This window comes from Ursus americanus, chromosome 27, assembly GCF_024610735.1.
Source record: "Ursus americanus isolate L20-20 chromosome 27, mUrsAme1.1.p, whole genome shotgun sequence".
Taxonomy (NCBI): domain Eukaryota; kingdom Metazoa; phylum Chordata; class Mammalia; order Carnivora; family Ursidae; genus Ursus; species Ursus americanus.
Window position 1 is genome coordinate 25,694,710 of NC_142153.1, and position 144,179 is coordinate 25,838,888.

Consider the following 144,179-nt stretch of genomic DNA (forward strand, 5'->3'; position numbering starts at 1 on the left):
CGCCATGGCGAGATATTCACCTAGGATTTTAACAGAGACCGAAGGGTTTGAAGTGTTTGCGTTAAAGGTGATACATAGAGGGAAGAGACCACGTTGCGTTTGCTTTTTCTTCTGCACCTGCAGGCGTTCAGGGCGTGGGGTGTGTGGAGTCTGTGTCACCAGCAGTCGCAGATCTTTCACTGTAAGTGCAGGAGCGCCCAGCAAAACGGGAACATTCTGCATGGGCACATAAGGACAGGTTTCATGTGCCAGACCCTACAGAGGTGAGTCAAGGAAAGATTCTGGGAAGAGATGGCTGACTAGTTCAGGTGCAAGACCTCAAAAATTGCCCAAACTGGTTGTGGGTCTGTGCACAGAAATTGCTTGGAAGTGAAAAGCCAGCAAGTTTCCAAAGAAGATCCAGCTTGCCAAGAATCGATCCTTTTTGTCTTGCTGCGTGGTCTGACCTCCTCCAATCTCTGGAGGGAGCCAGTGTTCTCTAGTTTCCTGTTGTTTTCTGTCATCTCAGGAAAGTCGGGAGGTAGGGCTGCTCTGACGGCTGAGGTGGCAGATTTTTGTTTTTACTTTCTGGGGATATGCAGCAGGACCTGGTTTGCAAGGCAGCCGTGGCATGACCCGGAGAGACCAGACTAGACATCAGACAAAAGCAGAGTCAGTAGAGTGGCACTAATTTCATGTGTCGCTACCATTCTGGGAACAAATATCTGGTATGAAAAAAGAGGTGATATCTTCACACCCTCTGTTTATGTTTTTCCTCCACTGCTGTCGTTCAAGAAAAAGGGACACATCTGGAATATTTGCAAAGTTGAAGAAAATAGGAGCCTTTGCATCATTATCCTGTCAGGTGTTGAGCAAATGCAAACATATTTATTTGAATATAGATTGGACAATGATTATGTTTTCTGGAGCTTTAATATAAGTGCAGATTTTATCTTCAAGTAAGTGTGAACACGCAAGGCCATTTGTGCGCACACACGGTGTATGGCTCCACGTGTGTGTACCTTGTCCATGTCCCGGCAGAGTTGTTGAAGTTGTGACATTGACATTCAGACTGCAGAGAGCCAGGACGGTCATTAGACGTTGTATTACATTTCAAAAACGATTTTGTACATTTTAGTTGGAAAGAAATGTTACCTAAAACAGCGCACTTCTTAGAAAGAGTGCTGTCACTTGAGCTATTCGGTGGATGCCACCCCTAGAACACAGAAGAGAACATGTGGCCCTCATTTCTTGCCAGTTAGGATCATTCTCCCCCAAGACGTCACAGAGAACACCTGGCAGACCGTCGTACTTTATGTCACCCCTGTTCTTCTTCACTCGCCAGCGGTGCCTTGCGCGGCCCCGCTCACCTCGCTGCCTTGGCTTTGTGGCCACGCTGGCTTCCTCCAGGGCCTCTGTCTCCAGAAGTCCTTTCCACACACTGCTCCCTGCACTTGGGGACCTGCGTCCTGTTTCCCTATTTAACTCTCACTCATCCTCCTATCTTGGCTCCAGCCCCGTCGTCAGGGAAGCCTTCCTGACCTCCCTCAGTCAGATACCCCCGTGCAGTTCCTCAGAGCCCGCACGGCCGTCCTCCGAAACCTCCCAGCACACTTCTTAATATCCGTTGGCATGGAGGTGGTGCACGTGGGTTGTGGAACTTGGCGTCTCCTTGGTGGGCTTGACATCTCACGGGGTGTATTAGCTTTTCTTATCTCTAGCTTGGGGTGCTTTGCCTGCTGGTGGCGGCCCAGGGCGTCTTCCTGACGACTTTACAGTACAGGTTTCTGTCTCAGTCCGATCCGGCGGCGATACCGAAGGGCTACAGACTGGGTGGCTTGTAAACAACAGAAGGTTATTTCTTAGACTTCTGGAGGCTGGAGGTCCAAGAGCAGAGAGCCAGCATGGCTGGCTCCTGGGGAGGGCCCTCTCCCGGGTTGCAGACAGCCGACTTTTTGCTGTGTCCTCGCGGGACAGGAGCAGGGAGGAGAGGCACTCTGCTGCTGATTCTTAGAGGGGCCCTTAATCCCACTTATGAGGCTCCACCCCATGACCTCATCGCCCCCTAGAGGCCTCCCCTCCTAACAGCATTGCGCTGGGGGCTGGTGTTTCCATATATGACGTTGGCAGGTGGGGGTCTTGGGGGGGATGCAAGCGTGCCGTCCGTGACAGTCTTGTAGCATAAACTTGAGATAGACTACATCTCCCGTCTCGAGATCCAGCTAACGGCTCATAATGACCATCTCTGTGTGACCTGTTCCTAAGAGACTCAGGTTTCCCGGGTAACAGGGAGGTTTAATCCACATGCCAACACGCTGATGAGTATTCGAATCCTCTGTATTCCCTTGTTTCACAATCAAGCATATCAGTGACACCTGCGAGTGTCCGCCCTTCACCCCATCAACTCATCACTGTCATTGTGTTTTTGAGACTTCCACATGTCCCTTTGCTTTCAGCCTGGCTCTGTGTTCTGTGTTTTATTGACTTTCGTAGTCAGAATACATCTTCGGAGATATGACAGAAGATGTTTGTCCCATCAAATAAGAGGTCTGTAAAGAGTGGAGACAGTGTCTTTTTAGTATCCTCGGTGCTCCAGCTCATTGTAGGACCTAAGTGAATATTTAGTCAAGATATACATGAATAAATGAATGCATACATAAAATTAAAAAAAATAGCAGCTTTTAATTAGAAAATCACTGTATGATGACATCATGAGGGCCAGATACCTGTGTCAGATACATGACAGGTGACAGCACTCGATGTGGCATTTGTTTAGCTCATTCGGTTGCAAAGCACGTTCCCATATCGTTGTGTTTGATTCTCTTGAGGATCACGTGGGTCGGTTCCGCAGGTGTTACACACTCTGTATTCCGAGGAGGATACGGAGCTCAAGGTCCCTCGGCGGGAACTCAGGTCTGTGCCCTTTCCACCTCCAGGGTGGCCTCAGGGCGTGGTTGAGCATGTGTGTGTGTGTGTGTGTGCACTTAACACACTCCTGGTGTTGAAGTTTCTCTCTGTCACGTAGAGGAGACGTTACCTTACACAGCGTCTTCGTCTGCTCAGCCTGCTGTAACAAAGACCACACACGGGGAGGCTCACACAACAGGAATGTGTCTCAAGGTCCTGGAGGCTGGAAGCCCAAGGTCAAGGTGTCCTCAGGGTTGCTTCCTTCTGGAGCCGTGAGGGAGACTCTGTCCATCCAACCATCTTCCCTACCTTCAGGTGGTCTGGTATCGTTGGCTTTCTGAGGCTTCTCGTTGTACGACCTTGTCTCTGCCATCATGTTCACTGGGCATTCTCCCCACATCTCTGTGTCCTCACATGACTGTCTGCTGGGGCACCTGTCGTACCAAAGGGGAGCTCACTTTACTCTGATAGGACTTCACCTTAACTATTACATCTGCAAGGGACTTCTTTTCTTTTCTTTTTTAAAAACATTTTTTAATTTAAATTCAATTAATTAAAACATATAATGTATTATTAGTTTCAGAGGTAGAGATCAGTGATTCATCAGTTGCATATAACACCCAGTGCTTATTACATCACCTGTCCTCCTTAATGTCCATCACCCAGTTACCCCATCCCTCCACCCCCTCCCCTCCAGCAACCTTCAGTTTGTTTCCTATGATTAAGAGTCTCTTATGGTTTGTCTCCCTCTCTAGTTTCATCTTGTTTCATTTTTTCCTCTCTTCCCCTATGATCCTCTGTTTTTTGCTTAAATTCCTCATGTCAGTGAGATCATGTAATTATCTTTCTCTGATTGACTTATTTCGCTTAGCATAATACCCTCTAGTTCCATATACGTCATTGCAAATGGCAAGATTTCATTTTTGATGGCTACATAATATCCCATTGTATATATAGACCACATCTTTATCCATTCAACTGTCGATGGACATCCAGGCTTTTTCCATAGTTTGGCTATTGTGGACATCGCTGCTATAAGCATTGGATTGTAGGTGCTATGCAAGGGCCTCATTTTCAAATAAGGTCACATGTCGAGGTACCAGGGGTTAGGACAGTTTTGGAGAGGGACACAGTTGAACCCATAACAGATAGTTTGGTTGGGTTTCATGGTTGGTTTCCGCAGAATAACGACTACCACATGCAGACACGAGAAGTTGGCCCCCTTGCACTCGGGGGAGCCACGCCTGTCAGTCTTCAGGGGAGATTCCTTTGACTTTCAAAGCATGACAGCCAGCATGACCTTCGCCCAGTCACGAAGAGTCAGGCTCTGTGTTACATGCTGTTTTGCTGGATCGACACTGATATTTTTGATTTGACACCACTAGCAATGGACAGATTAAGAAACAAAATAAAACCCATAAAAACAGCCAAAAATAGACCCATGGACACATAAAGACCTTTCATACTAGCCATTCCCTTTCCCTTACTAACCTCTGTGGAATTTCTAAGCTACCCTCCCCTTCAGAGGTTCTCCTGAGGGTATGTACCTGTGGTTCTGGAAAGTTCGTGGATTCTGACTATCGTGTCTCTCTGATGCATTTGTAACCTTGGGTTGTAAGTCATGTCTGCAGATTGTCTGGGAAATGTCTGTTACTGTTTTCTTTTTAAACCAAGCTCAGTGGAGGAAATACTCTCTTTAGTGTATTTTAATTGTAAAAATTTTTTTCAGGAAAGCTCGAGGAAAATACACAAAAAATACTGCTTTGATCTCTCTGATGCCAGATGAAATAGGCAGCCTGTATCAATCCCAGAAAATAGCACCTGGACGCAGCACATGGATTTCAGAGTTCTGCACACCTTTCTTTTTTTTCCAGGGTAGGAGAGGATTACAGATTGGGGAATGTTCTGTGCTCACAATTAAGTGAATTACTTGCTGGCTCATCTCTAACTTTAATGACTTTCTCTTCCTCAACTTTGCAATTAGCTGATGTTGCTACAAATTTTTGTCACATACTTAATCTTTATATAGCGTTTTTGGCCAGACTGCAGTTAAAGTCTGTGAGCGACTCCGATGTCTTTATCCAGAGGTGAGGCTCTTGGGGCCGTAGGATCTGCCCAGGGAAACCCTTGCAAGGGCTGGCCTGTGTTGAACAAGAGAGCAGGAGAGCTTCATTCTCGGTGCTCCCAGCCCCTTCCCACACCCCTGCAGGTGCACAGCGCCTTATGGCTGCAAACCACCCTCCCTCTTCTCCCCCCATCTGCTTGAGAGAGGATTTATTCAGCCCCAGGAGCTTTGTAACCACTAAGGATCTTAATCCTCTGCAGACACACCGATGGGATTCCACCCAGTTAGCAGCTATATAACGGAGCCTCAGACAAGGGGTGTTACTTAGGTAATTAGAGGAAAAGCCAGGATTTTAACTCTGTTATTGGCTTATCCCAAACTTTGTTCTCCACTGTTTCTTGCTGCCCATGGGGCTCGCTGCAGTGTTATAGGGTCAGCTGACATTGGAAGGAAGGGGGAGATAGACCCATCAGGGGAGGTGGAGTGGAGGGGCGTAGTTATAAATCAGAGCCTTGAGTGGGGATTTAGCAAACTCCTATGGGAGAAGGGACACAATGTTTTGTGGCCCGACTGGTAAAGTAGAAGCCCTGAATTGGAATTCTGAAGGTTTAAATGTAGGGAATTTGGACGGGGTAGGGGAGCTCTCTTAAGTACGTGCCCATATACTCAATTTCATAATGTGACATTTGAAAGACATTCTCCTTTGAAGGATTTAGGTAGGTTGTTTCAGATGTCCTGTAGACATTTAGATATACATATTCAGTGAGGAATCAGAGCACAATGTGTAGAATGAAGAGTTAGTCACACACAGACAGGAATTAAAACCACAACTGAGCTAACTAGAAGTCTCTACAAAACCGTTCCGTTCATTTCCAGATGTGTGGATGAGGGCACCGAGGCTCAGGATGATTAAGGAGCTTCCTGAGTTTTGCTAAGAAAGTGCTCAAACTGGAGAGGAATCCAGCTCTGTTTGGTTCCTGAACCCAGGGGCTGTCCCTGAGCTCCTATCCCTCCAGCATGGGAATGCGGGGGGGCCAGCAGGAAGGCACTCTTGCTGAAGGGAGATGTTTACCAGGCTTTGTCCAGTTTGAGCCCTAGAATATCGGGACCCTCTGGTCCAGTGAGTCTGAAAATACCCTGGTGGGTGTTTAACCCTAGTCCTTACGATGAAGCTGCACTCCTCAAAGATCATTGTCTATTGTGTTCTCAAACTCGATACGTCCACCAAGTTGTAAAGGTCACAAGGTGGATTCTGGCAACCCTCTCCGGTTGCTCCCCACTGAGATATCAGTGCTGATTTTTAAAACACACCTTTTATTATGAACATTTTCAAAACTACAGAAGAACGTAAAGGACAGTACAGTGAGTACCCATATATCCACCATCTGGACTCCCCAGTTCCCGTTTGGCCAGATTTCCTTCATCTCTATGATTTTTGCTAAACAGCAAATTCTAGAGATGATACTTCATGCCTAAATATTTCAGCATGACCTCCAAAAATCAAGACTATTCCCCTTAATAACCTTAAAACTATTGTCACTCTTACTAAATCAGTAATTCCCTCGTATGTTTGTCCAGCCAAGTGCTAAACAGAAGAGCCTGTCTGGATCTTTTCTGTGTCATTATGTTTTGATCTGGTCTGCTCTGCTCTGAGATATCAGGTTCCTCCTTTGGTGCCCTTTAACCAGAGATTAGTCACATACAATAATAACAACTGCAGTAGCTAATGTTTATTGAATGCTTATGATGGGCCAAACCCTGAGCTAAGCTTTGCGTGCATCCCATCTTGTAATCCTCACAGCCAACCTATAAAGTGGATTTAATTATTATCCCCATTTTATAAGCAGGAAGTTGAGGACTGCATAGTCTTTAAGTGATGAGTCTTTGTGAATTAGTTTCTCAGGAAATCTGTATATAATTACAATTCTGTTCTCTAACAAAGACTTGGTGTGTTGGCATGGCGGCCATGGAGATCAGCTCTTTTTAAACCGATGACAAGACTCCATTGGCATGGAATGGGGGGGAGGGGTCAAGACAAGCTGCTCTTTGTTTGAGGTGCAGAGACACTTCTTGTGTTACTCCATCCATCCTTTCTCAGGCAGGTGTAGTTCAGGGGTAGCCAGGGTGGGGGTGGGGCATGACTGTCTAATCAAAGCCTCGCATCATGGAGGGTAAGTAGCCCTTTCTGAATGGATGAATAGAATGAAGTTTTCTGGTCAGGCCGTCTTCAAGAGTGAGTGACTTGCTCTGTTGCTTGCTAAACCAGCACTTAGGGTTTAATGCTCTGTGGTCACTTTCTTGGATTTCTTAATATTTTATTTGTTTGTTTTTTTAATTTGTTTTTTTAAGGGAATTTTGATGGAGCAAAGGAGGATGCTCGAGAGGTTAGAGCCTGGGTGCCTGCCTCCCACGCTGAGTTGTGGGGCAAGCCTCCAGGTGTAGCTGGGCACCTGCGAGGGTCTGTCCTCGCCCCTGAGGATCTCTGTGCCCCAAGGGTGAGAGGGTGACATTTAATAGCAAGTAGGAACCACCATGACAGGTGGAGAGAGAGTCTGCCAAACAAACTAAAAGAGCTTTTCCCCGACTTTTGAACAAGAGGGCCCACCTTTCTATTTTGCATTTCTATTTCTTCTGTCACCTAACAGACTAACATTTTGGAGCCTCAGACATGTGAAGATATACCACAAAGAGCTTAATCTTTGATGCAAAGGGGGGGGGAATGAAGTGTTGAGGTCCCATGTGGGGAGCAGAGACAGTTGGATTAGATAGTTTCTGGTAAGGAGATAGCAGGACTTGGTGCAGGTGGGGCCAGGTCAGAATGCATACCTGTCTCTCCAGAGCATGAATTTGGGAGCCATTCTGACAGCAGAATCGGACTCAAGGGCAGTGGGCAGCTGGCTCAGAAGCTTGTGTTCATGCATCGAGGGGTCCGGAACGTCCAGTGGAGTCAGGGAACCAGCAGGGACCCACCATTAGGAGGGAGGTGATTTGGGAAGAGAACAGAATGAGAACGGTAGTAGTAGACACTGACATGGTACCGTTATGTTCCAGGGACTCTAGAAGCACTTAACATAGATTCACTCGACCCTTGGCAGTTGACAGTTTTCCAGAGGAAAAAACCAGGGCACGGAAAGGGGAAGCAGATTGCCCAAGGAAATGGGGGGACCAGAGCCCTGGGAGATTTACCCCTAGCCCACACATCTTCTTAAACAATTCTGCCACCCAAAGGGCCCGTCTTGTTGGGAACCAGTAAGAGTCAGCTTCTCTCTGCAAGAGCCTTGTCTTCAGGCAGGAAGCGTATCTGGAGCATTTTGCCAGACTGGCAGCTCTTGCTTCTACCGTTTTCCTAGAACTTTATTGATTTTCTCTTCAGAGTGAGTCTAATGCATTAATTGGCTTTTGGCAGAGAATGAGGTCGTTGATGTCTGTTATTCTTCTGTAATTGTGTGTCGTGGATATATTCTCTGCCGACAAGGGCAACGTCTTCCCTTTTGAAATTGCTGGAAACTTGCAGAAGGGGATGGTTACGTGGGAAGAGGCACCTCACAGTCCTGGTGGAGCCTTCTCAGTTGTTCACACGCACTTTATTTCAGCCCCCGATGTGATGGGTGATTTTGAGGAATCAGGGAGGGAGGAGACATTTTTTTCTTAGGGCTCTCCCTGTAAACCTTTGTCAGTGGGAACGTTTTCTTACAAAGCAAATGAACATGGTGAAAAGCCAATGATTTTCCTATAGGAATTTAAAGTTGGGGACAGAGTTAAGTTTCCTTTGCCGTTGTAGTCATTTGTCTTTGCCTAAGTTTCCAAACATTAGCAAGTAGTTAGATACTTGCTCAAAGGGATTCTGGTTTGCTTTTTATTTTTTCAGACTCCTTAAACATGGTTACCCAATGGAGAAAGTACAGGTTCCTTCAAGAAATATGGCAGATGGAGACTAGACATGCAACTAGATAAGTCAACCTTGCATTTCTAGGAACTGTTTATCTCTAGATTATGTAAGCCCAGCACCAAATGAAATTATTAAATAGGATCATAGGGCACTTACATTTCCCTTTCTACCCTGTGCCCTTCATCTTAAGTAACTTGGAACCTTGTTGCTTTAAGTTCCATGCTTCATTTTCTCAACACTGATCAACTCAGGACAATCTGATAAATAACTTATTTCTTCTGTATTCATTCTTCACTGAAAATGTTATTGGATTTGTTGAATTGGAAGAATGTGAGGAAGGTACGTAGTATTCTTATCACTTAGATATAATAAAAAGCTGTCATAAATGTCAACAAATGTAAACATATACCCGGGGTGTTATATGGAAGTGGTGTCTACTCTTCCAGAATCTGAAGGCAAGCTTAGCCAGAAGAAGTTGTAGTACCCCATTTCACGATTAATAATGGATTAGCAGGTGTGTGTGCCCATTTATTGAAAAGTACCATGTTCCACGTACTATGCTAAACAGTCTAGAGGCATTATCCCATCTTTCATTTTCAGGAATCCCCCTATAAGGAAGCAATTTTGTCACACTTTCGCAGATGCAGAACTGAAGCTTAAGAAAGTTTCAGTACCCACATGAGAAGTTTCCTGTTTGAAGTCTTCTCAACAATAGAGAATTCAGGTTTGTTCTCAGAAGTGTTTGTCTATGTTACTCACCCTCTCTTTGTCATATGTGAAGGGGAAGAAATAATTATTGAACACCCTCTATTTTTCAGGCACAGAAAGAAGTTCTCTCTATTATCACATTTAAATTTTCACAGCCATCTTTGGAGATAGTATTAATGTGTCCACTTTACAATGGAGTAATTGAGGTTCAGACTGGCTGAGTAATTTGTCCAACATAAAGCAGCTAGTGAGATGTGATGCCAGCAGTTGAACCAAGGGGGAGGTGGACCAGAAGAAACAAGACGGGAGGGAGAAATCGGTCATTTGCAGTCCTGCGGAAGTTGGGGGGTGTCAGGCTCTTGATGGAGGTGGTAGACACAGCTGAGCATCTCTCTCCTATTACAATTCCACCCCATTCCCACCTGCCAGTGAGTTCAAGTAGTCAACCGCCAATCAAATCAGAAGTTCTCTTCTCTTGGTGACTGTAAGAGCTTGTTTATTTTCTCCTCTCATCCCCAGTTCTTCACACTCAACCCTACTCTGGGGCAAGACTGACTCAGGAACTGGTCCATTCTTATACATGCTTCCCGAGGAGTAGGAGGGACGTGTAGGTAATTGACAATGACCTGCTGCCCATGAAAGGTTTGGTCAGTCTCAAGAAAGAGCCCAGCCTCCCCAGGAGGGGAGAGTGAACACACTGAGAGTCCAGCAGGTGGCATGGGATATCTTTCATGTCAGTACTGGGTCATCTACTCATCCCTGTCTCTCTGACTCAGAAGGGCACGTTCATGTTCCTATTTCTTATGTTTCATCCTTCCCTCATTCCTAGCTCCTCTGTGCTTTCCACATACTGGCTTCATCTTGGCCCTTGTGACCATGAACAGAGAGTCCTGTTTTCCTTGAATCATTCAATATTCTCCACACCTTCAACCCTTCTTCAGTTAGTATTCATCCCTGGTTTTAGCATGGGCTTCTATAACAGAATACCACAGACTTGGTGGCAAAAGCAATAGACATTTATTTCTCACAGTTCTGGAGGCTAGAAGCCCAAGGCCAAGGCAATGGATCATTTGGTTCCCAGTGAAGACCCTCTTCCTGGCTGGTAGACAGAACCTTCTCTTTGTGTCCTCACATGGTAGGGAGAGAGAACTCTGGTGTCTCCTCCTCTTCGTATAAGGGCATTCATCCCATCATGGGTTCCCACCCTCACAGCCTCATCTAATCCTCATTCCCTCCCAAAGGCCCCATCTTCCAACATTATCACACGGGGCTTCAACATATGAATTTTGGGGTGGACACAAACATTTGCTCCGTAACACCCTGTTGTTGCACATCTGAGATACATCGTCACAGTGAAGAGTTTCCTGTCTAGCAGTGGTGGGTGAAGGAGATAGAGAACCCTGCCCTGAGAAACTCAAATATTAAGGGAGGTGATACCAAAAAAATCACATTTGGGTAAGATCCTGCCTAGCAAGAGTTGCAACCAGGAACTCAAAAGTGAGATGAAAATTAGAAAACAGAGTGTTAGAAAATGAATTTTCCAGATGAAGCATGCCTGAGCTCAGTTAGGGTCTCATCTCTGGGCTTCTTGTCCCGGTGGATGGCTCTGTGCTGAATTCCTGCTTTATTCGGTTTAATTATATGAACATCAATATCCCTCCGTGAAACAGTTTGAGTGACCCCTTGCCAAGGAAACGGCTTTCTGAGCTAGTGAATCACATCCTTACATGACATCTCTTTCTGTTCTCACTCTTTATTTCCATGTAAAATATTCCAGATGACATTAAGTGTACCCTGCGATTATCAAGGGAAAAACCAAGCGAAGTACTTAGAAATATCTGCATATTCAGGAAAAATCATTTGCCAAGTATTAGCACACAAGAGTGAGTAAATCACCCAGGGGGAAGAAAAAGGTTACATTCCAATTTTATGAAGCAACAGCTGCCATAGCTGGAAAAGAGAAAAATCAATACCATAAAACACTGTTTGATTTTTGAGGTGTCACAAAGCAGAACGTTTCCAACTACGGCTTACCCCAATATTATCTTTTACATAAATGGGTTTGACTGCCTCTTTTTTTTTTTTTTTGTGACATGAAATTTCTAGAAGGGTTTATCCATAGCTGGGGAAGACTCATGGTGAGGGTGTGGAATAGCATGGGAATTGGCATCGGTGAGGTTCAGATTTGTGGCTTGGCTCTCTGTACCAGGTAGGATTTGTGGATGTGTCCGACCAGATAAAGGTGCTTTTCTCTCTCACGTAAAAATCCACAGGTAGGCAGTCCAGGGGAGTATGTTGGCCTCGGAGATCTTGACTCTAGCTCATCTCATCCTCATGCCCAGAGCTTGTGCTCACAGTCCAGCGCTGTAAATAGGGCACCTACTGTCCCCAAAGCATTTGGGGAGCAGGTGGAGGGACATGAGAAAGAAGAAACAAAGCGCATGCACTAGGAGATCCTTTTTCAAAGCCGTCTTCATTGACACATCGTGTCCATTTACAAAATGCACAACACAAATGTATGGCTTAACAAGTTATCGCAGAGAACACCGTTGTGCGATTAACACAGCAGGTTGCCACAAAGATGTGACTGCACCCCATGGCCCTTCTTACCCTCTTTTGCCACCTTTCAATCAGCATCCATTCTTCCTTCTCGAAGGTAGCTACTGTCTTGACTTCTTTGACCATTTTTAAATTTTATATAAACTGAATCATACAGTGTATATTCTTTGAATCTACCTTCTTTCACTTAGAATATGTAGCTGTGAGACTCACCCATGTCGTTGTATGTAGCTGTAATTAATTTGATTTCATTGCTCTGTGCAATTTACTTATTTCTTCTACTGTTGACTATTTGGGTTGCTTCTAAACTGGGGCTATTAGGAGTTGTGTTACTATGACATTCTTTTGTCTCTTAGTGCACCTGTGTGAGTATTCTGTTGGGTATGTGTATGTTCACAGTGATTTTATGATCGGATCGCCAGCATGAGTGTTTCCAATGCTCTGCATTCTTGTCAACACTTGGCATTGCCTGTTTCATTTTAGCCATTCTTATGAGTTTATAGTGGTATCTTACTATGGTTTTGTTTTAATTTTATCAATTACTAATGAAATTGAAAACCTTTTTATGTATTTATGGTCATTTGAATATTCTCAGTTGTGAAGTACCCGTTCATTAATTCTCTCTCCCATTTTTCTTTTGGGTTAGCTATCTTTTTCCTGTTGATTTCTAGGAGTTCTCACTATATCCTGCATAGTGTTCCATCGTCAACTGAGAGCATTTTGCAGATATTTTCTACACTTGATGGCTTGCCTTTTCATTTTTGTAATAGTATATTTTTCATGAGCAGAACTTCTTAATCTTAATGGGGTCTAATTTCTAAATGTTTTATTTTGTGTTTTTGTTTTATTTGGTGTCTTATTTATTTTTTCCCTATCTCAAGATCAGGAAGATACTAATCTCTGTTATTTTTTTTTTGGAGCTTTATTGCTTTGTGTTTTACATTTCACGTTTAGATTAAAATCTAAAGTAATTTTTGTGAGTGGTGTGAGATAGAGGTGAAGTTCTATTTTTCCATGTGGATATATATTTAACCAAAAAGCATTTATTGAAGGAACTTTCTCCTCTCTGCTGTGCAGTGCCAGGGTTTTTTAATCCAGGTTTTTATATATGATCGGATCTGTTAGTAAAATCTCTTCTGTCCCATTTGTTTATTTGCCTAAACTTGTAGAAATACCTCCCCATTTTAATCAAATCTTTCTGTCAAATCTTCACATATGGTAAACCCACCTTCAAGTTCTTTCAAGAGCGTCTTTTTTAATCTTGGCAAGTGTTCTTTTTTATATAAACTTAGAATCAGCTTATCAGTTTGCATAGAAAAATTTATTGGCATTTTAATTGAAATTGTATTGAATCTATAAATAACTCAGGGGCGAGTTCTCATCTTTCCCATATTAAATTTTATTTTTCAGGAATATCTATTTTGCTTTTAAAATTTCCCCAATAATGTTTTGTTTCTTGTATGGTAGTCTTATAGATAGCTTTATGTATTTCTCCCTAGACAGATATTTTTGAGCTACTTTAAATAGTATCTTTTAAAAATTATGTTTCTAAATTTTTGTTGTTAATGAATAGAAATATGATTTTTGTATATTGACCTTGTTAAACTCACTTATTTTAGTAATTTATATGTAGATTTATTGAGATTTATTTCTTTCACAATCATGTTGTCTGCAAAAACGACAGCTTTATTTCTTTTTTTCCAATCTTACTGCATTTTTGTTTCTTTTTCTTGCTTCATGGTGCTGGCCAGAATGTGCGGCATAACGTCGAGTAGAATGGCGCTAGGAGGCATTTTTGGGTCTCATTTAGGAACCCTGAGGGGAAGCTTTCAGTATGTCACCACTGAGTATAAAATTCGTCCAGGTTTTTGTAGGTGTCTTTGATCAAAGATGTTTGGTTTGGTGCACGGACTGTGGGGAGAAGGCAGTTCAAATACTGGCCTTGTCTCCCCAGAAGCACAAGCTCTTCCAAGTCACAGCCTGTAAATATTCCATGACTTCTTCATTCTCTGATGTCTCCGGCAGATTTTTAAATTTATCTGGCTTTTCTCAAACTTGGGCTCTGCATCCTCTCCCGTTCTCGTGTCGCCATACACAGAGTGATGATAGCTCTCGCGCACGGGGTCTTTGAGATGGGAGCCACTGGGAGAACGTACTGTGAGTAATGAGTGCAGTGTTTCTATCCTTCCTGAATGACACTGACATACACTGTGCAGTGTTGAAAAACTGTTACTTTTAAAACCCATGAACTATTAGTTACTGAAATTTCAGGGCCTGGAAATTATGAACTTTTGTTTAATCTTCTGAGAATATTTTACTTTAACACCCTAGCATTCGATGAAGCTATTCAGATGGGTTTCAAGAATTGGAGGGGAGTTGCATCCCTTTGACAAAATCTATTATCGAGAACAGTAGCAATACTATGTATTAAATGTTTCTCTATATAGGCTTCAGACTAAACATGTTTTGGGTTCTTTTGCCGTTAATTCTTCTGAGAAGAATAATAGTTAAATTTTACATGTTGCTTTTTTCAGATTTATCAAGAATCTATAGTTTACCTGTATCAAGCTGTTGAATGAATTAGCTATGAATAGTTTCTTTCTGATAATTTCACCAGAGATAACTGTACAAGCATCTCAAAGATCTTCATACCCTTAATATCCATTTCAGTAAAATAGAGGGTCTTACCCTTTTATAGCTGGAAGAAGTTGTTCCAAAGTCGTGGTTCTGTACATTGAATCAAAATGATAATAGTTAAGTTATTGGTCTCCAAATTAGACTCTATGGCTTAAAATGGGCTTTCATACACAACTGTAGAGTAATGGAGATGTTAAGCTTTTTTTGTGAAAAGCCAGCATATGTTTTGAAACAGGTGTGAAACAAATTTGTAATAAGTCTGATGCTGAACGTATCCACACGTCCTTGAGTGCCTACCATTTGGTATTAATTCTTAATTTTAGGATCTTTAGTAAATTCCTGAATGTATAGAGTTCTAATTTACTTACGTGATGCAAATGTACTAAAATGAGTGTAAAACATGACGTTTCCTCTAGTAGCAAGTGCAGTACTTGGTTCATGCTAGATTTTCTTTTTTTTTTTTTTTAAGATTTTATTTATTTATCTGACAGAGATAGAGACAGCCAGTGAGAGGGGGAACACAAGCAGGGGGAGTGGGAGAGGAGGAGCCTGATGTGGGGCTCGATCCCACAACGCCGGGATCACGCCCTGAGCCGAAGACAGACGCTTAACCGCTGTGCCACCCAGGTGCCCCCATGCTAGATTTTCAATAATTACTTGATTCAGTGATTCACTGGTCTAATGAGAGAGAGAGAGAGAGAGGAGAGGAAGGAGGAGGGTGGATGAGGAAGGGGGATGTAGGGTGAGGGGCATCGAGGGAGAGACAGAGAGGGACAGAGAGAGCCAGGGAGGCCACCGTATCTGGACTGCAGCGTGAAAGGTCTTCCTCATTGTCTGAGGTTCTTTCTTCAAATCACTTCCCCAGAAGCTGTTTGGGCTGTTCTGTCTTCCAGCTCTTCTCCCTTCTGACTTGTACAAGTCCCCCCTTTAAGGGTAGCCACTTAACTTCATTGTTCACAGGTGCAAGAGAGACAGAAGACAGATACCACAACATATTTTAATCTGTCTCCTACATTCCTAACTGCAAATCTGGTCTTGCACATTTTCCGCTTCTGCAAGTAGGTACAAATGAAAATACAGTGGTTGGAAGAAGAGAATTAGGGCCTTTTAAGTATTAATAATGGTTCTACCATGTACCAGAATGGCATCCACAGACAAATTGTTTCACTTCTAGACCTTAAGTATAAAACAAAAGGGTTAAACCCACCACTTGCAACTGGACTATTTTTATATTCTTGTTGTGAGATAAGTTTTCAGGTGTTTCCCAAGAAATTTTATTTTTTTAAATTTTATTTTTGTTACTTATTTGAGAGAGAGCACGAACAGGGGGGCGGCAGAGGGAGAGGGAGAAGCAGACTCCCCACTGAGAAGGGAACCTGACGTGGGGCTCGATCCCAGGGCCCTGAGATCATGACCTGAGCTGAAGACAGACGCTTCACTGACTGAGCCACCCAGGCGCCTCAAGAAATTTTTATTAATGTCAGCTAAAACGCGGATTTCAAGGCTGTTCCTATAATGACATCCCTCTCACTTGCGTTCTGATGAGTTCCTGCAGGACAGAGAAGGAGGCGTGGTTGCAGAGAATGTACTAGAAATTGCGAACAGCTTAGAGCTGATCTAATGCATGTGCATAGAAGATTCTCTGTTGCTCGTTGTCAGATCGATCTCGTGTGCGTTACAGCAAGAGCAAGGAATCGAGAACTTCCAGACTGTATGATATTTATGTGCCGCACAGCTCTAAAATTAGTGATTGATTTTCAGGAGTATTATTCTAAGAACACTACCATCATATACAGTCTTCTAGACGGGGGAACTGTTTACTCATCTGTGAAGAATGGTAGAGTCAGAGTGAAAACAGTAGGGAGTCTGACGACCTGAGTGTGCGATGTGGAGCAACCATGCGGTTTTCGAGACCTCTGGAAAAGGTCACATGAGCACGTGGACATCATTTTTCCCGTTTGCTAAAAGGGGGATGATACCAGTTTTATCCACCTTGTATTTTACTGAGGATGTGAAAGTGTTTGTAAATTATAAACATTTAAGCTGAATTGGTCATTAAGCTATGGGGCACCTGGGTGGCTCAGTTGGTTAAGCAGCTGACTCTTGATTTTGACTCAGGTCATGATCTCAGGGTTGTGAGATCGACCCTGCACTGGGCTCCCACCGGATGTGGAGTCTGCTTAAGATTGAAACCAGGGATGTACTGTATGGTGACATAATATAATAAAAAAACATTAAAATAGAAGAAAAAGATTCTCTCTCTCCCTCTCTAAAAAGAAAAGAAAAGGTACCTAGTACATATTGTTGAAATGGAAAAAATAGGTTAATATGTAATTATTTGTATAATACATTTCACTATTTAGTTTGGAGTTGTTATAAACACAGATAAATTATATTTTTACTTCTCAACTATAAAGCCACCTCACAAATTTCTTGTTCTGGCTTCTTTAGACTCAAGCAGAAGTGGGTCTAATTTTAATATCTTACATGTAAACTTTAAATAGTTGTTACCCTAATGGGGACAAAGGGAGATTTTGCTTGAACATTTTGCTTTGGAATAGGTCACCTGAGTTCTTTGAGCTTAGCTATGTGTAGGAGCATATGAGTAGCCATATGAAATCTTTTCAAGTGGCATTACAATAATGGCCTAGAAAAATGGAGTAATTCTGAAATATAGGCATTTCACCTATATTGTAATATAGTAAATACGTTATTTATATTTAGTAGTCTCCACACTCAGCATGGGGCTCGAACTCATGACCCTGAGATCAAGAGTGGAATCCTCCCCTGACTGAGCCAGCCAGGGGCCCGCTACATTATAATAGGTCTAAATATTTAGGTACCATCTGACAGGGTCTTAAGTTAATTGAACACAGTGGTTCCCAAGAAACTGTGCTTCACTGAATTATATAAATATTTTTTATGGGGTGCCTGGGTGGCACAGTCGTTAAGCGTCTGCCTTCAGCTCAGGGCGTGATCCCGGAGTTCTGGGATCGAGCCCCACGTCAGGCTCTTCTGCTGGGAGCCTGCTTCTTCCTCTCCCACTCCCCCTGCTTGTGTTCCCGCTCTCGCTGGCTGTCTCTCTCTGTGTCAAATAAATAAAAAATAAATCTAATAAAATCTTAAAAAAAAAAAAAAAAGGGGCTCCTGGGTGGCACAGCGGTTAAGCGTCTGCCTTCGGCTCAGGGCGTGATCCCGGCGTTCTGGGATCAAGCCCCACATCAGGCTCTTCCGCTATGAGCCTGCTTCTTCCTCTCCCACTCCCCCTGCTTGTGTTCCCTCTCTCGCTGGCTGTCTCTATCTCTGTCGAATAAATAAATAAAATCTTTAAAAAAATAAAATAAAATAAAAAATAAAAAATAAATCTTTAAAAATAAATAAATAAATAAATAAATAAATAAATAAATAAATATTTTTTATGATGCTCTTTATCGACCTTGTCGGCCATCTGGAAAATATATTGAGTGAGCAGGCCTGCCAAAGATGATCATGAACTTTTTGTTTATGGACTCTTAAGGAAGTTTATTTTGTGCTGGACCGTGAAGCTGTTTCGGTATGAAACACCAGAGTAGTTTTGAATATTTTTCTGATAATGCATTATCTTCTGTTATGTACTCGAAAGCCATTAAAATTAGTTAATATTGAGCTGCTATTCATTAGTGAAGTTTAAGCTCTTATATTAGCATTTTATGAACAAGGATATTTTAATCCTTTCTTGCTACAATATTGTATCTTACTCTAAATTAACTTTCATCAATCCTCAATTTTATATGTCATGACTTCATAAAAAAATAAAATTTGATTAAGTGTTCTAGATAGATGAAGCTGAATTTTGTGAAATGACAATGCACTGTTTTTGGAGTGTTTTTTAATTACTTTGGAGTTAAGTCAGAAATTTGTTAGGAATGCATCTGTGCTGTTTTATTAGAGTTTTTTTTTCTCTCAGGATGAGCAAGCTTATTTTAATTTTAAATATGTATTTAGTGATAGCCTTGGGGTATGAATAATTAGAATGAATTTATCCGAGTTCTCTTAGTGCTGCAAAAACAAGTTAGGGAACACATTAAGTATGTACAGAAAGCTTGTTTCCAGCACTTTGTGATGTAATTAACAAACGAACAAAATCCCTCCTACAGTATTATAAGCATGTGATATAATTTATCCTACACAGTCATAAATGGCTTATAGCCTATAAATCTTCATGATCATATTCGTATTTAAAAATAGGACTCTTGTGTTATGATTCAATAGTATAATGGCACGTATTGCAGACCACTCTGTATCCTGCAGTTAAAACAGGAAAATCGACAGCTTTCAGGAAGTTTAACTGGAAATGACCAAAATGGTTAAAAATAAAACGTACTTCTCAGAAATATTAAAAAATCATCTTTTCCTGGCTCCTGTGTGGCCGAGCTTGGATGAGTAGGCAGACAGGTGGCTGGCATCTCTTGGCCTCAGTTTCCCCATGTGTCGACTCGATCCCTGAGAACCTTTCTGCTCTCTTTCTTCATCACAGGCTGATGTGATGTTTACGTTCGGCCTTTCTTGTTTCCTGATACATGTATTTGGAAGCTAAAAAAGTACATCATTGGTGATGAAATATGGAGAGAGTAAACAAGGCAGCTGGTATCTTATACATTCTAATGTATATACGTTACTGTCTTGCCACATTTGCTTCAGTACAATGTGCCCCTGCGGTGAAAGCCTGTCCCCCGACTCCACTCCAGGTTACTTGTTGCCTTTGCCTCAGCTGCCCTGCCCAAGGCTCGCTCTGGTCCAGCTCTGTGCTCCTGCTTGAGGGAGGAGCTCAGCCTGCTCTCGCTTTTTCGCACACACGGTTCCCTCTAGCTGGGCTGTGGCTGCAGCACCCTCACACGCATCCCATTTCCTCCATCCCAGGGTCGCTCTCTCACCTGCCTGCTGACCTCCCCAGACACCTTGTGACCTGAGTGCTCTCCCTCCCACAGCCTCTCCTTCAAAGCCTTCATCATCGGTTCACCTGCTGTACAATCTTCTTATTTATTTTATTATTTGCCTCCCTTTGACTAGATTGGAGGTTCCATGTTATTGGGGGTGTTTAATCTCTGTAGAAGTGACAGTGTCTGCAGCCGTGCTTGGCGGGAGGGAGGCACTCAATGAATTGTTGAATGAACGAATGGAGTACTGTCCAGTGTACCTTTGCGAGAGTTTCCAGGTAGAGTCTCGGTTTTGTGGGACCTAAAGCTCATTATACCTGGGAGGAACTTCTTCAAGAAGAAGAACACAGGAATTAAACAACAGCAACGACAAAAGTGAAATTGAATATTTATTTAAAATAAAAAAAGAATAAAAACAAATTTCAAATGTAAAAAGGTGACATATACCACACAATCTATAAAAATAACACGATGTTTTTAAGAGCCTAGTAGACCACTATAGTACTTTCCCCCACAAATCTATGGCTCATTTTCTTTTTTTTTTTTTTAAAGCAGACTTTTTTTTTTTAAGATTTTTTATTTATTTATTTGACAGAGATAGAGACAGCCAGTGAGAGAGGGAACACAAGCAGGGGGAGTGGGAGAGGAAGAAGCAGGCTCCCAGTGGAGAAGCCCGATATGGGACTCGATCCCAGAACGCCGGGATCACGCCCTGAGCCGAAGGCAGACGCCTAACGACTGCGCCACCCAGGTGCCCCTATGGCTCATTTTCTGACTGACCCTTTATATGGCAATGATTTTATAATATTTTCTGTAGGAGGAATAGAGGTTTATTTTTCTAGACTGCCTGATCAAAATTTGTATTTTATTATTGGTAGTTTAGATAAGTTTCTTTCAGCTTCACCATTTGTAGCTGAGTATATCATGAAAAGTTTTAAGAATTTTATCAAATTTGGGGAAAGTCTTTGTGAAGTTTCTTTTATGCACGAGCTTTAACATGTTAGGATATTTCAAATTTTCTTAAGCAATGACTAATCTTAAATAATTTTAGGAATTGAAGGCACTCATTTCCTGGTATGTTTGAATTTGGGGATGACAAATAATTTTGAAAAATTATGTAAGTTTGGTTACCTAAAACATGAAGTATTAAAGTTATATAAAAAACCAGACATATTCAAAAGCATTCCAAATGTTTGTCACTCTAGGCAAATGTGTCTTTGCATCTAGACCATCACACTTCATCGAGACATGATGCATTCAATGCCACCAAATTGTCAAACCTGGTAAGTTGCAGTAGCTGAAATATGAGACTTCCCCCAGACATACGTGCCTATACATCTCAGGGTCCTGAGATCCGGAGTGTTGGGCTCAGTACTCAGTGGGGAATCTGCTTGAGATTCTCTCTTTTTCCCTCCTCCTCTGCCCCTCCCCCCACTTGCCCTTACAGGTTTGTGCCTTGTAAACGCAAAGTTTGAATAAAATGTATTTTTCTGTGCATCCCATCAAAAACAAGCAGAAGTGTGTGGTGCGTTCATAATCGTATATGCTGCAGTATCGAGTCAAGTCTCTATTCCTGACAAAAGATCTTCCTCTGTGACTAGTCATTTATGAGAATCAGATTTTCTGCTTATAATTTTACATATCTGATGATTAAAAAATTTTCCACTGATTAGCTTTGGGCTCTGTGCCTTTCAAACCTCATTTCGTTTCTGCTACTCACATATTCCAATGCCGGGCACATTGGAAGTAGATCTCGTGTAAATATATCCCATACCAGCAAATCCCATTGGACCTCTGGCCCTGCACTTTTGTGTCTCATTACCAGGAGAATTGGCACAGGGGTGGGAGAAGACTTCCAGAAGCCAGGCCTACATCGGCACAGCTAGCAGTAGCCTCATTCCTGCGAGTCCTCCTCGCCACATACGAACATTCCACACGACACAAACGACATTAAGCCCAAGTCAGCCTCCCGTTAGCTGGATGTCAGCGGTACCCACGGGCAATCTGGCACTTCCACTGTGATGGAAAGTGACGGAGGAGAACAGAGAGGGGAAAGTGACAGTCGTTATGTGCATTGTGTTTTTAAAATGTTACAAATACTCATGACTCCATGAACACCTGGAGGGGCGTTTTTGTAAATGGGTGCTTCCATCAAATGGAGAATTCTATTTCAGCACAGGCCGCTCAGTTGAAGTAACATTCCCTCCAACCACAAGCTCCCGGAGCAGCGGGTTTCAGTCCGTGAAGGAAATCGATTCAGCAGCTCGGTGTGTTGCTGCGCTCACGGAGTCAGGCTCAGGACTGGCGTTCACGGCCATGGTTGACTAACACGTATTTCACAGCCTCACCTTCGCGCTGGTGATGGCGGTCGCTGCATCTCGGGGGTGTGCTGCCTTTACCATTGTGGGCAATAGTCTTCCCATTGAGATATCTTCACATTCCTGTACCAAATGCAGATTAAGCCTCTATAATGTGCCAGACGCTGTGATAGAAGCCGGGAAGGGGAAGATGCGCAAGACGCAGGCTCTGCCCCGGAGGCGCTTCATCCTGAGTACTCAAGTTCTTATATCACAGATGAATCAGACAAAGTGCCTAAGAGATTAAAAAAAGAAGGCAATGTGCGATTCAAAGGAGAAAGATGCTGCGTGGAGTAGAGACATCCAGATGTCACTGAGGGGCCATTTGAGGTCATCGTTGAAAAGTAAGAAGGACTTAACAACATTGGAGAGAAGAAATAGAGGCGAAAGGGCAGGGGGAACGTTCAGGAGGTAGTCTTATTTGTATGAGGCCGTGTGTGTGTGTGTGTGTATTAATATGACATAAGACTAGCATCACAGTGAGGAATGATGATTTTTAAAAGTACTCCTTTAAAAGGGATGACATTTTTAAATACCAGAGTGGAGAGATTTACGTTATTTGATAGGCGATAGCTGAAATTCTTGAGTCGGAGGAGCAAGATTGCAGAAACAGGTGGATGACGTCGGTGCTGGTGCGTGGATGGGTTGGAAGAAGAGAGAGGAGACCAGCTGGAAACCGTCCTGATGCCTGTGAGCGAGGGTGATGGTGGTGCAGAGAGAAAAGATGTCAATAGCGCACTAAGAGAAAAGAGAAGATGTGTGCATCCAGCTCCAGGCGCTTGGTTTTCTTTCTGTGCAGGGAAGATGAGGTTTTTGGATACTTTGAATCAACGGTGAGGTGACAGTGCTTCTGTGGGAGGTGTAGGTGTGGTTCTGGAGCTCAAAATGAGCCCAGGGCTCTTGTGGGGAAGATTACAGTCCTCATGCTTGTGAGTCCTCAGGAACCCAGCCCGATGCTGGCAGCTGCTCCCCTTCGTCCTTTCTCTCCCTCCTCCTCCTCTCTCTTCATCGTCTTGGCAGAAGGACTGGTGCTCTGGAATGCTTGAGTGTTCTATACGTCAGAGCACAGTACAGCATTAGCCTTAAAGTGCATGAAGGCAGATGATTCCAAGAAGGGGCAGAGCTCAGTTTAGGGTAGGATGTGCATAGCTTAAAGAAATACGTCCTGAGTTGAGAGTTACTGCTCCACCGTGCAAAGGGGGCAAGACTGGGCTTTTATGTCCTGGGGAGGTTACTGGACACCGGATGGTCCACTTTGATCTCCCGACACTGGGGCAGGTTAATATGAACAGGACACGGAGGCAACGCAGAGCTCTTGAGACCTTGGTTGCGTCCACTTGCCAGCTGGGGCAATGGGCAGCTTTTAACTTTTTCTTGACTCGGAATGTCCGACTCCTGACCCAGCAGCCATAATGAATGGATGGTTGGATGGGGGCGCCTGGGCAGCTCAGTCGGTTAAACGGTGACTCTTAATTTCAGCTCAGGTCATGATCTCAAGGTCCTGATATCAAGAGTGTTGGGCTCTGTACTCAGTGGGGAATCTGCTTGAGACTCTCTCTCTTTCCCTCTCCCTCTGCCCCTCCCCCAACTTGCTCTTGCACTGTCTCTTAAATAAATAAATAAATAAATAAATAAATAAATATCTTTAAAAAATGAATGGATGGGTAGATGGATGGATTGTGCACTTTCTCTGCACCAAGCACAGCTTACAGGCGGGAAACTCTGTTCAGCTCTTTGACTCTACTTAGTATCACACGTGTCTCTTGGCGCCCACGGTCAGTTGTGAGTGATGCTCCCCGTTCGGGAGAGTTGGTGAGTCCCATGGAGGCCCCACCAGAGAATAACACGTAAGGAAATGGGATCGGATCGTCATTCACTCTTCAGCTGGGACACAGTGGCTGGGCGGTCTGGGGGGTTCTTTGTTCGCCTTTCAGAAGGGTACACCAATTTTTAAAAATTCCTTTACTGTATTAATAAGAATAGAGTACAACCTCCAAATTAGTCACTGTAATTTTATAAGGATAACCAGAGACATTACAGTGACCTTTATAAACAAACACCAAACACATAAATCTTCAGTAGGAAGAGAGATCACGGAGGCGGCCGTCCCGGGCATCCCCTGTGTTTTAAGCTTCCGAGAGTCCTGTGTAAATTGTTCGTATTACTTACGGCTTCCAGAGATGACAGACTAATCTGAGCAATTAGATTCTTGGGAAAGATCAAGACACTTATTAAATCTTATCTTAGTTACTCCTAATTATAATCATCCATTTATCCCTGCGGAATAAATTACCAATGCAAAGCTCAATTCAATCACAACATAACTAGTCTTTATTTTCGATGATTAAAAAAACCAACACTATTGCCACATATGCATAAAGGGGATCTATGATTAATTAATGAAGTTAGACCCAGCAGATTGCTAATTGCATGAAAATGCAACGTCTATCCTCCAATTTGCTGCATAAAGTTACATGCACGTTAGCAGTGCACTCAGTAGTGCTAGGCACAGAATGAATGTCCGTGGCCTCACGCCACACAGATTCATGCGTTGAAGCCCTCGACCCCAGCAAGATCATATTTGGAGGAGTGCCTCTGGGAGGTGATCGGGTCTTGAGGGCAGAGCTTTCATGGTAGGATTAGTGCTTTTCCAAGAAGAGGCAGGGAGGGATGATCTCTGTCCATCACATGAAGACACAGCAAGAGCTGCTCACCAGAACCCACCCACGCTGGCACCTGCTCCTGGACACCCAACTTGCAGGATTGTAGAAGGAAGTGTTTGTTGTTGAAGCCGCCCCGTGGGTGGTATCATGTTCCAGCAGCCCAGAAGAACTAAGACAAATAGCGGCAGATATTTATTGAACGTCTGCTGTGTGCCAGGCACTGGGGCCAAGGCTGTGCATTTAGCAGGTAGCATAACAAGGTCCCTGTTCTCATGCGGTTCGATTCCTGCACGCACAAGGGAGACAAACATATGGCATGTCAGGGGCAGTTCAGTGCTCTGAAGGAAGGGAAACGGAAAGAGAGGAGTGCCTGCGTACAGGGAGGAGGTGGAGAGGTGGGTGTGGTTTTATATGGAATGGTCCCGAAAGGCTTCTTAATAAGGTGTTGTTTAAGGCGAGACTTGGGAGGAGGGAATGGAGAAGGGAGAAGGGAGAAGAACCACCATGATAAGAGAGAACGTCTGGGCAGCCCCAGTGAGGAAGCCCCTTTGGTGCCCTTAAAGAGCTGCCTAGAGAGAGAGGAAGTGGGGTGGGGGCTGGGGGGAAAGGGAGGAGGGAGAAGAGGGAGGGGAGGGGAGTGGATGGAAGGTCTTGCTGTCTGTGGGAGGACTCTGGATTTTATTCCGGAAGGAATGCACAGCCACTGAGCAGTCTCAGAGTGCTCTAGCTATCCTTGGGTTTTGGATTTCAGGAGCAATAGCAAAGGTAGCATCCAGGGGAGAGCCCGTGAGCCATGCTGGGGATGGTGGTGGCGGTGGAGGTCCCTTTGGACCAACTGGGGTGGAGCAGCAAAATTTGCAGAGAGCTGGAGGTGCCTGGCTGAGGAATCCCCCCGGCCTGGTGGGTCTCCTTCTCACCCTGACCTTCCAATCCCAAACCAGAAGTAACCTGTTGAACGAGGTCTCTGATGACCTGTTCTCTGCCTCAGGCCTCTGCCTCTCTCACACAGGTCCCCAGTGCCTGCTTGGCTCCCCCCACCCAATGTCACCAGCTCCTGCAGTCAGATATTTCAACCCCCCTCATAAAACATGGCCCTGGTCACGGGATCTTGGCACATTCCAGTGATCTGCAGAGCGGGGCCATGGGACACAAAGGACACTGGGTGGAAGAGAACAGGGTTCCAGCAATGCTTGGTGGGGCTGGGCTGTCCTCCCACCCTTCAGACCTCCTGCCGCCATCTTTCCGGCAGGTACTAACTTTCCTCACCGCTGTCCAAGTAGAGGTGTCTGGAGCAGAAGGGCAGCCCTGGAAGACTCACCGTAGGTTTTGCTTACTAAGGGTCTTACATCATGTTGGTTTGACATTTATAAAACCACGATTCTGCCCTGAGCCTGCACTCGCTTTCCTGCTCAGTAATACTTGGGTTTTGCACACCTGTGCTGTTAGGTAGCTTTGCCTCCTCAGGTCACTGCCCACAGATATTGAGCAGTTAACAGTAGAATTAAGAAACATTTTGGGGCGCCTGGGTGGCGCAGTCGTTAAGCGTCTGCCTTCGGCTCAGGGCGTGATCCTGGCATTCTGGGATCGAGTCCCACATCAGGCTCCTCTGCTGGGAACCTGCTTCTTCCTCTCCCACTCCCCCTGCTTGTGTCCCTCTCTCGCTGGCTGGGTCTGTCAAATAAATAAATAAAATCTTAAAAAAAAAAAAAAAAAGAAACATTCTGAATTCTCTGTCTGCAGTTAAATCACTTGAGAAATTTATGTGGATGAGCCAAGCTCTGAAACACTTTCACCCAAACTAGTGATCCCCGACGTGATCATCCCTGCGCCGTCTCGAGATGCACGCGGATGCACGTGCTTTGACTGTGTCCCCATCCGAGCGCATTCCCAGGACGCTGCCCACCGTGGTTTAGAAACCTCGTTGTGCGAATACTGAATTCCTCTGCACACAAACTAAGTGTCCGTCAGTCACAGTAGTTGCTGTCCCCTCCACATCTTAGCTCCTCAACGTTTGGACTCCCAAAGTCAGGCTCTCTTACTGCAGAAGATGCAGACAGCCCAGGTGTGTGCTGCCCTGCCCAGAGCCCCTTATGGCTTATTCCACAACGGCACAACCTTTGTCGGAGGGGGAGAAATGAGCTGGTCGCCAGCGACTCTTTCTCTTGTGGTGCCAGAATATTTTATTTTTCAGAATGCTTTTCTTTTTAAGTAGTAAAGTTTTGCTAGTTTCTGATGGCTGTTCTCTGGTGTCTTTGGGTGATTTTCACCATGTGTGGCTATTTCTGTTGCTTTATCTACCGCGGGAGCAGTTCGAAAGCCTCTTTTTTCTGCCGCTTTCCAAATACTGCCTTTTATTTGATATAAATAACTTCTATACAAAATAACTTTGAGACCCATTCTACTCTTAACAGCTGTGCTCCATCACGGTGGCTGTATTTATATTTTGGTGGAATTGGCAATTAAGGGCCCCTTCCCCAGTCGTGGGGGGAGTGTCTTTGAAAGGAGCGCCATCCCTCCGGATGGTGTTCTTGGCTCACGCAACACAAAGCAGATTCAGGAAGGAGGCGTATGCTTGTTAGCCTAATACACGGATTTGGTTTTATTAGTTCAGCAAGCATGGGGCCAGCCTGATGTTAGTAGAGCAAATATGCATGCTTTTGGTGAGATTTGCCTGAGATTTTTGAAGGAAAAAGAAAAAAGCTAATACTGGTGGTGAGCTGTTTATACTTGGCTAGTTCAGGAAAGAGAATGAACTGTAGCCTTTTCTGGTGAAAAGCAAAGAGGCGAGAACACAGGTACCTTCTGTTATTTGCCGGCTATGGTCACATGAGAGCATCTTCCTCCCTTTTTGGAGCTCAGACCTTTGGCAGAAGGAAACTTCTTTGGGTCCAGAGGAAGCAGAGGTGGTAGGGTTTGGGAGAAAAAGGAAGAAATGCCTAGGAGGCGCTCGGCCCTTCCAAATGCTGATGCGTCCATGATCCCGGGTGTTCGCTGCAGGAAAGACGGAAGGGGGAGCAGAGGAGCCCCTGGAAAGTGGACCCCACCCCCACCTCCAGTTACCTGCTCAGGTCCCGGCCCTTCCTGAGTGGATTCGTACATGTGGGGGATTCAGACCATGGTGGGGCTCCCAGAATCTGAGGAGGAAAAGGAAATCGTATGTAAGTGCCCCTGTTGGGCATGATGGGGCAACCTCTAAACTAATTGAATCCAGTTGCGGGATCCCATGAGTTCACCCCAGGCAAAATTACAAATGCACTCTTTTGAAAGGTCAAAAATTAGTTAACCTTCTTTTTGAAATAATTTCACACTTACAGAACAGTTGCAAGCAGAGTGTGGGAACTCCTACGTACACTTTGTCCAGGGAAAGGTGGAGATGTGATGCCCTCTTGCCCCTAAATACTGTAGATTTTATTTCCCCAAAACAAGGCTGCTTTCCCACGTTACCAGAGCACAGTCATCAACCTCAGGAAATTAGTATTACCAGAACACTCTCATCCGGTCCAAACATCCCGTTCAAATTGTAGCCACCGCTCAAAAATGCCCTTTATATCCGCCCACTGTCCCCCTAAAAAAAAAACCCAAACCAGACCTCTAGAATCTTCCTTCCTTTTCCTACTTTCCTTTCTGTTCAGCTCCAGCCCAGAACCACGTGTTGCAACCAGCTATCATGTTTGTCTGGAGAGTTTCAGTCCTTCCTTGACTTCCTTGACCTGATATTTTTGATGACTCAGGCTGGTACTTGGAGGATGTCCTTCAGCTTAGCTCTGTCTGATGTTTGCTCATATTAGAACCCAGTTCTGTGTTTCTGACAGGAATAGCCCAGAAGCCGCTTTCCTCAGGCAAGTATGAGACATGACATTCTCTTTTACCACTTGGTTAAGCTGGCGTCTGGCATTATTTCTCCCCCATAGTTAATTAAGAGACATTTTTACATATTAATTAATAATAATTAAAATGTGTATTCGAAACTATGTCAATATCCTGTTCTTCAGCAAGCTCTTGCCCATGAATTTCTTTTTATCGGCTAGTGATTCTTGCCTGAATCAATTATTTCTATGATTCCTATAATGATTGCCAAGTGATGATTCTCTAACTCTGTCATTCCTTGTACATTTACTATTTGGCATTTTGCTGTAAGCAAGGATTTGCCCTTACTTTCTCTCTCTCTCTCTCTCTACACACACACACACACACACACTCACACACACACTTCTCTGTATATATTCCAATATATATTTGCATACACACATACACATGTCAATATGGACCCACAGGTACTTATTTTATTCAAGGGGTTATAATCCATTACGATCATTTGGCCAGTGGAAGTCTACAGGTTGGGGTGTGTGTGTGTGTGTGTGTAGATATCCCCATGATTTTTTGAGCACTTTTTCTTTCTGTGGAACAAGTTATTTAGAGCCCTGGATCCTTTATTGGAGAAAGGCATTCATGACCCAGACCTGGGTGCTGAGTACCTGTTAGTGTGGGGTCTTTGCTTTCTAGATCTTCCAAGTGGACTGAGGTAGAAAGCATATGCATGTACACACACACACACACACACACACACACACACCTGTTGTTATGTTTATCTATCTATGTAGATTAAAAACCATGAGTTTATACCACCCTCCAATTCTAATCCAAAGCCACAGGTTTTATTTTTCCGTACGTATTTTTAACAGCTGCAGTGAGATATAACGATATAACCGTGCACCCACCTGCCCGTATTTACAACGGATAGTTTGGTAAGTCTTTTTAAACCATCTTAGGCATGGACAGGTGAGCACTCTTACACATATTCATGGTGCTGTGGAATGCGCTCTCCAGATTTGAACCCCTCTTTGCCAGCTCTGAGGAGACCTGGCCCCGTTGTCGTCAGCTTATCTACTTACTGTCTCAGTCATCCTGTAGAAAACCAATTTCTAGACCAGGTGGGCTTGGCCCCGGCGCTGGCTCACAGGGTGGCCGGGCTGGTCACAATGCACTGTCCCCCCGCCCCCCTCCCCCGGGTTCTTGTTCCGCCTCCAACGGCAGCCACGCTTGCTGCACCTCCTGGCGAACGTCCTCAGCCTGCCACGCACTGCAGATGGTCAGGCTCGGGGAACTCACTCACTTCTCGACTCATCCAGGCGTCAGTGACATCAGCACCTTCAGCCGGATCACCTAGTTCAGCACTACTATGCGTCAAGGCGAGAGGCAGTGCAGGCTAACAAGTACCACCTTTGTCTCATGCGAAACAGCAGTAAGACTAGTACTTATGTCCTAGGACTTCTGCTGGCCTCTAGGCCCGTCTTCTTTGTAAAGCACATAATAGCATGTCTGGGATATCATAAGTACTATTTTTATTAAAATATTGTATGGTTCTGCTTCTCACATGCCGATTTTGGCTTTCAACACAGGATAAGAAGCAGGGACGTACTTCATGCTTTTTATCTCCCATAAGCCAAAACAGTGGTGCTCCCTCAGTCTGGCCTCGGAGTGACTGTTGATAGGATCCTGACGCAGTGCTACTCCAAGTGGGGGTACAGACCAGCATCTTCACCACCACCTGGGAGCTCGTTGGAAATGTGAGTTCTGGGCCCCCCCCCCCCACTCACTGGATTGGAACCTTGGAACCTGGGGCCCAGGAATCCGTGTTTTAACCATGGTCCTTGTGATCATGCGTGCTGTGGCTGTAGAGATCGTACCTGCGTCTGCACCCCACTGGGGACGGCCTCACTTTTTAGCTTTATTAAGTTATGGTTACAAAATTGTATAATATTTAAACTGTGCAATGCGATGATTTGTTATGCCTGTGCATTGTGAAAGGACTGCCCCCATGGAGGTAATGAACACTCCCTTCCTTCACGTATTTACTTTTTGTTTGTTTTCGTTTTTGGTGAGAACATTTCAGTTCTACTCTCTTCGCAGATTTCAACGCTGCAATACAGCGTCCTCAGTTATAGTCACTGTGTTGTGTATTAGATCCTCAGACCTTTATCCATTTTATAACTGAGAGTTTGTACCCTTTTACCAATTTCTCCCATTTCCCCCACCCCCGCCGCCAGCCCCTGACAACCACCATTCTATTCTCTCTTTCTATGAGTTTGACTTTTTTTCAGATTGCACACGTAAATGACCCCAGGGTATGGCCTCCCTCGACAGTGGGTCCTGCTCGCTCTAGTGTTCTCCCTCCACTGAAGCTTGTCTGAACGAATCTCTTCGCTGTCCTAGGAATATGTTACTCCTCCCATTTAGCGTGTTTGTATTCTAAGAAAGACAGACAGTCCACAGAGTATTTAAAGCCACTTTTCCCAAAGTGTATTTGTCCAGCTAGTGGCATCTGTTGTCTGTCCTGAGGAGCAGGGGTTGGAACACTTCTGTCCACTGCATCTTGGTACCAGAGTCTCCAGGAAAACACAACGCAGTCAAGCCCTGATGCAACATACCTTCTCACGTAGAGAAGAGACCGAGCAAGAGAAGCTTCAGCAGTGAGTCTCAGGCCCCGGTGGCCAGTGTGTCTCTCCCAGCAGCTGATGAAGGGCAGTTGACCCACACACAGCCCTCCTGTGCTGAAGAAGGAAGCACCCTAGCCCCTCCCCGCAGAGGGCAATACAGCAGTGGAGCTGGCCGGCCGCCATATTTCACACATGCTTACCACGCAGGACAAAGGAGCACGCATTGCGTCTGAAACAGGGACAGATATTCCCACGTGGGGTGATAAGCCCAGCACAAGCTGTGAGGGTGCTTCATTCTTACTGGCTGAGTAGGGGTTAGAAGACCACACACAGGACTATGCCTTACTTTTCTGTTCAACAGAAGTATTTACTCATCTAATGAATTTGGGAATTTCTCCAAAATTATTAGATACACTTAGATACACTTCCAAAATTTCCAAACTTAGTATTCGATCAGGGATTAGAACACTTAATATGCTCTTATAGATTATCACTTTTCAAGAGAAGGAATATGATATGCAGTGTTTCCTAAACTTCTCTTACTGCAAAATCTTAGTTTGGGAGGAAGAATCTTTGAGTTCTTGGAACATATTTTCCAAAATACTGTCTTATAGGAATAACTCTCTTGGTGGAAAAGTCAGAGGATATGACAAGAGTGAGTTATGTTTGAAAAGGTCCTTAAATTTCACTTTCAAGATACTTGGTTCTCAGGAGAGGCCATTATAGTACGATCACATGCGAATCCATTTAACAATGCCTGCAAAATTGAAAATAAAGACATTCACCCAAGTACTCTTGTCCTTTGCTTCAATGTTACCCAAGATAAATTTTAGTAGAATATAATAGCCTTGATCAATGTAGATTGCATTTTATGTCCCCCTCCAAATCTTTTAAATAATATCACAAACCTCAATACACATGTAATGTAAAAAAAGAGACAGGAATTTGAGTCCTCTTAAGGAAAGTGGCTTAATATTCTAAATCTAAATGGGAAGAAGAGCAAGGGAGTCAGAACTGGGAGTGCCGCCTGTTTCTGCCACTTTGCAGACTTAACTATTGAGTGAAACGGTCTTTAGTTAAGTATCAAAGAGTCTTTCAGTGGGATTTTGTTTTGATTTTTCCCTTTGCATGACCAAAAGAAACAACTACCAAAGTATAGTTACTTTAAACACCTTAGCTAAATTATAATCTAGAGATTTTAAATTGTTCCTTTTTGGAATAGGATGTACTCATCTCTTGTTGATGAAAACATTTTGCATACTCAATTTTCTTTCTGTGGAGCTTAGTCACCTACAGTGATCACAATTGCAATTCAAAATGTTACCTTTGATTTTTTTCCTCCAATATGTTCATGCTGAGATTTTCTTCCTTCGAAGCTATTCATCTGAGAATAGAGAATATGGTCCTTTTTTTTCCTTTCTTTTTAAAAAATGACACTAAGTGACTACAGGTATTTCATGTGAATTTCCTAAGTAAAGCTAGAGGTCATCATTATATAGTTACCAATTCTGAGTACTCATTTAGAAGAAAATATCATGGCCATCATGGCTTTCTACAATCTCATATGGTGCTTACGGAGATTTAACATAGCAAACTTGGAGGTCACTTATCATTCTTAGCTTTTGTCTTATTGAAGATATATTTTCAATTATTAAATTCTGTTATGAGAAGGCAGCATGTTCCAATGGACAAAGTCAAATTAGATTGGGAAACTAAAGAAAATCATTTTAAGGATTTCCCCTCTAGACTTCCGAAGCCATTGCAAGCCTGCGTACTAACTCTTCATTACAAGAAGAGTTCCTGTTACCACGGCTATGCCATCTCAGTCAGTTCCATGTCTTCTCTTTCTCAGTGATTTTAGTCTCAATTGCAGTTTGATCAGCTCTTCTATCTGCTTCTGCAACCCACAGCTTCCTCCTTGTGTCTAACCTGTCCCAGATCCACCTTGCTTGGAAGCTTTGCTTCCTATAGAATTTTCTCCAACTTCCTTCACTCATTCACCAAACATTTGTCAAGCACCTGCTATATGCTGGATGCTCTTCATCTGTGAATGAAACCAAGATCCCTGCTGTTTTAGAATTTGCATTCTATAGGGAAGACAGAGTGAACAAAATGAAAACCAAACCACATGCAATGTTAGAAGTAAGTGCTATTACATCGGAAACCGGGGATGTACTGTATGGTGACTAACATAATATAATAAAAAATCATTATTAAAAAAAATAATAAATAAAAAATAAAAGTAAAACTCAGCAGAAAAAAAAAAAAAACAAGTAAGTGCTGTGCCCTCTTATGAACAGAAGGGTAAAAGGGACTGGGAGAGCTTGGGGCAAGCAGGAGGGTAGTAGCAGTACTGAATACCGTGCTCAGAGCACACTTCTTTGAGAATACGCCTTTGATTAAAAATTTGAAAGTGGTAAGGAATTTTTCTAAGACCTATCTGGAAGAAGAGCGTTCTAGGCCATGGGCATGGCCAATGTGGCTACGGCAGAGAGAAAAAGGGAAAAATTAGTCAAGGATAGGTCAGAAATATAATGGAGACCAGATCACGTAGGGCCTCAGACCATTGTAAGGACTGTGGCTTTTATTGTGAATAAAATTGCAGGACTTTGAGCAGACAAGCCATGATGTGATTTACAGCTTAGATGGTGGGGGTGCTGAGAAGACACTATAGGTGTTCAGTGTTAGGAGCAGGGAAGCCACTAGAGGGATGACAGTTATCTGAGTGAGAGATGCTGGTGGCACAGACAGGATGGAGGAATGGAGATGGTGAGGACTGGCAAATTCTGGACATTTTCCCAAAGACGGAGAGAGACTTCCTGATGGTCTAGTGTGGAATGTAGGTATTTTGAGGAGCCTGGGTGGTTCCAAGTAAGAATAAGTTGTCATCAACTTTGATGGATATGATGAGTAGAATGGATTTTAGGAGAGGATAAGGAGTTCAGTTCTGAGTGACAGAACTATTAGACAAACAGAGATCTTGAGTAAGCAGTTGGGTAAATGAGTCTGGAGTTTGGGAGACACGTCTAGGCTGGACAGGTAGATTTGGACATGGTGAATAGATGGATGGTACTGGTCTTAGCCCATTCAAGTTGCTATAACAAAAATGCCACAAACTGGGTAGGTTATAAACAATAGATATTTATTTCTCAGTTCTGAAGGCTGGAGGTCCAAGATTAATATGCCAGTAGATTTGGTGTCTGGGGAGGACCCTCTTTCTGGGTCTTAGATGGGCATCTTCTCTGAATCCTCACATGGCAGGAAGGGGCAAGGACGCTCTCTGGGGTCTCTTTTATAAGGGCAGTAATGACACCCATGAGGGCTCTACCCTCATGACCTACTCACCTCCCAAACACCCTGCCCACTAACAACATCACCTTCAGGGATTAGGATTCAACATATGCATTTGGGGGGACACAAACATTCTGACCATAGCAGTACTTAAAGGCATGAGGCTGGTGATCTCACCAACGGGGCTGAGTGTCGAAAGAGAAGGGAGCCAGAGCCAAGAGCAGAGCCAGGCCAGCACTAGCAGGTGGAGGAGAAGGGAGGAGGCAGAAACGTGGACCGGAAGGGAGCAGCCCGGGAGTGAAGAGGGAAATCAAGAGTGTGTGGGATCTGGGAATTTGAGTGAAGACAGTACATCAAGAGGAAGAGAAAGCGATCACAAATCAGTTGCGAGAGAATTGACCACTGGGTTTGGCAATGTGAGCATCACCGCAATCTTGACACACCGTTTTGACTCAATTCGGTGGGTTTAAGTAAGAATATGAGAACAACAGGAGACACATGTTTGATCTGTGATGCATCTTATAATCAGTGATGCTTCACCATGGCCACAGGCCAGGCAGTCGTCCTGCCACGGATGTGACTACACCCCCGCAAGTGACCATGGTCACAGCTATCCTGTGTGTCCGTGTCACACGTGCATTGGCGATACTCTGGTGTTGAGTTGACCACCATTTAAAATGCCTACTTTGTTGTTATCTTAAAATCTTCCCTTGACACATTCTAGTAAAATTAAAAAAGTGGGAGCATCAAAACTTGATGCAACCTTGGAAGAAAATCCTGGAACCAAGAGTGTGACTCTTCTATAAAGAGAGTCTTCATCTGGCAACACTGAAACTTTATATGCTAGACAACACTGTGCCTACAGTGAACACAGGACTTCCTTGTGCACTGAAAACATCTGCTGAAGGTGGATCTCATGTTAAGTGTTCTTACTATAGTAAAAATAAGTAGGTAATTAAATAAATAAATAAAATTCAAAAACATGATTTTTGGTGGGATTGAGGGCTGTATTTTATGGAAGTTCTCAATGATGAGAATAAATTAAGTCAATTTAATTAGGATTTTTTTTAGTGGTCATAAAATAGAAATGTGCCTTCTAATGTCTTAGGTAATATGAAATATGGTATATGAACTAAGTTTTTTGTTTACAAAATGTTACAATTTTACAATATGTGGATTCCTTTCATCAATGCATACATACTGAAAAATCATTGCTCAGTTGCATTCGCAAATTCCTGTTTACCTGGTATCCAATAAATTATGTTCTCTAAGGAGAGTCATTATCCCAGTAATGTTAGTGGAGACTAGCTGATTTAGCTGAAAGATTTACAAAAATCACATGTGTAAATTATTCCACTTACGGTAACAGCAATTTATTCTACACAAATTGGATCCATGGCCATCTGTTTTAGCTGCTGGGATAGGAAAAGCCTGCTTTTCTCTATCTCCACAAACTTCTGCTCAAGTCACAAATGGAGAACTATGCAAATTAGACAGTGCATCCTTTGTGAAGTGAAGAAAACCATCGGCAGACACTGAGGGAGTTCAGACTCAGCGTTCCTGCCAGCTTCTCAGCTCAGGGATGGAGTGATTCTAACCCAAGGCCCAAGAGCTTTGGGAGTTTTCGTCTTGGAGGAGGATTGCAAAATAGCCAAGGATCAGAGAAAGACACGATGACTACTGCCTTGGACTAGACCCCGTTCTTCCATTCCTATCCCTTCCCTGCCGTCTTTCCCCTGTATGTCTTCCCGCCCTGTACCTTGAAGTCTTTAACATCACATCAATGAAGCCCGCTTGGGGCAGCAGCACAACCATCTCTGTCTTGAAATCTCATCATGAATTCTCTTTCAGACAGCTCTTGGACTTCAATCCAATGTCATCTGGGTATGACTGGGCCCATGGGAAGTTCCTGCTCTCATATCCTGCCCAGTGTCAGGGAAGAACCCCAACTTCATAGAGCATGGCAAAGAGTGACAAGACTCCAGAGGAGACAACTAAGCACGCGAGCAGGTTGGCTTGAGGCAGCTCCGTCAGTGCTGGAAGTAGGTCACGGCATCCAACTGACCAGAGCTCGACAGTTTATACTCAGAGCACAGCAAGCCTAGGAGCAGCAGAGGGAGCGGGAGCACTGATCCTCCTTCTCCGAGTCCCGTGGGATGATGTGATAGACCCAGATGGGGACTGTGTGTGCATGGGTGGTGCTGCAGTTGACACACCTGGGCCAGGGGCCCAGCACCTTTTATAAAGCACTGTTCTCTCCCCTCGGCCACACAGCCCCACCAGGGAGCAAGGAGTCATTCATGCTATGGGTGCCTCAGCCTACTTAAGGCCTAGGTGACCAGCTCCAGAAATAGTTCAGGATCTGAGGACAGTCAGGCCTGGCAGATCGCCATACTCAACAAAGACGTGCAGGATGCTTGGGTGGTACACTGTGCCTCCCAGAAATCTACCCCTTGGCCCTGGAAGTTCTTGTTTGAACTCAGATTTTCACATGAGTATGCCACCCTGTCAGTAACTCAAATTAGGTGCATTGACAGGGACTGAGACAAAAGTTATTTATCTCATGCAACACTTGATTATTTTGATATTATTAACCAAGTTCTGGTCATTCAGATGAGGTCAATTGGCAATACTGAACTTAGCTCTGCCCCCTAAATCCTGGACCTATCCTGCTGAGTAAGTCTCAGAGTGGACTGATAGGCCTTATTTCAGATGACCATTTAGCTGTCTATCTTAGGATACATACGAACTATCCCATCTGAGTAATGGTGTTAATCTAACCATGACAGGAAGTGTTAGTCACCATGCTCATACCTCCTGGTGCAGGCAGGGTGTGGTCTGAGGCCAGTCTGTCACCTAGTATGACCATCATCCATTAGGAATTTAGACAGCCCTGTTGACCTTCTAGGGCTTCTGCTGTCTCATTGGCTAGAGTAGCTCAAGTCAAGGGTAAGTTCCATCCGTGGTCTTTAGGATGTGGACTCTGAGGACAGGGAACAATGCTTGTACTACTTTATGGAATTAGGGGGGTTTGTAACCCTTTTTACCCAGGGACCCAACAAGGAGAACATGGTGTTAATGCCAATAATTACAGGGGGCAATAGATGGGCCAGGAAGCAACTCCCATTCCTAATGGAAAGACCTTCTATGCCCCACTCTCTTTAACATGCAACTATACAGCTACAGGTCACCCATGTGGGATTTATGGCTAAACTTAATTGGATTACTGCTGTATTATTTTGTTCAGCTATGCGAATAGTTTCAATAGTATTTGCCACCTCAATAACCCTACATGACTTAACCCAAGACCACTTGGCATCAGAGGAAGCATACGGATTTGTATGAGTCAGGATAAAATGAGTTTTGGGTGCTTGTAGATGTGCAAAGTGGGGAGTGGTCAAGATTGGGAATGACTTATGGCGTATCAGGCACAGCAAACTAATTCAGAACTGGCCATGCCCACATGAGTTTTTGTGTCCATAGCAAGTAGACAGGAATGACAGATCCAGCAGTGGGTCGGATTATCAGCCACTGCCACATTACCAGACGGACCGTGTGGTTGTTTGCCAGGTGGGGTGTTGGAATAGGGGACAACGTAAGCATTAACTATGCCCTCCTCCCTGTACCTCCTGTGGGCTGGGGTGACCCTCTCCAGATGCTTGTTGCTCTCCCTTCACAGCAGGTCTGTTTATCCAATCTTGTAGCTACCACTTCTTACTTTGCCCAGCCCTAAGAGGACATCGTCAGCATTCCTGGTGCTAGAGTCAAAGGATGAAGAGAAAAGGAGTGGTCAGGGCTGTCAGGGTGGAATTCCAGAAACGGAGATTGCATTCTCCTTGTTCCTCCTCGCCTCTGCCATTCCAAAGGGGACATTTTCTTGCAGGGAACAGCTGCCTCTAATGTCCGTACTGTCTGGCTAAAAAGTGTCATCCATACTGTTGATAATGAGATTGGTCCCTTAACATTTATGAGTTGAGCCTTTAAAAGTCCATTTAGGCTCTTGGTGATGACTGGAGAACGTCCATCAAATGCCAAGACATCAGTTTCCTGCTGGGCTTTTTTTTTTTTTTTTGCCACAAACTATGTGCCACCGTCTGATTACAACAGTCTGGATAACCATAAACATGGGCCAGCTTAGTCTCATGTGCTACAGTTGTGTGGTCACAATGTGTTATGGTCACACAAATCTCAATTCTGTAACAGGATTAAGTGTCAGTGGCTATTAGACCTTGCTGTGAGGTGGTGGCAGAAAACTGATATGTCCATTTGACAAGAATGGGTAGGGCCCTTTTGAATATACATCCTTGCTCACCTGGAGGAAGTCAGATCAACAGCTGACAGGTCGGATGATCCTGGTAGGCCAAACTTAGCCTCTTTGGCATAGACATGGAGGTCCATCTTTTGAGCCTACTGGGTTATGATAGCAGGACTGAGAGGCCCAGTCCAGTGACGAATCCAGGGAGTAAAACTGGCCACCTGGGCTCTGCAGTTCTGGTTGGCTCCACTGTTTTCATCTTCTGGATATTGATCCTTCCCATGGCAGGATAGAGGTTGTCTCCATTGGTTACATAAATGTCTCATGGTACCATGGCAATGCCTTTGAGGTCCCACAGAGAGGTGTCTTTAACATTCCAGTCCGTCATCACCCTGGTATCCAACTGGGTGACTACGCTACTAGCAGCAGCCCAACAATCTGTGAAAACAGAAAATGTCTGGTCCCGGGACCATTGTCCAAGCAAGGGTAATGGCTTTTAATTTGGTGCATTGGACTGAGTCATTCATCCAGAGTTGTCACTGGGACTAGATGTCTGGTGCCGCCCGGTGGACACCGTGTCTTTTAGTTTGGATGAGCCCACATGAGCATCCTCAGGGGCTGCCTGGATGTGAGTCCCCTCGATAGCCAAACACTGCTCCCGTCCATGATCAGGGGAGGTACGAGGGCTTCGTAAGGGGTGGTTGCAAACTTTCATGTCAGAAGGAGCTGCCTGTAGGACCAGACTTGCTTTTCACTTGAAAATATCATTTCCATTCCACAAGAGGAGACTATTTGCCTTTTCAACCTGGTTGTTAGCATCCGAGTGGACCCAGGCCAAGGCAGGAGTACCTGGGTGCACTGTTACCTGGTAGAACTGTGTAAGGAGCTGTTTAAGTGTCCACTAGCAGACCAGTAGCTGTTTCTCAAGAGGAGTTAGTGGGTAGCTACGTTGGAAAGGCTGAGGGTCCAAGACCTCGAGGTGCACCTGTACGAGGTCGCTGTTCCCTTTGCTAGAGCCTCCAGTCACACTCACCAGCAGCAGATCCTGTAGTTCAAAGAGGTCCTCGGTTTGCAGGTCCCAACCAAAGGGTACGATTGCTGAGACCATTGAACTGCCTGCTACCTAGGTTCCCAGCGAAATTTGGCAGATTTTCTGGTCAACTTGTTCACAGGACTCAACGAAATCCTTATATGAGACACATTTTTGTCTCCAATACTCAAATTACCCAGTTAAGTGCTGGGCTTCCTTTTTTGTTAGTAGAGTGTATTTTCCCTCATGGTCTCACAGATCAACTCTTGGACGTTAACCTCCGTTGCTCTCAAGAATTTGACTTGGGTTTTTTTTTTTTTTCATCCTATTAGGATTAATGAGCCATGCATGGGCTCTCCTGTGAGTTAGTATCTGCAGCAACACTCCTGCCGTTGTTTCTGTTTGAGACCTATGAACTTGATGCCTTCAGTTTGGTGGAACTAAATCTCTCTGGTCCCATGTCTCTGCCAATCCACTGCGGGTGAATAGCAGAAAAAATTAGGTACATTGTAGCAGCACAGTGCATGTGTATCAGGGTCCCAGCTCCGTAAAGATTTTGATCTGGTGTCAACAGGATCAAGAACAAAGCACTAGCGGTATTCAAGAAGCATACTAGACGCCATCCATTTGTGCAATTGATTCTGTTATAGTCACAATGCCTGGAACAGCTGGGGCTGTAGGAGCAACCACTTAATTCAGTGGGCAGTAATCCACTGTAATCCTCTGTTCTCATTAGTTTTCTCACTGGCTACACAGGCTATTGGATTGAGATATTGAAAGTCCCTATACCTGCTGACATTAATCAGGTTGTGATTTCCTGCTCTCCTCCTGAAGTTGTATATTGCTTTTGTTGTACAGAAGGGAGGGCAGCCTAGTTCACGGTCTATTATGTACTCTTTTTCCCATCATTTCTCTACCAGTGGTATTTCTCTACTAGGAAACGCATCCTTGCGCTCTAAGAACACTACCGTGTAAGCATGTAAAACATCCACACTATTTACACACGTGGGAGTTCATGATAGGGGTGAGAGGGGCCTGCCAGATGGCTAAAGTTCCTTTCCTTCTCTAGTTTTAATCATTTCCAACTCTGGTCAATGAAATGAATGGACCTTGTCCATTGAAAGAATCTGGTAAGCTAGTCATTTCAGCCCTTGTATGCAAAGAAACCTCATCCCTACCCCCATTGTACCCCCGCTGGTGCTTAAATTCTCTGTTCCCCCAGGGACAGAGAGGTGTCATCTCTGCCATATGCCGCCTTCTTCTTAAAGGTTCTCAAATCAGATCCTAGCGTCAGACAGCAGAAGAGTTGAAGGAGTGACCTGTCTTAAGGTGGCCTCCTGACCTCTCGGTTCCTGTAGTAGAAAAAGAGAGCTATTCATGGAGGAACTTTCAGTTTCAACCAGGTAGACCAGCTGCCTGCTTGGGATCCCCCATTGCTAAAAGCATGGACTGGATTTCCTCTGCTTGTTGATCTCTTCACTGAGAACCCCTGTGTTAACAGCATATGTCATGTCTTATGGCTGGAGGAGGTCTGTTTTTATTCCCAACCTTCCCCCCACCCTTGGATTGCAGAGACTTTGCTAGTATAAGAAGGTCTCTCTTTTTCCCGGGGAATTTTTTTTTTTTTTTTTTTTTTGCCTTAAATTATCACAGCCTCCTGTTTGGGCCACTTGGTTCTAATGTGGAATTCTCCCCATTTGGGGGGAAGGGGAGGCATATCTTGAACATTTATCAGTCTTCTCTGTGTTCTCTGTGTGATTCTATCCATTTTACAGTGTCCAAGGTATTCCATGAGATTTTATTGGTCTTAAGGAAATCTCCCCAGGTTAGCCATAGTGTAATTATTGTAACTGAGATGTTGCAAGTGTTATTGAGGGGTATGACTCTGTCCCAACGGAATGGCCTCAATAATGGCTTGGAGCATGGGGTCAAGTGTGAGACAGCCTTGTTGCTGCCTTTTGCCCTCTGAGAATGTAACTTTTCTTTCCCTCCTCATCAAACAGGGGCACCAACAGTGTCTCTCACAGCTCCCCAGCCTCTTGACTGAAGACGTCCTGGATTTCCCTTCTCCTGCCCTGACTACGCTCTGCGTCTCCTCACTCTGTGCAAGGGCATACTGCCCTCCAGAGATGGTTCACACGGAGGTAAACAAAGTGCTTTCCTCCTTGACAGGACTCAGATGCCCTCCTGGTTCCTGATCCCGTAGGAGCGCAGGCAACAGTCCTGGCACCACTTCCGGGGCTTTCTCCAACCCCCTTGTCGCTCAGATTCCGTCCATTGTAAGTAATGATTTTCATTAACAGGGAGGACAGGGCTTGGCCACTTATTCCCCATTTTGCCCATTATTTGGACAAGAACATTTACCAATGGCTTCCTCAAAATTTTGAAACTGTCTTGTGGGCTTTTTGCCTTTTCTCTTCGAAAAAATATATTCGCCTTTCTGGTGCCCTTACTCACTATGCCAGTTTGTCAAGTACGAACTTCAACCTCATAGAACTGGGGTGGCAGACGATGGCCCCACACCATATCCAGCCTACTGCCATTTTTTGGATGGCCCACAAGCTAAGAACGTTGTTCACATATTTAAAGGTTGAAAAAAAAATCAAAAGATGAGTAATATTTTACGATACATGAAAATTACATGTAACCCAAATTTCGGTGTGCGTAAACATTTACTGGAACCTGGCCCTGTTCATTTGTTGACATGGTGTCTATGGCATTATTTACTACCTGGCCCTTTGCAGAAGTCATGGAGGGAGGCAAGAACAAGGCTCTAAAGGAGACAACTAAAAAAAAAAAAAAAAAACTAAAAGAAATAAAAATAAAAATAAAAATAAAGGAGCCAACTAAGCAAGCCCACAGGTCAGCTGGCCAGAGCTCCTTCAGGCCCAGTCCTAGAGAAGGAGGCGCGTTGGATTGGAACAAGACAGGTTACTGCTCACAGGGCAGCAAACAGCAGGGACATTGGCTCAGGAGGGCTGGTGCCCACCCTCAAGTCTCAGCGAGTGATGTGTTATGCTCAGATGGTGGCCACGTTCCCAGTGGGTGATGCCACAGCTGAGGGGCCCTGGGGCGGGGCCCTGGGGCAGGGCCCAGCACCTTGTACAGTGAGCAGCAAACGAGCCCGCCCCCTCCCTTAGGGAATAAGTAGCTGTAGGCTGGTCATACTCTGGTTGCCTTGACCGACCTACTTGCTTATGAGTAGCTACAGAAAAATCTCGAAGTCTGGGTTGACTTGGGGTGTGGTCTGGCACATTCCCAGGTCTGTGCAGCGGTGCGTGAGGTCCATGGTGGACTGCTGTTCTCAACACTGTGGTCAGAGGAGGACGCGGCACTGATGGTGCATTCCCCCCAGACCAGAACAAACCACTCCGCCAAGCGTGAGCAAGTGATGTGGGTGGACCAGTGATTAGAGAGGGGAATGGAGAAGAGAGCGCTGGGCGCTCGGAGGCAGAACGCAGTAGCAATTCCCTGCAGATGTTGCTGTTCTCTGCCAATTCCTGTCTTCCCTCCAAAGCTTCTGTCGGCATTGCCTCTCCAGCCTGGAGGGGGCCTGCTCTTCCACATCCCTGGACCCCCACCCACCTCACTCTAGGTCTCCCCTTCCCATGAGGAATACTCGTCTTTTCTCTGGGCTCTCTGCTTCGTGGTCTAGTCCCAGTGCAAGCTCAGCAATCAAGGGGCTCACCTCAGCACCTGTCCCTCTCAAAAGACAGAGGAAGTGTTATATAACAAATAATTTTCACCATTTATAATTTTTTAAAAAATCATGTTACAAAAAGTTGAGGGAACAAGTTGCCATTTGTGCCTTAGACCAGGGCCCGGGGACAGCAGCGCGTCCACGTTGAGCTGCCGGCTTGCCTCAGCTGCAAGGGGTGGATGACGTTTGCCTGTGACCCTGGGTTTATGATCAAGCCGGGGCTCTCTAGGAACGTCAGGTGCCTACTAGACTGCACGAGTCGGGCCACTTACCACAACCCGAAATCAAATCTCGGTCTCTGTGCCGTTTTGCATAAAGATCGACATCCGTGTCTCTGTCGCATATGCGGTCTCTCTTCTCCATCTTCAGAATCTTTATTTTCCCAGGTTTTGGCAGAAATCCTTCGGTTCTCCTTTTCTGGAACCTTTCTCTTGACTTTTCTAGGGAAAGGCCAGAGTGAGATCCATTTTACATGCTGTGTCCTCTCTTCATCCTTCTCCCCAAAGAAGATCCGGAGAGTGAGACACTGCATTTGACTTCTCTCACATGGGGATTACGTTGATTCCTTTGTCTTGTCCATCATTAACTGGTAAACTCAGTGATCGCCCCTCATGTCCTCCTGCATTCCCCGCTCTGCAAACACAGCCCGGGTGCAAATCTCACCCCTGGAGAAGGCAACCTCTTTCTGAGTGGGATCCACTGCTTTTGGTCACTTGGGATTCCACATAGAACGTGACATAGTAAAATAAACATAACATAAGCAGGACGCTTGCTCTGCTGTAGGTGGAAAATCCTGTTTTTCAATATTTATAGATAGTGTTGGTGCATAATGTATACATTTCCTACCTTTTCTTGTTCCTTTTCTCCTTTCTGTTTCTGCTTACTGTGATGTAATTATCACTGGCAGAGGAGTTCGAGGACATTCAAGAGACTGGTCACTATAGGTGTGGAATGTTCTGAACAATGCTTATTCTGCCACATGGCTCCCCTGTGGGGATAAACATCTTTCTTTTTTCTTTGGCAGTAAAACGCATGCATTTTTGATGTGTTTACATAATGAACCTTGCTCTCTGTCTTTTCTCTGTCTTATGAAAACGATAATCAGAAGTATATGTGTGTTTCCTTTTGAAAACCATTTTTGCAGACAGCGTCACACTCAGACATTAGCCTGCTCAGAGTGTTAGAAGTTGTTTTGGAAGGAAGACGGCCAGGCTTTTGCCAATCCCGGGAGGCTCAGTACTTCTGTCCTATCTTCTGGGCTTCAGTCTGCACTCCCCCTGCCCTGTCCCCGCGTGTGCACTGTGCCTGACGTTGGCTCACGCCCGCAGCCCCGCGGCACACGGGGCTGCAGTGGTTCACCTCCATCCGCTCACTTGAGCTGTTCCAGGTCTCAGTGCTGTGTCACCTCCTCTTTGGGGCTCTCCAGGCTCTCACCCTGACCAGCTTGGCTCAGGTGGCCCTGATTTCTCTAGTACTCTGCACACGTGTGTTACAGCACCTCCCACGCTCAACTGGAAGGATCTGTGCAGGCATCAGTGGGGGCATCCTTTCGTGTCGTGTCCGGAGAAATCAGCATCTCTTCCAGCACAAACCAGGCCCTTAGGATGCTTGCCGGGCTGCACGAAACCCCGTATCCTCGGTCCCCAGACAGCTCTTGTTGGCCCGTAAAAAATATCTACTAAATGAGAGAATGAGGATTCTGCTGCCCAGGCTTATAGATAGATGCATTTATTCCTCTGTTGTTGTTTTTTTTTAATGAATGTTTTGAGGGTTCGTAACTTTAAAAAATTTCTTTTCGATCTATAAAAATTTGGCCCAAAAAGGATCACATCTAAACACAGTAACATATTAAAGTTAGAATACATAGACCTATAACTTCAAATGTATAAATATGCCTGTTGATAAGTTGTATACTGTGCAGCTGGGAAATTATGAGTGTGATATGAGGAGACACTTCTTTACTTACACATTAAATGTATGTTTTATGAGAAAGTAGGCGTTTTAGGGTTATAAAGTTATGATGCATGTTGCCGAGTTTTTGTTTCCTTTTTATTAAAATGAATCTTTCTTACAATACTTTGTGTGTGTGTATGAATGTGCTTGGGATTCCAGAGAAGAATTTTAAAATAAAAAATAAGCTCGAATAGCTCTGTGGGAAATGCTTTGGGAGAAGCGCAGAGTTGTTGCAGAGAGAAGACTTGTATTGGAGACCTGGCGTAGCCCCAGGTAGCTCCCTGGTATCGAAGAGACCTCAGGTGACTCCCGACTCAGTTTCTTCAGCTGAAACACAGGGTGGGGGCTACAATCATACCTAGTTGGTAAGTTGTTTTTCATGCATAAAAATAGATGATGTATATAATGTTTTATAAATTATAATAATAGAATTATGAGACAGTCAATTCTGCTATAATGCTTGTTTTGAAAAATGCAAACTTTTCTAATGCAATTGCTAAATTTGAAAGCGATTTGAGCAAAATGCAATTTTGAATCTGTTTAAGAACGATTTCACCTGCAAGGCCCACTGTATGACTGCACAGCACATCACCAGCCGACCCATGGTGCATAGGAATGCGCAAATGTGCGCCTCAGACATCCCCCAGCCACGTCCGTCCAACACCCTGTTATGAGCACCCGCCCCCGGTTGTGAGCATCTGAGGTTAGTCTGTGCGATTTCAGATGCGCTCCTTCACTAATCACTCACAGCTGGAACTTCGGAAACTTACCTCCACACGCACACTGCAGGTATTTGTCAGAATAAAGTGTCACAATTATTGTAGCACTTACGTATTTTTAACCACTTAACATTGTGCCACCATTTTTATCAAAATTTATCTTTTAAAAACGTATGTGTCACTGATGAAGCATTTGAGTGTTGTCCTATCAACCCAAGTTTTTCCGTCAACTCCGTGGTTTTACTGTGCAGTTTTTCAGAGGGTGGCGATTTTTAGGAACACATAAATCGAATTAAAGCAGAACTGACTGTATTTCAAAAACTATACGTTGAATAGAAGTGCCATCTGTTTCTTTGAAGTCGTGGTTAACTCTGTCATGTAGCTTGCGTAATGAACACAATGAAATGCATCTGTGATTATGTAATTATTAAATACTGGAATGTTTTACTTATTTATTAAAAAATAATAAATACTGGGACGTTTTAAATTGACATGTCACAACCCAAGTGTTAAGATAGGATAAAGTACAAGTTCTCTTGGTGCAGTGTGATATGTATTTCTTACTGAGGTTAGCAAGTAGAGAAGTTGGGAGTTGAGAGCTAGCAAGGGGACGTAAGTTAAGAGGGAGGGTTCCGGGGAAAATGACGATGCAGACGCGGAATCTTTGGTATCTCTTGTCTCTAAAGCATGCTCCTTTCATCTTACCCAACTCATGGCACATTGCAGCTTCACTCCTGGCTTCCACTAATTTTTCATATTTTGATTTTTCTTTTACTGTGACTTTTTCACTTTGTGTATTTTTCCCCTTGTATGGATTTTGGGCGGCTGTTTGTAGTTGTTTGGGACAAAGTCCTTTGGGATCCAGCAGAGTGAGATTCCAGTGACTTAGCTGCCATGTGCAAATGTCCCCACCTCTCCAAGGCTGCGTCCTGCTCAGTTAAGAGGCAATAACTTCGGGGCATCTGGAAGGCTCCATCAGTTAAGCATCTGCCTTCAGCTAGGGTCATGATCCCGGGGTCCTGGGATCGAGCCCCATGTCACAGCGGGCGCCCTGCTCAGTGGGGAGCCCGCTTCTCCCTCTCCCTCTGCCTCTGAGCCCTGCTTGTGCTCGCTGTCCCTCTCATAAACAAACAAAAATCTTCAAAAAAAAAAAAAAAGCAGTAACTACAATGCCAACGGATTGGGTGTGGTGGGGGCCTGGCAAGTGTTCGGTGGCACCATCATGAATAATCTATCACCTTCGGCCTTATCAGACCCACGTGAAGCTCAGCAACATCTATTTATGTCCCCCCTGGCGCCCTCCTCCGTGATTTCAGTGTTCACACTTCGTGCTAATTTTTAACTTTATTTCTTGGCGTTTCCATCTCACCTTCAGTAATTGTGAGTCTGTGTTTGCTGGAACTCGGGCCTATTGCATTCGCTCAGCCACATTCACTAGGTGTCATGATGTATTAGGTGCCCTGGACTTGAAGAAGGAGAAAACTGTTCCTGCCCTGTACACTCTATTTGGGGAGGCAGGCAGGAAGACCTGTGATTATAATGTAGTGTGAAAATGATCTACTGAGAGTGGATAAAGAGAGCACCAACAGAGGATGGGGAGAAGAGAGACATCTAAGTAACAGTGGTGACAATGGGTCCGTAGATCTTCCTAGAAGCTGTGGTTCTCGGGCTTAATTTAGAGGCATGAGGAAGGTTTAGCCAGACCTCAAGGAAGGGAAATCACTTTGCTTTCTCAGGTCCAAGAAGTTTACTTCGTAGGTCAGATCATTCTGCCTCTGAAATACTCTACTCCGTAGAAATTTCTTCCTTATAAGGAGCCCCAAATCCTCTCTTGAGGCTTGTACCTAGGGGGTCACAGCTGATCCTCCAGCTTGTGGGGACAGAGGTAAACGTCAGGGAGGCCCTGACATAAGCATAAGGCTTATACCTCCAGGCTTGTGTTTTCCACAATGAGATGGGAGCCTTTTTCTCTTTATGGCAAATTGTGGGTCAGATTGGGAAGGAAAACGTAATCAAGTGGCATGCCACTTGAGATTGTCATCAGGGTTTTACTCCGCCTGGACACTGGGGAGTTAGGACTACCTGACCAGCTTCAGACTTCTTAATTCCTCTCCCATTTATCCCAATACTTTCTGTTTTTTACAAAATGATGTCATGAGAGGCTTGGTCAAATATTACTGAAATCCAATTGTGTTATGCTAATGAAATTCTCTTGATCTATTTATTCCCTTACAAAAAGGAGAGAAGTGATTATTAGTTGTTCTTAGTAGAAATGTGTTGGTTCCTACTGATCATTATAACCTTGTGCTAGGTTATAGCCAATCATCCTTTTAACACTCAATCATCTCTTTAATAATCATCCGTATGATAAGCTGTACTACAGTTTTGCCAGGATTGAAACCTATATCGTCTGATTTAGTTGCCAGAATTCTCTTTTCTCATTTTAGACGATTCAGATATTGCTAATTTCCAGGCTTATTACATCTTTTTGTTTCATTTGACTCAAATAAACTCAACTGAGATTGAAAAAAAAAAGATTTTATTTATTTATTTGTCAGAGAGAGAGAGCACAAGCAGGGGAGCAGCAGGCAGAGGGAGAAGCAGACTCCCCGCTGAGCAGGGATCCCGATGCAGGACTCCATCTCAGGACTCTGGGATCATGACCTGAGCCAAAGGCAGAGGCTTCACCAACTGAGCTATCCAGGCGCCCCTCAACTGAGACTTTTTAAGAAAAAGATTTTTTCAGGGAAAAAAAAATCTCCAACCAGTTACTGTATTTTGAAACTCTTCATAACGCTGAGGAATCACCCTCCATCCCATTAACTAATAATGGCACAGAATATCAGAATAGATCCTTGTTCATGATCTATCTTGGACAACATTACTTCCCTTTGCTTCATTCCTTGCTCTGTTTTCTTGATGTCTCTGATTTTCCATTCTAAGAGCTTACTCTACTGTTGAGCCCCTGCCATGTGCCTTCACTCCACCAACCGTAGACTCTCGCTAGAACATCACACGCTTTGTCCACAGCCAGTGGAAACCTCATATGTAGGCTCTGCCATGGAAAATAACCTCCTATTGCCACGCAGTCTAACCTAAGCCTGATTTTATGGGCATGTATGTACAAACATTTGACTGTAAGTTTAAGACTAGTATAGAAGGTTAGGGAAGTCATCTGTGAAGTTGAATCTTGTAATGGTAGGCAAATACTTATTTCAGTATGAATGCTAGATAAGTCAAAAAGAAGGTGATAGCCCATTTGAGATAAATCCATCTTTGCTAGGTAATAGCTATACTATCTGAGACATTATTGGGCACCTAATATACTCTTACTATGTGTTAGTTAATACATGTTTGTTGAATGAATAAGTTAGATTTCATTTTTTGCACATGTGTGTATATGTATGTGTGTGTATACATTTGTGTTTATACAAATTCTGCATTTTAAAATCCTTTCAGGGAGCATGCTTAACATAATTCTCTTTTCTTCTTGTAAAGTTCGCTAGAATGTTAAACCCCACAAGAGGGATTTGATTATCTTATGAGAGTATGGAATTTAAAGAAAATTGGGTAGATAGGATCACTATACATCCAGCTGTTCAACTGATTTCATGTTCATCTCAGAACGTAATTGAATTTGAAACTCCAGAAGAAGTAAATTGAAACTAACAATAACCGAGCACATTACTTTTGTTCATAATACCATGATTGAAATGAGCTCTACATCGATATAGAAACGTGACAATACCGGTTACTTACGCCGCACCTTTCTCCAAAGACCTCCATTCATTTTACACACAGTGCACTTGGCCTTACGCTGACCAAAAATAAACAGAGATGCTCTGATCACCCTGAGTAGCCTGGAGAACAGCTGGAGCAGATTCAGAGAATTTACGTCCAGAGCGGAAGAGGGTGTTGCTTTCCCAGGAAGGTCTCTAAGATCTCAAGGAGAGCATTTTCCTCCTCTTGGAGATCCAGTCTTTCTTCCTACAGGAAACCTGGAAAGGTTACCATGTGTTTTAGGCAAATTCCTGTGAATTTGCCTGCTGCCTTTGAGGAGAGGTCACTTTATTCACCTTCCAGCTCGGGAGCAAGAGTCGCACAGAAGATGCTGCCTGTTCCCTTCGCATGTTTTTGTTTAGGGATCTTCAAGACTCTCTTCTGTTGTCTTTACCACACCCTAATCCTTTTGCATCTTTATACGTCAAGTCATAAATGCTTCCCATTTCAATGATGAAGGATCCTTGGGTAAAGGGATCTCATGGCAAATTTGTATAATAAACGTAAAATTATATTTTAGTTGGTACTGGTCAGCTTTAGCCCTGAGACGCAGCTCAAGCAGGATTTCAGATGATCAATACATGCAGTGCTCCCCGTCGAGTGGTGCGCAGTGCTCCAAATAGCACATTTGTTCTTCCTGGACTCAAGGAGCTTCTCCGTCAAGGTTGGAAGGAGAGGGCAAGTGGTGAAGGAAATAATATATATATATCATATAATAACATTATACATAATACTGCTGTATGTATTATATGATATTGTGTTATATATTATTCATGGTATATGTAATATATACTATCCTTAGCTTTTATTCAACTAAGTCTCTTATTTAAATAATTAAAACAAAGCAGCATTAGCTAGACCTCACAGTTTTAGCTCATTTTACTACAGCTCAGTCCAGGAGGTACCACTGAACACTGATGATATCAGGAGTCTGGTCTGCTTGCTGAAGATAAGCAGATGATAAGACACATTCCTGCCCTCAAAGAACCGTCGGCCTCATTATTACCCTGTTGCTTGGACCCCTCCAGACCTCTTTACAGCATGGCTCTTGGTATATTATCTGAACCTCATGCCCTAGGTTGGGTGCCCATCATCTGTGTTCCCATAGGATCCTGCACAAACCTCTTTCACTATGCTTGTAGTTACTAAGATGATCGGTCTAGCATCTGTGCCTACCATCGGAAGATCGAATTTCCGTATGACACTTCTCTGGCTCTACAGCTCTGTATTAGGGTCTCCAGAGAAACAGAAGCAATAAGATACATACAGATATACAGGAGGAGATTTTCTATAGGAAATTGGCTCACGCCGTTAGGGAGGCTGCTAGATCTCATGGTCTGTCCTCTGCAAGCTGGAGAACCAGGAAAGCCAGTGGTATATTTAATTCAGTCTGAATCCGAAGGCCTGAGCATCCAGGGCTGGTGGGGTAAGTCCCGATCTGAGTCTGAAAGCATGAGAACCAGGGGCTCTCTGTCCCAGGCCAGAGAACATGGATGTCCCAGCTGAAGCAGAGAGAGCAAAGTAGCCCTTCCTCTGCTTTTGTTCTATTCAGGCCTGGAACAGATTTGATAACGCCCACCCCCATGGGGGAGCCATGCGCCTATCCAATTCAAATGCTAATCCCTTTCAGAAACATTCGCTCAAACATACCCAGAAATAATATTTTACCAGCATCCCGGCCGATCCCTTAGCCCAGTAAAGTTGACGCATAAAGGTAACCATCACAAGCCCCTAGTATAGTGCCTGAAAACATATGGCGGCCAATAAGTTCGTGCTGACGTGAGCAAAAGTGCAGCTTTTCCTGTTTGAAAAAGATGAACTTAGCACTTAGCTTACTTATTAGAAACATTTTGCCACAAGTCCTTCTGCCCTCCATCTCGTCGGCCTTGTTGCCTTTAAGAGAGAGATTGTCTACCTTTGTGACTAATTGGTGACTCATGTCCCCAAATAGGAGGGCTGTCAATGCCATGCTGGGCAAGTACCATCTGCCCAACATTATATCTTCTTATGAGAAGGCCTTTGTCAACTCCTGCAGAAATAAAAACACTGGAAGTTATGGAATATTCTTTGTCATTTCCTTCACCACTTGCCCTCTCCTTCCAACCTTAATGGAGAAGAGCCCTGAGTCCAGGAAGAACAAATGTGCTATTTGGGGCATGGGACACCACTCGACGGGGAGCACTGCATATATTTATCATCTGAAATGCTGCTTGAGCTGTGTCTCAGGGCTAAAGCTGACTAAGTGTTGAGTAAGAAGAAATACGTTTTTAACCACCAGATCAGGGTGACCTCTAAATTAGCCATATTACAGGTTATTACCTTCCTACTGTGTTACAGGCTTGGGGTATAATTAGCTCATGCATTTTGCACAACAGTGAGTGAAGGCTCAGCTGTGTCTTTGAGCTCCAGAAAGCCACGGTGTTCCCTTACTTTTGATTGACCAAAACTTTAGTACAGACGAGAGTGTAAGGACGTCAAAAAGGAAAAAAAAAAGGATACCACATTCTTATTTTCTCCATGAATTGTTCAGATGGAACAGGACATTCTAGAGTTGACTTCACTGTTCACCATCTCTATATAAAGAAGACTGAAGCTCTTTTTTTTTTTTTTTTTTTTTGGAGAGAGAGAGAAATCGAGAGAGAGCACAAGTGAGTGTTGGGTAGAGGGAGAAGGAGAAAATCCCAAGCAGACTCCCCTGCTGAGTGCGGAGCCCAACTCGGGGTTCGATCTCATGACCCTGAGATCATGACGTAAGCCAAAACCAAGAGTCGGACACTCAACCGACGTAGCCACCCAGGCGCCCCAAGAAGACTGAAGCTCGTAATTTCACAGATCAGTTAAAAGCGAACCTAACGAAAGATCTACTTTAACACACCCATCAAGGAGGGGGCACTAGGCTTGCTTTTTGCCTTGCCGTGTGGGGAGATGAGAGCTTTAGACATGCCCTCTGCCCTCAGGGAATCTCAGGGATCAGCAGTCCTGTCTCATTTTCCCTCTTACATTTTGGTAACTTGGATGGGATTCCTGTACTTGTGGGAAAACGTGGGCTGAGAGCTGCTGCCTCCGGGTTAGCGCCAAGCTTCTACTACTCAGAAATGGATGTAAGAGGCAGCCTATCCTACTTACTGCCAGATGGAGATGCCCACTACCGTTTATACCAAATCTTGGATCATCCTCATTTTTTGGTGGACACTTGAAGTGTTTTGAGACACAGTGGACAGTGTTAGGGCAACTCGTCTGCAGGGAATTTACTCATAGCGTCCTTTCCAACCTGGCCTGCTTCCTGGTGGGGACTGTGGGAAGAGGGTGCTGCTGACCATGAGTTCCTCTGTGTAGTCAAGGCAGACATCTTGGGTCACCAATCCTGAGCCCTAAGGTGGCTCCAGTCAGGGGCTGCCTGGCTTCCTCCACTCAGGCTGAAGAAGGAACTTCCTGCTGTCTGCCAGGTCACTTACCCCATCTGCTTTTCTACTTCCAAAACTTTCTCTCTGTTGCCGTCTTCTGCTCTTTTTCCTCTTTTCAGTAATACCTGTAGAGGCTTTTTTTGGGTTGGGGGAGATTGGAGCCAATTTCACAAATTCAGAAGAGTGAGCCTGCCTAGGGCGAGAGGAGATTTGGGGGGTGTGTGTGTGTAAGACAGAGGAAAGGGAGAGAGAAGATGTGTTTAGAGAACCATTCCAGCCTCGTTCTGTTTTTGAAACTAATTTAAATGTGTTGAGTTGATTCCACATTCTGAGGATGCAATTTCCCTGTGCTGTTGGAAATCACACCTACCGGATATCGTGGTGAGGACTGATGAGAACGGCTGTCAGGGAGGAATCATCTGGCCACCACTTTCCCACAAGCACGTGTGATGATTCTCTGCCCTACCTCCCCCCAAGCCCTGTCCCCTTCATGGCCCCCAGCATTCCCAATGCTGTTTCTCTCTTCTCACCTTCTTACCCTCCCTCCTCCAGGAACTGCCCCACTGTCTTCAAATCCTCTCTTCGGCAGAGATGCAATCAACCACATAGGGTCATTTGACCTGGAAAATCCTCGACATTTCAGCTTTGTGTGGCCACCTCACACTCAGGGTACCTCTAGGTCCCAGCTTGTATCTTATTACCTACATTTGGCTGCTGTCCTTTGGTTTTAGTGATTTCAACAAAGCTAGAGAGAACATTCAAGTCAAGTGACCTTGCTGCCCAGAATTATCATTAATTAACTCAATTATTTATTGATTATCTAGTATGTGCAGCCAGGTGCCAGCCAGGCAAGGCGTTGAGGAGCAGAATCACCCCTGAGGTGATCTCTAGGGTTGGCAGAGGGGGGAGACCACTAACCGTGTAGTGGGGTGTGTGGCGAGGAGTCCACTTGTTCACGTCACTTCCTGGCAGGATGCGGAGAATGGTCGTTTCTCCCAGGGTGGGGGCAAGAAGGCCTCAGAGAGTTTACAGCTGGGGTGGGAAGTGAAGAAGGCAATCTAGACCATAAAGAAAAAAGACATCAATAGAAGATCCACTTGAGGGCGACTGCTGAATTCAGAAGACAGTGGTTTGAGGATTATCTTCAGATTGGGACTTTATGGGCTCCTTATAAAGAGCGTCGAGGGTTGACGGCAATAGCAAAGGGGATCTTCTTCTGATCTATTTGCTTTCTGTGTACCCAGGGCTTATGCACACTAGACATGGCATGGGTGTTTATGAATGAATGAATGAATGAATGAATGAACGAATGAAAATGAATGAACAGATGTTGGATGAATGAATAGATGGGAAAGCTACATTTAAAAAATTCTGTTTAGGGGCGCCTGGGTGGCGCAGCGGTTAAGCGTCTGCCTTCGGCTCAGGGCGTGATCCCGACGTTACGGGATCGAGCCCCACATCAGGCTCCTCCGCTGGGAGCCTGCTTCTTCCTCTCCCACTCCCCCTGCTGTGTTCCTCTCTCGCTGGCTGTCTCTGTCACATAAATAAATAAAATCTTTAAAAAAAAAAAAAAAAAAAAAATTCTGTTTAATTCTGGCTTTTTTGGATTCAGTTGGTAGTTTTGGAGGTAGAATACTTACTCCGTAGCACTGACTGAGATTAACAATTCATTTTATAAAGCCTACTACCGAGTGAGACTTTTAATTACTGACAAGCTGACCTGGCTCTGAATTGGAAATGTAGCTGGAGAAAGGCTTTCAAGCTCTGTTACTAACTCCTCAGGGCATCTGGCTGTTAACCTTCCTGAATATTTCAGCAGTTCCTTGCCGGGGATTATTGCAAGGGCCTTGCTGGAGAGGTGCCCACCAGGCTCAGGGGGTCCTGGTCACATTCTGGCGAGTTTGTCCTCTGGATTTCTGCCTTCTGACCAGGGAGGATGCGTGACACCACCCCCGGGGCATGGACAGGCGCTCTTAGCTCACGCCCCATTCCTGGGCTGATGGCTTGACTGGCTTCCCAGCTCCCCTCCTAGAGAGTTTGCTGTCCTGGTTTTGTCCTGGAATCTGGCAGAGGTTTGGGGGGACTTGCTCTCAGATGTGAACAAAACGTGCAGGAGACTAAAGAGAAGTAGATTAAATCACGGTGACTACATAGAGAACTCTCGGCTGTGTTGTGATTCCGCATGCTTTCGTTCTCTCCGACAGCCAATTATCTGTCCATGGTGTGATCTGAATGCCAGTGTTTCTTCAGATGACCCAACCCCGCCTCACTGTAGAGATGTGTGAGTTCCATGTACACGCACATTCTTCATGTTTCTGGCTGGAGTCTGTGTTATCACTTAGAGAAAGCTAGAGGGAAGAGGAAGAAAGGGTGTGTGTGTGTGTGTGTGTGTGCGCACGCATGTGTGCATGCTGCAAAACAATGTTGATTTAATCTCCAGAAGGTAGGACACAGGAAGCTGTTTTTCCCTGGTGCTATTAAGATTTAACAAGATCGAAGCGTTTTAATGATCCACTCATTTGCCTTCAATGATTATACTACGTCCCTCACTTTGCTCTGCCGGTGTAGCTTTTCTATTAAATTTCAGAGTTGTGAATATGACCCTTTGTTTGAGTCAGTAGCAAATAGGTCAGTGAGCTTATTTTTATAGATTTGTTTGCAATCTGCAAAATTTATCTGAAAATGCGGGTCATAAGATTTTTTAAAAAATTTGTGAAGCCAAAGGCACCTGGGTGGCTCAGTCTGTTAAGCATCTGCCTGGGCCTCGGATTATGATCTCAGGGTCCTGGGATCAAGCCCCACGTCGGGCTCCCTGCTCAACGGGGAGTCTGCTTCTCCCTCACTCTCTGCCCCTCCCCCCACTCATGCTGTGTGTGTGTGTGTGTGTCTCTCTCTCAAATAATTAAAATCTTTTTAAAAATTTGTGAAGCCAATACTACTTTTAGTAGACAAATTACAAAATATGCTCATTGCTGACTTTTTGAATCAGCTTTAAGAGCTCATCAATATTTTTAAAGCCCTTTTGTAAACAGCAGAGGTGTTCTTTCTCCTCAGTAAAAAACAAGAAATATTCTTTGGTGGAAATTGTCGGATACAAATAATAGAATGTAGCTTTACATACATAAAAAGGCTTTCAGACAGGGAACTAACCTAAGTGTTTGATTGCATATTTTGTCGTAAAATAGGGACTCATACTATTTATTTTACCTTGGTTTTAAACGTGTTTAAATCACCAGGGAAGTTTCTTGATTAAAGAGCCACCTTACTTGTTTTATTAACATCCTCAACAATTCTGTAGAGACAAGTCAGGAAAACTGGAGAATGAGAAAGAATCAGTTTGGACTCCAATTACAGTAGTTTGGAAGCCATGACTTTGGATAGAGAAGCCATAGAGATGTTTTAAAAAAATTGTAGGCTCAAATTAGAATTTTGTCAAAACTTCCTGACTGTGAATGGCCAGCTGCCATTTTTCCGGGGTTCTGGAACACTTAGACGTTCCTTCTGTCCACTGCCACTACCCCTATCGGGGGCCTCACTTCTTAACATCTGCTGAAGGCTCCCTACCATGATCTTCCCACTAGTGGCCCCTGTGTTCTCCACCTGGTCCACTGATACAGTTTCTGATAACTTAGGACAAAACACCATGATAAACGCACTCCACCCTTCCACAGCTTCCCTTGGAAAAGAATTCACTGACAACAATGAAGTGTCAATGTTTGGGCGTCTTGGGAGTGTGGGGGGTGGGGGTCACGTACAGATTTGTCTCAGCAGCGGGCGTGTGAGTGGTTTCTATTTCAACTGCACGTACACCGTGCTTAAGGTCTACACCGAACACTAATGAGCGGATTGACACTGCCAACACTGTGGGTTTCAACAAACAATTCAATGAGCACAGATTTCAATCAGAAGCTAAGCTAGCGATGATTTAATATTGAAATGCAAGAAATGGCAGGGACTGAAAACAACACCGGCTCAGAAGGTTGTTGATAACGAACTAATCGTATGACTGAATATTTTCCAAAAACACCGGCTCTCGGTAGGTCCCCGTGCAGAAGGTTTTGCCTAGTTGGCCAGCATCTGAGGGGCAGTGGGACCCCTTACTAACAGACTGAATCCAGACCTTCAGCATTCTCCTGAAGTGTGCCACTCTTAGTCTGTAAGTCTCCGTGATGGTTAATCCTATGAGTCAACTTGACTGGATCACCAGATGCCCAGGTATAGGACTAAATACCATTATTTCTCGGTGTGTCTGTGAGGGTGTTTCTGGATGACATGAACATTTGAATTGCTGGAATTGGTCAAGCAAGTTTTCTCCTGTGGGGGTGGCATCACCCATCCATTGAGGGTTTGAATAGAGCAGAAAGGTGGAGGAAGGAAGAATTCCGTCTTTCCTGCCTGATAGTTTGTGCCCCGACATCTGTCTTTTCTACCTGCTCCCTTGGCCCTCAGGCCTTTGGACTCACCACTGGCTTTCCAGGGACTCCAGCTTGCAGATGGCACGTGTGGGACTTCTCAGTCTCCAGAATCCAGTGATGCAGCTTCTTATAATAAATCTCTTCCTGTATATACATCCTATTGAGTTTGTTTCTCTAGAGAGCCCTGACTAATACAATACCAAAGTTTAATGACATTGAAAAATAACTTCAGAGATCAGTATTTAAAAACCCATAACTAAGGTGACCATATAATATGTCATCCGAACTGGACAATTTGGAGAGAGAAAGGGGGCATTGTTAATCATCACCACAGGACAGGTGTCACCTGAGCAGTCCTAGGCATGGACATAAAATCACAGTATCCGGAGACCTAGGTGAACATCTGTGGAATGAGTCATCATTGGCACATTACAGAAGACGAAGGAACCTAATTTTGAAGTCAGTTTGGTAACCTCTGGGACGAACCTGACAACGATGTGTGTGCACGCGTGTGTGCAGCGAGGAAGGGTAAAGCACAGGCCTCTGCTGGGCCACAGGCTGAACTCTGGGAATTAGTGGTCTGGTTTAATGTACAAAATTTGCCAGAACTGTGGTTCATCTTTGTGCTTCCCTGCTCAGAAATAATTCATAATGAAAGCGGGACTTCAAAGCTTGTTATGTGCTCTCCCTATGTGTTCTGTTCTCTTCCTTAGCTTGAGATCACGTGGCATATTTCTTACTCTTTCTGCAGGAGCCTTTGCAGAGGCCAGCTGAACCGTGCTGGCTGGTTCAGCCCCTCCCCGGGGGGCTCCCCCACCTGGTGGATCACCTCTCCCTCCACTTACTTAAATCCTATCCATTGTTTCAAGTTAAATCTGCTCTGAGGAAACTTAATCTCAATGATTCTAGTTCATTTTTATCAATCCTTTTCCCTTTACTATGAGAATTTTAAAAAATGTAGAGTATACATTTCGCCAATCCTTTGGAAATGTGGCATGCCTTCCTAACTGTGCGGGAAGCCCCTGAAAGACAGTATCTGTCTAATCTTTGCCTTATTGCCCTTATCTTCTGTTCTAGCTCTCAGACATAGAGATATTCACGGCACCTGATTGAATCAATGACAGCGTTTAAGACAGATGGGGAAATTCTGAAAATCAGATTATATACTTGCTAGGTACTTCCATTTGTGACATTTGTCGATGAACACCCTTGTGTGGCTCTCTCTAGCTTACGTAACTTGAGGGATGCCGAGTTTGCGTGAGCAGAACCCATCTCTGATGGATACGTAGACATACATGTTCGAAATCCAAACGGAATTTTAAATAATTTTAAATCTTTACTCAGTCTGTCAAAAAAGGCAAAGAGTGTCTGATTCATAGGTAAAAGACCTATGACCTATGAAAAGAACTTCACCATCTTTTCTTGCCTGTTGCCACATCCCTCTCAACATGGCCTGCCAGATGCCTTGGGTCTCTCTCTCCCTCTCCCCAAACTCCTGAAAACCTGCTCACACTCAGCCCAAATCAAGCTTTGTATTTCTTGGCTTTTCCATCTGTTTTCTTCTACAGATGTTTTGCCTTTCTTGTATAATTCAAGCAAGCCCAATTTAAAAAGATTCAAGAATGGAGCTGCAGGGACAGAAGGCTCGCCACTGAGTGCGTGTAGCATGTTGGATGTCAAGTGCGACCGGGGGGGGGGGGGAATGGGGAAAGTAGAGCAAAGAGGCTGTGGAAACTCGTTTTAATTTTTCTGTCACACCTATTTTCCTGCATTAACTTTCCTCCTAGTAAAGTGATTGGTACTTGTAAATATTCAGTGAATGACCAGAGAGATATGATGTTTTATAAATGAACTTCTCTTTGAAGTGCTTGAACTCAAAATGAATTCAGGAGTTGTTTTGGACACTGTACCATTTCAAATTTCACAAAATACAAACATTACCAGAGGATTTTTCCCCCATCTTCTTCTTCTCCTAGCTTCAAAAGGAATGTCTTTGGGTGGAATCTAGTCATGAAGAATTAATATCTTAATGAAAAAAAGAAGGGCAAATGTTATAAACTATTAAAAAGAGATCTTTAAAAGGAAGACTTCATCTGTGTCAGAATAGCGTATCATTTCCACTCAGAATCAGCAAGTATTTATTGAGTGCCTACTAGGTCCCAGACACTGTGTGATTCGCTGGATGTGAAGTGGGACACAACACAGGCTGTCCTTGTCTTCTTCGAGCTTGCAGATTTAACGTGTGTATGTATATTTTGAGTGGTGGGGAAGGATATTGCAATAACGACAAAAACACTTGTATGACTACTCATTGTGAAAAGAACTGGGAATGAAAAGTGTATACTAATATGGAAAGAAAAATAGTGAGATGTCAGGGAAGGCGTCTCTGAAGAGAACAAGGGTCAAGCGAGCAGGAACAGGAAAGGAACACCCAGCAAGATGGCAGCCATCTTGCCATGTGGCTGGAGTCTTGTACATCATGCAAGCCAGTGGGGTGAGACCCCAAGGGGCAGGCAGGACTCAGATCAAATAGAGCCTTGGGGCCATTTAAGAAGTTCTCACACACTGTTGGTGGGATGTAAATTGGAGGAGTTGCTGTAGAAAACAGTATAGAGATTCCTTAAAAAATTAAAAATAGAATGAATATTCAGATCCAGCAGTCCTACTTCTGGGTATCTAACCAAGGAAATAAAATCAGGATCTTGGAGGGTTATCTGCTCTCCCATGTTTACTGCAGCATTATTCACAATATTCAAGATGTGGAAACAACCCAAGCGTCCACCAACTGTAGAAGTTGTGTATATATACACAGTAGAGTATTATTCAGCCATAAAAAAATAAAGTTCTGTCATTCGTGACAACATAGATGAACCTGGAGGACACTATGCTAAGTGAAATGAGCCAGACACAGAAAAAATCATACTGCATGATATCACTTATGTGTGAAATCTAAAAAAGTTAAGCTCTTAAAAGCAGAGAGTACAATGATGGTTACCAGGGGATGGAAGGTGCTGAAATGGGGAGATGTTGGTCTAAATGTACACATTTTCAGTTCTAAGGTAAGTTCTGGAGATGTCATGTACAGCGCAGTGCTTCTAGTTAATACTGTATTGTACACTTGAAATTTGCTAAGAGAGTAGGTCTTAAACATTCTCACCACACACGCAAGAAAGGTACTTATGTAAGATGATGGATGTGTTCATTCACTTGGCTGTGGTGATCATTTCACAGTGCATACGTATATTAAATTAGCACGTTGCACATCTTAGAAATCATGTTGTAAAACCTAACTATATACAATTCTTAATTGTCAATCTGACCTCAATAAAACTGGGGGAGGGGAAGAAAAATTAATAAAATAAATGTAACAAATAATATGGAAGGATAGAATTTTGGCTATAGTTTAAAAAAAAAGAATTTTGGGGGCGCCTGGGTGGCACAGTGGTTGGGCGTCTGCCTTTGGCTCAGGGAGTGATCCCGGCGTTCTGGGATCGAGCCCCACATCAGGCTCCTCTGCTATGAGCCTGCTTCTTCCTCTCCCACTCCTCCTGCTTGTGTTCCCTCTCTCGCTGGCTGTCTCTCTCTGTCAAATAAATAAATAAAATCTTTAAAAAAAAAAAAAAGAATTTTGGAGTTTATCACAAGGTCATGGAAAGCCTCAGGATGTAATCACCTTGCCTGACAGCCCCGGGGGGTGGGATCGTAGCGCACACACTAGGAACTGGGGCACCGTGCCCTGCCCCCAACTACCTGTGTCGGGGGCTCTGCAGTGTTCGTTAACACTTGGCCTGTCCTCTTGGCCTTCCACTTCTACTTACTCGTTCATAAAGTGGAGCCGATAGTAACTGCCTGGTACTGTCACAATACAGGGTGTAGTTATAAAATAGCCAGAGACTATATATGAAACCAGGTTGTGCTTAATACTTAGGTCTTGGTAGCAAGGACCCGGAGTTAACGCCACCGTAGAGAACGCACCGAGCTCGCCGGGCCCGCGTCAGGATCGCCATGCGATGCGGCTCTTGGGAGAACAAACACAGCCTCTCCCCGAACAGGCAGGAGAATGCAATGTCTTCACACATGTTCTAAAGGGAAACAGCTGGCTTCACAGCATTTTATTTATGGGCGGTGTTTCCTGAAGAAAGAAGGCAAAATCTAATTTAATTTATTTTTCACATCTAATGTCAGTTCACTTAGCATAGCCTGTGTTGAGTAAACAAGTTCAGAGCAGGGAGAAATGCTCTAATTTGGGTAGATTTTGGCTGAAAATTGCTCGCTGTTCTGCAATTCCTCTCCCAGACTTGGGAGGCACTTTGGGGATTGTTGCTGAGATAATAAAGCCCAAGTCCTCTGAAAGGAAGAGGAGGCAAGCTGCGTTTTTCCTGTTGTTAAGACTCCAGGCAACCTCTCAGAAGTTACCACTTACCAAGACGTACCTCTAGATACCTTCGGAAACAACACCGGTCGAGTTTGGAACCTTAAACGCTGCGTGTGGATCAATACCGCTCAGGAACGAAAGGCTGACTGGTGAGCGGTGGTGGCACCCGAGGGTGACTCACTCATCAATGGTAAGTTCATTCAGGTGGAAACGGACCATTGTCGCTGCTCCAAGCCTGTTCCTGCAGGTGGACTCCGCGTCCCCCCTGCTGCTGCAGTGTGCCGCAAGGGGACCTTGGTGATTCTCCATAACGGTTATGACCCGAGGGCACTCACACTGATTAACGCTGGCCCAAGTCCATGCATTTATTATGCGGATGCTCCCCAGGGGACAGCTCCGGGGACCTCTCATTGACAAGTTGAGACAATCTCCGTGGCCTACGTAATTAAAGAAAAGGTCTCGTTGTAAATACTGCGTTTGTGAACCGTCCATTGAGAGATGCTGTCCTGAACTTTTATGGAGAATGACTTCACAAAGTCTAATTTTTTTTTTTAAAGATTTTATTTATTTATTCGACAGAGATAGAGACAGCCAGTGAGAGAGGGAACACAAGCAGGGGGAGTGGGAGAGGAAGAAGCAGGCTCCCAGCAGAGGAGCCCGATGTGGGGCTCGATCCCACAACGCCGGGATCATGCCCTGAGCTGAAGGCAGACGCTTAACCGCTGTGCCACCCAGGCGCCCCCACAAAGTCTAATTTTTAAGCCCAGTAGGTAGGAGTTCAGATTATTATTTTTTCTCTCCAGGTATTGTGGCACATAGCTGGCGGGGAGGGGGCACTTTAAGTGGGTGTTGGGAAGTCCCGTTCTAGGTTGTAAACTGGAAACTTGACTAAAGGAAAACCATAGTGCTTGTCTGCAGCTCTCTTTCCACAGCTGTAGACTAGAAGGATCCAATGAGATGGTCTGAAAGCCGCCTCTCACCCGGACATCTCTGACGTCCAGTCGTGTCTGCCTTCACTGTGCTCCCTTCGATTCGGACAGGCGCTTCTCCCCTCCCATGTTACCTGTCCCCCAAAAAACCACTCCTTTCCACTGTGTAATTTTTTATTTTATTCATAAAAGTCAATGCTGGATCTGAGATTTCATGATACAAGGCTTAATTCAATTCAGGTAAGTACTTGATTTGAATGAATTTAATCTGAGTTTCATCCTGCAAACCCTCGCATCGAGCTCTGCACGTGCAGGGTCGCTCGGGGCCGGGCCCTTCTTCCCCCCTCTCTCTCACTCCACTCCCCCTCAGCTCTCTCCTTGTACTGCTTATTTTCCCTCTGATCTTTCTGACACCTTTCCCTCACTACCCATGCATGCTCCCACTTCTGCTTCTTGATTGCTGGAGTGGGCTAGGGTGTGAAGTGATGAAAATAAACCATGGCATTTAAGGGTTTCAACCCAATAAAAGTGTCGTTCTAGGGCATGCTGAGTCCAGTCTAGGCTGAAAATAGCTCTCTTGGGAGGCTTTAATGCAGGCTCCTTCCATCACCGTTCCCAACACAGGCCCCCCAGAGCGCTCCTGGAACCTCTCGTCTATCCACATTTTACCAGCCTGAACCCAGCCATATGCCCCCAATTTGGCTGCAGGAGAGGCCTGTAAATTATTCTTCCTGAATGGCTAGGTCAGCATCTGGTTAATCTCAACCAAGTCATGTCGAAATCTAAGTATGCTGAGAGGAGATAATTTTAAAACAAGGGCAATTGAGAAATTGATTATATGTGGGAGAGTAAAAGACAAATGATATTCAGGCCTCATAGTAAGTTAAAAGTCAGAAATAACTTGTTAAGTGTGCGAGCATAAAATCAATCATTATGGTAACAATGACAGGAACGCTCTCTTTATGGCAGCACTGGGCTCGTGTCCTTCACGTGCCCTGATTCCTGCAGTCCTCACAATCACCTACGCAGATGGCCGCTACTCCATTTATAGACGAGGATGCTCGGGCTTGGAGCCTCCCAAGTCCCTCAGGGAGTAAGTGGCAGACAGATGGACGTTCCAAAGTCAGACTCTGTAGACACCCCCATCACCTCCCCTAAAAATGATAATGATGGCTGCTCCGTTTAATTTAACCCTTCGTACAGACTTAGGATGGTGGGGTTTTTACCACTTTACAGCTGAAGAAAACGACGTTTGGACAGGTGAAGTGGCTTGTCCCCAAACCCCAGCTGAAAACATAAGAAGGTACATAAAAAGGCAAATACGTGTAATCGACCGCATGGATGTGACCTTCAAACCTAGAAGATCTTCCACGACTCTTAGGGCTCGAGCTAGACCTCTCCGTGCCTCTCCTGCCGTCCTGCTTTCAAGCGCCGCGCTGTCCTTGCTCGTGGGCGCTGGCAGGCTGTGCAGGGCGATGGTGCACGAGGGATTGGCCCCCGCTGGAGTTGGCCTTGACGATCTTGGTGACCGCTGCTGCTCTGAGATAACGCTCCCTTTCCCCCCGGGTGTCTGGTGTGTTTATGCAAACAATTCTCAATTATTACACTTCGTTGAAGTGTGCCACAAATCACTTCTTATTTTACAATATTCTACATCTTTAGACAGAGCACAGAATTGAGTAAACATTTCTTCAAGAAACAGGACATAAAATATTGCATTGCTTACTTGACAGCAATTTATCTTGAAGGCTTCTTCTGTATTCATGGGGAGAAGAAAGCAACCACGATAAAACCATAAAGCAAAACCCTCTGAGGGGTTACACGACACTGGGCTGTTTAAGCTGCTTTCATCGGTTGCCTAAGAAACTGGATAATATAACTTCAAACACGCAAGTCAAAGACATAACCTCTAAATTGCATTCTTAATATTTAGTACATTTTCCTTTTGGTGACAATAAACTAATTTGATATAATAAATCTGTAGCTTATATTACATTTTTTTTTTTCTTTTCTTTTTAACCCAGGCTCCAACCCTGTGGGCTGCGTTATTGCAGAGAAAGGTGCGGAATGGACCCAGACTGTCTACCACAGACTTGGCGTTGAGCGGCCTTACTCAACTCACTGCTGCGGCGTCTGTAAAGGGGGTGTAACGGCACCCCCCTCACAGAAGGCTTATGAAGTCCCGTGAGAAGTGTCTGTCAAATACATAAGGGTGATTCTGGGCACAATGCACAGCTATGTAAGTATTTGATTTGATTTATTTTTTTTTTTAAAGATTTTATTTATTTCTGTGACAGAGAGACAGCCAGTGAGAGAGGGAACACAGCAGGGGGAGTGGGAGAGGAAGAAGCAGGCTCCCAGCGGAGGAGCCTGATGTGGGGCTCCATCCCGGCACGCCAGGATCACGCCCTGAGCCGAAGGCAGACGCTTTAACGACTGCGCCACCCAGGCGCCCCAGTATTTGATTTTTTAAAAAGCTGTTGTGTGTGTGTCATTGGTCTGCAGCTCGCCCTTGCCGGAGCCAGTCTAATCTACACTTCACATGGAAACTGGTTTGCTTTTGAAGGGAAGTCGACCCAGTGAGACTAGAGGTAGACGTGCCAGGGGGTGACCAAGCCTACCCCACTCCCGGGAACACGATGCCCCGCGTGTTCTTTCTTTTGCTAAGAATAGACCCTGAGGAAACAGACTTAATTATGGCAAATCAAATGCAGTGACACTCCGCTCGTCTTGAATCTCCTTCAGTCACAAGCTCACATTCAGGAGGAGGGGATGGAACACACGTGCGTGTCCCTAGATCGGGATATGAGTCATAACAGAGGACTGGGGAAGTGACCCAGGAGAAGGGGGGCTGGGTGGTTCAGGGGCAAGAGGAACGTCCAACAGGAGAGCTGCGTGAAGGTGACAGAAGAAGGCGTCCACGCACCATGGAGCACCCAAAACACAGTTCTTCTGGATGCATTGCAATGCTTTTCTTCCTTTCATTCTTCTCTCTTTTTCTCTTTTTCATCCTGATTGCCAAGACCCCTCCCTGGGCCCTTCTTATCTGCAGGTCAGTCCGCCACTGTGATTTCCTTCCTGGTGTCTGCTGTCGTGTTCCACGTTCTTCTGCTTTATTCCCATTTGTTTGCTCCACTGGGAAAAGAGTTCTGCCACCTCCGAGGATTCTGCTCTCCTGAGCGGAGCTATGATGTGAACCATCATAAGGCCAAAAATATAGTTTGTCCAATAAAGTTTGGATTGAAGACGCGTAGCATACAAGGAACATTCTTCGGAAAGACAACAACAAGTGGACATCCTAGAAGGGAGGTTTTGCAACCACAGCAGAATATATTGGGAGCAAGCAAGTGTGACTGTGAACGAAAGAGAGTTTTGAGAGTGGGTCTATGGGTCCTGTGCTTCCAGTGCCTCCATCCTCCTGGGCAGGACCCAGGTACTTCTACCGACCGGATCGACCTTGGTAATCAGTGACTTGACAAATCGGTCATCCTTGCCTCTGCCTGGAGTCCCTTGTTTCCCTGTAAGCACCTGTCATTTGCTCAGCGTGTGTTCTCATCTGCACAGGGATGTAGGTTGCGTGGGAGGTGCAGAGACCTGGGTTCCCTCAGGAGGGACTGGGGATGCACGTTTTCGTGTGAGGTGCAAGGACAGGTTTGGAAGGAAGGCTCTAGCCTCAGTCCGTGTTAAAGATAGAGCGTGTTAAGAACAAAAAAGCCATGCATGTTTCCTGGAGAGAAGCTCTAGCAGGGGCTGAGCAGCGGGCACAGCAAACGTGCTGTCCACTTTTCTCATCTTTCCCCTGATCGCTCAGGGGGATCGCAGGAAAGCAGAAGGTACGTGGGGCCAGAGTGCAGCTATGACCATCCACAAGCCATTGGCCTCCAGGGCGCCATGCCCTTTCGAGGTTCACATGACCTGAATGACAAGTGTGTATCTTCACGAATATTCTCTGCTCCCCAGTTTCAGCTTCCTAGTGAATAGAAACCAAAGGCCCAGCACCCAGTATATAGGACCATTCAGTCAACTTTCCCTGGATTGCACTGAGTTATAATTGTAATGAAAGACGTGGGAGGTACCTATTAACACACTTTAGGGGCTCATCTTCTTACATTTGTGCAGACTTCAGGAAAATAAAGCTCTCTTTTTTTCATGGGTGGGGTAGGAGCCCATCAACTGGTTTATCATGCTTTTAAATTTTAAAATAATTTAAAAACACCTCATAATTGCTTACTAAATATTTGTGGATGAACCATTATTAGTGTTTTATATCTGGGAAATACAAAACGGATGACTGACTTAGGTCAGAGAGAGCTGGGTGTGTATCCATTACACTACCTTGGCTATTGGATAATTATGCATCAATCCAGTGGTTTCCAGGAATGGAATATTCTGAGAATGAGAAATCCATACGTTGTCAAATTACACCACTCAGTACTTTTAATAGACTAGGAATTCCAGGAAAGTATAGTTAACTTTCATTTATAATATATGGGAATAGTAGAAAAAGGAAGACATTCAAATCAACCTTTATCTCCTGTGCCTTATGGTTGTCTTCTGAATGAGGAGATATATATATATAGAGAGAGAGATATAACTTAAAAATTACATTTAATTAAGTTAATTAAACTACATTTAGCTAATTGGTTAATTAAATCATTTTCTTTTAAACTTAAGCATTGAGGCTCTGGGTGTCGGCATCCTGTTTGGAGCCAAGGCGAACCTAGGGCTTGGTCTGGATTATGACCCTTGGGCCTGGCCTGGGTTCAACTGGACACTTAGCATGAGTGACTACAAATTACATCATACAAGGCACATGTGAGAGATGCAGGGAAAGTGTAGAAAGGGTGAGGAGAAAAGAGACAAATCTGGAAACAGGATACAGGGTAGTGCGAGGCAAAGTGACTCGGGGCATTGTGTCAGGGACTCACCTCATTGGGTGCTGGCCTTGGGGTCATCGTCCAACTCAAAGTCAGAGCCTTTTTCCAGTAACATGATCAGCAGCCCTGGGACCTCTTGCCACAAAACCCAGCACGTGAAATGTCCAGCTCAGCACTTCCCCACACTTTTCCTTCTCAGCATATTCATGAATTATGTTTGAAGGCTGTATGGACTGTGTGTTCCCAATGACACAGAATTCACCCCTCATTCTGCCTTCAAGTAACCGATGGCTTTGCCCTTTACCTTTTCAACCCTCCTCTGGTCTAAACGAACAGACCCCTTAGTTCACTTTTCAGATGAGTGACTTTAGATATGAAATGTGATCTGCAAAGTTTAATCCCTTGTAGGAAATAAGGCACTTTACTTATCTGGCTTTACCTGAGGTCAAAGATCCTGAAGCAGTATGGGACTCCCCCCAAAATCCTTAACCAGAAGTAGCCCCGGAGAGTTCCCCTCTCATCAAGGTGACAGGAATATCTGCAGACAACTGAGGTTGTATTGTTGCCTTGACCTACACGTGTGACTGCCTGAGTCACTGTGGTCGAAAGGGAATCTGTTTATTAACTATATGCAAATAAAATAATTGTAATTTCTTTGGAGAAATAAGGAAACTCAACACGCTCATTCGAATGAGTCACATCAGGGCCTTGGGAGCACAAAGATTGAGCTGAAGATCTTGGTTGCCTGTGTTTGCTCCACATTCCTACAGCACCTTCGAGTCCCTCGAAGGCTTAGCCCAGTACCCCCTTCCCATGCAATAAATACTAATTAACAACAATAATTTGATCATAGGCAGGAGAGCTTAAAAGAGAATAATGAAGGTATGCAGCTCTTTTCTTGAGAGAAAGCACTTAGAGCCTATATTAATATCGTTGAAAGGACTTTGCATTCTTTAATTAAATTCATTAATTTTTTTCATATTTATAGTTACGAAACATTGAGTTAATGATAACCTACCCTGAAATGTGTGCAAACCAAATGTTCTTGTGCACCATGGATGAGTCAGATAGCATTAATGTTTATTGTGCACGTTTCTGCCTGTCTTCTCCTTTCTTAATAGTTGGTAATTTCTGACCGGGGAATCAATGAGATTTCAGAGAAATGGATTCTGCCCCCAGTTGAAAGGACGCAACATTGGACCGCAGCTGACTGCGCTGACACATTCCCACTCCTTGGCCTCGTATTAGTTGGAGTGGGATGTGACTCAAACCCATATAATGAGAATAGATCTCTGGGCGTATATTCGTCAGTGTCCTCCAGAGAAACAGAACCAATGGGATGGAGATTTATATATAATTATTATGAGGAGGTCGCTGACAGGATTATAGAGGCTGAGAAATCTGCAGTCTGCCATCTGCAAGCTGGAGACTCCGGAAAACCAGTGGAACTGCTGTCCGAATTCGAGGGTCCGAGGGCCAGGGGAGCTGATGGTGCAAGTCCCAGGGCAGAGACCGGAGACGATGAAATGAGAAATCGCAGGTCCATCAGTGAGGCAGGAAACAGGGTGAATTGCTCATCCCTCTGCCTTTTGTTCTATTCAGGGCCTCGATGGATCGGAGGGTGCCCACCGGCACTGGGCGTGGGGGCGATCTACTTTCCTGAGTCCACCAGTGCAAACCTCAGAGGATCCAGATCAACCAAGCTGTCCCACTGCTGGGAGCCTCACTACATCTCACTACATCTCCTCTTGACCTGTGTCACCGGAGGTCGTGTGTTCCCCACGCTGTCCTCTCAGCCCTCTGCTTTGAGGGCCTCTGCACCGAGTCTTCCTCCTTGAAGGTGATGAGGGATTGAAGCAGAAAAATGTTCACCTTTAGCCCAGGAGGCTGACCCAAGAGCCTGAACAGTTCAGTAAGGATCAAATACCCGCTGGTTGCTACATTCTTACAGAGGCTCACGACTGCCTATCCATCTCCCTGGTAATTCCCATCAAACTGAATGAGAAGCACCAGAGAAGTCTTTTTTTTTTTTTTTTTTAAGGTTTTATTTATTTGAGAGAGGGAGAGAGAGCAGGCAAGGGCGGGGGGGAGGGGCAGAGGGAGAAGCAGACTCCCCACTGAGCAGGGAGCCCGAGGCGAGGCTCCATCTGGGACCCTGGGATTGTGACATGAGCCAAAGGCAGATGCTTAACCCGTGGAGCCACCCAGGCACCTCCAGCACCAGGGAGATCTTGGGAAAGTCGTTTTAGGAGTAGAAATTAGAAGACATTTATGATGTAATACTCCCTGCACATCCTCTCCCCCTTGAGCACTAAACATATAACCACCAGCTTCATACAGCAAAAGTGCAGCTCTTCCTGCCCCTGGCTCCGGTCTCCATGCAGCCGAAATAAACTAAGTTGCACTTTAAAATGTCTCAGGAATTCTTTCTTGACCTTTGGGCTCAATGATCCTGCAACAAAAGTTTCCTTTGCAGAATGCAAAACAGCGAGTGCACATTGATGTCGGGCAAAGGGAAAGGCCAGGATATTTGCAAACGAGAAAGCAGCTTGAGGAAAATGAGACATTGCACACTTGGTTGTGGTCGAAAGCACCGTTTCTGGGTCGTGCCTGGGCCGGTCTCCTGGCTCACCTCCTCGAGTATGAAGCTAATTTCTCCCAGCCTGTGTTCAGTCATTTGTAGAAAGGAGATGATTGGAACCCTTTCCTCAGAGGGCGGCTGTGAGGAGCACACACGAGGTGCTGTGTGTCTCAGGTCTCGGAAAACATCTCTCACGTAATAACTGACAGAAGGTTGGAACTCAAGAGTCTCTGGTTCCCATTCTAGTATTCTTTCTCCTACAGCTTGTTAGAAAATCTCAGGCTTTCTCATGGTGCTTAAAACTACCCAGGTTGGGCATCCTGCTCTTGATTGCAGCTGAGGTCATGGTATCAGGGTCCTGAGATCAAGCTCCAGGTCCTGCTCCATGGTCAGCAGGGAGTCTGCTTGAGATTCTTCTCTCTCCCTCTCCCTCGTGTGCTCCCTCTCTCTCTCTAAGCAAATCAAATCTTAAACAAAACAAAACAAACCTACCTGGATAAGACAGCTGGACGAAGTACAGTAAATAAGTCACATCTCAAACGGACCACGATCTACTTTCAATAGTTAACTGCTCTGTAACAATAAAAGAAACACAAGACCCTATCTTATATGCTCCACCTGGTTAAAATCTAGGTGTTTTCAAGATTCGACTCTGGAATTGGTTTTTCTAGAAGCCTCTTTGAACCCATGCCCTGAGCCCACCACCTGCCTCTCCCAACACAGAGCCACTTCCCATCCTCTGCAGACCACAGACTTCTTTCCTGAGCTCCCATGGACATCCACTGGATGCCACTGGATAGGTGGTCTCACCTCATCCCAGGCCTGACCGAAAGAGACCAAAGTGAAGGGAGCTGGGGACAATGCCAGAGGGTTCAGAGGTTAATCCTTTGCCATTGGACATAATGACTTCTTGAAGTCTGCCCTTAATGAAAATGCTTTCCTACTTCTCAGGCCGTTTTTGTGTGACCTGGTTTTTCTTATATCAGCGGTGTAGACCAAGGTCCAGGCAGAGCACGGAAGCCTCAGAAGCGAGCGCACCCAGACACAGATCGGTGAGGGCTCCTCCCCGGGACACGCAAAGGCGAGGTCTCCCATTGTGGCACACAAAGGGAGACAGAAATCTTCATTGCTAAAGACTCAGAAATGTGGAGTGGGGGAAACAGCCTGGCGTCAAGGCTAACATTTTTTTCTGTGCCCCTGAAGTCACTGTATCCTTAACTTATCCCTCAAAGGTCCTGTGATAGCTCAGGCTGCAATGACAAAACCCCACAGACTGGAGGGCTTACGTAACAGACATTTATTTTCTCCCGGTGTTGGAGGCTGGAAGGTGAGATCGGGGTGCTACCACGATCAGGTTGTGGTGAGGCTCCCTCCCTGGGCTGCAGGTGACTATCTTCTCACTATGTCCACACAGGGCCTTTCCTTGATGCGTGCGCATAGAGAGAGGAGAGGGGGGTCTCTCTTTCCCTTTTCTTGTAAGGGCATTAATTCCATCCAGAGGACCCCACCTCATGACCTCATCTATACCTAATCACCTCCCAAATGCCCCATCTCCAAATCCCATCACCCTGGGAGTTAGGGCTCCAACAGACGCATTTGTGGGGAAGGGTCAGAAACCTCTAGGCCATAACAAAGCCTAAAGGATGCATATACCCAAACTTACCTGCGTACCAGCAGTATTCTTTGGAAAAACAAAACTCTTGAGTGTGCAGGGTGCTGGAAAACTTGCTTCTTTTGTCACCCGGTGGGATCTTGCAAGGTGATGCCCACGGATGTGAGCTGGAATGAGTTTTGACCACTTCTGGAAGTAGGAGGCGTTGATCTTTACAAATGACATCATTCCTAACTTCCAGGTTGATACAGGTGTCACCTTTTATTTATTTTTTAATCAAAGTGCAGGGCACTTGACAGCTTTTGTCTTAGTTTCATTTGGCGGAAATTACTTTCATTGTTTATTTGAGGAATTATCGTTCATCATTGTGGGAGTGCTTCCTAGTTTCATAGTTTAGCTCTTGAAGGGCCTCCGTCGAATTCATCCCCTGGCTTCCAGCCTCTGCTCGGATGTGGGAAGAGCCAGTCTGATTAGGTAAAGAGAGAAACTCAGGCGCAGAGAATCCTTGACCTGCACCACGGTAATGGATTCCGGTTCTTGGTAGTGAGTTGTCGAAACCAGCGTTTTCTATAATCTGCTCTTATCAAGCAAATGAGCAGAAAGAGGGCTCCAATTCAAAACAGCATGCACATGCCGCGTGGCTAATTCAGATTTGCTGTGGTGATTTAATTAGAAGCCACTAGAAATGTGCCTGTGCTCTGATGTTGGAGCCCGCGGGATGCTGGCCCTGGTAAGCGTGGCCCGACGTGAGAGATTTGGCATCGGAAAAGAGAGAGGATCGTTCCGAGGAGCTCCAGCCTTGTCGCTTCACGACAGATGAGAATGTCCTCAGAAATGGGTCCTTTTGAAGGAGCGTGTCAGTTCTTGGAGAGCACGTTTAGAACACCCGTGTGTACTGCAGGACGAGATAACCTGTAGGAATTACAGGTCAGACAGTGTAAGTCCTTCAGAGTGGGGCCTGCGTCTGTCCCCTTCTAGTTCCGTGGCCCCTAGCGGACTCCCAAACTCATGGTAGGTAATCATTGAATGCTTGCGTTTTTTTAAATAATTTTTAAAATTGTGGTAAAATATCCGAACTTCAAATTTACACTTTTAACCATTTCTAAGCATACAGTTCAGTGGCACTGGGGACGGTCACATTGCTGTGCAGATATCACCACCATCTACTCCAGAACTTTTCATCCTCAGCTGAAACTCTGTAATGGCCGTTACATGACAACTCCCCCTAACCTCCTTGCTGCAGCTCCTGGAGACCCCCACTGTGTTTTCTGTCTCTGTGAATCGGATTTCTCTAGGCACCTCATTTCAGTATGAATTATACAGTATTTGCCCTTACGTGACTGGCTTACTTTACCCACCATAATGTGTCCTTAGGGTTCATCCATGTCCTAGCACATGTCAGAACATCCTTCCTTTTATGATGATTCATTTTATGGGCTAAGAGATGACCAGAGAGCTGGTAAAACATTGTTTCTGCGTGTGTCTATAACGGTGTTTCTAGGAGAGATCAACGTTTGAATTGGCGGACTCAGTAATGGAGCTCACCCCCGCCAATGTGGGTGGGCGTTGTCTAATCAAGGGCTCGGAGAGAACACAAAGAGAAGAAGGCGGAATTTACTTTCTGCATGCTCTGAGGCGTCCCTCTCCTCCTGCCTTCAGACATCAGCACTCCTGGTTCTTGAGCCTTGGACTTGGACTGAATTACACCACTGGCTTTCCTGGACGGCCAGTTTGCAGATGGTGGGTTATGGGATTCGTCGGCCTCCATAATCTGGCTCCTAAACTAACTGTCTTCTTCCGTATCTCTCTCTATCTGCTATCTTGGTTATGCTTCTCTGGACAACTCCAGCGAATTTGTCTGTTCCATACCACATTCTGTTTATCTGTTCGTCCGTCTGTGGGCAACATGGATTGCTCCTGTGAATAATGCAGCTGTCGACAGGTATCGGAGTGCCTGCTTTGAATTCCTGTGGTATGTATAGTAACTGTGTTTTAGGCTGGCATTTGAAGTGAGAAGAGCTGTGAGGACTGAAGTGTTTCTTCTGGGTCGAGGCCCCATATGACCTGTGCAGACTGCCCTGCCAGTGCTCCACCTGTCCTTCCGTACGCCTGTGCGTGCGTGTCCCACCTTCCAAGCTTGGGCTGCTCCAGCCCGGTCTGGGATGCTTCTCTTCCTTATCTCTGTCCAGTTCTGACAGCCTTCAAGGCCACCTTGTGCCAGTGCCCACAAGACCTCCTTGACCGGAGCAGAACTCGTGGATCTTTCTCCCGAGCAGCGGCAAGACCAACCCGGGAGCTTCCTGACATCAGCCGTATAGGATTCAGCAAAATTGAGGTGGAGGCCATGTCTTCTGCTGACTTCCACTGTCCCAGCCTAGCGCAGGAGGGGCCTTCGGCCTCTGCTCAGACCCCTGTGGCTGAGTCAGCTGGGGTCAGAGAACAGTCCAGCGCCAACGAGCTTGAGGATATCACCCGGGGATGTCGACAGTCTGGAGACGGAGCCAGACTGTTAGCTGGAGCTAAGGCCGAGTTGAGAATCTAGAGGCAAGAACACCAGGAGGAAGCAAGTTTGGGCTCTGGAGATTTGCACACTGAGTGATGTCAGACAGGGCAGGGCAGGGCAGGGAGGGGGAGAGAGCTAACGTCCACCGCATGCCCCCTCTGTCATGAAACACAAATTTTAACATATGAAACAGGCAGCTCCTAATGAAAAACATCAAAAGCCCTTGGTCCCAGACGGTTGTTGACACAATGTCGCATGGCTGCCTGGAAGGGGAGACAGAAGTCAAAACCCCGCGTCCTTGGCCCCAAAACCAATTCTCTTTGTTCTGTAACTACGGCTTCTGCCTTTCTTCCAAGACAACTTCTCCACCTTTCCCCTTGATCAGTTGTCTCCACTTTCCCCTCCTCTTCCAGGTACTTTGCCTTTCTTCCCGTCCAGCCCTTCCCTCATTCTGCTCAGAGGTCAGGGAATTCCAGGTTCCGGTTCTGAGGGAGTGGGCTGTGTGATCCAGACAGTCTGTCTCTACGCAGCTTTTATGTCTAGAAGCATAGGGTGTGTTATGGACTGCATCGTATCCCCCCAAATTCCTATGTTGAAGCCCACCCCCACTGCGGTTGTATTTGGAGATGGGGCCTTACGGTAGAGGATTAAGGTGGAATAAGATCATCAGGATGGGCCCTAATGCAAAATGAGGGTGTCCTTGTAAGAAGACAGAGAGACCCCCGGGACGTCCGCACACACAGCGAGAAAGGGGCTGTCTGCAGGGCGAGGAGAGACGCCTCAGGGAAACGGGCTCTGCTGACACCTTGATCTGGGACTTCTGGGCTCCAGGACTGTGAGAGAGAAACTTCGGGTGTTTCAGCCGCTCTGTCTGTGGTAGCGGGTGATGGCAGCCCCCGAGCAAACTAACACAGCGTCTGCCCAGGGTACGGCTAGAACGTGCGCTCCCATCAGCAGGCATCATGTCTTGTTCGCTGGTATTTCCAGCGTCTAGAGGGTAGCAGAAGTGAAGATCTATGTTGGGTCAATTGAATGATTTTTAAAAATGTCTGTGTGACTCTTTCAATAAATAAGGTCTTGAGTGGAACCCAATGTAAAAAAAAAGACAAAACCTGGCTGTTCTAGGTCAGGGGTTGGGAAGCCTATCTATCCAGCCTCCTCCTGGGCCCTGAGGCTCTTCCTCAGGACGTGGGGGCCCCACGAGTCACTGGAAGGTTCTTATTCTCATCAGAGGAAAGACTTCAAGGACCGAGCAGTGCAGTGAGTCACACAGCCTCGCTTTATTGAAGCAGCAGTTCAGCGTGAACGTGGGAAGCCGGCTGAGGAAGGGAACCGTGCCTGCGGGTCAGGATCGCCTGGCTCATGCTTGCACGGGTTACGGGGGGACACAGCGAGGGCCGTCTCCGACTGAGGCTGCTCACAGTCATCCAAGTATCTCCTCCTACAGGACGGGACAGGGAGCTCTGAGCCCTTTATGGTCCTTAGTGGAACTGTCATGGCAACCACCCCCTGCAAGGATGGTCCAAAGGGCAGGGTCAGTGAGCTAGCTGGGGCTGAGCCCCATCATTTCCCACCCCGTAATAGTTCCTGTCGCAGCCGCGTTGTCACTGTCGGGCAGGATGCACTGCTACTTCCCTAACTTCCTCCCTGCCTGTCTTTCTAACACAGGGACAACTCATCTTTGAGGCTCCCCGCCAGCCCTGACATCATGTTAGCGTACTGAGCCCATGCCAGGGCTCCAGGGGTGGGAGTCCTGTGAACAGCCGAGGCAAAGCTACAGCAGTGGGGGGAGGACGCGCGGCCCCAGGGCCATGAGAGGCTGCACAGCCCGTGCTGATCAGCTGCTGGTCCTCCTGAGTCCCTCGGACAGGTGACCTGCCTTAGGTCTCTGTTGTCTGACCTAGAGTTAAGCTGGCCCTACAACCAGTAATTGATGGAAGTTCTTTCATTTTAGCTGGTAGTTTTAATTGTAATTTTAGCCCATCTCCTCTCCCTATACCACCTACACAAATTACCCTGGTTAATTAAGAATTGGTTGCAATTTCATCAGTATTTAATGATTTAGTTTTTATTCTGTAGGCCCAGGTCCTACAATGCATCTCACTTCCTCTTTTGTTTTACCTCCCCGTGAGCGTGAGGTCGCTAACAAAAGGTGTTGCATTTGGAGTGCAACCTGTTTTAAAATAGAGACATCACGCACTGTTGCGGGAAGCCTGTGCAAAGAGCCCAGTGGCAACATGCCTTGCACAGAGCCAGCAGCCAGCCCTCCTTGGAAAGTGTCCTGGGCAGAGAGCATCTTCCTCTCGCATGATGGATTTGCCAGAAGTGAGCCTATGTATTTGTTGTTGGAAGTTTAAGGAGAGTTGTCGGGTCAGCCTCTCTCATCAGGAAACCAAAAGGAAAAAAAAAAATGTTTTGGCTGCCTGGGAGAAAGGGCATGTCCTCCTCCATGGAGACAGAATACTCAGCTCCACGCTGCCTGTTGTTGTCAGAGGGGAGAAGCAGGTTATTTTAAAGACACGTGCATGGGGTATGTTCAACAAAATAGCGATAATGTGGAGTTAGAAACTGAGAGAATTAGAAAACAGGGCACCAGCTAAGAGGGGGATACAAGATGGTCACAAAGCATCTTGGAACCTTTACAACGTGCAAACTGGAGAAGACAGATGACACGCACAACTGCTCATACAAGCTGCACACGCAGCATTTTCTGCAACATCATTGGTCTGGGACCACATCCCTTGTGGTCGTCACTAGACTCCGGGTTAAGAACCCCAACCCATCTCCTGATTCTGCTCTGTCTCCCCAGCTCATTCATTGCCAGAGCGATCGCTCCAAAGGGTACATCGGATGGTGCCTCTCCTTAGCTTCGAGCTTTTCAAAGAGGAAATTCTCAATGATGGTGTTCACCGCCCTCCACATCCTGCTTCTGTCCGCCCTGCTTCTTCTGCAAACCTCCGTTGTACACGTGTTCCTGCGGCACTGAGCTGCCCGGAGGTGGTGGCCGTACCTCTCAGGTATGTGCACGTGCTTTTGTGATCTCACTTATTTCAGGTAGAGTTGAAGAAGCATACTGCCTGGAACATGCTTGTTCTGACAGCTCTACCTGGTTGAGTGTTTTTTTTTTTTCCTTAAGATTTTATTTATTTGGGAGAGAGATAGGGAGAGAGAGCACAAGCAGAGGGAGAGGGACAAGCAGACTCTCCACTGAGCAGGGAGCCTGATGTAGGACTCGATCCCAGGACCCTGAGATCATGACCTGAGCTGAAGGCAGACACCTCACCGACTGAGCCACCCAGGCACCCCATGCCTGGTTGAGTTTTTTTCATCCTTTTTTTTTTTTTTTTAAAGATTTTATTTATTTTTGTGACAGAGAGACAGCCAGTGAGAGAGGGAACACAAGCAGGGGGAGTGGGAGAGGAAGAAGCAGGCTCACAGCAGAGGAGCCTGATGTGGGGCTCGATCCCATAACGCCGGGATCACGCCCTGAGCCGAAGGCAGACGCTTAACCGCTGTGCCACCCAGGCGCCCCCGAGTTTTTTTCATCCTTAAAGATGCCATGTAGGTGCCGATCCCCCTGGAACTTTCCCTGAGTCTTCCCATCCTGGAGTTCGAGTATGTGTCTGCAGCACCCTGCGGGAGCCCCAGTTGAGTGTGTATCTCCCCACCTTGTATCAGTTTCCCACTAAACAGGGAGCCCCTCAGGCAGCGACAATACCTTATTGTCCCCAGTATGTAGTAGACACTCAAATTGTTTAAGCGTCAGGACAAATCATCTACCATTGCTTGAATGTCATTTTAAATACAGGAGACAGAAGTGGCCCCCGGGGGTGGGGGGAAGGAGAAGCTAGATGGGAGGGAGACTAGCAATTTCAAATCACTAGTTAAAGGAAAGAATGCAGAAAACATTTGAATGAGGAACAAACTGGTTAAGAATTTTAACTGAAAAAAAAAAAGGAAAAGAAACCAATGAATGTTATGGTCTTAGCGATCATATGAATGTGTCCAAGGATGGCGGGACCGCGGCGCACAGAAGTCCGACAGCTCAAGTTGGAGGCTGTCATCTCAACAGGAATCATGCATGTAGATTCTAGGAGACGTGAACCTCAAAATGCCACAGACAGCCCACGAGGCCTCTCAGAGATGCGCTGGTAGAAGTACCCAACTGGAAGGGTCTGGGATAATGCAGTGGTCGAGGCAGGCTGCAAACACCGGCCATTTCTATAGAGACGAACGCTTCTCAGAGGTGGAGCCCAGACCCTCGAGAATGGTGCATTATGGGACAATGCCAAGGCAGTAGAGCTGGGCGCCAAGGAAGGGACACTCCGCCCCAACAGCTCAGGTCTGGCTGGATGCCATGATCGCCACGGACCAGGGATATAGTCCCACTCTGGCCAGTTGTAAATGGGAGTGGCTGTGGTCGCTGTCAGTTGGGTGTGGGCTGCTGGAGCAAATGAGTTTGTTAGGTCATGGGTTTCTGGATCAAGAGCAGCTGTAGCTGAACATCCTCTCGCACACGGGAGCCTGACGCAGCTAATAAGATCATGAACTTCCAGCCCGATCCTGTGGTCGGACGAGAGTTTGGGGTCCTAGCTGGTGGTTGGCAGTTTTGCATGTGGGGGAAACATTCCTCTGGAGCCTGAGGAAGCCCACGGTAGGTTCTCCCAGTCGCACTTCTGGTAGCCATGCTGGTGGGCAGTCCCTGCCAACATTGAATCTGAACTCACCATGCCATCGGCTTTGTCCACGGAGGCATCAGAAGAAGTGATACATGCAGAGGTTCATAGATGTTTGCAAACTCGGACTTGCCCTCTTGACATGGAGTCCTCCCAGGAAGACGTACAGACCGTCCTGCTGGAAACGCCATGAGAAGGAGAGCAGAGGGGCCTCAGCCAGCAGCCCCTCCAACTACCGGGCATCTGAGAGGGGCCATCGTGGGGCCCCCGGGGTCTCAGCTGAGCCCTGGAAGAGTGCTCAGTGGGAGTGACCACAGGCAAGACCACTGGAGCCTGCTCTGCTGAGTGACGCCAAGCAGGGTCATGAGCCACACGTGCTGAGTCTGTTACGCAGCAGTGTTTAATGAAGATACATATTCTTCATGCAAATTCCACATTCTCGATCGTATTGTGCCTCCTTCCCAGGAAGCCGCCTGTGGGGGAGGTTCCTTGCTGGGCCTCCATACCTGCCTCACAACTGCATTTTGTAGAAGAAAAATATACTCCAGAGCCCCTGTGAATCTTACCAAGTTTTCCCAGAGCTTACACCTGTAAAAACAAAAACAGGGCTAGAATTGATGCTGAACCCTATTTGATTCCAGCAGGAAGCTATTTTCAGCCTTGGATGCATAATCTAATTGAAAATTAAAAACCTGCAATTTGTAATTAAGTTTTGCTATCTTGCTTAACAGTCATGAAAATGTATGTTACTTTTTGGAATTATTTGTATAAATACAAATGATTGAAATAATTTGCAATAATCATTACAAATAATTATAATAATGAGTAAAGCTTGAAGTAATATTTAACACTTAGAATCTTATGATTCAGGAAATTTAAAAAGTTAATTTCTCTCTCTTGACACACATACAAACACAAGTGTAAGTACACATCAGAGCAGTATACATGGGTGAGCAATAAATACTTTTAAGCATAAAAATGTTTTACAGTAGGAGAAAACTCTGTGAGATATAGAATAGAATGCAAGTTTAAGGTGAAAAACAGACTACGTTTCCAACAGTTAAATAAGAAATTATTCATGTATCAAATTTATTTTGCTTTTAAATTCCACTAGTTACATATAAAAGAGACACAATGACTTATTTTCTCTAAGTCAATAATTACAGTAATACACCAGAATTTGTATTAACGTCTTATTCTTTTGAAACTAAACTTTGGTAAACAAATTTTACACATCGAGTAGAAAATGTGTGAGATGGGGGCATCCTGTGATTTTCAAAATTACTTTGGGGAGTCAATAAACAAGAGATTTTGAAGACTACTGCTCTATATTTCACCAAGGTTAATTTTCTGTGGGTTAAACTTAGCGAAATTTCCTATAATAATGTAAAATATAATGATACAAAGAATAGTAAACTCTCAGAAGTGTATAAAAATGGAGGGATAGTACTAATTAGGATAATCAGGTTATTTTGAGTATTAGAGGGGGCTCAGAATTATTTGGGGTTGACGATGAACTGTGTCTGAGGCTCTCCCTTAGTCTTTGACTCAAGTTCATAACCTTCAAGCTACTGGACGGTCAGAGGAGACAAGGGTCCTTTCTCTACCATCACGGAGTAATCGAACAGCCACGCATTCGAGCAGCATTCAGCTGGCTGGGTTGGAGCATAACCTCAAACTTGCTGCCATCCATTGCTTTATAAATAAGACCACATGAGGGAAGTGATGTTTGTGGAGGCCTTTGGCAGACACGGGCGTGCGGGGTGCTAAGATCTGACTCTGGGCTGTGGTGCCTCGGCCTTCATGGAGGCATTTCTGGGGTCAGGTTGAGGACGTGGCTCCTTTCGTTACAGAAGACCCAGGGAAGAGATTTCTCGTCAGCTGGCATTTATTTATTAAACTACTGGTCTAACTCATTATAATTAACCACGTTTCTCACTTTCTGTTGCCTGCTAGAAAATTTATGCCTGAATTTCTGCATCTCCCCTGCAAATCAACAGGAAGTATGCTGAGTATGAATCTCTCTGCTGGCTTTCTGTCATTTTTTCTTGGTCCAGACTTCCTTGCTTATTGGCTTTGAGCTTCTGAAGTTCATCTTGTTGTATTGCGTGGAGCTCCATAAGTCACCTTAAATTATACTTAAAACAAGGAGTGGTAAAAATAAATAAACAAAATAGTTACTAGGAGGCAGCAAAGAGGGAGTTCATCATTATTATGTGTGCTGCGTAGACGGATTGAACGTGAGGCTTGTGAGGCTCCGGCTCCAAGGACCCTCGCTTGCCTGGGCCCCTTCCAGGGCTCTAGACCTAACTTTGTATTTGTGATTTCATATTCTTTTTGGCTTAAAGCTGACTTAGCCTCCATATTGCATAAGCTCCAAGCTTCACGAAATATGCCTCTGCACCTGGTCTCATGGCATAATGACTTTCAGTAATAGCAGGCACGACAGCACAGGTAGAAACAGAGCATTAGTGCCTGGTGGGCAGCTCAGGCTCTGTCCTTGATAGGCACGCACCGAGGGTCCGCTCAGCCCAGAGCGCCGGCATCGACCTGTAGAGTCTCCGAATGGTAGAACCAGACCATGCTGCGCCCGTGGTCCTGTGGCTCCACTCGCTTTATTTGACAGAGAAAGGAACTCCATTGGCTGTTTAATGAATGTTTTTTCACTTTTTAATTTTTAAGATTTTTTTTAATGAATGCTAATTATCCACTGATTATCCTGAAAATGTGCCACATTTATGAATGATATGGGTAAAATGAATTTTGAGCAGAATAGAGACTATTGAGGAATTAGTTGAGTATTTCCTCTAACACTGTGATCCCTTACTGATTCCAACACTGGATGATTCTAGATTCTAAATGGTGGCTTACAGAGATATGCTAAATATAACTCAGGCCAGGTAAGCTGAGGGGTCCTCATTGAGGTGCTGACTGACCTTGCAGGAACAGGTGGAGTCATGACTCTGCTTTTGAGAGAAGATTTTGATTCTGGTTGTGGTGGGTTCATCTGAGAGATGTGGCCCAAGAAGGTAAACCTGGAATCCTTTTTCATTGTTCATCACTCCATGGAAAGGAGGAGTGGATTGGCTGTTACCTATGAGTCCCTGTTTCATATGCACTCTGAGACATCAATAGCCTTTTTTGGTTTTGGATATCATTGGAATCAAAATTCTGAGCTTGCTGTGGGGACAAAGTCTTATCTTGTCTATCCACTCTCACACTGACACGTGAGATACCTGGCTCTTTTTATTAATTGCTTTCTATTTCTTTTTCTCTCCTTGCTTCAAGAACGAGTGATAACATATGGAAACCCTCTGTCATAACTCACCCTTGGTGCCACTAGAACGGGATGAGTCCTAAGTGTTGGGAGTCAAATGAGGACGTCTCTTTCCATGTTTGCCGCGTCTAGACTGGGGGTGGAATCAGATCTTTTACCACCAACAGAGCTCATTCGGATGCAATGCCCATTTTCTCCTATCACTGTGATACGAAAGAGAATAAGACAATATAATGAGATATTCTGGCATTCCTTAAAGTGCATGATGCAAAGTGTATTAGAGCCAATACTGAAAATGACCCCTTCCACCTGCTGACTCTTGTCACTTGTATACTTAGAGGGGTGGCTTCAGATTGGCTGAACTATGTTATTTGGAAAAAGATAGCTTTGTGCCCTTTTCATGGAAGCTGGGTTTTCTCATTACCATGATTTACGCTTTCCTGTCTCTGGATCCACAGTGATGTGAGATGCTCTCATTTTTCCCTGCTCTCTGGGTTTCCTGGATTTTGTAGGAACTTTACAGCCTCCTATCTGGTCTCCCTGACTCCGGACTTACCCTGTGTGGATTTATCTTTCACGTAGCTGCCCGGAGTGGAGTGATTTACCTTCTATGACTCACCATTACCTGCTCTGACTTACCACTTCTCAGAGCAGCACTGCGCTCCCCCAACAGCCAAGTCAGTGTTGCTCCCTGCAAGCAACGAGCACCGTCATAGTTTCTGTCTTTGAACGTCAGTGTGGAACCTTCTCCCCCAGCCAGTGCTTCCTCCAACTCACTGTCTCTTGCTCATTTTAAAGGCATAGCGCAGAGTTGTCTCTTCTGGGAAGGCTTCACTGAATCACCTCACACCACCAGCTCCAAGGAGGTGCCTCCTCTTTGTCTTGTCTTAAGATCCCGTTGTCCTAAGGATGGACGTGTTACATACAGCATGAGGAAGTCAGTGTGGTCCGAGGAGGAATTAAGAACGAGGCTGGGAAGGAAGAACTTTGGTATTACTATATTACTGTTACTATTGCCCTTGAGTTTCTCTTTGGTTATTAAAGACAGTAGCTCCTGCTTTAGCGTTTCCTTCCCCTCCTGGCACCTGCCATCCTTTGGGGACTTCAGCATCCCTGTGTTGATCCTGCATCTTATTGCCTTTTCATAGGGCTCTCTCATTGGCTCTTTCCTCCACCTGCCCCAGCCATCTGTGCTTCCGGTCGAACCTTAACCTCCATCGCTGTCGGTAACAACGCTGACCCTCGTGCTGATCATGAGGCCAAGACCTGGGACGGGCTACCATGTGCACGTGCATGTTTCCGATCATTGAATGCTCCTAACCGCACGGCATGAGTACAGGTGCTGTTGTTACTGTCTGCACTTTATAGGGGAAGACACAGTTTGGAGCAGTGTCTGGATTCTGCCCTCCTCCCAGTTCCACTACATGGACTCCTTAGTCTGTTAGAGACCTCGCCTCTAATCCATTAACCCAACCATGATACTTCGTGTATAATAACTTACTATGTTATAAATGACACATAGTCATAGTTAAAGAGTTTAGTTTTATTTGACACTGGAAATAAAAGTTAGGTTTTTCGTTGTGTTTTTGTTTTTTTGGCGTAGAAACTAGATATTAGAGAGTTCTCAATTTTGGATCCAACCAGATAAGCTTGTCCCTGGAGCAAGTACTTTTCCCCGTATTATCTTGTGAAGCGGTTTTTCGTTCCCAGGTTTTACGCTTGCTCAGGTCTGGGTCTCTCCCCCACCTGTTCCCTGACTAATAAATACACATCAGCATGAATCACCAGCTTCCCCGCCAGGTCAGAGAGCTCTTACGGCTGAGCTCACCCAGCTCTCCCATCAGAAAGGCTCTTTGGGCTCAACTTCCGCTGAATAGCTGCTCCCATTTTTTTCCCTAAATCTTTTTTATCTCCTCTCCTCTGCCTTTTCCCTGGACAACAACCCCTTTGATTATTGTCAATATTTCTAGAATTTTCTCCCATTCTCTCCACCTTCATAAATCCTAATTAACTCATCCACATACTCATCGCCCCACCCCTTCACAGTACTCACTGAGTTCTCAGAAGGGCGGGGTCCTGCGTGCTGTGCTGGGTAAAGAGAACATTCCTGCATTTAAGATGCTTCCAGAGGATTAATACTAAACTTCCCCAGATAGCAACACAGGTAGAATTGGGGGTGATGGCGAACATTCCTGGGCATTTACTGTGTGCCAAAAACGATGCTAAATGCTTCATTTGTGTGAACTCATTCATCTGTGTTTTACAGAGGAGGAAACTGTGGCCCGCAGAGATGAGATCACTCATCAAGGACTACGAAGCTGGTCAGTGGCAGGCTGGCATCTGAATTTGGATAGTCCCATTTCTGAAACCCACACTCGTGAAGGCTAATGAGAGATGATCTTTCAGCCAAGTGAACTTTCCCAGATCCTGGCCAGGCTGTGCTGCTGTGACCAAGCGTCCAAGCTGGTGCCACTCTTGTGGTCGGCATTGTCATTGCCACCAATCCATGTAGGTCTGTGGCTGACTTAGCATGCTTGTGCTTAGTACGGCATTTTTTTAAGTTAACCTTTCTTTCTTTCTTTTTTTTTTTAGTATTTATTTATTTGACAGAGAGAGAGACAGCCAGCGAGAGAGGGAACACAAGCGGGGGAGTGGGAGAGGATGAAGCAGGCTCCCAGCAGAGGAGCCTAATACGGGGATCGATCCCAGAACTCCGGAATCATGCCCTGAGCCAAAGGCAGACGCTTAACGACTGTGCCACCCAGGCGCCCCTTAAGTTAACATTTCTAACCCCTTTATGATCTGTAAGTGAAGAGTCATGTGTTGAAATTTCTGGTAATAAGAAGCATGGGGATTATGCGACAAGGAACATAAACTGTTCTTGAAAGTTTTGGGAAATTAACAAATATTGCAGCTTGAGCGGTTATCAGTTGAAATGGTATTGAGTTGGAATGACTTTGAAGGAGGAATAAGAAACCAGGCAAACTGAAGGTGTTGTGTTCCAAGGAGAGAAAGGTCACTGACAAAATGAAAACAGAACAGCAAGAACACAAAACTCCAGTGTGCGGCTGGGAGGTGGGTATCCATGCCCGGTGCCTTGGAGCCTCATGTTGGCTCTGGAGAAGTCAGCAGGCTCGAGAACTGCCAAGCCAAGTATGGAAAAGTGCTCCTGATGCAATCTTCTGTTGCACCTTTAGCTTCAAACTGGCCACAAGTGAAAGATGTCCCCAGCCCCTAGGGATGATGCGGTGTCGGAGCTTCCAGGGTCCGACGCTCCTGGGGAGGGATGCTTGGGTGTGCTCTCCTGCAGAGAGAATGTGTTTGCAAGATAAAGCAATGAAGGGAGGAACCTGAGGGATGGCGAGTTGGCCAATGACTCCAGCAGAGAACAAGAGAGAACGCAGACCCGAAGGTCCGTTTGGCCCTCATTGTGGGAGCATTAGGAGCTTTTCAGATTGCAAGCAGCCCTGTGCCCACTGATTGCTGCACGTTTGGTGACATCTCCCGCAGCACTGTAGTCAAACCCAGCCACCTTTTCCTTTGTGCCCTGCAACTAGAGTCGTCAATTTATTCATCCAACAGGTGTTTATTTATTTTTATTTTTTTTAATTTTTTTTAAAGATTTTATTTATTTATTTGACAGAGAGACAGCCAGCGAGAGAGGGAACACAAGTAGGGGGAGTGGGAGAGGAAGAAGCAGGCTCATAGTGGAGGAGCCTGATGTGGGGCTCGATCCCATAACACCAGGATCACGCCCTGAGCCGAAGGCAGACGCTTAACCGCTGTGCCACCCAGGCACCCCTCAACAGATGTTTATTGACATGATATCACACAGAAGGCGGTGGGAGGGAGACAGACAGGTAATCTGGGTACGCAGGCAGGATCCTGAAGAGAGTACCTGCGGTGGCTGTAGCCAAACAACATAGCAGTGGGAGTGAGAACTGGGATTCCCTGTGGCAAGTACACCTTTATTACGTTGTATTGGATGCTGCCTTGAAATAGATGTTTTGTAAACTAAGCCAAGTTTACAAAATTTTGGTGCCCCTCCCAGTGGAACCCATGCTGGTTTAGTTCATCCGTCTCCTTGGCCTGGGATGTGAGCCTCTCTTCCCTTCTCCCATTGCCGGAGGATCTGAGAGAAATGCTCACAGCTTTCCAGGGCAGCACTCCCAGGATTCTGCTTCTTTAATGACTTGTTTTTCTAGGGCAGAGTTTATACTTGCCCTTGCGGTCTGACCTGTCCTTGCTCAAGGTCGTCCCTGATGATCTGCTAAAGCTCCTCTCCACTGCTGGGCGTAGGGAGAGGACTGAGAAGTAAACGGGGTCCTGAAGTGCTGGGTGTGCTCTTTCCCAGAGGAGCTTTCCAGGCCCCCGACGGTTCTCACCGTACTTGGGTACTTAGGCACACCTGTGCTGGTAGCTTCCCTGACACAAACACTTTGCAACAAAATAAAGAAAGCCTCATTTTGTTGCCAAGGCCCAAGGCAGCGTTAGTACCTCATTTACATCTCGCTTACTGAGGACAGGAAGACGGAGCTAGGAGCAATGCCGGGATTCGTGGGTGCATGCAGGAGCGATGTCCCGTCCGCGGACGAGGGAGGCTCCCACAGAACTGCTGTCAGGCTGTCACCCCCTCACCCCGTTCTGCCTTTTTGCATTCATTCTACACACCAGCGAGCCCACACCCTCGGCACGGTGCCTGTCCTTGGACAGTGACACATGGCTTTGCCCCTGCTGGCTGCCAGTTCCCCTCCAATCCTGTCTGAGCTACAGCTTCATCAAATTTTTTTTTTTTTTTTTTTTTTTTTTTGAGGCAGGAAGAAAACTCGCAAATACGAATGGACCACTCGGTCCGAGATAATCGATGCACAGGTATGTTTGTTTTCCACAAACACCTTGGAGTGGTGTTGTTTGGTCCGTTTTTACAGGGGAGGAACTGGATGCCACGTAAGTTACAGAACTTCTGGAGGGTTTGAAATGTCTTTTCTTTGATGCCAGTGTCACCGATTCATCAGTTCATTTATCTTTGTTGCTGGATAAATATTTATTGAGGTTTCCAAAGATGGACTCACAGTATAGTGGGAGAAACAACTAAAAAGTTACCGCTCTCGATTATAGGGAGTTTCAGGGAGGGAGCCCATGATCACTAAAATTGAAATTGCCCTCAGGAGAGGGCGGTGGGAGGTGGAAGGGACAGAACTCAACAGGAGGTAACACTTGATCTCAGCTGTAAGGGACCAACGGTGGATTCCCACGTGGGCACGCAGAAGGGGGGCATGATATTTGGTGAGTGTCTGATGCATAAGGGCTGATGAGAAGAGGCAGCATGAACGCTCAGAGTCGGCATGCAGAGGACTTGGTGCTCAAAGCTGGGATCTTAAAAAAGTCACCAAGTAGAACGATATCCTGTTACCCGATCCTGTCCCATCATAACTTACAGTGAGGTCCTTGGGGTCCTAATAGCCCTGCGTTAGCTCGGAAAAGAAGAGAGTGATTGAATCAGCTAGGACATGTCGGAAGAAGATCTGCAGAGAGGTTACATTTTTTTTTAATTTAAATTCTGTTTAGTTAACATATAGTGTTTCGTTAGTTTCCGGGTAGGGGACAGTGATTCATCAGTTGCATGTAACACCCAGTGCTCATTCTATCACCCAGTTGCCCCATCGCCTCACCCCCCTCCCCTCGGGCAGCCGAAAGGGAACATTCGAGCTGGCTCTGGAAGATGCAAGGGATTATTCTGTCAGAACACAGAGGGGGGCAGAACGACAAACGAACAGACAAAATGAACAAACAAGAACATGTGTGTGTTGGGCGGGGGAGTAGGCAGTACTTTTGTTTGACTTTGTATCGCAATGCTTTCTGAGGTTATGTGCAGTTTTTAAAAGCAGACTTTGATATTTAAAGCCATCTCAAAATGCCAAAAGAATCCTACTAGAATGATAAATTCTGACCCCCAATTAGGCAGGAGATGTAGATGAGGGTTTTTTCTGGTGTGCTTTCAATAATGCCGCATGAGCAACCATCCTGGAAGCTACGGTGCAGAGCTCAGCCTGCCGGTTTCTGAAATACACAAAGGGCAGAAATGTATTCCTGTTAATGTTAGCATCGTGGGGCGCGAGGTGTAAGGCCGTAATATGGATGAGCTAAATGGGAACAAACTGAAAAGGAATGAGTAATAGACAATTTCAACAGAGCAACTCTAGTGTACGTAACCGCACTTTAAAAAAAATTTGAAGCGATTACTTTAAATGTGGCTACTTAATCTACTTGAGATGGTTTCACATTCGGACTGCAGCTGCCGTTAGGGTGAGGGGTTTGTGCTCTTCGGCGAAGAGAGACTTCGGGTTTTGCTTCTGATTCCATATTTCTGTGCTAACGTGTACACACCACAGACCTTCGTTTGTAAGAGTCAGGATTTTTCACTGACAGGGACAATGGCCATGCTCCAGAAGCTTGTTCTTTCTGGTTAGGTAGTGACGATCCCAAGCATTTGCTAGATCATGAAATATGAGGGCAGTAAACCCAATCCTGAGGAGGACCCGTTACAGCCGCATTTATAGGCGGTCGTTGTGTAGTCAGGGGAGAGCGGGGCACGGGGACCTGGCTGAGGAGAGGAGTTTTCCATAGAGCCCTCTCTTGACATTCCAGAGGAATACAATGCACGATTCAAGCGTCCTTTGCGGAAGATTGCAGGAACCCAAATGATAATAATTCAGCGAGCTTGAACCAAGCCAAATGAAATAACTGGAACACTGCAAACTGCCTAAAAATCAGTGTATCTAGCCCAATCAATCCGACTTCACGGCCTCATCCCCGCCTGCAGAGCCTCGGGCGCTGTGAAGACCGGTGGTATGAATAGCGTGAAAGTCTGAACTGCGGGGGGAACCAGCGACTAGCAAACATTTTCCCCCCAATTTGTTAATTTTTCAGTATGATCCGTCGCAAAGATACAACAAATCACATTTTAAGGCTTACCTCCATCAAAAGTACATTTTTCAAATATACTCGTGCTGAAAAAATTCAAGATAAAGAGCATTCACAAAGGATGCCTCCTTTTCTAAACATTTCTGCAAGAATGGTGGCATGGTAAGGATGTACTAGGTTATCGGGAAAAAATATTCTTGGGGCACTTGGGTGGTTCAGTCAGTCATGATCTCAGGGTCATGGGATCGAGCCCCATGTTGGGCTGCACGCTCAGTGAGGATTCTGCTTGAGAGTCTCTCTCTCCCTCTGCCCTTTCCCCTGTTCTCTCTCTCCCTTTCTCTCTCTCAAGTAAATAAATAAATCTTTTAAAAAATACTTGCATTTTCTTATAAACCTGTATGACACTGGAGTGAAATTCCAAAGTAGTTGGAAGCTTTGCAGCCAGAGGACCTGTGTAAAATTCCTCAATAATTGTTAGTATTAATCATTTGCCCCCTAGGGAACCTGGTACTGGGGTGTGTTTCTGTGTGCGAGTATGTGTGTGTGTGTGTGTGTGTGTTTATGTACACAGTCTGAGTCTCAGTGATTCAAGTCAGCTCAATAATTAAACTATAATAATTCTTTCTCCATCAATATTGCTACAGGTGTCTGTGTCTTACGGCACTTAGCATCTGGGACCATCAGCACCTGCCACCTTTTTAATATGAAGATGATAATATGGGGGTGCAAAGCTCATAAAAAACATAACAACAAAGTACAGATAGATGCAATAAAATGTATACAAGAGAAAAGAGAGAATGGTAAAAGCAGGACTTAGGAGTACTTTGTCCGGGCGGAGGCACAGAGGATGGGACAGTGGTGGGAAATATATGGCAAGATGAAGGCTTTTATCAATGTCTTAGCTTTGATTTGGGGAGAGTAGATTTATAAATGATTGATATATTAAAAATAGCTACTCAATCACACACATATATGAATACACACAGATACACACACACAGAAATGGGGCATCGAGAGACTAATGAGGAGAGTGGGTTTTCAGTCAAGGATTATGATGAAGTTAATTCTGTATACCCAAGGTCCAAAAGAAAAAAAAAAAAAAACCACAAGAAAAGGACAGTTTCCTGAGGACTCAAAAGCTTTGAGATTTCCCCCAAAGGCAAATAAACAAAACTGAGACCAAGAGAATGAAAACTTATGGTAATAGGGTAATCCAATTTATGGGTTATTGGTGTCCATAAAAAGAGAGCCAATATGACTTTTCAGATACAACAAAGACACAAACCATGGAAGACGTAACTGATAAAACAGAGTTTGTGAAAATGAAAAATCCTCTGTTCTCAAAAGGCAATGTCGGGAGAGTAGAAAGCAAACCACAGAATGGGAGAAATATTTGCAAAACACACATCTGATAAAGGACTGTCTCCAAAATTAACAAAGAACTCTTAAAACTCAACAATAAGAAAATGAATAACCTGGTTAAAAAAATGGGACAGTGACCTGAGCACACACCTCATCAAAAACGACAGACAGATGACAAATAAGCACATGAAAAGATGCTGCATGGCTGATGTCATCAGGGAAATGCAGACTGAAATAGCAGTGGGAGATCACCACACGCATATTAGAGTGGCCCGAACCCACAACGCTGAGAACACCGCATGCAGGCGAGGATGGGGACGGAGCACCAGGAACTCTCACTCGTTCATGTGGAGAACTCAAAATGGCACAGACACTTTGAAAACAATTGAACAGTTTCTTACAAAACTAAACACATTCTTACCTTATAATCCAGCGATCACACTCCTTGGTATTTACCCAAATGAGCTGAAATTTATGACCACACAAAACCCAGCGTACAGATGTTTATAGCGGCGTTATTCATAGTTGCCAAAACTTGAAACTAACCAAGATTCAGTAGGTGAATGGATGAAAACACTGTGGTATGTCCCCACAACAAGGGAACATTCTTCAGGGCTTAAAAAACAAAAACAGAAACAAAATAACTATCAAGCCACAAAAAGGGGAAACTTGAATCTGTATTACTAAGTGAGAGAAACCTATCCGACAAGACTACATCCTTTGTAATGCCAACTATAGGACATCACGGAAAAGGCAAAACCATGGAAACAGTAAAACAATTGGGGTTGGGGGAAGGAGGAATGCGTACGTGGAGCACAGAGGATTTTTAGGGCAGTGAAACTATTCTGTGTGATACTGTATGGTGGATACACATCATTGTACTTTTGGCCAAATCCACAGAATGTCCAATGCCAGCAACGAACCCTAACGTCAACTGTGGGCTCTGGGTGCTAATGACATGTTAAGTGTAGTACCATCCCTTGTAATGCTGTACCATCTGGTGGGGGGTGTGGATAGTAGGGCAGACCGTATGTATGTGGGAGCTGGACGCATAGGGTTACTCTCTCTGTACTCTTCACTCAGTTTTGTTGTGAACCTAAAACACCTCTAAAAAATAAAGTTTATTAATTAAAAAAAGAGGAAGAACCAGGAAAAATGGAACAGAAGCAAAAAAGACATAATTGAAGTTAGCATCCCTATGCTGCAAAGAACTAGGTTGCCTTATGAGAATGGAAAACAAATATTTATCTGCAAAAATAGTCGGGGTAATGCGGACTAAGAGATAGCTATGTAGAATGTGTTTGCACGATTTTCTAGATAGTTCTGAAAGGAGCTTGCAAGGCCAGGCTTCAGGACGTCTGGACTCTGTTCTCTCTCTGCCCCAGCCTGTGGTGCTCCCCGTGGAAGCTGGCACGCCCAGGCGTCAGGAATCAAACTAGATGCTCTCTAATCACAGTTCGAGTTCTAGCATTCCTATTTAAAACTTTTCCAGCAGAGAAGGCACTGCTGAATACGTAAGTAAGTCCAAGGATGCAGCTGTATTGTGTTTTAGACAGCCAAGGAGAGAGACGCGGGCATAAAATAGAGTCTAAATAAAAACGCTTGGAAAACCACAGCATCATTATAGGCACTGGAAATCAATATTAAAATTCTCCATTTTCTCCTGATATATTAACTTATGCATCTTGCTTTTCTTTCGGGAAGAAAACAAAAAGCTGAGGTAGCAGTGATAGTTTAATCACTCAGATTGGCTGTTGCCTACAAATGAAAGCCATCAGAAATAAGTCTTAGAAGACTTTTTTTAATTTCCTGCAAAGAAATGAGAAATGAAAGGGATGTTTACAAATATCATTGCATATTTTCAAGTGAATTACAGCCTCAAAGCAGTCATGCCAAGTTGTTTTAAATGCCATCAAATTAATAGTTTAAACGCGATCCAACAAAAACTGTAAGAGTTGTACTTAATGACGTCCAGCCAAAGTTGGTTTGTTTTTGTTTTTCCAAATTTTTGGTGGAGTGCTAGGGCTGTTTGCTTTCTTTTTTTTCCTCCTGGCTGAAGGTCTGTCTAGGTAATGAAGCTTTATTCTTGTTTCAAACCTTCGCTCCTCATCCTCCTGCCAGCACCTACCTGTCGAGCCTCACTCATTTTCCAAGTTTGTCTCTGCTTTCACTTTTCCCACCAAAAATGTTAGGAAGTCTCCCAATTTTGGTCAAACGTGGCACTTTGGTAGCACAAGATTCCATTTACTCTGTTTTCGTAACTTTGTATGGGAGAGTCTCCTCCCGTGAAATTCTTGAGGGCAGTGATCTTATACTTTGATTCCTAAGAAAGAAGTATCTGTAAGATCTGCTATTTGCAGATACAACATTTGTGGTTTGGAATCCCTGCAAAGGACCATAGCACCCATAAAGCATAAAACATGGAGCATAGTCGTGATTTTTCTGAGATTCAAATTTCAGGCAAAAGCCCAGCATGTGATGGAACTCCTCCTCACGTCTCAGCCTTGTGAAGGAGCAGAGCCAACCATCTCTCAGCTCCACACAGCTCCCTTTCCGTATTGCATCTGATAAAGTGATAATAATGTTTCTTTGCGGGAAACTGTAGTAGGATTTATATCGTTTTTGGATGCCAGGGGTCTTCGTGCGTGATGCCAATTGATGACAGGCAACTCTCCTGGCTTCAACTTAGCACCCCACCTACAAGAACTCCCAGGCAGCATAGTCAGGTAATTGATATCTTTGTTTCCAGTCATCATCCTTTATCTGGACATGCAAAAATTACCGAGGTCCCGCAAGAGCTTTTATTTTTTCATTTTATTTTATTTTTGTTAGTGTGTGTGTGTGTGTGTGTGTGTGTGTGTGTGTGTGTCTAGTGAAGTTTCTCAAACTTAATCTCTCAACCCTTCTCTTAGGTATAATTATATTTTCCACATTTTATTTTTTGTTAATTTTTAAAATTTTTTTAAAGATTTATTTATTTTTAAGAGAGAGAGCGTGCAAGCAGGGTCGGGGGGCAGAGGGAGAGGGGGAGAGAGAGAGAGAATCCCCAAGCAGGCACCCCTCTGATCGCAGAGCATGACATGGGGCTGGATCCCAGGACCCTGGGACCATGACCTGAGTTGAAATCAAAAGTTGGATGCCCAACTGACTGAGCCACGCAGGCACCCCCCCATTTTAAATTAAAACACATTTTTAGACTATTTATTTTTGATTCATTTAATAATTACAAATGATTAACCCATTACTTGTTAATATAAATAATACATTTTTATTAAAAAGTATATTTTCCAAAACAGCAAAAACTTCAGTGAGAAGAATGACTTTTTTTTACATTTTTGCAAATCTCTTCAAGGTCTAGCATAATAGAAGGCAGCTGGACCCACATATTGTTCCTATATTCAATCTTTTATGTGTTTTAGTTGAAGGCTATGAAGAAACTTGTGCCTCTTACAGACATAGAGCTGGAAAATGGAGGGTATTTTGTAGCCTTTCTAAACAATTGCGGCTCTTCTCTGATCGTACAGCAAAGCTCAGCAACTCTTCCTTGTTTAAAGGTTAGTTGCAATACAGAAACGGCACATCAGTAAATTTTCATCATCTGTTACAGTAAAACCCATTGGCTGTTACTGTATTTTGAGTGGATCTCTTAAACTGGTATAATTTCATTTTATTTTTTTAAAAATTTATGTATTTATTTTAGAGAGAAAGAGAATGCTAACGGGGGAGGGGCAGAGAGGGAGAGGGGGAAAAACAGGCTCCTCGCTGAGCACAGAGCCCGACAGGGGGCTCGATCCCACCACCCTGAGAGCATGACCTGAGCCAAAATCAAGAGTCGGATGCCCAACCTACCGAGCCACCCAGGCGCCCCTACCCTCGTATGATTTTATAACTGTGCATCGAACATTTAGAAGATAAATACGGCCTTGCTGAGTTACGCGTGTCTCACAAATGATGACACATTCCATCACACAGTTTCAAAAAGCACATTTGTTATGTCATCACCCACCTTAGCTGTACCTTATTGTAAAGCCATCAAGTGCCAGGTGGTGGATACAAGTTCCCCAGTCCTCTCATTTTCACGCTAGAACTCAACCTTTATCGTTCTTTTCCTCATGTTCGAGAGTCTGTCTCCTGAGTGGTGACGGCTGAATTGCCTTAGTCAGTCATTCTTTCAAGTAAAAGTGGTGCTTCATGAGAAAGCAGCTGTTTGCCTCACAGCTCCACCGCACAGGGAACAGCATTTCCTTGGACGGGTCATTCTGCCTCTGTATGCGACCGAAGTATTCTGCGCGTGCCTCCCGTGTTGTCATGCTGAACAGTCAAAAGACAGGTACTCGCAGCTCAGATTTAACCAGACTAATACCTATGGAATCTATATTTCTGTACGTAGGATTCTCAGCTGCTTCCGCAGGGTCTTAAGTGAAGCTGACTGTCCTCCCTGCGAGGGTGCGGAGCTCAGGGATCCCCTGACTCACAGCGCGCTCAGCGCCACCGCCTTGATGCTGGAGGCTCCAGCAGTCCTACTCATGGTTGCTCTGATACCAGCAGTGCAGGTGCCCACCCAGCAGAAAGGCCAATGCTGTCTCAGCAGTAGCATGAAAACAGAGCCCCTGCAGAAGTCTCTGGGTGCCCTGGGGGCTACCGAGTAGCTCAGAGAGCTTCTGGGCTGTAGGATTGCATGCACACTGTGGAGTGTGACTCGTACATTGTCCTCGGTTCCTCCGCGTCCTCTCCGTCTTCCAGGTGGAAACTGGCAGCTCTAGGAAGGACGTCCACTGCACGCCCTCCATCACCGCTGGAGTTTGATACATGTGAGAAGCGGCCACCCGGGGCCAGCCATGAGCTTAATGCATACGTCAGTGCCCGTGGGTGGGCTGAGGGGGGACTCCGGTCCTGGCCGCTCTCCACTCACCACGTCCTGCAAACCACAAGAAAGGGCGCCTTTTCTCTTTGCACATATGCGTCACCTACTGATGTCCTAGGGGGCTGCATCCCTGTCCGGGGGGGACACTTGTCATCTGCTGCCCCGAGGTGCCTTTCACTAATTGCCAGACCAGAGATCACCCTGTATGGACACTGTCTCCCTGACTAGGGCACTTTGTAACAAGACCAGGGATACAGTTGACACTGAATAATGTGTATGGGATAAAAAAATTCATACACCGAATGAAAGGAACAAAATCCAAAGCTGTGTGAGATCTTACTTAGACAGCATTGAAAAAAAGTTAATGACAAAAATGTCTCCCTACGTGACACAGGGTCTTCTCTGGGGTCTCAAATCTGGTGATGGTTCTGGTCACTGCGTGGATTGAGTCTCAGAAAGAAATGAAAAGGTGGACAAATATTTATTAGGAAATTCAAACATAATCAAAGCCTGGGGATCGGTTGGAGAAGGGTGAGGAGGGGTGGAATGAGAAGGGGTGGGGAAGAAAGGTTAATTTCAAACAAGACTAAATCAAGTCAAAAACAGGTAATAATGTAAATTTTCCAAAATTTTATAATTTCGTATTGGTAAAAGAAATTAGCCCCAATGAAGTTACATTATGCTCTTTCATGTGTCACTTAAAATAGCCCTCACGTTTATGAAGCAAAAGCTATCAGAAATAAGGGAGAAATTGATAGAAACACAAACATTATAGAAGACTTTAATGCAGAAATTATCAGCATTTGAAAGTCAAGTCAATTTGTCAAATAGGCAAATGGAAAAATAGTAGTCTTGAATACTGTATAAGGTTTTAACTATGAATCTGTACTTCTCTGTGTTAAACTTTGTATGTGAATTTTAAAAACATTAAAAACTTTCGCTGAAGTGTAGCTCACATGAAAAAAAGCGTATGCATGTCAGCTGAGAACATTTGTACATCCAGCACCCAGAAATCCCCCCCACGCTGCCTCTCAGTCACTGCCCCCCCCCACAGGGCAATGCCCCCACTTTTGATTCTGCTAGTGAGCTATTAGGAGACAAACCACTTTTGTACCCACCCCTCAGGATGGAGTGGAAACCTCGGCTTCCATGGTCTCCTCCCTCCCTCCCAAATAGTCACTCACCCGACTTTCCTTTCCAGGTGCATAATCTAGAAATGTACTCTCCTTGCCCAGTGAAGGAAAGCAGTATGTCTTTTAAGTGTCTTGTAATCTACTGGTTCTGCATCATGCCCTTCCCTTTCTTACAATTTATCCGTTGAAGGCTTTGAGTCTTTGGGCTGGCAGATTTTCCCACAGCTTGGATCTTGCTGCTTTCAGACTCACAGCGTAATTCACATAGGTCTGTTATCTGTGTTTTCTGCAAATTGGTGGTAGAATCCAGAAATCTGATCTGACTGCTGTGCCAGGCCCTTGGCTAGACTATAGGTGGTAGTCTGACATGCATTTCTTAGGAAGTGCGTCATGTCTGTTTTTCACTCTTTTTATGTTGGTGCAATATCTTGGTCCATAATCCACTGAAGGCTGCAAAATGGTGGTGTTCTAATTCTATCACTCAGTTTTGTTTATTAGCTGGAATATATTTGTAAGGAAATGCTTCCCCTCATTTACTATTTGGGTACAAAATGGTATATCCTTATGAATTATAATTCAGTACTGGAAAGGAGATAAATATTTGATTCTTTCCCTTTACTTATCTAGTTTTCACAATGATGAATTGGCTTCTTGTCATCCTCAGGTGATCAATTATTATAATTTTTTTTTAAAGATTTTTTTATTTATTTATTTGACAGAGATAGAGACAGCCAGCGAGAGAGGGAACACAGCAGGGGGAGTGGGAGAAGAAGAAGCAGGCTCCCAGTGGAGGAGCCCGATGTGGGACTCGATCCCGGTACGCCGGGATCACGCCCTGAGCCGAAGGCAGACGCTTTAACGACTGCGCTACCCAGGCGCCCCAATTATTATAATTTTTAAATATTACCATAAACTCACGTTTTTATACACATTCGACAGGTTTTCATCCATGGCAGTTGTTACCTTTATGGAAACAAATTGTCCCTCCTTTGGCCAATGGGAGCCTTTCCTGGGTATGTCCTGAGTTCTTTAAACATGATCCCGGTTGTCCGTCTTAGCTTCCTAGCTCTCTGATATTTCCAGATACACCAGGCTCGTTTCATACATTTCCTGTCCCAGATATGAATCAGCCAAGTCTTTTAACAAGACTATGTTTTATTTTGTTTCATTTTAACTGGGAAATGGGCATTTTAAGACCATGATCTGGGTCCTAGGATTGCTCCTGGCTGCTGGTAGGATCATTGGTTTTAAGCCTTTTCAGAGGACAGAGTTTCTGCTGATATTTACAATTCAAATTTGGGATAATGGTGTTTCTATTTGACCACTTATGTTACATCTGTTCTTCTTTCTTCTGCATGGAGAATGTTGGTTTTCAAGGATGTAGGGCAGACATCAGAAAACGTTTTTTTTAAGGGCTAGATTATAAATATTTTAAGATAGCAGACCGTACCATCTCTGTTACAACTACACAGCTCTGTTGTGGGAAAGCAGCCCTAGACAAAATGTAAATGAATGGGCATGGCTGTGTTCCAATGACACTTTATTTGTAAGAACAGACAACTGACCCGTGTGCCATAGTTTACCAACCTCTGATTTAGGAGAAAAAATAGTTAGAATGGTGCATATCATTTGCTTTTTCTCATTTTACAGATATGTCTCAGAATATGGGCACCAATACAACTACCATGAATTATGATCTCCTAAAAATAAAGACCTTGAAGTAAACATCCACACCTCTCCATTTTTCACATGCTTCTCCCGTATCTGTTTTTTGATTCTCATTTAATTTTGTTACTTCAAGTAACTGTATATACCACCAGTGTTTATGCCCACATCACTCTAGTCATTTTCTTGGAATGAAACTTGTTTTCTAGTAGATTCCTTAGGAAGTTTTCATGAGAGTAAAAATCCCTGAATTATTCGAGTGTATGCTGCACTTGAAGATTAGATTCGTTGGGTATAAAAGTTGGGGCTCTCATTTTCTTTCTTGGCAATCATAAGTATTTTATTCCTCTCTCTAAGCATAAGGTTTTGGTATGGAAAAGTCCAATGATAATTTTGTTTAATTTTCCTAATAAGTTAAGTGTCCTCTTTGCCTTGATGTCCAGTGGATTTTCTTCTTTTTTATTAAATAAAGTACTTTTAATAGTAAATGTCTTAGTTTTGGTTTTTCTGGTTTGGTATTTACAGGTACTCTGTACTCTTTCAATATGTAGATTCAAGTATTTTTTATTTCAGGAAAGTGCTTTTGAATGGTAGTTTGCGTTATGTTCCCTTTCTTTGATTTTCTTCTTTGGGGACCCCTTTTAAACATACATTGGATCCTTACTGACTGTCTTCAATACTTTTCACTTTTCCTTGAAATAATTTTTTAATCTTTTTTCATGTTGTGTTAAATTCCGAACCTTTTGCTGGCCTTCTGTTTCTCTGAAGGTTTTGCTTGTTGTGCTTGTTTTGTGTGTGTGTGTGTTCTTTTTTTTTTTTTTTTAAGATTTTATTTATTTATTTGACAGAGAGAGAGACAGCCAGCGAGAGAGGGAACACAAGCAGGGGGAGTGGGAGAGGAAGAAGCAGGCTCATAGCGGAGGAGCCTGATGTGGGGCTCGATCCCAGGACTCTGGGATCATGCCCTGAGCCGAAGGCAGACGCTTAACAGCTGCGCTACCCAGGCACCCCAAAGTGTGTGTGTTCTTGCTAATTTAATTTTTATTTCTAAAATGCTTTTCTCTTTTCCTCTAGTTTTCTTTTCTCAGGTTCTATCATTGTCTCATTTCTGAGTGTTTCTACTTCCGGTTCATGTTGTTTTCTTCATGTCTTTTATCTTTGTATTAGTTTTTTAATGGTTTTGAACTAGTATTTCACAACTTTATTTACCTGTGTATTTTTAGTGCATCTTCTGGTGTATTTTCACTGAAAAGGTATTATTCTGTTCCTTATTCCTTTTTTCCTTGAAGTCACTTTTATGCCACTTCTGATGCATTTCTGTTTGCTACTTTCCTATTCTCAGTGTGTGTGTGTGTGTGTGTGTGTGTGTGTGTGTGTGTGCATGCATATGTGTGTGTGTGTGTGTGTGAAATTTCTTCTTAACTTTTTAGGAAACGGCTTTGTTCAGATAACTTTTATAACTTTGAAGCCATCCTTCTCTTGTTTCTTTTTTCTTTTCTTTTTTTTACCCCCCTCCATAGTGTTTAAAAAATATGGCCGTGTGCCTTCTGAGATTTCCTAGCTCTTTTCCTCTCTTTTGTCTGACCCTCTCTTTCCTTTATCTGTGTTTTTTTGTGTCCCCTTCAGTCCTGATTCCATGTTCAGCCATTTCTCCCCAGGATGGAGGGAGTGTCAGTTTCGGGAGGTCACGGGGGCTACACTGGTCCAGCCCTTTTAGTCCTTATCATGGACCCATCACAGCGGGGCGGGACCCTTCCTTCCTCCATTTGCTGCTCTCCATCTGGAACCCTTTGCTTTCCTATGAATACCTGTTGACTAATTTGTGCGAAGGAATGTGTTCCTAATCTGAGGGCTTTTCCTTGCAGCTTCCTCTCCCATACACATGCTGATAACATGCATGTTTCACGGCTACAGGTACTTTTCCCCCCTAGTTGTCTTTCAGACTTTGTAGAGTGCCCTTATCATCCAGTTTTGTTGTAAACATTGATCATGGGCTTTGGCTTTGACAGCTAATTGTTCTGTCAGTTTTTATGTGTGAATTTGAGAAGTACAAAAAACTAGGTTGTCATCACCACCTTTATCTTTTAATTAAATTTTTTTTCCTTAATCAAGTATAAGTCATCATTTGCTAAAATGTAAAAATAGGAATTGACCTAGAGCCCTGGGACAAAACTGCAAAAGGTACTAAAACAAACTGCATCTCTAAAAAGTCTCAGGGGGGGCGCCTGGGTGGCACAGCGGTTAAGCGTCTGCCTTCGGCTCAGGGCGTGATCCCGGCGTTATGGGATCGAGCCCCACATCAGGCTCCTCCGCTATGAGCCTGCTTCTTCCTCTCCCACTCCCCCCGCTTGTGTTCCCTCTCTCGCTGGCTGTCTCTATCTCTGTCAAATAAATAAATAAAATCTTAAAAAAAATAAAAATAAAAATAAAAAGTCTCAGGACCAGATCATTTTAATGTTGAATTTTATTTAAATTCTTTAGGCTAGGGCACCTGGGTGGCTCAGTCAATTAAGTGTCTGACTCTTGATTTTGGCTTGGGTCATGATCTCAGGGTTGTGGGATCAAGCCCCATGATGGGTTCTAGGCAGTGTGTGGAGCCTGATTAAGATTCTCTCTCTCCCCCAGCCCCTTCCTCCCCCACCCCCAACTCATGTGTGCACTCTAATAAAATAAAATAAAATAAAATAAATAAAATAAAATAAAATAACAAAATTTTTAGGCCAATCAATTCTATGAAGTGTGAACTTAGAGGCAGAAAAAAAGCTAGAAATTATTTCATTCGTCTTATTTAGAAGTGATGTGTTGTTTATTTTGCTTATAAAGGATACAGTATTTTAAAAATAGTCACACTGTGCGGAAACTTATAAAAGAAAAGGCAGTTGCCCCCGGTGTATGGGTCTACTAGGGCCGCCATAACAAAGTGCCATAAGCTGAGTGGCTTATACCTCAGAAACGTATTTCCTCACAGTCCTGAAGGCCCAAAGTCCAATATCAGGGTGTCCGCTGGGATGGTTCCTTCTGCGGGCTGTACGGAAGAGTGTGTTCCATGCTTCTTCCCTGGTTGTTGACGGCCATCTTTGGCATTGCTTGGCTTGTAGAAGCATTACCCCACCTCTGCCTTCATCTTATCCCATGGTATCTTGTATGTACGTCTGTGGCCAAATTTCCCATTTTTCAGAGGACAGGTCAGGGGCCCACACTCCTCTGGTACAGCCTCATTGTAACTAATGGCATCTACAATGACCTTGTCTCCAAATAAAATTGTGTTTTGAGGTGACTCAACATATGAATTGTTGTGGGACATGATTCAACCTGTAACACCCAATGTCCTTCTCCTTTCCTGACATTGTGTGTAACAGCTAGAAATAACATGGATTAGCACTTTGCTCAAGAGTCATCTTTGTTTTTCTCTTTCATTAACTTGGTGAATATACAGTCATTACATGAGCTGACAGACTTCTTTCTAAGGCAGAGACCACCAGTTGCCTACCTTCACCAGTTGTCCACCTTCGTCATCCTCCTTATGAACGGAACCCTCTTTCTATTGAGGGACGAACATACGCTTGGCTTAAAGACTGTATTTTTCATCTTCCCCACAATTTATGTATGGACAACCAGGATGAATATGCCTTCCCTTTTCACCCCCTTTATTCTGTCTGGAAGAAGATGTGATGGCTGGAGCATCACTGCCCATCTTATTACCATGAGGCAATCTTAAAATGGATACCACATATCAAAGATGGAAGAGCAGAAAATCAAAACACATCTATATTTCTCATTCCAGTTGAAGTAACCATAGAAGCCCTGGACTGCCTATCTCTATCTTTATTTTATTTGAAAGAAAAATAAACCTCTAAATTTGTTAAGCCACTGTGATTTTGCTTTTCCTTTACTTTCGACCAAACCTAATTCTAACTGACACAGATATATTAAGTAATACTCTTAAACTTGTATTTCTCCATTCATCAATTTCATAAGTGAAACTGAATCTATTGATTTCTCCCATGACAGAGGAACAAATCAGCACATTTTGCTTATCCTCCTCTCAATCCTAACCCTCATTCATTTACTTGCTACAACCATTTGCTGACACAGTCTGGATCTTATCCCAACCCACAATCAGCAAATTATTTATACATTTTTATCTTTTATTTCAAGAATTGTAATGGCATGCAGTGACATTTTAACTCTCTTTGCTCCGTTTTGACTTTTTCCATGTTTAATTGAGTTTAATGTTCACTGCAGTTTCTTTCACAAATGATTTCCGTAATTTGGGATTTAATCTATTATTTGGCTTTAGCGTCTTATCGGTGCCATTTAGGTTTAGATTCGTGACAGGTGTTTGAAATTGGGAAATAACAGAAGCTCATCTAATATAGGAGTTATTTCTCTCTCCCAGAAGAAGTCTGGAAGTAGTCAGGCAGGGCTGAGACTGTGGTTTCATGAAGTCTTCAAGACCACAGCCTCCCAGGAGCTCCCCAGGAGCAAAACTTGGTCACCATGGCCACAGCTGGATGGAAGGGAAGCCGGGAAGTATAAGTTTCAATCCGGACAGCTATGAACTGCTAAAATTAGGGATCCCATCACTAAGAAAGAGGGGAGAATTTTATGTTGGGGCAGAAACAAGAGGACTCTGGTACAGTCTTCAAATATATATTCCCTATGAGGTGTATAAAAGTCGTAGCTCCTCAGTGTTTGAAAAGAGGAGAATATTTTGTGTTTTCCTTTAAAAAAATGACAACTTCACAAAATGGACAGAATACTTGCAAACCATTTGTTTTTAAATTACCATGGCATAAGTGTAACTTCATTCTGCTGTGGAATTCAGTCCTGTTGAAGTCCTTGAGGCCGGGATTCTCCTTGAATAGTTGGTGGTCTGTTATGATGTCAGTATGCTTGAGGATTCTTCTTTTTCCTTGAAGTAAGCAATGGAGTGTTTATTATTTTGACTGGGAGTATGGGAAGTCCTTTTTGTCTACAGACTCATGTGCCCTGTATTTCTGGAAAATTGTCGTATCTGATCACTGAATTTTTTTGGTTACTTTGTTTTATTTTCTTTTTCAGAGACAAGGTTGAACATTTTGGGTCCCTTGGGTAAGGGGACAATTGATGGTGTGTTTTCCGAGGGTCACATGCCTTCTGTCCTCCGTCTCTCTCTCTGTCTGGAATATGTATGTCTCCATGTATGATACATGTATTAAGTCATAGATACATCTGTAATCTACCGTGTAGCTATATGAATGGATTTTTATATGCATCTATAGCTCTGTATTCTCACTTAGTAATTACAATTACACTGAGACGTTAGCACCATTACCGCTGTTTCCTAAATGAGAAAGTGGAGGCCCAGAGTAGGAGGGGACGAGGCCTAGGAATGAACATTCACTCTTGACCCCAGGCAGCACTCAGACCTAAATTCTCCTGACTCTTAAGCTGCTGCTTTTCCACAGGGTTGCTTGGCCTTCGGGGCTCCCTCTGGCATTTAAAGTGGAGAAGCGAGAGGCAGTTAGGGACAGAGGGAGGCACAGCGAGGAGAATTCTACCTGCAGGGTCAGCGCACCTGTCCTAACTCCCGGAAAGCCCAGCGGGCCTCGGGGCTCAGCCTTTCAGGGGTTGTTGCCAGATGGGGAGGGCACATCTGGGGAGGGTGCGAAGGGCCTGGTGTCCCAGGCTGTGATGCCAGTGCCACGAGGCTGACAGGTGTGCGGCCGCATAGCTGCCACCAGGGGGCTCAGGCAGGCCATGGTTCTGAGCGCGCTTTCCCCGTCGCTGCTGCTGCAGGACGGTCAGAGGCTGTCAGGAACGCAGGGGCTGTTAGAGCGGAAGGCACAGGAGATCGTGGTGGGGCTGCTGGTGGGACCCGGGGCTGTCACACTGGGGATGATTGTGCACCTGTGCCGCTTTCCTTCCAGAGACACGCACTGGGTCAGGTCCACTGGGCAAGTAGCAGCGTCCCGGGAAAGGTGAAGTTGAGATGGTCAGCCTGAGTAAGTACAGTTCTCTGAAAAAAGAGAAAACACCTTTATGTTCGAGTTCCTCTAACCATGTGTGGGTCTTCCATTGATTACGGAGATCCCAAGTCTAAGCGGACTCCTGAAAGGGACACATAGAGAGGGGAGCAAAGGTTCCACACACCCGTGAGCCCATACCCGTCCTGCACGCAGCTCTCGGCCGCTACGAAACCCAAACTGGCACCTTCACACTTTAGATGAGCAAATGTGACCCCATTTATGAGTGTTCAAAACTCACTCTACCAGGCACTTAACCTGTTATCACACTGATTTTCACCCTGAATCTAAGAAGCAGCATTGTCCCCATTTGCAGAGGGGGAGACTAAGCTCAGGAAGAGAGCCTGTAGGCTGAGGAGTGGAGCAGGAATTTGAATATGGTCCGTAAACCCCGATGCCACAGGTCCTCGGAGCACACGCTGCGTAGCAGCCGTCTGAGTTTTACAGAGAGGGAGGCCGAGACCCGAGAGCTAGCGACTCGTTCTTCCCAGTCACCAATTGGCTGGTGCGTCCAGAGTGCGGGCTGCACTTGACCTTGGCCAGAGCTGACCCTGGGCACTGGGGCTTTGGTTCAGGCTCCGCGCTATCTGCCCTCGCTGGGGACTGAATGGTTATCTGTGCAGTTGGACCAGCTACCTGGGCATCTAGTGCCTTCCTTTCTGCCGGGGACACACAGGAGATCCACTTCGAGCATCACACTCATATTTAGTGTGGGATCTGGGCTTTGGCCAGACTGCGGCTCAGAGATCACTTCCCTCATCTCCTCACCGCGGAGGAGAGCTTCAAGTTCCCTCAATAAGTGGTGTGAGTCCCGGCATCCTTCAGTCTGTTGTGCTCCATGGGTAACTGTCCACCTGCACTGCGACAACGCGACAAAAAATTCCAACACAGTCATTAAGTAACAGGAAATCTTTAAAAAATACTATTATTATTACTGCCCACGAGAAAAACCTGCTCGAATCTCTGGTGAGTACTTACAACCCACGTGAGGTGGCTGCCCGTCTTGCCCCTCTTTTCACAAATTCTCTGCAGCTTGGCACGCTTTTACCTATTACTTTTCTGAAATGCAAGCTGAAATGCACTGTGGGGTGGATGTCATTCCCCTGTCAGCTAATTAACTCTTAAAATAGACCCACTAGCTTTTATTTTCAGGAAAATAATTACTTGTTGAAGTAACACACCTATTTTTAATTCTATAGCTTATTTTAGCTGTGAAAGAAAAAAAAAGAAAGGGAAAAAGAAAAAAAAAATCATGTCTGGGACCATTGCAGAAGCAAGCGGGAGAATGGGAAGAAGCCACACGGGGGCCTCCGAGGTGACAGGTGAGCAGAAGGCACAGGGAGAGTCATTTCAAGCGTGAAGAACCTAGGACAGAGGGGCCTCAGACCTTTATCGAGTCCACATTGGTTTTCCAACTCATGACGAGTTTCAGAAGAGGGATTCCAGGAGTTTGCATTTAAATAAGCACCTCTGATGAACTGTCCAAGGACTTTGAGAAGCACTGCCCACTCCTTGCAGGGCACACCTGTCTTCTTGAAGTGGTAGAATGTGAGGGTGGGGAGGCCTTGGAGATGATTCTCTACGTGAAGCATTACGGTCCAGGGGGCCAGATGCTCAGAGCTCCAGGACGGCTCTTCTCACCTGGCAGGCCAATGGCTCGTGCCCCTGACGGGTTCTCCTGTCCCCGCGTTGCCCGTTCTGGCCTCAGCACTGCAGGATGCAGGGAGGAAGAAGAGATGGCATGAATGAACAGACAGCTTTCTACTTATGTTTAGATGTTTCTACCAGCTTTGAATGCTCAACTAATTCAAGTCACTCCTAGCTAGCAGTTTCAAACGTGGGGTCAAGTTATCCAGATGGGACGCGATTCAGTCATTGAAATGAAGCGAAACATCCACGTTAACATTCTGGTGACCAGTGGATGTTTTTTTTTCTGTGCAGAAGTGGGCTTTCGCACTAGAAACTGGCAGCTCATTGTGACACAGCTTATGAACGCATGAATTTAAGTGACCACTATTGTTAACAGAGCACTTCTTATGTGCTGATCGGTGTGTAAGCAATTTACACTCATCACATCCCTTAGTTCACAACAAAAATGGGGCGGGTACTGTATTATTAGTCGCCGTATCTCAGACAGGAAAGTACAAGTAACTAAGTTACCTTTGCTCACGTAGACGCAAATGCCGAGCAGGGTGGTTGGGGATTTGAATCCTCATGTATATGATGTTAGCGTTCAAGTTTTTAAACCTATTCTGCGAAAGCAAACCCAGCCATCATCCCCTCCCTCATCAGGTGATCTTCTAGAGGACAGGCTGGGCATCAGGCTGTCAGTTCGGTGTTGGGCATTTTAAGAGGCATCTTGCCCCATGAGCAGCTGCATTGAGAACGACTGGTACATGTCTGGGAATGTGCCACAGGGCCTTTGTCTTTCAGTCTGTCCAGTTTCAGAAGGTCGGCTGCACCACTGTGGGAAGACTTGGCACCTGTAACAGCCAGCGCAGAGAGAATGGGAAGAGAAGAAATGCTTCGAGAGCGTAGATTTCCAAAGCAGTGTTCTGCCCCCAGCCTCGCTGTTCCTCCTTGTGCAGATGCTGGTGTGCAGAGGGACAGAACGGACACTGTCCTAGAGTCAGAGAACGTGTCTCTTGCCCATCAGCGAGGAGACTGCTTTCGTACAGAGCAGTGCCATCTCTTTACTATTATGCTTCATTTAAAAAGGGATTTATAGCCTCATTCTTCTGAGAATTTAAGGTAGAATTCCATTAAAGCAAAGAAAATTGAATACAGCTCATGACTTCCCCACAAACCCACTGCACTGTGTTCTTTTTCTCATTGAATCACAGTGCCGTGCACCTATCTGCCCACGTCAAACGCATGGCCTCTTCCCTCACCCACATGCCTCGTACCCATTCACTCATTTTCCTCATCAGAAGGACCATCATCAGAAGGTTCTATCCTTCTGAGAGTCTGTAAGTCCGTCCCCTCTTCTCTCTCCACCTACCTCCATCTGGTTTCTCAGCCTTGTCCTTTCCCTCCAAACCTTTGTGTAGGTTGTTCCCTATGTCAAGCCGATGGCCCCTTGTGTGACTCTTGTGAGTAACTGGGGAGACCAATTCATTCAAATTCACAATTTAGATGTATACAGCACAAGCTCTTCGACAACTTCTCAATAACTAACATCCTAGTCGACTTTGAGTCCTGGCTCCCAGTTTTGGGATTTGGATTTAGGAGATCGTTAGCAGTGTAAGGGGGATTCTGGGAAGGCTGCATGTGGAAGGTGGCGTGAGCATGTACGAATTCCACGGGGACAGCCTAGACCATGGCTGTCAGAGCGCACCTCTGATAAATTCACTGTTACCAGGGATGGACATGCTGAACCAAAGAGAAGGAAGGACGTGAAGAAGACACACCAGAGAACTGCATGCCATCAGATCATGGAGGACACTCTTGATCCAAGTGTGTGTTTCCTGAGCTTTCACCCACCTCTGAAGAATATCAATGGAATTTTGGAACAAGTGTGGAGTAACTTCAGGGCAACTTGACCTGCTTTATGGGGATCTTAACTCCAAAGACATGCTCTCCCAAAGAAACCCAGTGTCTGGCTGATAGGAACAGTGCCCGCATGGCTCCTTCCAAGCCCTTCTTCAGTATGCACTTATTGGGTTGGGCATCTCCATTTGGGACTATCCAGCCTTGCATTAAAGACACTCTTGATTTAAAGCCAGTTTCATTGAACAAGCTGTTATTCTAACAAAGATATACTGGTTCTGTGTGTCCTGAATCTTTCAAAGACACAGTGGCGTAACCCTGGGACTCTTCTGAGAACCTGCACTTACTCCAACTATTTTAGCGAAGGTGGTGTTTCTAATAGAGATTTTCCCCCCAGCATCCCCTCCTCTCAGACACTCCATTTGCATTTTAGAGCCATTCTCCCTCCGATCACCAGCATGAACCCGTGAGAGAAAGCAGGGATGAAAGGATGCCTGTGCCGATCACTCTTCCAAATGCAATTTGTTACCGAAACCCTGCTCCTTCCCCTTCCCTCTTACTTTGACCAAAACACAGAGAGGCCTGGATTGAGATTTATGTTCTGGGAAGGAAGCAGGAGGGTTTCCTGAGATGCTTGCCAAAACGCTGAAACCAAATGCTTGTCAATGAAAAGTGCATTGTTGCTTTTGTTTAAGTGCCATTCATGGGCGATAAGCGAATTACCACAGGATGAATATGGTTGGTTCCTGATTCCCAATTTGTAGAAAGACTGTTAAAAATATAAAACAATAAACACCAGTAACTGATCTGCTCGGAAATTCTGTGCTCAATAAAATACATAAACCCATTGTCATGATTTCAGCAGGCTGTGCTTGCGGGCTGGGGTGTAGAGAACTGGGCAGGCCAGGGTAATGCCTTACCATTAGCAGCTGTCGCCAAGAGACTTGGATTGGCGTGGGGTGCCTGGTGTCCGCCTCATGGCTCACATGGACCCTCGTCCCCATTTGAGTTTGTTCAGCTGGGGAAGTGACCGTTGGGTGCCTTAGCTGGACTGCTGGAATCCTTGAGTAGTGTGGCCGGTGTCACGGTGTGGGGACGTCATGCCATCGGAGCTTACTCTAAGAAAAGTCAAAGAAAGAAGGAATTCATGCAATTTCGTTTTTTGTTGGACTCTGAAGGCCTTCATTGCCCTTGGCACGGTTCCCTGGCGTGGAAGGAGCAGAGGAACAAAGCAGTGTGATTCAGGGAACACTGTGGCTGAGTTCTGTTTGCTGCTTCAGAATAGATTCATGTCAGTTAAAATGTGGGCATATTTCGGGCGGCGTCTCCAAAAAGATCGCACACAAAACCCTTGGAAGACATAGACAAAAGCGTGCTGCGGGGTGTCTGATTTATATCTGCTGATGAGCTTCTGGATTCAAATAAAAAACCCTCCTAAGTGCTTTTTTATTAGCATTTCTGTTTTTCCTTTATCGTGTGCCTGGGGCCGGGCTCCCCTGGGTCAATGATCACTGAGTCCTAAGCTCCTATGTCATAGAGTGTCGGCCGCAGAAGTGGGACCTCTCAGGAGGCTTGCAGAAGTTAGAAGTTAGAACTAGGAGGGTGGGAAGGTTTGGAAAAGAAGGGAGAGGACCCGAGAGAGAGAGACTGCAGCTGCAGCCGAGGGCTGGGTAGGGGCGAGATGCACCTTTTGGGATGTAGGTGACAAAGTGGTCTCCCCTCCCCCAACACTTTAATGCCATTTGTTCTTACTCCATTTCTCAGAGCTGCGGTTCTTTCCAGATTATCTCTTTTGAGACCCATTTCCCCAGATTTGATTCTCCTTGTGATCAACATTCCTATTAGCTTTCTCTTGTCTTTCTAAAAGCACTTTTTATTGTGAAATATGAAACATGTACAGAGAAGTGCACAATATATATAGTATATAATTATATATATTTTAAACTATTGTGAAGTGAACAGCTATGTAATCACCACCCAAGCCAGGAAATAAAATACTGTCAACACCCAAAGTCCTAAGTGTTCTTTCCTATATAAACTTCTTATTCCTTACCCAAGATACCATTAGTATTTCTACCTTTATGTTAATAATTTTCTCCTTTTCATTGTAGTTTTGCTCTCAATTTAGTATCCCTAAACAATTTGGCTGAATTACATTTCTCTTTTTTTTAATCATTGTGTAAATTGAATATACAGTTTGAATTTTATGACACAGGCTTCTTTCTTTCAACATTATGCTTTGAGTATTCAGTCATGTTAGGACATGAATTCGTGGTTTGTCCATGCTCGGACTCGTTCAATCACACACTGCTGATCCTCCAGAGTTTCTGATTTAGTAAATTCTGGGGTGGGGTCTGAGAATCTGTATTTCTGAAAAGTTCCCAGGTGACACTGACACTAGTGTTATGGGTATCACACTTTGAGAAGCACGGCTGTATAGTAACTTTATTACATGCATATACCATACTTTATCCATTCTATTGTTCTCAGATATTTTGGTTGTTTTGGTTTTAGACTATGTTGAACAGTGCGCGTGTGAACATAATTGTACCTATCTACTGGTTTTATTTGCCTATATTGTTGAAGTACAGTTTTGCTGGGTATAGAATTCTAGGGTGGCAGGTAATTGGTAATCCTGAGCACTTGGAAAGTAATATTCCATTGTCTTTTTTCTGGTTTCCATTAGTCCTGTTGAAAAGGCAGCTGTCAGTCTGATTGTTCCTTATTTAGAATTTCTTTTGAGATTTTTCTTTTGTGTTTATAACATGTCCAACACTGAATTTGTCATTTTTCTCTTTACAAACATATTCTTCCTCTTCTGGCCCATATGACAGTAAATGACGTAGATAATCTGGTTATTCAAACGAGATCTTTGAACGGCATCTTCATTTCCTTTGCTCTCATCTCGCCACTCTCCCTCGACACACAATTATCAAGACTTACCATTGCTGTCCGTAGGAGCGCCTAGTGTTTGGTCGGAACTTATTTTGTACGAGGCACTGCTAAGCACTTCATTTTCAGTAGCTTATCGATCTACCGCCCCAATAGCTCTTGATTCCAACTTGACTGTGTTATTCTTACAACCATGGACTGCAGTCCACCTCTTATCTTTTTTTACTGAATCTTTTCATCACAAGCTTGGCTGCACTATCAGCTTATCTAGTGAGATGTCACTGCGATCTCAATAAAATGCCAATTTGATGATACCATTTTGGTTTAAAAGCTTTCAGTTGGCTTCTATGTAGCTTTTTGCTCATTAAAACACACAATGCCCTTTTCTGGTCCCTATCTCCTTCCCCAATATCATCTCCTTTTTGACTTTGTTAACCCTGCTCATGAAACTGTTTTGCATGTGTTTTTCCTTTTTCCTTGGAGTTAAGTCTTCTGAATTTCTACCTCCTTTAAAAACTAATCTTAAATATTAATCCCCAGATCCTTCTTTGTTAGATTAGACTGTTTTTCAACAAATATTTACTCCTTTCCACCACTAACCCCCGATTCCATGGGCGGAGTATGCTTTCTCATCCCACTGACGTTGAGCTGTGCCCACAGAATGTGGGCAGAAATGACTATGTGGGAGTTTGGAGCCTAGGTGGGGCATGGGGCATGCTGTATTTCCACTCACTGCTCTGAGAGGTTCCAATATCTGGTGTGAGAAAGACATCTAGTTGCTGGTCTCAGAAAAATGAGACACACATGGAGCAGATCTAAACTTTCTACAGCCCAGAACTGGCTCAGTCAAACCTAGCCAGGTGGAGCTGAAGCCAGCCCATCTATACGTGTTTGAGTGAGAAATAAATGATCATGGTTTTAGGCTACTGAAATATGTGGCATATGCTGACTGATTGCCCTCTTCTGTGCCCTTTTCCCAACCCAGTGAGTGAGGTGTCCCTCCTTTGTTCTCCCTAGTCCCCCATGCTCATATTTATATAGCACCAATTATATGATACTGTATTATTCATTACTATACTATGGATCTATTTTTATGCCTCTCATTCTTCTCTAAGTTGCTTGGGGATAAATAATATATCATATATACATTTTTATGTCAACACTTATAATTGCATTCTATGTATATGTGTTTTAGAAATGCTATCTTGCTGTCCAGTAGAACTGAAAGGCTCTTTCCCAATGAATTTATAATGACAATCTGAGTTTATATAGCTCCCAATCATGTGACACCAGTGGTCCATTATGCTTCAGTTTGCACTTGGATTTGTCTTAGGTTAAAGTGCCTCCAGGTGCCTAGCTGAAGCAAATTCAAAATCTCTATGGGGAGCCCATCTCCGACTCTGGCCTCAATGAATTCCCAAGGACGAATTTCCAGGCATATGAGTTTCCTATTAAAAAAAGAAGAAGAAGAAGAAAAGAAAAGAAACAAGAAAAAGAAAGCAGTTACTGTGAGTGTAAACAGAAACAACAGACAGCAGAATTAGATCCAGGAGACTTCAGATACTGCAGTTATTAAAAACAATATAAATGATTGTGTTTACTATGTTTAAGGGAGCATCAGAGGGGGTTTATGAGTGAATGAAGGTGACAGGGATGAGCGATGTGGGTAGAAGGACTGGTGCCTCCGACCATCCAGATGACCACACTGACATTCAGTAACTCTTTAAAGTAATTCACATGTATTTATTGAGATTCTGCTATATGCCAGACAATAGGGTGGAGCAGGAGGAAAGTGGGATTGAGAGGTCACGTTACTGCCACGGGCCACTCACACGGGGTGGCTTTATTCCTTTTACAAAGATCAGTCGGCCATCTATCGTGAGAAATGCGGGCTGGAGAGGTATTGGAAGCACTCCGAGGAATTGGAAGCAGTAAAGAGTCTAAGAAGGGTTTTCAGTCCAGTGTTGGAGACCAAAGTCCCCCTGGAAGATGAGCGCGTGTGGGTGACGTGTGGAAGGACACCAGTGCCAACCAGCAGCACCGAGGGGTTCCTGCTGTGTCCCGAAGGTGGGGCCGTGTTTCTCACTGGCTCCTTCCCTGCTTAACTGCAGGTTCACACGGGTCAAATGAGATCTTCCAGGAGACCTGGGAGATGAAGTGAAGCCTTGGTCCCACCTGTCGTGTGGGGAAGATCAGTGAGGTGCCCATGTCTCTGCTGCGCTACAAGCATGGTGTGGGTCTCTGGCTCCTCTGGCTCTGGTGCATCAGTGCTTAACCTGTGGGTTCAAGTCTGGTCCCACAGATCTCCTTGGGTTCCATGTGTAGCTTCACGATGAAGGGTGCCAGCTTCTCCTGCAGGACACCAGCATCACTGCGTGGGAGGCCTGGAGCAGGTGAGACACAGAAGTAGCCTCTGGTCCATTCTCGGGGGCCACACCTTGTCCTTGACCCTCCACGCCATGTCTGTCCTTCCTGGTGGCCACCTGCCCAGTGATATCAGGCTCCAGCACCAGACAAAAAAGCAGCATCCTTGCGTAGACTGTCTCCAGTGCTCATAGCTGCTTGTGTTCCAATCCCTACAACAAATCCTTCATTACCTATCATTCCTCCTGGCTCTGCTTCTTCAGTCAAACCCAGAATGACAGAAGGAGCACAATCAGCCCAGCACCTGACCTCATTCCAGTTGTTCACTGTTTTGGGCACAGAAGTCATTGGATTTTCCGTGGCTATGTGATGAGCTTAGCCCTTGTTTTTTTGTCGCTGCAGCGAAGGGAGCTCCGTTGCAGGCAGCGGAGGGCCACATGGGCTGCAGTGGGCTGGAGGCGTGGTGTGCTCGTTCGTAGCACTTCTTACGTGTTTTTCTCAGGACCTTGTAAAAACTCCTGAGGACCCAGTGAGTTTTTATTCATGTGGGTTCTATCTACTGATATTTATTGATGAGGACACAGAACACTCGCGAGGTTCAGTGGGGTGGGGTCCGGAGCCTACTACCAAGAAAGAATTCTTGAGGCGTCTTTGGTGCAAAATTGGTGGTTTATTAAAGCACAGGGACAGGACCCGTGGGCAGAAAGAGCTGCTGCACAGGGGTTGTGAGAGGTGGCTGTTATATACCATGGGGTTGGGGGAGGTAAGGAAAAAGGGAGGTTGAGGAAATACTTTCATATGTTAAAGAAGACTCACAAGATACCAGAGGCCCTGCCATTATCAAGTTAAGATTGTTTTTCCCTCTAGCAAGGCATTAACATTAAGATGGTTGGGGGCTTTCTGGAGCCTGCAGATTATAAGGGCGTTTAATTGTATCTACATTCCCTTCTGGAAGCTAGGTTATTGATAAAAATGCTTCGTTCTTGTAAACTGCTAAAGACATTTGTAAAACTGAGGGAGACTTAAGTCTTGCAGGATTGTGGTATCTATAGGTTACCTATTTCTTTGTCCTTTAGGGCAGCCAGGAGTGCCTGAGGAATGTCACATACATCCCATGGCGGGGGCGGGTTGCAGGGTGTCTGTTTCTGCTTTGTCCTCAGCTTGCCTTCTGTTCCCTCATCATTTATCATATTCAAAAGGAAGACAGAGACATTTAAAAACATGTACTTATTAGGGGCGCCTGGGTAGCGCAGTTGTTAAGCGTCTGCCTTCGGCTCAGGGCGTGATCCTGGCGTTCCGGGATCGAGTCCCACATCGGGCTCCTCCTCTGGGAGCCTGCTTCTTCCTCTCCCACTCCCCCTGCTCTGTTCCATCTTTCCCTGGCTGTCTCTCCGTCACATAAATAAATAAAATCTTTAAAAAAAAAACAAAAAAAACCAAAAAAAAACCCATGTACTTATTAATGCACTTAAAAGGATCAATCATAAGCCCATGATATGTTAATATAAAAACATATTTTATGAAAATAACTGTATTTTCCAAAACAAAAATGAATATAGTACAGAGTGGTTTATCTCCCGATTTTCTTTTGCAAATCTCTTAAACATTGGGCTTGATAGAAATCAGCCAGATTCTTCTCTTTCCGCATTCAAGCTTTTGAAATATTGGATGGCAGGTAACTTCAGAGAAAGTCCCCTGCGTACTTGCGAGAGATGGAAAGTGGAAAAGACAAATGTCATCTTAGTATTCCTGTGTAAATAGGTTTGTTGTGGAAAGGTTTTGGGGATCCCCACGTGTTCCCAGACCACACTTGAGGACCACTGGTCTAGTGGAGTGGCTGGTTTTAGGTGGAAATGTGGCGGCTCAAGGCTTCTTCCGGTCAAGGTTTGAAGACCGAAAGTCCTGGGTATCAGAGGCTAGCAGCAGCGCTCTATGGCATTTCAGGGCTTGGGGCAGAGGCGGGATGTGAAACATAGCAAGAAAACTGGTTTTGATCCTGGTGCTACCAGAGGCAGGGACTACATTAGTTTTTCTTGGTACCTGTTGGGTGTTTGTGGAATGGGAGATATTCTCTCCAAGGAGAGCGTGGAGAAGTAAGAAGGCAAGAAATATTAAGAAAGGAATATGAGTTTTAGCAGAATTGTATGAGCCTATAGAAAACAATGGGTACAAACCAGAGTTGTGTGGAATGGTAGGTTGAACAGTGAGCACCGCAGTTTGGCAGAACCAGAGTTTAAGCACCCGCAGACTGGGTTTGTGAGCTGTAAAGAGGCTCCTGCCTCTGGGGTACTTAGGCTAGAAGGCAGAAGGGAGCAAGGCCTCGCAGTCATTCCCTGCACAGAGATAGACGTGGCCTCATTCCGGCCCACACACTTGCATCGCAGACGCAGACGGGGATGGGGAGTAGGTTTGGCCAGAATTCTTTCTGTATTCTCCAGTGCCTGCAAGCACTCTCAGGACCACACACACAACTTTCTCTCCTGTGCCTAAAAATCTTCATTGTCCCCTAAGCACAAGTCCGTCCGTTTCCCCGCGGGCGGGGCCGGACTGCTGGGCAACTCTCTTATGATAAAGCATCCTGCTTTGTCCTAGTCGTGACAGACACCGGGTTTAATTAAGTGCTGAGCCTCTTTCTTCTGTGTAAGTGTGGAATGGAATGAAGATTCTGGGCTCCTTCATCTGCTCCTCCCTGGGGAACTTTGTCCTCGCTGACTCCTGCCGATGGGACTGTGGCCGGTGAGAACTTTCCCCCGGAGTGAATGCTGGCATCCCAGCTCCAGCAGCCGCCTGCTCTACTTTCCTGACATCAAACCTGGAAAGTGTTGGGGACAGCAGTCCTGGAATCCTGGATCATTCCCGAAATCTCACGTTCACTTTCCTATCCCACGCAGGCAAAAGAACCTAAGGTTGTTTGCATTTTCAGAAAGGTGCCTACCACATAATAAATGCTTTGATAATTCCTGGAATTTGTTTTGTGTTGTTTGTTAGTGGAAATACAAAGGGGAAGGTATACAGCAAAGAAAAATTCCTGCATTTTTCTGGTGCAAACAGTCATGTGTTCCATATGGAGGCTGGCCAATGGACCAGGTAACCTCTAAAAAATTATTTTCTTAATTAATGCGCACATTTTAAAGTTTGTTTTATTGAGGACACAATGTGAATGGCAATGGTGTTTTTTTCTTGATCGATTGATTTTTAAAGATTTTATTTGAGAGCGACAGAGAGAGAGAGCAGGCACGAGTAGGGGAGAGGGGCAGAGGGAGAGGGGCAAAGGGAGAGGGAGAAGCAGATTCCCCGCTGAGCAGGGAGCCCAATGCTGGGGCTCAATCCCAGGACCCTGAGCTCAGGATCTGAGCCAAAGGCAAACGCTTAACCGACTGAGCCACTCAGGTGTTCCTTTCTTGATTTATTTATATGCCTTTAACAGCTACGAGAGCTTGTGATGAGGGAGCAGAAGGCTGGCTGAAAACACAGCGGAAGCTGACACCTGGCAACCTCCCCCCAGCCCCCACTCCTGGGTGGGACTTGTGCGACATTCTTCTTCCAGGAAGCCCCCAAACATCTTCACGTGAATGCCTTGCTAGAGGGAAATACAGCCTTAACTTGACAATGGCAAGGCCTCCAGTGTCCTGTGAGTCTTCTTTAACGTATGAAAGGACTTTCTCAACCTCCCTGTTTCCTCACCTCCCCCAACCCCATAGTATATGATCAGCCACCCCTCACAACCCGGGGCAGCAGCTCTTTCTGCCCAGGGGTCCTGTCCCCCTGCTTTCATAAACCACCATTTTGCACCAAAGACGTCTCGTCGGCTCCGGACTCCACCCCCCTGAACCTCACCTAGATTCCTAAACCGCATCACTTGCAAATCCAACCATTTATTTGTCTTTGAGTATATAGGGTGTGGTATGTATGTGAGTGTGTGTGTGTGTGTGTGTGTGTGTGTGTGTGCGCGCGCGCGCGCGCGTAAATGTCTGGGAAAATTCCTGTGTTTTCTATTTGCAGAATACTCTTAAAATGTGGAGATTTCCCATGCACCACGTCATTCTGTAACAGCAGCTGGGCGTCCTACAATTTAATTCCCTTTTGACATTATTTATGTGGACATAGCATCAGATGCACAAAACGGCCGCATCCCACTTCAGTTGCCAGTCAAAAGTTCAGGCTGTCAACTGTGCTTCTGACCAACTAGCTATAACCTGGAGGTTCCCATGATTCCCCCTCCCCCTCAGGTCCCATTTAATTTACTAGGGCGACTCACAGAACTCGAGGAAACGGTTTACTTACTTGATTGCCAATATATGACAATTATCTACCCCAGCAATAGCCAGATGGAAGATGCCTAGGGCCGGGTTAGTGGTAAGGGGTGTGGACTTCCCTGCACTCTCCTGGTACCTGCCCTCCTAGCACCTGCATGTGGTCACTAACCCAGAGGCTCCCCCAAACCCCTGGAGGCTTCATTATGTAGGCATGATTGAATTCAATCTCTGGCCATTGAGGATTAATGCAGCCTCCAGCCCATCTCCCCTTCTAGGAGGTAGGAGTGGGATGGGGCTGAAAGTTCCAACCCTCTAATCAGAAGGTTGGTTCCTCTAGCAACCAGTCCCATTCCCCATTATCTAGGGGCTTTCAAAAAATCATCTCATTAACATAAACTCAGGTGTGGTTGAAAGGGGCTTGTCAGGAATAACAAGAGTCTCCTTTCACATTGATGGTTCTTACCACTTCAGGAATTCCCAGGGTTTTAGGAGCTCTGTGCCAGGATTGGATGAAAACCAGGTATACATTTCTTATTATAAATCACAATATCACAGTAAGTATCTGTATGGCCAGTCAATATTAGGAAAGGGAAAAAAACAAAACAAAAAAACAAAAACCTACATCCACCAGCTCTGAAAGTGCACTGTGAATAGCATTCTGTTCAAGCCACCTCAACCTAAATTATTTTGTACCTCTCTCAGCTTGCTTATGGTCTGACTTGAGTTTTAAGAAAGTATTCTTTCCTATTTTGGGCATCTTGCAAGTATGGTAATGTACGTCTTACATTCCTAGCAGAGTTATTTATTTTTCGAGTGATCTCCTCTGACCCAATATTAAAAACCTGGAAGTATGACTCCAGAAGACATGTTTGAGCAGAAAATATAACATTATTTAATTTACATGATTTAGGCAATTTACTGACTAAGGCAATGAAAGAGATTATATGAAGAGTCATTTGCTCTCCAGACACTGAAAAATCTTCCTTTCCTGCCAAAACATTGTTATGAGAATTTTGTTGAATGTCAGAAATAATTTGGACATTAGCCCATGAACTTTCCTTAACTCTATATACTAATATTCTAGGCTTTTAGTATCTAGTCAATAGAATTGTCTTTTATAGCTTAAAATGTCATTGCTGTTAAAAATCCTACAGCATTCAAACTTCCTCAACTGAAATTAAAAATCAAACTTATACTAACTACTCATCTTAGCTGTATTTATTACTAATTCTTTAATGTCAACAAAATATTTAAAGTAGCTTAGTGAATGAAGAAGCTGAGAATGTACACTTAGGTTGAAACCTGGATGGCAATATCTCTTAAATTCACATTTTGTAGCAAATTTCTGTTTAAGCATGTGTTTCAAAGTACAAGATATTAAAAGCAAGAGGTTTTTTTTTTTAAAGGTTAATCTATTAATATTGCATTTGAGGAGGAAAATATTACTTGTCTATCCTTTCTGTCAGTCATCATTTTCGGTTACAGGCAACATACTCAACTCTGGCATTTTTTTTTCTTAAGTTTCTCTTTCTTCCTTCCTTCCTTCCTTCCTTCCTTCCTTCCTTCCTTCCTTCCTTCCTTTCTTTCTCTTTCTTTCTTTCTTTCTTTCTTTCTTTCTTTCTTTCTTTCTTTCTTTCTTTCTTTCTTTCTTTCTTTCTTTCTTTCTTTCTCTCAAGTAATCTCAACACCCAACGTGGGACTTGAACTCATGACCCCAAGATCAAGAGTTGCACATTCCACTGACTGAGTTGACCAGACACCCCTCAACTCCGGCATTTTTAAGGAGGATAAAAAGGGCAATGTTTTTTTATAAGATTATTGGTAGGTTACACAAGTGCCAGGAAGGTTGAAGAATCCGGCAGAGGCACAAATGCCCCAAATCATGCCATAGAACTGCTCAGAAGTGTCACTGCTGCTCCCGCTAAGCTTCAAACGCCAGCCTTTTGGAACCACCACCATGACCCGCACAGAGGCTCCAGTTACTGGGGTGCTGCGGGATCCTGCTGGCTCTGGTGCTCCCTCTTGGGGCGGCCGGCCACACTGCACCTGCTGTGACTGGCCACTCCTCTTGTTCCTGATGCAAAGTCCGGACTAGATGAATCTGAATGGTGTAGCTCAGGTCAACACTGGCCTCCTAGCTGCAAGGGAGGCAGGAAAGCAAGTGCGGATCGTTTTCTGTATCAGGAGAGGGCAAGATTTCCTCCTCCCACCAGGATTCATTAGGAAGGGAATTCTCCAAACCTAGGAGAAGGGCTCAAAATCTGGGTGGCCAAAAAGAAACGAAAAGTGGGACATTCTAATATGACTTCACCATCATCGGGGGATAAGTAAATCCTGCAAATCACGGAAGAAGGTGCAGACTCCACCTAAAAATGAGAAAATAAAGACACCGACAGCAAATCCTGTATCCGACTGGTCACTTTCCGTTGTAGGAAAAGCCGGTCTCCTACCTGTGACCTGCTAAGAAATTTTCACACTGACCATAAGTGGTGGACTGGGCTTATTATAACTTCCTATGTACCTGAAATCCCAAAGATTCCTTATTATTGGATTTATCCTGAATTATTTCAGGGCTGCAGGGATGATACTATTCTTGGGTCCTTCCTGACTATCTCATCTTAAAACTTAATGCTACATTTCTTTTTTGAAAGGAGCTATGGCTGTACTGTTTAAATTTTACTTATGTTCTTCCTCTCGTTTCTTCTTCCAGGAGCAAGGCTTTCTGTTTTATAAGTCTCATGTTTTCTTGGCCATTTTACATTGAAGAATAAGAAGAGAAAGGAAGAGATGTTGGCAGAAATGCTATAGTCTTGTTTTGGGGGCAATTAAAAGTGATAATCTATTTATTAAATTTGAAAATATAGACAAGTGAAAGGAAGGAAAAATATGTCATGATTTTACTGTGAAAGCAAGACCACTGTTAATATCTTGGAATATTAATTTTCAGTCTCTATGTAAATGCAAACCTTTTTATGGTAACTGTCAAACCGCACACAAGCTCCTTCTCAGGTTTGACATAAGTAGGAATTTTCCAGTTGTTTCCATAATCTTCATGAATGCTATTTTAATGGCTATTGTTAAAGAGAGAAACACATGTCACACTTGTTAAAACAGTAGGGCAGACTTTATTCAGGATTATTGTGATAGGTAGAGGGACGGCTGAAATGGGGTTTTACAGTAGTGGGGAGAGATTGGGCTCCACGGTGACTATGAGCAGGAAACATGGGGACTGATGGCCAGGAGCAGAGTAGGGAGGTTGATGGATGGAAATTACTGAGAACTTAGGGTTTTTCCGGTTCAACCAGCCTGGTTGCAGACAGGCCAGGCGGTCAGACATCTCCCGGGGGTGGAGGGCATGTGGGAGGGGAGCGGGTCCTGAGCGTCCCGCTTCCGGCTAAACTGGCACAGCAGGACTCCTGCTCACATTGGGCTCTTGAGGACATCTCAAGGAAGAAACCAGGTTGACAGAGTGCTCAAAGGAGCCCGACTAGAGCAGGTCAGGGAGAGTGTCTTTGTCCCTGAATACAGTTCCCTCGTGGGGCCACAGCCACGTTTTATCATTACTGCTCGGTCATTTCTTCTCAGCATTCCACGATTACAGGAATGTTACTAGATGGATATTCATGCATGACATATTTTCACATTTAGCATTGTTTTTCAGAAGTAGAATAGCTGCATCCAGGGGCGTGGTGATTTCAAGGAATTATTCACACCCCTTCCAGAAAGCTCCCGCCCCCTGAGGTCCTGCTTCCTTGAACAAACACTGGTTCTACCAGAGTCCCCGGGGTCGATAGCTTGAAGAATGGTGTTCTGTTATTTTGGACGTTTGTTGTTCTTTTATTCCTGGTGAGGCTGGTGTGTCTCCATGTTTCTTATTCAGTTACACAGTGTGGAGAGTGTAAGGGTCTGGTGGGCAGAATGTGTGTCTTCCCTATCCTTTTCCCTGCAGACTTTGGCTCAGTGCCCAGCAGCTGGGGACACTTGATTGTACTGCAGGGATGAATGACGTAAGTTTATTGTCTCCTTATGAATTTTCCCCACTCATCTATTGAGGGCTTTCAATAAATACTAATCTAATTGTAAAGATTAAGATTTTAAACCCTTCTGTTGGTTGCAAATACTTTGAGAGGAATGGAGATCCATAAAGGAAATCTTTCTAATAACTCCACACTATCTTGCAGGCTGTCTCCATGGAAACTGAAGCCTTGAATGAGCTAGCCAAGCACCTAGAAACAGAGTAGATAATAAGTATCATTTTCCTCACCCACGAGCCTATCATCAGAAATCTTAAAGTTTCATAACATCGCTTTGATAGAAATTGTCTTGTAATAGAAGGGGTCTTAAAAATTTAGATTTTTAATTATGGATGCAGAACCCCAGTAAGCCAAAAGGGACCTCTAACTATTGGTTCACAGACCCCTTTGACACTCACCAGCAAGCCAGCTCGTGGAGAACTAGAGAGAATCTCATCCCCTCAGGCTTTCCCAGCCAGCAGGAAGGGCTCTCCTCAGGAAGTTAGTGGCACAGTGAAAAAATTTACAACCTGTCAACAATCACTTTCTCCAGAAACTCTGGGATAATTAGAATGTCTGTGGAGACAGTTGGTTTCTTTTCTTTTTAACCCTTCCACACAAAGAGGCTTTTGTCCGCTCACTTGGTTTTCAGGGACTACTAACCATCATATTTCATTCGTTTTATAAATGTTTTATGAAGACCCTCAAGGCTCCACTGGAATCTATACTAAGTAAATTATCTCACTATCCAGTTAAAACCTGCAAACAGCCCCTTATTGTAGGGACCTCGATAAAGGTTTAGTTAGCAAAGGATAAGGGGGCTTTGCCTGGGATTTGCTGGGCATGCAGGCCCACGTGATGCTCAGTGAGCTCCAGCCCTGGGCCGTCCGGCACTGTCCACAAGCCAGTTGTACACCGTAGGGTTCAACCTCGCCTCCAGTTTACGCGCTCCTTTCCTGATCCCGCGGGCACGCATTTCTTCAGATGCCACTGGGACATGAGCACCACTTTTAGCAGAACTGGAGGAGCTGTGGGTACAAAGGGTACGGCCCCAGAACACCGTGGTTCTGACGCATGCACGAGCCTGGTGCAGCTGAACAGAGCTGCCCTAAGGCTTCAACCCAGGTTCTGTCCTGTTCTAGATTGCATCCCAAGGTGTCCAGCTGAGACACCTGATCTTCTCCTCAGCTACCTGACAAATATGTCAACTAGTCAGCTGGGAGGCTGGCCAGGTAGTCTTGAGGGAACATTCCTTGCTGGCTGCAGAGTGTGGAGGGGGTTAAGCACGGACCAACACCAAGGCCAACTGTTGCCAGCATGAAGTCCTCCGTTCTTTAACCATGGGACCTCAGGTACTTCACCTCCCTGTGAGACCGGTGTCCCATTGGGAAATGAGGTTAATTCGATATTCTTCGGTATTGGACTACAGGGAACATTCAATCACATAATGAATCGTCACATAGAATGTTGGGACAAGGTAGTGCTCAAAAAAGAAAACTCTCCCTGGCTTTCCCTTCTCGAGGACTTACAGATCCTCAGGCGACTCCCCTGCCAGAAGAAAAGAGCTTTCGTGGGGGGATTTCGGGCAACAAAGTTGGGTAATTTATTTAGGGAGACAAAATCTGGGCTCTTCAAATCCTGTCTTGCAGACAGCTGTCTGCTCACGTTGTCGGAAAGCAGCCGTGGTAGCAAGCTCAACATGCAGATTTGAGACCCCAGTTTGTCTTGTATTCCTGGACATAGAGCAGAGTCGGTACTAACTATATTATAATAATCACTGAACTATTTTAGCAGTTTTAGGAAAATCATTTTAAAAATCAGGTCGGCATTTCTTATCGGATTGGCATCGTCTCCCCTGACATGGCCTGCTAGCCGCTGTGTTATTGTTCTGTGTATGACTTCTGTATGCAGAATGCCCGCTCACCACAATACAAATTCCCTTTATGACAGAGAAAATTGGGTTGTTAAGAAGAATTAGAATCTGGACATGCTTGTAAACAGTTGGGGTTCACTCTTGCTTTCATAAACCTTGACTTCTCCATGCGAGTTTGTGTCTGGTTGGAGTCGAACATCGAAGATTCTGTGTTAGACCAGGTCTCGGGTTAAATCCATTGGGAGAATTTAATTCTCAAATAAAACTTAAAGAAAACACTAAAGGAATAGCAGTTTTTTATTGTTTGTTTTGATTAGAAACAGCTCTCTGGGGAGCAGGTAGTTTTTCTTTGCTTCTCTTCCTTTTTTTTGGTCATTTGTTATCTTGTATGCTTTCACTTTATCATGTTAAATATTTATTATTTAATGCAGGAAAGTAATAATAGAAATGGTCTCCCTTTCCCAAGCCGTGTTCCCTCTCTGGGGTAATTACTTTGTTGAGTGCTGGAGGGTACAATCTTCCCAGGGAGAGCTTCGCTGGCTGGAGAGAGAACCATCAAGACGGCTCTTACTTTCTGGTTTTGTATTCCCAGTGCTCTTGTGGAAATAGTAGATTGTAGGTGAAGGCAAATGAAATTTAAAATCACAAATCCTTTCATTAGGATACGAGCTTATTTACAGACACAGGGAGGGGAGGGGGTATTTGTCAATTCCCGTGGCAGTTCAATGTGGCGCTTTCTTACTCAACCAGCTGAATGTGAGCACAAGCCATGCAGAATTTTCAATACGGTAAAATGTGTATGTGACTCCCTAGGCTTGTCATTAGCCAGGCTGGAGCGTGCAGGCGTGTCCACGTCCACGGTACGTGTGTATAAGGGCATCGGCCATACTAAACCTACAAAGCCATCAAGTGTGTGCTACATTTTCCGAACTCATAAAACAGGAATGTTCTGGGGTTAACTGCCCTCCAGACTCAGGAGTGGAATAGAGATTTTAAAAATACCTTTATTGAGATCTCTTTCGCATATAAAAATTGTATAGATTTAATGTGTACAACTTGACACTTTGATAGATGTTTGCATTGTAAAACGATCACAGTGAGGCTAAATAACTTACCCATCACCTCTGTACAGTTAGTGTGTGTGTGTGTGTGTGTGTGTGTGTGTGTGTTGAGAAGATTTAATTTAAGATCTATCCCCTTAGTGAATTTCAAGTATAGTAATCCAGTATTGCTAAACCAGTATTGCTAAACAGTATTGCTAACCGTCCAGTATTGCTAACCAGTGTTGCTAACCATCCAGTATTGCTAACCAGTATTGCTAATCATCCACTGTTGCTAACCATCGCCACCACACTGTAGGATCTCCACAGCTCACTCTGCTCGCATTAGAAGCTTTGTGCCCATTTCCCCTCCCCCTGGCCTCTGGCAATCACCGTTCTACTCTCTGCTTCTGAGTCTCTTTTAGATTCCACACCTAAGTGGAATCATGGCAGCATTCCTCTTTTTATATCTGGCTTATTTCGCTTAGCAGAGTGGGCTCCAGGGTCAGCTGTTCTTGCAAACGGTAGGATTTCCTTCTTTTTTAAGTCTGAATAATCCAGTGTGTGTGTGTGTGTGTGTGTGTGTGTGTGTGTGTTTGGAATGGAATCCAGTTTTCTGTAAGTAAGTTTGGGTTCTCCAATTTTGTTTCCTCACCTAGAAAACGGAGCTAAGGAGAGCAACTACTTTGTATGACCGCTGGGAGGGTTAGCAGCTGTCATGCCTGTGCCGTGGAAGAGTGAGACCCCCCCCACAGGGGGTGCCCTGCCATCCTGAAACGTGTTTTATTTGTAAACACTTGCAGAGTACAACTTTAACATAGTATTACTATATTAATTTTTTAACTTTTTATTTATTTTTCAATTTTTATTTTTAAGTCATCTCTATACCCAGTACAGGGCTTGAACTCACAACCCCAAGACCTAGGGTTATGTGCTCTACTGGCCAATCCAGCCAGGTGCCCCTCATTTTGATATTGTTATATATTTGTTTTTGCCTTAGGCAGCTGGTGCCATATTTTGTCTTGACTAATTACAGAAGAGCCCGTTTTCATGCAGTGTCCCACAGCCCTCGCAGACAGGTGTAGTCACTGCCTTGCTCACCTGGTGAGCTCAGCATCGCCATGCTTTGAACCAGCGCCCGCCCCAGCTGAGTGAGAGACTTTCCCTCTCTACGGAGTACACAGGACACTAGGCAAATGAGCAGTCTGTCTTCTACAGGAGACTCCTCCTGTGGTAGGAGCTAAGGGCCAGAGCTTCAAAGGCATCTTTACCCTGAAGCGCCATGGAAATAGCGCCACCTACAGTTAGGGAGCCTCCTGTGCAATATTTACGAGCAGGAGAGCGCTCCTGATCCAAGCTTAGGGTCTAGTGTGCAGGAGATCATGTTGCGAAGTGCTGATTTGGGGGGCCTTGACCCAACTCCCTTGTGCACTTAAATTCAAAAATGTTCTTTATTTCTGACCTCACAATCAGCCTGCAGATGACCTTTGCAGACCCAGGGAACCAGCGCAGATCTTTCACGGCACTGTCATTGCATATTCTAGTCGCCTGCTGAAGTGGCCAGCACTGATTTTTATATCTGGTAAACTCCTACTTATCCCTCAGGATCTAGATTTAAAAACCTTTTATCTGTAAAGTCTTTTCTGATTTTCCCTGCCAGAGTTACTCTTTCCTCTTCCTTTCCATGGATGGAGAATCCCTTGATGGCCGGTGCGCTAACCCTTTGACAGAACGCTTCTGAGACCTTAATGTGCAGACGGGTCTTCCGGGGATCTTGTCAAAATGCACGTTCTGATTCAGCAGGTCTGAGAGGGGCCGAGAGTCCACAGTTGGTAGACAAGAGTCCACGGTGATGCCGACGTTGCTTGTTCGAGCGCCATACTTCAAGTAACATGGCTTTATTATCGATGAACCCAGGGTTGGCATGCAGCGTGCGCTCGAGCATGTCTTGCTGACTGTGGGATGAATGATACTTGTCCTTCCCCTGCAGCTTTGTTAACCGGGAAACTCAATTGTTTGAGATCTATCCCCCTGTCTTGATAAGTGCATGGGATCCTGTTTCACGACTTGTTCTAATCAATTATATTTATCTGTTTAGAATGAGGCCCCTACATCTCTTTTTAAAAATCATCATAATAGCAAACATTTCCTAATGTTTCCATGCTACTTGCTAAGATCTCCTCTGGGCACTGTACAGAGATGAACCCATTTCGTTTCATTCGTAATTACAATTATTACTAAAGATAGGATGTACCCACACACAAACGAAGTGCACGAGATCCTGTGTTAGTAAAGATAGGCCAACTCGAAGCCCACAGCGGCTCCTTGCGTGCTCACGCATCACCCTTCGCGGGGCTTCCCATGGGTGATGGCGCTCCTCCAAGTACTGACTCGGGGACCCAGTCTCATTCCGTCTTGGGCTTCCTTCAAAATGTGGCTTCCACATCACTGTCCCGGTCTGCCTCACAGGAATGGGGAAACAAGCCTGTGGGAATGCAGGCGTGCTACGGATCACTCCTACCCTTTCCTTTGGCCTTGACGCAAGCACGTGGCCATCCTTCAGGAAGAGGGAGGCTGGGGAATGTGGTCTGGCTGGCTGCCCAGGAAAAAGGAATTTGGGGGCAATACGGTTTGAGTGTGACTTACCTGGATATCTGGACTTGTTTATTCCTTTCCCACCGATGTCCAGAGACTGCAGGTTAAGGCCTGTGTGTGGTGAGGGGGACTGGGAACTCACCACCCGGTGGGTCAGGAGGGACAGGACTGGACGTATTTATGTGAGAAAATCCACGTAGCTGGGGAACTCTCAGCTTTCCTCCAGGCTGTGTGGACAGGAGGGGAGGCAGCAAGGGTCTGTGGTGCCCAGGGCAGGTCTCGAGCCAGCTGAGCAGGGCCCAGCAGAAATTTTAGGGGAACATTTACAGTGAGAGGGAGCTGCTGTGTTTTGGGAGGCTTATCCCTTGGGACCTGGGGAAGGATGGGGGTGCTGAGGGCTATGACCCATGGGCTGTGGTGCCGGTCACTTCTCTGCTTAATTGACACTCAGCTCCTGCTGCCTGCGGGAGGTTTGCCTCCTGGGGAGCCCCATGAGCCTGTCTGAGGTCCGAATTCGCTAGCCACACATCTGGCTGTCTTCTGTGTGTGGACCCGCCTGCAGCCCACTCTTGTCACTGCCCTGTGGTCGCTGCGGGCCGTGCGTGGGTCATGCATGCGCGCTGCTGCGGGGCCGCCGAGCCTCTGCGCTGCGAGTTCCTCGGCCTGCCGCGCCCCCTTCGCCAGGGCCCTTGCTCCCTGCCTCACCTCCACACAGTTTGCCTGGCTGACTCCGGGCGGCCCGCAGCAGCCGCAGAGGCAGGGCCTGACCTGGGTGCAGAGCCAGTTTAGATCTCCCTTCCTATGTGGTTGGCGTGGCTGGCTTAGAGGTGGCTCTTCTGTGAACCCGGACTACGTCGGGCGAGGTCTTCCTGGGACCTAAGCTTGCTGCCTACGAGTTCTGCTTACTCACTGTCTCCCTCTGCCTACTGGGATCACGGCCCCTGGAGTCGTGCTGGGCATAGCGCAAGGGGTGCAGACTGGCTTACAGCTGCACTTCATAAGCACCAAGGTTTTAGCCCTCACTGCAGCCCTGGGGATGGGGTCTGAGGGCCCTGGAGAGAGGGTGCGGGGTCCCCCTGGGGACCTGGATGGAGCTCTGCTGGGTGAGGCGCCTGGAGCCACAGGTGCCTTGTGGGCTGCCCCTCCCCCTGCAGGCTCCGCGGGGACTGGACGGAGTTCATCCTGCAGGGCGAGCGGGGCGGGGTGTCCGGGGACAGATGAGCCTTGAGCGAGTGTGTCCCATGAAGGGACAATTCCCAAAACCACCATGACTTCTTCTTGAAATCAAATAGCTTTTCCTTAAGTAAAACTTGGTTCCTTGATGAGACTTGTTATGATATTAAAATATTAACTCAGTGTGAATCCCAGTGTTAGAAATCGAGTGGATGCCAGAGGACCGTCACCAAAACATTTACGGGGGGAAAAAAACCCCCCACAGAATCGGAGCAGATTTTGTTTCATAGCCAGAAAAAAAAGAGATTTATAATTGATAAAATATCTTCTGCATTTTCAAGTTCCAGGAAAAGAGCCCTAGCTCGTCCTTTTTATCTCTGAGTAGCAGGAATTATTGGGCTGAAGTACTGTCTTTCAAGGGCCGTGATAACTGCTGCTCCTGTTCAGTCTGTAATATGATTTCAGAAATTCAGAATCCAGGACTAAAACCTTTATTCCATAGTATTGGCAGGAGCTCTTGATAAGAAATCTTGCACCAGAATCCACTAAGCCACGAGCTAAATGCCAGTGAGGGGGTGGGGCTGAGAACACAGGAGCGATAAGGCTTTACAAGGTGTTACTTCCACTCTCCCCCACCTCCCTCCCCACCCCCTGGCTGGCAAACGGGTGGTCGTGTACCTGTACCCAGTTGGGTCCATCACTTCTCCACGAGGCAACAGTAAGATGTGGTGGAGAGCAGGACTCGTGAGCCACACCACCAGGGTTCACATCCTGGCTCAGCCACTTACCAGCATAGGACTTGGCTGACCTATTTGAGCTTCTGTGCCTGAGTTTCCTAATCTATGAAATGAGGGTGATAATGTACTTACCTGAGGCAAATATTGGCATCGTGTTCCCCCAGTTACCCCTCTCCCCGGGCAGACAACAAGACTGCATTTCCAGCCTCCCTTTCGGCTAGATGTTGCCATGCGCTTTGAGTAATAGCCAAAAACAAACAAACAGAAAACGAAAACAAAGAATAAAAAGGATACGCTCCATTCCCGTGGTCCCACATGCCGATTTCCTTGCTGTCCCCATAGTGCAGGCAAGCGGTGATCTGGAAATCACATTTTGAAGAAGGCAGGGTCTAGAGATGGAAGGAGCCTGGGTCCCCGAGTCACTGCTTGGAGGAGAGCCCCCCACCCAGGGGAACCCCTGATAAGGGTTATACGTAGGCACATAGTCCATCGCTGTTGTGTTTAAGTCCTGTCTTTATGGGATTGTTACCACATTATGTTGAGCAATACCCTACCTCTTGGGGCTATTCGGAGGATGAAGTGAGTTCATCTATGCTCAGCGCTTGCAGGAGAGCCTAGCAAATAGTATACAAGGAAATGCTTGCTGTTATTATTATTATTATTACTATTATTACTAGTTTTGTCATTAGAAAGAGATGCAGGATTTCTCAGTCCCAACAGACGAATGCAGCTGATTAAACCAACTGTTCAGTGTGCCCTATCGCACCTCATTTGCGTGTGTGTGTTTTAGATCTTGCTTCAAGCTTCCCACTAGGATTTATGTCTTTCCAGAGTCGGTTCCAAATAAGGAACATAGAGCTAGGAGGATTAGCCGACAAATTCGGTCAGTGTATTGCTACTGTTGGGGTGGGAGCAGGACTAGTCTAATGGTTACAGTAAATGCAGACCCGGGGGACAGGTGGTCTGGCCTTCAGCTCAGGGGCCTCCTGCTGGCTGGGCAGGCTGGTACATCACTGTCCCGTGACCCCCTCTCTGCTTCCGACCTCGGAAGATGACAGCAGTGTCTCCTTCTTTAGACAGACAGGTGAGAAGACATTGAATGAATACCTCCAAGCCCCTGGAGCGAGGGCTGACCCCCAGCAAAGGCTGGCCACCACCTCAGCAGACATGGGATTCCCCTTTCCCTTTGCTTTGTCCCCCACTCTGCATTCACTCTCCACCTCCCTCTGTCCTTCCCTTCTGGACGCTCTCCCCCAATCTTTCTCTCACCCCAGCCTCAAACACCTTCACCACTCACTGCAACAGACCCTCGTCTTTCTGGGTATTTCCAGCCTTGGAAATAGATTTGAGACATTAAGGCCTTGACTTGACTCACTCAATCTTATAAATCAATGTTCAAGTCCTGACGTGTAGTGAAGCCTTAACGTGGTTTTTTCGCATCCCCACAGGTGTAAAAGTTTGAACATGGCAACGGGAAACATTAAAAAAAGATCGCCGAGAGCTGAAGCTTCCTGTTCCCAGACACTCGCTTTGTTTCCCAGAAAGCCTCAACCAGACTTCCCATTTCATTTCATTTGTCCATATGTAAACTGGCTATCCCCCTCTGGGTGCCAGGGCTCGAGGCCGTTTTATTAGGGGCAAGGCGCTTCTACCTTTAGTGGGCACGCATGCAACAGACTCGTGTCGAGGAAGGATTGTTTCTATGTACAGCTTCATCTGCTAGCCTATTTTCCTTGTACCTGGAGGATCAACAGGGCGGCATGACAGGGGATTAATGAAACCCTGGGGTCTGGAAAGGGACTTTCAAGTGTTCCAGACACGGGGCAGCTCTAGGACATTTCCAACCAGCGGGTTGTGAATACAAAATAATGTCAAAGGCAATGCAAGACACAACTTCCATTTCTTGTGTTTTGCCCTTGTTTTGGGTTTCTCTGTCCGCTGTGGCATAAACGTGGGGCTGGTGTATATTTGTAAATACTGTACTTATAAGAAATCGAAGTGAACACTCCCGGATTCCCTGAGGTCGAGGCAGGTGACTTTTGACACCACCCATTGCATTAGAATTTCTGGCTGTCCCACCTCTTGGTGAGGTCTGTGCAGGCAGAGAATGCCTGCTGTCTGTCTGTGCTGCCCAGGCTGTACCCCAGTGCCGGGCATGGAGGGGGCCCCAGGAACATTATGAATGGATGACAAGTCAGGGAATAATGCAGGAGCTTGAACTGTCACTCAGCTGAGGCTCAGGGACCCAACGGAGCATCAGCCAGAACAGAAACATGTGATAATAAGAAGCCACAAAATAGGGGCACCTGGGTGGCACAGCGGTTAAGCATCTGCCTTCGGCTCAGGGCGTGATCCCGGCGTTCTGGGATCAAGCCCCACGTCAGGCTCCTCCGCTATGAGCCTGCTTCTTCCTCTCTCACTCCCCCTGCTTGTGTTCCCTCTCTCGCTGGCTGTCTCTCTCTCTGTCAAATAAATAAATAAAATCTTAAAAAAAAAAAAAGAAGCCACAAAATAAAACCGAGGATGCAAGTTTATTGGCAAAAGTCATAGCCAAAAAAAGAATTGTGATTTCTTTTGTCTTTTCCTGATGTTTCTGATGCCTTTTGACGTGGTGACGGCTTAAGAACCTGCAAAAATTTTCCTTTACTATACGAGTCTGTCTTAGGTTGTGCTTACAAATGATCGAAACTTAGAAATACTAAATTCTCTTAGTGAAACAAATGGTAACTATTTTTTATGAAACCATGCGATATAACAACAACCAATCAGTTGTAATTATTGTCTGATTAAGCTTTTTGTTAAACGAATAAGGCAAGCACACTCACTTCATGTGCTCAGTAAATCACTTTTCTGATTACTGAAGTGGAAGCATATGGATTTCATTTCTTCTGTTCTTTTTTTTTTTTTCTTAAGAGGTGGGGGCAGAGGCTGATGAGTGAGTTAAAAATCTAAGATGTTTCTATGTCCTAAACATTTAGAAAATATGAATCAGAATTGATTTTTGTATTATGAGAATACATGATGGTAACTGCTCTCATCTGTTGAATACATACTTCATATTATACCGACATGGTGCAATAGTATTGTGAGTTGGACATTACCCCCTTCATTTTACACATGAGATCACTGAGTTTTGATCCCCATCTGCCCAAGACCACACAGGAATGAAGAGGCGGGGCTGAAAGGGGGTACCACCCCGTTAGATTCTAAAACTCGTTTTCCTGACTTTGACGGATGGAAAGTACAAAATGTAGAGATGGGCCTTCTAACGATCTATCTTTCTTTCTTTCTTTCTTTCTTTCTTTCTTTCTTTCTTTCTTTCTTTCTTTCTTTCTCTCTCTCTCTCTCTCTCTCTCTCTCTCTCTCTCTCTCTCTCTCTCTTTCTTTCTTTCTTTCTTTCTTTCTTTCTTTCTTTCTTTCTTTCTTTCTTTCTTTCTTTCTTTCTTTTTTTCCCGGCTCTTGAAAAATGATTTACCTAATTATCTTTCTCTGCACTCGTCATGCCAAGTTAGCCTGCTAGACCAGCCTCTGCAAAGCCTTCCGCTTGGCGTCATTCCCAACTCTTAGGAAACGGCTCAGAATTCTCCTGCTCGGTGAAGCGCTGTGATGGTTGACCGTCCCCAGGGCAGCAGCTCCTTCTTCCCAGGCAAACAGGCACACACACTGTCGGCCACTCCCGCGGTCCCTGTGGCCATGCGCTCAGTTTTGGCCTGCTTGTGAGTCCCAGCTCGGCACCGTGACGGCCTCCAGCCTGAGGACCCGCAGGGAGGCAGGAGCCTGGGTCCTCGCCCACTGCGTGGAAGCCACGCCCCCTGCCCACCGCGCTGGGTCTTGAGTGGGCAGCGAAGCCCTGATTCTGTTGAGCTATCAGGGTTCCTTGTTAAAGCACTTAGCAATCTTGGTGATGAGGCTTAATTTTATGTCTTATCTGTTTCTTTCCTCTACACCCTCTAATTAGACATAATAGATTGCTGGCACATAGTGCGGGGGTAACGTTTTTATTACGTATATTCACTTTTAGGATTATTGTGTGAGCATTTAAAAAATTTGGCAACTAATGAAAAGTAGGAAGAGGAGAAATGAGTACAATTACTCTTAATATGTTGGTACATTTCCTTTTCGTGCTTTCTGTTGTTTCTCGAGGATTTTCTTTTTCTTTAATGTCTTTGGTATCTAACTGAAGATACGATTTTGCAACTTTACTTTTTCTGTTTTACCAAACGACATGATCCAGGTGTTTTCCCTGTCGTTAGACATTTTCTTCGTCACAGCAGCGGCACACCGTCCACCCTCTGGGTGTGTCACGACTTACTTACCCTTCCTGTGATATTGATGATTTAGTTTTTCTGCTTTCTTCACAATTAAAAAAACAACAACAGTGCAGTGACACTATGTTTATCTGAGAATGCTCTTTCTCCGAGGAAATCACTTCGAACTAACCAGATTACTTGTTCTCAGAGTCACACCTGTTTTTCTTTCCGTTCTCCCACTGATGTGCTGGAGAGAGCTCCCCGTCAGAGCAGAGGGCCAAGCAGGGGCTTCATGGTCACCTACTTCTCGTGCACTGAGTCAATGCGAAGTCCCGCTGACTTCAGAGGTTCCTGACACTTTCCGTGGCTGTAGCATAGACCAAATTTTCTATTAATAAAACTATCTCTTCGCAAAATCCTAGGTCCTATCCAGGTAGAGGTAACTATGTGGGCAAAAGCCCAGATGTAGGCAAGTACAAAGTTCGTTGGGCCACTTAAGAAAACGACTTACTTGTCAAGGAGGTAATAGGTTAATCTGGCTCAGTGTTCCAAAGATAGGAAAAAATAGTAAAAATTCTCCTTATAACTCTTGCTCCTACTCACCCAGTTTATTTTGCAAGAGACAAGCAACAATTTAAGGTTCTTGTATATCTTTTCAGATAATTTATTTTGTACATATAGTGAAACACACACATCCTTTTTCTCTGCATTATCTTACACAAATGGTAGCATATCGTAAACATTGCTCCGAAACTTGCCTTTTTATACGCTGGTCTGTCTTGGCAGATGTTCTGAGTGCATACACAGCTGCCTAGCTCTGCTCTGTAGTTTCATTGTAATCTGGTGTCTGGCCATACTGAAATTTAACTAATAATCCTCCATGATGATTCCAAACAACCTTTGTTTCGAAGTGACAAATGGGCTGCAATAGCCATAGGGTAATTTTGTGCAGTAGCCGTAGGGTAATTTTGTAGTTGGGCAAGTTTTTCTATACAGTAAATCGCCAGAAGCAGTGTGTATATCGTACTGAGCTGTTGATGTAAAACCAACCATCTCAAAACTTGGTGACTAAAATAACAAGCATTTGGCATGTATTATTAATCACGAGGCCATAGGTCACCTGGGTGCTTCCGCATGTATGGGCAAGGCTTTACTGAAATCACCTGGGCTTGGTCAGTACCTGCAGTCAGCTGATGGGTTGACTTGGGTCTGGCTAGCCTGGGATGTACCTAGGATGGTCTCACTCACATCTCGGGAGCTTGGAGGGCTGTGGACCAGAGAGACACTGGTCTACATACCTGTCATCCTCCCGCATGCTGGCTTGGGCTTACTCATATGGAGATGGCAAGGTTCTGAGAACAGAATCCTGAAAGTCCTCTTGGGGTCTGATCTCAAAACCTGCATGCCACTGCATTCTGTTAGCCAAAGACAATCACAAAACCAGCCCAAATCCATCACTTAATCGTAGTCATAGGAGTCATATCCTATACCTGCAATGTCACCTTTAAATCAGTCTCGTGTTAACCTGGCGCAAGGTTCAGGGCATGGAGAAGGGCACAGAGAAGACTGAAGTGTTGGAGGCCATTTGTTTCAAGCTACCAAGGTGTGGAAGTACATTTAGAATTTTGACAGCCTTTGCAAAATAGCCATGAGAATTTATCAATTTACCCTACTGCCAGGAATGTGTGAGGGTCTCTCTTCCCCAGAGCTTTACCAACAGAGCATGTGAGCAAATCTTTGGATTTTTGCCAATTTGGGAATTGAGGATATACTCTCGACTTATTTTAAATTTCCGTTTCTACTATTTTCTACATAATTAATCTGTATTTCTTTTCTCTGAATTTTTTGCTCAGATTCATGTATTTAGGCATCTCTAATTGGCATAGAGTTTGGGGGCCAAGAGGAGGGAAGAAGTAGGGGGTGGATGGGGGAAAAAAACACCAGAAAGATTGAGATCACCGGGTGAGCACCTGTAATTGCTGTGTTAAGAAATCTGGACTCTATACTGCACAGCAAAGAAGAAACAGTGAGAGTTCTCGAGCCAGACGAGTGGTGACATCACACCTGAACCGGATCCTAGGAGACCCTCTGTCCAGGGTGTGAAGGAGGTTGGGCAGTGGAAGGTACCCACGGGGACAATGGCCAGGATCCCAGTGATGGCCGTGGCCAGAGGAGGGGGTGGGGAAACATTGCAGAGGTAAGTAAAGCAGAACGGGAGGAGGGGAGCTGGTGCTGCCAGCACCCTGCAAGCTATCATGAGTGAGATGCCGTGGAACGGGAGCCTTGGTGGGGAGCCGGCTGAGCTCACGCTTGTCCTGTTGAACAAACTACTGGGACATCTCTAGGGAGATGCCTGTAAGTCCTTTAACGTTGGAGTCTGGTGCTCAGGAGCAAGTCAGGACTAGAAATAAACAGGTGAGAGTCATCCATATAAAGTGAGAAAGTTATCTAGAGACCTGTCGGGGGAGTGAAGAGCCAGGGACAGAGCGTAAGGAAAGACATACTTTCCGGTGCTGGTGTAGAAAAGGAGACGGTGGACAGAGGCTGACAACGAGCAGTCACGACGGCTCATTCAGCGATTCTCTGGACCACGAAGGTGCCTCGGTGCGTCCGACGTGTGGTCTAACTGCGTGGAGCTCTGCCGCGAAGTGAGCCGTGTCTGGACTCCGGGTTTTCATAGCGGTCTGGCTGCAGCTTCCCTCGTTGCCACAGTCAGTCCTGATGGCTTATGACGTGTGTCAGCACTTTGTCCCACTTGGACTCAATCGCACGACTAAGCGGCTCGCGGAGTTAAATGGCAGCCCGCGCAGCCCCCCAGCTGCTGGGTTGATTGCCCTCCAGCCCCATATTGCAGGTGAATTTGTCTTTCTATTTGCTATTAAGTTGGGCTCGTAGGGAGCTCTGACAAAATGGTCTCCAAACTGAATTTGACACGGGCAGCTAGCCCAGATTGCGCATCTCCTCCGTAGGTAGGATGCTTTGCTCGATCTGATTTAGAACACCGAGTCCACTACACCATCCTTCCCGACCTCCTGGAAGATGCCATATCCTGCTTTGTTTTGTTTTGTTTTTAATCAATAACAGTAGAGACTTAATCAATCGGGGGGTGCGAGCTGCTCTCTGCCTCTGAAGAATTCAGACGCACAGATAGGCTTTGATTTGGTCAACGGTTCTAAGGTGGGGAGGTATCGATTAAATATTGGGTCTGCTCGGTGATTTTCCACATACCAAGAGGGAACAACTTGAGTAAATCAAACCTCAACTTTAAATCCACCTAAAACCTAATGCTCTTAAGGAGCAGGAAGGGGGGCAGAGTGGAAAACTTCTCAAGTATTGTCTGCTGTAAAAATGGAAGCATATTTAAAAATTCCCTGTATAAAGTTTATAGGGCAATTTAAATGTAAGAGTGAGCATGTGAAGAAAAAAACAAACTTCTGGATAATTCTTGGGCAACCTAGAAGTAAAAGTCAGGTAGCTATTTGGCACACTTTTCTCACTAACGGATACCAGTTGGACTTGAAAAGCAGATGGCTCACATGCGGGGTGTTTGCATTATACTTAATAAGCCCCACTTACTATGGTGACAATTTTATAGGGTGAGTCTGCTGAAAAGCCATAAGGAACTTAGCAGCCCTCCCTACGCGGAAGAGGACAAAATTACCCAGCTGAGAAAGGCAGGCTCAAACAGCAAGTTTCTAGGGAGTGACTCTGGGCTTCCGGAATCCTGAGTGAGGGTGGAATCCACTCCACCTTGGTTCTCAAAGTGTGGTCCTGGGACACGCTGCAGGGGCCAGGAGGGACTTGTTAGAAATGCAAATTCTCGGGCTCCACCCCACTTGCTTCTGAATTAGAACCTTTGCCAGAGGGGTCCAGCTACCTGTGTTTTAACGAGCCCTCCAGGGGATTGTGATGTCAATAAAATTTGAGATCTACTGTTGATGGAGAAAATACTTCCTTCTCCTGGAACAAACACCGTTTTTTTTTTAGGCTTCAGGTATATTTCAGTGTTATAGAGAGCGTGTGTGCTCTCAGGCCAAATCTATATTAATTAAACCTGACACGCTTCGCTGCAGAGTTCTGTTTCAACAAAGCTGGGTTTTTTTCTTCTGACATTGTTCAGTCGGTGATGTTTCCAAATGAGAGAACGTATTCTTTGCAGCTAGAATAGTGTCAGCCAAGAAACGGCAGCATAAAAGTTTCAAAATGCAAAAATGCACCGGGTAGCCTTTCAAGTTCTTCTTTCTTTCCCTCCTTAGAGGTAGATGGTAGATGGTAGATGGTAGATGGTAGATGGTTAGATGGTAGATGGTAGATGGTTGGATGGTAGATGGTAGATGGTTAGATGGTTAGATGGTAGATGGTAGATGGTTGGATGGTAGATGGTAGATGGTTAGATGGTTAGATGGTAGATGGTAGATGGTTGGATGGTAGATGGTAGATGGTTGGATGGTAGATGGTAGATGGTTAGATGGTAGATAGTGGATGGTAGATGGTAGATGGTTAGATGGTAGATGGTAGATGGTAGATGGTTATATGGTAGATGGTAGATGGTTAGATGGTAGATGGTAGATGGTTAGATGGTAGATGGTAGATGGTAGATGGTAGATGGTATTCACTCTTAACTACCCACCTACTCACAAACACAAGTGTTGGAACCTTACTCAGTGAGACTGGAAGGACATGGCCAGCCTTAAATACTCTGCTGGAGTTGAAGGTCATCTCCCAGGGATCTACAGAAGAGGGCGATTTGGTCACACGTCCCCCTAAAGCTCTTACCGGTGCCCAGCTGATGTGTATCTGCCACTTTTCAGGAGCTTGGCTGTTAAGTATTTTTCTGTAAATATGTGAAGTGGGATACATTTTCAAAGAAGACAACTTCATATGCATACTTATTGTGGTTTCTTATACCAAAAAATCATAGAATATATTGTGGGGATCCTCAAAAAAATCTCCTAGGTGGATTTTAGGTGGGCCTAAAATTCACTTAGCACTAGTATTGAAATATTTTTTTCTTCTTTTAGGAGTAGCAAATTTAATATGTAATCCATTATTCTGAGTCAAGAAATCCCATGTACTCTGCACCACTTTCTTATGACTTATTTCTACGCTTCAAGTTTATCCAGTTTTCAGATCCTGGGAGGTCACTTATTGGATGTATCCCTTTGTTTAAGGTTTAATAGGATTTTCCTAGTGGACTTTGCTTAGGCAAAATCTAAAGGGATTAAGCCCTGGGGAGGCTGTGGGTAGGTGTAATCAATAACCTTAATCTCTGTCCTGGGAAAAGTACTGGAAGAATCCCCACGGTGCTGGAAAGGTGCCTACACATCCTTGCAGAGGCCACACTGGGATGGAGAAGACACTTAACCAGGCATCTCCAACAAAGACAGAGGCCGTTGGAACTTTCCACCTTCGGCACAGAGACACAAGTATTTCTGGTTATATACTGAAGGAACGTTCGAGTAGAACATAAATAAGGAAGAAAAGGGTATGTGAAACCTTCAGATGGTTTTTGCCCGTTGGTGACCTTGATGTGGTTTTGGAATCTAGGTGAAGTTCAGTGGGATGGAGTCTGGAGCCGACGACCAAGAAAGAATTCTCGAGACGTCTTTGGTGTAAAATTGGTGGTTTATGAAAGCACGGGGACAGGACCCGTGGGCAGAGAGAGCTGCTGCCCCGGGGTTGTGAGGGGTGGCTGATTATATACTATGGGGTTGGGGGAGGTAAGGAAACAAGGAGATTGAGAAAGTACTTTCATATGTTAAAGAGGACCTAGAAGATACCTGAGGTCTTGCCATTGTCTAGTGAAGGTTGTTTTTCCCTCTAGTAAAGCAGTAACATGGAGACAGCTGGGAACTTCCTGGAAGAATATCACACATGTCCTATCCAGGAGTTGGGGGGGAGCTTGCCGGGTGTCTGCTTATGCTTGGTCTTCAGCCAGCCTCCTGCTCCCTCATCGATCCAAACGGTCTATTTATTTAAAACATTCAATATGGTCTGGCCAGAGATGGGAGGTACAAACTAAGAGCTAGAAGGAGACTAGAAAAAGTGATGGTTTTTTTTCCCATGACATTTGGAGAAGCAGAGGAGAAAGACCTTGCCCAGAATTGCTTACCTTTCAGCTAATTAACACCAGATCCCATCTTAGAATGCAAGTCTCCTGAGTCTCATTATATACAGTCTCCTTTCTTCAGCTAGTCTCTGACATGAGGTTTCTATTTTAGAATCTCAGGTCCCATCTTACCTTGAAATGATGGAACGTCGACAGAGACGTATATTCTCTGAGAACGTCACCGTCTGTCATGCGGCCAGTCATTCACACCTTGCCTAATGACCCCACCACTCTGGCATGGCTTCGTTCTGTCTCAGTCAGTTTGGGCTGCTGTAAAAAAAAAAAAAAAAAAAAGGCACCTACTGGGTGGCTTATACAGCAAACACGTATTTTTTTCTGGAGGCTGGAGATAGGAGGTCAGAGTGTCAGAATGGTCGGGCGCATCGTGAGGGCGCTTTCTGGCATATGGAAGACCGCTTCCTTGTTGCACCCCTCCTGGTGGAGAGAGAACATCTGTTCCCTTAAGTGTGCTAGTCCGACTCATGGGGGCTCCACCCTTGGGCCCTAATTACCTCCCAGAGGTCCTACCTCCGAACCCCACCACACTGGGGATTAGGGTTTCGACACAGGGATTTTGGGGGAACACAATCGTTCAGTCCATAGCATATACTCAGTGACGTCACTCATATTTGGAGCAGGACCAAGCAGATCTTTGCAACTGTGGCATAGATCCTCTCATTATTTGAGATTCCTGCACAGGCCACTTATTTATTTTTATTTTTTTGCCTTTGCAAGGTTTGAATTAGATTGGACTAGAAGAAGGGCCAGGTTGTGTATGATAAGTGTCAGCAGAAGATTTGAGAGGATGCCAGTAGCTGATGGAAGAGAAGGAGAGCAGCAATGATGGTGGGCTTTCATTAGGTCCGTCCCCTGCTCTCCAGCCCGGTGCTGCACAAGCTCAAGGGCTGACATACCTTTTTCCCATCCAAACAAAAGAAAACACGGGCCATCAGCCTCCTGCATGGAAAACCTCAGGCTCTTTAGGAGCTAGAAGTCAGAACATGCTTCAGATAATTTCAATTTAACAAATATTAAGCATTCCCTCTATGCCTGGCACTGTGTGAAGCCCTGTGGGGGTTAGAAATAAATATGGCAATGTCTCTAGCCTCAAGGAGTTTACAGTAATGGGACTAAAAAGGGAACACACATTACTGAAATACAAAGGAAGGAGAAGATAATTTGCTTTACAGACGTTTTAAAGCATCAAAACATCGAAGCGCAAAGAAAGTGAAAGTGCCTTTCAGAATCACACAGACTCCAGTTCAGTGTCTGAATTTGCCAGTTACTATCTGTAAGAACTTGGGAGAGGTCCTTCAGGCCCCTTGGGATGCCTGCGTGGCTCAGTGGGTTGAGCGTCTGACTCGTGGTCTGGCTCAGGTCTTGATCTCAGGGTCGTGAGATCGAGCCCTGTGTCAGGCTCTGTGCTCAGCAGGGAGTCTGCTTGACAGTCTGTCTCATCTCCCTCTGCCCCTTTCCCCACCATGCTCTCTTTCTGAATAAATAAATAAACCTTAAAAAATAAACAAAAACAAAAAACATCTCAGCTCCCTTTTGCTCCCTATAAACACTGCCATAGGGTTGTTGTACAGAAAAAATATCTTCCGTGTAGAGTGTGTGATACCGTAGCAGATGTTGAGAAGAGGGAGCCATGAGACCTGATGGACGTAGGGGTGAGGTCAAAGAGAGGCTTCATTACTTTGTCCCTGGAGCATAAACAGAGTCTCTGCAGAATGATAGAGAGGGAATGAGAGATATGCCATCAAAACTTACACGAGCAACTTGGCTGGAGCACTGAATGTGGTGGGTGAGGATATTTCTGAAGCATCTGGAAAGCAGAAAAGTTGGAGCTTTAGATCATGAGACAAAGGGACACTATAGAGAGGTCGGAGGGATGCCAGCAGAAGAGTGGACATTGCAAAGGGGGTATGACTGGCACCCCATGGGCTCCACCCATGACTCCTGTGGATTCCAGTGCTCAGATCCCACTTGGAGCACCTGTGAGCTTGAGTGAAGGCCCTCATGGGGGCTCCAGGGCAGAGCCTTTCTCCAGCTGTGGGCAGAGATGGTCATAGACCATGTTGCTCCCAGGATGGTGACCAGTCTGACTGGTTGACCAAATGTCCCTGGCCTGGAGGATGTGGTGCTGTGAGCATCACCCCTTGTCATTAAATTTAATGCCTGTCATTTTTCCTCCATAGGACCTGCTGGGGGCTGGGGGTGGAGAGTGTGTGGGAGGAGTCACAGTGATGATGGGACGGAGGGGACAGTGTCTGATTGGAGCCCATGATTCATGCAGTTTTAGATGGAATGCACCTGATTGATGACTCCAGCACAGAGGTCAAGAGAGGGACGTGAAAGTCACATGAACGAGCATGACAGAGAGCCAGAGCACAGGTCACCTGATTTCTGGGCGAAGCTGCTGCTTACGAATGCCTCTTACTAGTAGAAACTCAACACACACGCGTGCATATTAACGTCCTTGGTCCATGTGATAACTCTGTATTCATTGTATAAGACCAAGTTAAAGTGCTGCTTCCTTTGAAACATTGTAATGACTTTCCAGATGGAGTAAATCACTTGGTCCTATGTGCCCCTTGGAATATACCCTGACGGTAAAGCTTAACTGCATGTTTTTCTTCCCAACTAGACTGAGAATTTGTTTCAGATGGATCCTGAATTCTTAACCTCTCATCTCCCTAGGACCTAGCCTGGGATAGATGCTAATTACGTAGATGTTTGTGAAATGGGGAATAAATGCATATAAATGAATTCATAGAAGACACATCCTCGTGAAACTCTTAGGATCACAGAATAATCCTAATAACGTCTATAGAAACAGTTTCCCTACATAACAGGACATATATTAGTCTAAACTCTATATCGTGGGGTTGAATTTTAACGTCGAATAACCCGCGACATTTATGGTGCTGAGAAAATTGTGACGTTTTTATTGTTCCAAGGTAATGTTCTATGCAGATTGAAGGGACTTTTTGACTTTGTAATATGTAATGCCAGAAAAAATATATCTGAACAGAGATGGAATTGAATAGGAATTTAGAATTAGTGAGATTTTTTTGAAAATAACTTTATGGCACAGCAACCTTATTTACTATCAAATCAGGCCACCCTTGCCTTGGGGGCCATAAAACACAAACCAGCAGCAAAGGTCGTGCAAATTCAGTCTGGAATATGGCTTTGTTAAGTTAGTTATGATTTTATGAGGTCGTGCAAATGTGACAGCAGGGAGGAATCTTGCCCACACTAATGATCATGTTTTTGCTTTTAAAAAGATCATTGTTTCACCTTTTCAAGTTTCCGCAATTGGAAAGCATTTTAGAGTCAGAATCAGAAGAAATGCGCCGGCCTCCAGGCAGAGGAGCACATTCTGATGAAATTGTCACCGAGTCTGCATCTGGGAACTTAACCAAGTGTAAAAGGAATCTGCTCGTCTGATTGTCACCTCAGTTGATTTATTCCCATTGGTCGCACCACATGCAACTGAATTTTAACTTAAATTAGGATTCTGGGTTGTTTCTTTAAATGACTCGAAAATGATGCACTTTGATGCAGCCCTGAATGAGAAGTTACTGTGCATTCAAAAGAGCAAAAATATAGACTTTTGGAATATAACAAGCAAACATTTCTTGGTGGAAGAGTGACTCACTTTAAAAATTTATTGTAAAGTGACAATCAAGCGACGTGCGGATCCTTTTCCCAAAAGTTAAGGCAGTCGCAATTTAATACGACTTTTTCATCTTGGACATATGTGGTAAGTTTTGTCTGTCACCCACGAGGCAATGCAAATTAAGGCATTCAGAAATGTCACATCTTTGAGTCTAGATAATAGAACGCGGAGCCAGGAGAGGCTGATGTAAGTATCTCAAGGGTAGTGGAGAACCGTCACTCAGTTAGCAAATGTGTCAAAAATTCCAGCTTGCTTTCAAAGGAGACCATTTCACATCGAGGGATAGGTAATCCGTGTATGGGGTGGATGTGCCAGGAGGAATTATGGCCCCCAGGTTACCAGGGTCCTAGCCCCTGGGACCGGTGACTGTTACCTTATATGGAAGAAGAGTCTCTGTGGGTGTGATCGGATTGGGGGGCTCAAGGTGGGGAACTAATCTTGGAGTGAGTGGGTGGCCCCAAGTGTCATCACAGGATCCTTACAAGAGGGAGGGAGGGGAGATTTTAGGACGGAAGGGAAGAAGGCGCTAGCATGAAGGCTGCAGGGATTGGAGTGAAGGGGCATTGGCCCAGGATTGCAGAGACAACAGTTGTAGGACCTGGGAAAGGAAGAATTGGATTCTCCCCGGGAGCTGCTCTGGGAGCGCAGTTTGTGGTAATGTGTTGCAGAGCAATGGGACTCTTATACACTGGGGGACAGAAATGCCTAAATTAAGTGAACTGCACTAGCATAACCTATGCTAAACTAAGCATTTAGCTTATAAATGAAATATTAGCCAGAGAGGAAGCGCCAATGTGACATTTACTTGGCGTCCTGGATGGCCCAGCTCATCCCTTAGACCTGACACAATTGCCTCCTTTTTTCTGTCATTTTTTTGCTTGTTGGGGTTTGATTTGAACTTCTTTTTCATTATTCTAGCGCTGGGTTCAGGGTGTGGAGTCCACCCACTGGCCCAGCCTGGTGCCCTGCTCCCCAGGGCTCCCAGGGAGGAGGGCCCCCCTCCATCAGTAGCTTCCCTGACTTTTGAGGGTCACGTGGTCTCCTCAAACCTCAGCTGCCTTATAAGCAAGTTTATACTAAAAGACAGCAGGGGCTGAGTTAGGTACCCCAGTGAGGTGCTTACCGATTCCAGTAGCTGTCATTCCAAGATGCAGTTAGGTTGGGATTATTTTCCTGAAAGTTTCATCCCTGTTTTTTTGGGCTCTTTTATTATTTCACTATGACCAGACCATCCACAATGACTCCAGAATCAT